Source organism: Cyprinus carpio, chromosome A9 (assembly GCF_018340385.1).
Source record: "Cyprinus carpio isolate SPL01 chromosome A9, ASM1834038v1, whole genome shotgun sequence".
Classification (NCBI taxonomy): domain Eukaryota; kingdom Metazoa; phylum Chordata; class Actinopteri; order Cypriniformes; family Cyprinidae; genus Cyprinus; species Cyprinus carpio.
In genome coordinates, this window is record NC_056580.1 from 10,599,783 (window position 1) to 10,707,275 (window position 107,493).

The following is a 107,493-nucleotide window of genomic DNA, read 5'->3' on the forward strand; positions in this document are numbered from 1 at the left end:
CACAAAAAGCACTCCTTTAATTACTCACTGTTTATAATGTGTCAGCTGTATTTCCAGGGCTCTCTTTATTTGAGGATTTACTTGAGTCAGAGCTCTCCTGAATGTTCAGACAGGCCATCTATGGTGACATGCTTCAGATGGGACTCAACCTGTTCTGTTTGTGAAAACAGTAAACTCCTCTTATGCAATAGCTTATCTTACTCTTTGGAAGAGATTTATATTCCTGGCTGTTTTATTTGGCTTGTGAATACACAATGACTATTTTTATAATAAACTGATCTTTAAAAATGTAGATGTTATACGTCTTATTTAACATTTTTTAAATGTAATAATGAATTACAGTTTCATTGTTTACAGATTAACACTTTTTTTTTCTTTTTCAATGAAAAAAAAAAGAAGTGAAATGTCAGCACTGATCAATTATTCTGGTCTGACTATACAGCATAAACCAAATATTTCCATCCCTGAGAGAATCATGTCAGTGACCACCAGCAGTCTTGGGAATCTTCAAATCATCAACCGCCTGACCAAACAAACTCCTCCAGATTCCTCAACAGCGAACAGTAACATTTTTGCCATTTTAACGACCAAAGTTAATAGGACCTGATGAATCCCAGTACATATATCTCCACCATGTGGTATCAGTTTTGCCATGGATCATGTTACACTGCATTAACACATTGATAAACTTCTCTTAATTCCTCGCAGAGACTATTTGAGGTCAACTTTCCGGTGACTAGTCATAAACACAACATTAGAGGGATTCGTTTTTAACCCTGATATCTGGGTACTCAGTAGATTCCCATAATGAGTCATATGTTTTGCATCACATTGAAACTTTTTGTGTCTAACTGTTAGCTTGTTTGGCAGTTCGTTCATATTGTTTAAAACGATGATAAGAACAAGTTTTACAAATATAATGAGTCCCTTCAGAGGCTTCCAGAGAAGAGTTTTTTTTTTTTTTTTTTTTTTTTTTTTATCATTGTGTTTCTGTAGAAATAGACTATTAGCTGAACAAAGCTTTATCCCAGCTAACAGGGAAATCTGGCAACGTTCTCTCAAAATTACGAACAAACAACTACGTTGTTAATACGTCTTTCATGGAATGTTTTTTTCTGAAATGTTTTGGTTGGATGTTCGTTCAGTGTTTTTTAAATGTTACTACTTGTTTCAGAATGTTTAGAGAACATTCAAAAGTAAAGTTCCCATATTGTTTGCAAAATTATTAAGTGGAATGTTCCCTTAACGTTTGAATAACCAAGAACACTTTAAAAACTGTATGTTTCGAATGTTCAGAGAACTTCCGGAAATAACGTTTTCATAACTTAAAGAGATCATTAGCAAAGCATTCTTACACATATATTTGTTAGGCACTATCTTGAGCGAACAGTAACAGTACACTCTTCTAAACTGTCAAAAGGTCGATAACTTTTAGATTTAAAATATAGAAAGTAGGAGATCAGCTTGCTTTGTAATACTGTTATGATGGGCTTTAAAATGAAAATAAATGAGATTTGTGTCTGTGTACATTTATGGAATACTGGAGTGCTTTATGCGGTCGATGTATCTCTTTTTATAGTGTATGTGGATGTGAGATGGCTGCAGACAGTGAGCATCATGTTACAGCAAACATTAGTGATGGTCTCCCAAGACTATTGAACCCAAGTTCCCGGACATTCATAAATGAACAGAACTCAAAATATGTTGACCTTTTCATGCATATTCTGGAACTGCTTGTTCCACAGCAGGATTCCTCCTTATCTTCCAGCACAGTTAACTGTGAGGTCATTTAAAGCCCCCCATGATCTTCTGCATTCCACACCTTTGTATGTTTCTCATGCACTGCAGGATGATGGTTCCACAAACAAACCTGCCCCCTCCTAAACTCCTCTTTGTCCTTCCACCCTGATTATATTATTAAGTAAATGGCACTATAGCTCTGATCCAAAACCTTGTGAGTTGCCTAGTTTCCTACCACCTAAATACAGTAGGCAGCTGTATTTTAAAGTAGCATCCTATCCATCAGGGAACCTCACAAGAGGCTGATTTGGACATTGTGCATAGGCAGCAGTTCAACAAATCAAACAAATATCACTTTTTGCATGAGACCACACTGATTTCAGTAGAGTTTGACATTGCGATTTGTGTGTGTGTGTGTGTGTGTGTGTGTGTGTGTGTGTGTGTGTGTGTGTGTGTGTGTGTGTTGTGTGTGTGTGTATGTGTTTGTGAACAACTTTGTCAACTGTGTGTGTGCATTTACAGCTTCATTTACAGCAAAACTTTAGTAATTCACTAATCAAAATAAAACTCAAATCACCCATCACAATAAACATATAATAAACTTAACCAGAAAACATAACTTAATTCACTCAGCATTAGTGTCCTCTAAGTGTCTTTGCCAGTAAACAGATGATAAAAAAAATCACAAACAAACAGATATACAATCTATAAAATTTCCACTAAATTCCAATAAAAAGACCACAATAAAAATCTGCCATTCACACCAACTACCTTACTTAGTGCATTACTTTTTTATAAGAATATTTGGTCTGGGTAGGTGGCTAAAATGTGATTTCACGAAATGGCAGTGAGTGTGAAGTGCTGCAGGGCACACAGGAGAACAAAACACCAGAAGAAGAATCGGGCATTTCCACCACCTACTGGACTGGAGTGTGAAGTGCTGCAGGGCACACAGGAGAACAATGATGGTCGCCATGATTTTATTGTTAAAACTGCTTAAATATCAGGTTGTTTTTTGTACCAAAACTGGTGGGAGAACTTGTAAAATGATTTTTACTCACCTTGTGAATGCTTTAAATGTTGGTGCTTAATTGGGCACGTTAAACACATACATTTTGTAACAAGTCATCGAGTGTGTTGTTTATGTCAGTGGTAAAGGCACTAGTTAAAATAATAAAATAGTACACAAGCATGGTCATCAGAAATAAATCACCCCAAGACAGTCACAACAGTGCTGTTGATCGAGAGAGGGGTTGTGTGTCCTCTCTAATATAATTTTATGTTTGAGGTGATTGAATACGCTTATCTGATGTTTCATTGGTTGTGACATAAGCTCAATACATGTGCTGTTCATCAGCTGCTGCATGAAGGCATTAGAGCCATTCTGATTTTACATAATCACCACAAGTCTGATCATATGATAATGCAGTGGTTGCACTGCAACCGTGAGTCATTAGAAAGACTCTTTATCTAACATGTTCTCAGTATATGTTATTCCCCCTTTTCACCCCATTAACTGAGATCTGATGCTTTCAGCCAAGCGTTAATTGACCTTGCCTCAGGCCTGATTGAAGGTCAGACTGTTACAAAGAATGCCATTAATCCACAAGAAATCACTGTCAAAATACAGAGCATAGAACATTTCTGTGTTTGCAGATGCTGTGTCTACAGTTTTGGCAGCAAGTAAAGTAACTCATGGTTAGGGGCCTGAAACAAACTCTAAGACAGACAGACTGTGTGCCAAACAAGCTCTCCGACAGACAGAACTGGGATTGAGAATGACAGCTGTGAACTATAAGCTGTTTTTATCTTTTAATGTCTGAAGTATACTCTGCACTAATTATGTGGTATGTGTGTGTGTTAGAGAGATAGAGAGAGAAGACACACTGCTGTCTACTGATACAGAGGGGTTATTCAGGCCCTATATATAGTGGATCTTCTGACAGCTCAACTGGTAGTGGCTTTGTTCTGTTTTTCTCACAGAGATGGTATGCTAGATCAGGAGCGTCATGACCCTACACTCTCTGTTTCTCTCTCTCTCTCTTTGAGGGCATTTCAGTTGCAGTGCTTGCTTTCTTTGTGCCAGACCAGTGGTTTTCAAACATTTTAATGCCCAGACCCCCAAATATGATGATCTTACTAAAATATTTATATTATAAATTAAAAAAATACAAGAAAAATATAAATACCATGTGAGAAAAATATATACAATTATATAAATAAAAAAACATTAAAACTGATTTCTGAAATGAGCTGAATCTGTAAAAATATTATTGTAATATATTTATGGTTAGATTATAAACCTGTAAAACGTAAAGTGAATATATTGAAATATTATCTGTAATATAATAATATCAAATATGTTTCTATGATTTTAAAAATATTTGAATAATGTTGGATATATAAACCTAGTAAAAAACATGATTTCTGAAATCATTATAAAACATGAGCTGAATCTGAATTAAAATGAAAACCTAAACTAATGCTTAAGATCTAACAATTATTGTAAAATATTTTAATAACAAATAATCTATTTTATTAGTTTAAAGTGACAGATGATGACATAAAATAAGTATTTTAGACAAAACATTTTTATCAATATGCAATTACTTTTCTGTTTTCCCCTCCCCCCCCCCATTCCTCATGGGCTGCTCTGATTAGCCAGTGGCAGCCACCCCTGCCTGCCTTTGTCTGAGCTCTTTGTCTGACCACAGGTATTGCACAAGACTTCATTTATTTGGTGACCTGAACTTTCTATAATGCAACTCAGCATGTGCACCATACAGCTGAACCAGGTTAGATTATGAAATGGTGTGATACTAATTACAAATCTACTTTCTTTTGTGTTTGCTGAAATACATGGGGCTTGGTGCACCACTTTAACACAACACTCACCCATCCAAACAGACAATGTACATCATCCTTGAATACTGATAATGTCATAATAGCCCACTTAAGTTCAAAGTGATCATTCAGATTTTCATTTGTAATCTGAATTACTACTATAAAGAAACAGCACTTGTTATAACTTATTTCCAGGGGTAAATTAGCATAAAGCAATATAACATTATCGCACTGATCAGCAACTTAGCATGAAATTGTCATTTAGCAGATCTCCTTCTGCTGGGATCTGTCACCGGCACCTGATGCCATTCTCATACCAGCCACATGCCTCAGTCTTACACAACACAAAGTCGAAGGCTGTTTATAGCAGCATTTGGAATTGATGTTAGAGAGATCTGAAATCTGCACAAAATACAGTTTGATTGACTGAATAGAGCTAGATATAAATCTAGGTAATGAGCTTCATTGCATAGTCAAGTAATCAGTTTGACTGGGCTGTGGGATTAAAGCATACAATTAAAGCAACCTGTTAGGTTAAACCTGGCTCAGAAATGCAAGAGAATGCAATGAAAAACAGGTCAGGACTGGAAACAGAACATGTTCTCTGTAGTTTACACATGACAGTGGATGATCCATTCTTAATTAAAGGAGTAATTCACCCCCCCAAAAATACTCACCCTCAGGGCATCCAATAAATAAATGAGTTTGTTTCTTCATCTGAATAGATTTGGAGAAATTTAGCATTACATCACTTGCTCATGGATCTTTTGCAATGAATGGGTGCCGAGTCCAAACATCTGATAAAAACATTACAATAATCCACAACACAACTCAATCCATCAATCCACAATCCATCAATTAACATGTTGTGAAGTAAAAAAGCTGCATGTTTATAAAAATACATTTTCAACAAGTTTTCATTTTGGGCAAACCATGTGTCTTTCTGAAATGACCTCTGTTTGTGGAGTGGGTTTGTTGGAAGGAAGATTAGAGTGGCTCATAACTGAAAAATACACAATTTACAAGAGAGGCACCCATTTTCAGAGTCAGTTCCTGTATGCAGCTCTTATGATTATAAGCATCTCTGTATTTGCTTGTGCAGGCAAGTCTGTCATCACAGACGGCACTAAATATTCTGTATTGACTTTGATCAGAAGCAGGAACTACTTCCTGTCTGGCAATCTTTGGAACGAGAAACATTTGTTAAATATCTTGCAATTTTCGCTCGTTCATTTTAAATTTATAAAGATGAGGGCTGTCACAGTTGTTTACAATAAATCTTATTAAGCCTGCCATATAAATTGTATTTACTTTAAAACTCACGATTAAATCTGAGCAATGCCACTTAAATCTTTTAGGCTTCTACATCTTTCGCAGTCCACTCAACCAGAGATTAATGTCCTCCCTAGTCCTACAGAGTGCTTTTATTACAGAACACTTTGAATATAAAGCTACGGATGAGACAGAATGGTTTATCTCCAAAAGAACCGCTTGACTCCATTTCAATTGATTCTTATCTAACCAAATCTAGTTTAATATCTTAAAATGTTTATAGGACATACATTTTCAAGGACAGTTGCTCTTAAATTTGGGCCTATCAAAGTACTTTTGAGTTCAGACTTGTAGTGTGGGGATCCAAGTCATTTTTAAAACATTCATGCCGTGTCCTAAACTCCCAGAGTAAAGAGCACAGCAAAAGTCTGATGAAAAACCAGTTACGTGCAATATTATTTTGTATACACCATGAGTTCAGTTTATCATTGTTCAAACCTATACCTTTCTCTGTCCTTGCAGCCCTGGCTAGAAAGCTAACTTAAATGAGAGAGGTCACATAGCACAGTGCTTACAGCAAGAGCAGCTGTAACACATTCATACAGACAAACCTCCCTCAGCCTGTGATTTGAGAGGAGCTCCTAATAGAGATTCATAGGAGCTCACTTGAATATAATTAAGGGTCAAACAAGCTGAGATAGTGGCTCTCATTATTGATACTGATATATGCGTGGACCCTGATTGTATTCATTCTAACATATCATTCATAACCATTCCCAAATATTGATTTGATATTTTTATTACACATCAATACTTGTATGCATATTTTATAGATAGAGTTGTTAATAAGCATGTTATTAATTTTGTTTAAATGTTTTACAATGATGACCGATGAACTTAAGTTGAATCTGGGTGACTTTCCTAAGAGGACAGTGGTAATCCCGACAAAAAGTGGGTCAAAACCATTCGAGATTTTTCCCAAAATAGAATTCCCTGGATATCTATTTTTTCTCTCTCTATTGAAATGCTAATAAATAAATAAATCCATGAACGTATTTATATAATTATAATAAGTTTGAGCAATTTATGGGGACAGTTGCAAAATCTCTATTCTTCCTTAAAATTGAAAACACAAATGCATATTTATTCACGCTTCACAATGAGGTGAATATATGAAGACAGCAAGAGCAACAACAACAAAAAAACAGACACACACACACACACACACACAAAACTGTTAACAGCACAAGCACATATTCACATGCATTAATTTGCAACTTAAATACTCATATTTTTGTCTGTATTTTTTTAGGAATACATTTAACATAACTGGAGAAACGTTAAAAATGATACAAATAAAATTAAAAAAGCTAATGTGAAAAGTTGCTCATAATATAACAATAAAAATAAAAAAATACACTACCAAACAATCAAAAAATATACAAAAAATAAATAAATAAATATATATATATATATATATATATAAATAAATAAATAAATATATATATATATATATATATATTACCATACATTAATCACCTTTTTGATTTTACATTTAGCTTGGGAAAAACAGCTTGGGGCCAGAGCACTTCATTTTATATGTAAAAAAAACTTCCCATTACAGAGTCCTACGCAATCATAGGCGGCTCTAGCGCTCTCACACGGGTGTGTCTAGTGGGCGGAGTGTCGTTGCCCAGCCCCGCCTCCAGCCGTCATACCCAAATGAGCCGGTGGCCTCTGTGTTTTCTCTACACAAAGATACACAAGCGCACGCCGCGAGAGACTAGCCGGACCGTTGCTGGATACACATGAGCTTCTTCAAATTCGCAGAAGAGACATCCACCCCTCATAGCGGTTTCAGTTTGTCAAGAGTGTTTGAAGAAAACTTTAAGCTTATTCAAAGGAATTATTGTCTGGAGCTGGGTGTTGAAGAGCAAACGCGTGAATGAAGAGCATCTATACAGAGTCAGTGGTACCCAGAGCACCAAACACTGGACAGGACCTTAATACAGATGGATACTTTTTTTGTTGAGGTGGGTGGAAAACTTAAACAGTTCACTGGAACCATCTCTCCATGTTTCCTTTGTGATAGTGCTGCCTTTAAAATAATGTTTCTGAGCTAACTTCAAGTTTTGATCACTTTGCCATATTTTACTGTCACGAACTAAAACCTTTTAACCAGAATAATTTCAATAATAACATAAAAAGTATTTCATATATATATATATATGAAAAGTGAAATATATATATAAATTGTGTCCTTTGTTGTAGAGTCATATATATAATGTGTAAAAAAGTATATATATATATATATATATATATATATATATATATATATATAAATTGTGTCCTTTGTTGTAGAGTAAGTATAAACAGTAAAATTGTAAGGGAGTCCCTCTCACATTCATTACCAGTTCAGAGGTTATTTAACACCAGTTCTCTGCCTTTGAAGATCACTAGTGCTTGCAGAAAAGCGGTGCACAAAATACCATCTTGATCCAGAGTAAAATGATCATAAATGCCCCAGTGAAGACCCCCAGGATGTGTTTCATGCCTTCCTCTGTCTGCTTTGCTCTTCAGTCTCTATGTCAGCATGAGAACAAACCTGCTGGCAATGAAATCTCAGACCTCACACACAATGCATTGACCCACTGCAGCAGTATTAACCAGATATTACTGTACAGATTTTGGATAGCCTTAAAAAAAAAAAAAAAAAAAAAAAAAAAAAAAAACCCTTCCAATATTTCAGACTACCAAAGAGTAGATATTGAGGTCAGTGTGTTAAACAAAAGAAAAACATTTTAAAAATCACAATATAGTTGCAGTCAGGTTTAACCAGTTACTTTTTGCACTGCATGTGTTGTTCTCTCCAAACTTTGGTGGTCTATGTTTTGAAGAGTCTAATTAAAAAATACTTATTTGTACCTCATTAAATAGGCAGCTGTTTTCCACACAACCCTTTTACTTTTTCAGACAGAGTCAAATATTCTGTATGTTGTATTGTGAGATATGAAGCCACATATAAAGTCAGGCTTTCATTGCAGAGCCTAAATGGAAAGCGTAATTAAACATCTGTCTGGGGTGGATGGAGGACAGAAAGGGTCTGAGACGCATCTAAGATTAAGACCTTGGACCCAAATGCGTGGATCCAGCCAGAATGAAGTAGCAATGCAAACATTCCATGATTATTTATAGTCATGGGATGCTGTCAGGAGGAAGTTCCCATTCATTGGCCAGTGTGGCTGTAATTAATCTGAAACATTTTAAGCATTTTAATTCAGATCTAAATCAGAATTATTGAGGCATGAATTAAAAGTATGGTTTGGAATTATTAAAACAATGTGTCTGATAATCAGGATGGATTTTTCTGAGCTGTGACCTTCACTTCTTGTATTCTTCACTTTGCTTATAATTCAGGGTTAAACTAACACTCCCGCTGTTATGTTTCACTGATACGTCAAAGCATTGCCTTCCTTCCCATCTGAATCCACACTTGGGACAAGGCGTAATGATACTGCCAAATCCCTAGCTTTCCCTTCAGGCAGTGTTCTCTCTGAGACAAGCCCTTATCCTTCCTCTGCCAGCTGCTGAGTCACTAAACTATTGAATACTCAGAGTGTGTCATTTAGATCATCCTGCTGGAGCTGACCTGTCCATGGCTACTGATCCTTATGACTAAGTTTGGTTGCTCCCAGACAGACTAGTGGGTTCATTCACCCTGGAGAGATTTATGAAGCATGTAGGCTTGTCATTTCGTCCAGCTCTCCCGTGATAGTCTCATCAAGACTTTAATGTGAGAGTTAACCCTGTGTTCCCCAAGAACAGTATATATAGGGTGTTTTGGAAACATAAATTAGAAACATTTAGAAAGCCATTAAAAATGTACTAACATGAAATTTGCATAATTGGATAATTGAACTTGGTTTAATGTTCAGAGTGTTGTGTTCACTGTTGATAAATGCAGTTGTAGTAACTAAAACTAGTCATTCTTCGGTAATGAGCAGCATATGGATATTTCAGCTGAACATTTTTTACATATTGCTACTCTTGCATCATTTTTGGCTATGCTGAAGTAAAGTGAACTGACATGTTTACCTGTTGTAGCTTATCCATGTTATGCTGAAATAGATGTTGACACAGTCAAAATGTGTAACTGGAAAAGTGCCGTTTCATTCAATGATTTCAGCCTTGAAAACTATTTCATTAGAAACTGATTTTTTTTTTCAGCTGGATATTTTCAGTTGCTGAAATTTCTGTGTAAGTTAGAATTCCGCTATGTGTTTTTTTACAGCATATTTGAGGAAGTTTTTCCTATATTGTATCTATTTAAAATTATTTCTTATATAAGTTGAAAATATAGTGCCTTGTACCCGAAAAATGCATAGTTGCGTCAGATAAAAGTATACTTAAAAAAAAATTATAAATCCCACATACTACTCAAACTTGCATCATTATAAAGTTTTGGAAACAACATTTTGGGCAATCAACCCTCCTTCAGGCTCAACATAAAATGACCGAAACATTGCTAATAAAATTTTGTAATGTTTGAGTAGTGTGTGGAAGTTCTTTCTTACACAAGTTTTTTGGTAACTGACTTAAAGCCTTTAAGTATAATGCATTATAAAGGGTTATTAAAGGGTACAATACATTATAATTATTCATGTGCATTGTAATACATTATACCTTCGAAACTGAGTCTTGCAATTACTGTACATGATAATTTACTCTGGCACTCATGCCCATCCATAGCATGCAGGGATGTTTATGTCTCTCGCTCACATACTGACCTGAGGAATGCAGCTCATTCCTCAGACAGCACATGCATCCATTCATTAACAGAACCACAAATACATTTCTGGCTCAGTCCAGTGTTAGCTATGTTAAAAATATCCACTTCCACTTCCGAGGAGCAGCCTAAAAAAAGGATCAATGTAGTGATCATGTCGCCTGGAACAACAGCTGACTTGCTTTAAAAAAGGAATTCCTACTTTTAAATTGTCTCTCGAAAGAGTGTCTCCCATCCAACACTGGATTCCTTTTCCAGATACATTCCTGTCCTGAGGATCTCATTCTCTTTAACCCTGACCCGAGATTCCAAGCCATGCCTCTTGGTCACCCCATAGCTCTTAGATTTGAAGTTCCTCTGGTTTGGGTTTCATACTATTCTTCTCAGTGTGGCTTTGACTTCCTCACACAACCTCTAATGGTGCTGAGATGTTGATGGCAACTGAAATCGTATCTTTTCCTCTTTGCTCTGTTGGGTGTACTAGACAGGAAGTACAAAACAATAAAATAGATTTTTTTTGTGTTCCTGTTCCATGCCACATCTATTTTGTTTGTCCTACTTTACATGGGTACATATCTTCTTAAGGAGAATACATATATAGAGAATGTTTTTTGGTGTTTGCATGTTTATTCTTAATAAAGCTGTTCTAGGTTCCAGGCACCCAGTTGCATTGTTGTAATCTCTTGTGATATGACTAATCAGTCATAGGATTGACTGTAGGTGCTTAGTAAGTGCTTTCGTCAATTATGGATTGTCCTCTCACACGTGCAGGAGTTATATCAGTTCAAACCGGATTGCTAGTTGATCCAGTTCTGAGCAGAAGTGGGGCTACATGTACAGCAACCATCCCAAAAGGTCATGTTAATCCCTTTCACTGTGGCCTGGAGTTTAGAAAGGCTGATTTATTCTCAGGACTGACTTATTTATTAAAGCTTGTCTGTCATATACAGTTTTTGTGTGTGGATATTGACAGGATATATTCTTTGTGACCAGTTTTTGTTGGATGGTTTACATGGTTATTAGGTTGTTGTGTGCATCTGGATGCAAACCCAGATGGACCCCAATCCAACTCTTTGTTCACTTTGTGGGCTTAATTGGTCTTGTGTGGCCAATCTGTTGATACATTTTAAGTACCTTAACTGCCTAAGTTTGCAAATGCCATTCTTTTTTTATCCTAAAAAGACTCTCAGATGTTCTCATCACAGTATGGCGGTTTTGGAGCCCTTTTGGAAACGTTCAGTAAACCACAATGTCCATGGCTCAAGAAGTCTTAAGCATGACTCAGTAAGAACACATCCCATTTGGTGTGCTGTATTGAGTTTATTTGTTTAAGACATACATTTTGATCTACTGAATATAGTAAGTGTTGTTCCTTTTGTTGCGATCAGGCAGTAGACTGTTAGACCCAATGTTTTTTTTTGAATAATTAATTAATACATTATAAAATCACAAAATCCCAAATCACTATAGCATTTTTTTTTAAAGAACACATTTTGGAGTCATTTTTGACTATTTTAGCTACACTATCAAAGGCATTAATGGCAATGTGCGGGACAGATTCTCTTTAGCCACACTTTGCAATGTCTTTTAAAGGGTGCGGTGTGTGTAAATAGCGCTTCCTCTGTCATCTCCTTGGAGGATTATGTGTGCACTGCACCCCTTCCCCCTTCATTTCTTAATACTGTACCTCTGCACTCAGTTGTATCTCCATCTGCCGCCACTTCTGCCCCCTGCTGAGGTACAGCGGCTGTGGATCCTTGCCATCAACACCAAATTGAGCTTATTGAAAAGGCTTTTGTTTTGCCTAAGGGGCAAATTATGTGAAAGGAGCTGCCAGTTTGTGGCAATATACCATTCCGGCAGCTTGAGGACTATTAAAGGTTGTCTGGTTGAGAGACTTTTTGGTGGATAGTGTTTGGGTTGGTTTGTGTTTTTCATCTTTTCTGTAGTTACGATATGTTTTGCATAGGCAGAAGGGCTTCAGATTTAGCCACTCCATTCACCTTCATATGAAAATAGTCATTATGCTAATTTCAAAATGTGATCACACCGTTCATTTCATTTTAGTCATCTTATTGTAGACAGTCATTTGTTTTCTGTGCTTTATTTTTTTCCTAAAGAGCAGGATCTTTGATGGTGAGCTGCATTTAACAGATTTTGAGATCTGAGATCACTTTCTGCTGCTTTAGACCTGTGAGAGTTCATGAAAAAACAATGATCTGCTAAAACCCTTAAAGAGGAAGCTCAGCGACTTGAGTTTTCCAGTGAGAAAGATTCATAAATGTTTAAATGTTTTGGCATAATAGAGCATCTGTACAATTATCACCCACTCTGGGCCAATAAATTAGTGAGGTAGATCCACCTTTTCATAATAAATGTACCATCCCATCCTTCCTGTCCTTCTGGTGACGGTGCAGCATTATTTATGTGCCCCTGTCAGTGGCTGTAGCTCGGGGCACTGAGAGCAGACGGGTGTAGTAGACAGGCTTTAAAAGCTCTGATTAACACAATCAGTTCTTGTGCTGTAATCTGTTCAAAAGGACGGTCCCCTGACCAGACCCCAGAAAAAATTCAGAGGGGGCCATGGAAGCCCTCATTTTTTTCACTGTCTATATCAGACCAGGTTTCCAAAAAAAAAAAAAAAAACAGAAGAGCTGCTGGGTATGGTTAATTGTGCAGGACATTTATTTTGCATTTGTACTTATATATTTTATCTAATATTTGACAGTGTTTGCTTATATATTGTACTCATCTCTTTAAAAAAATTAAATAAAATATATATATATATATACATGTTAATAAATATCTTCTATCCGTAAGAAGATTAAGCAGTTGCACAGCTGACATGTAATATCATCCTTCAGTTTAAGCTTGTTTAATGTCAAACCTGCTATGACCTCACAATGATTTGTTTCATAATAGTTGGAATATTACTCTGTGTTAATGCTAGCACACCACCTGTGACTTGACCTGGACTCTACAGCTCCATGGCTGATATTTTTAAGCTGGTTATGAAAAATTTATGTTGCTGGTATATACAGGATTTATCTGTCTTCTGTGGTATTTTTTGCAGTTAATGAAATGTGTACACAATGCATACATGCTATGCAAAAACAAAAGTCATTGATTCTCATGCATCAGGCAAGCACTTTTGAGCTTCTCTTGACCATATTTGATGCACTCTATGTATATGCATTGATCAGTGTTTATTTATGAAAATTACATAGCCTGAAATAAATATGTTCATCATATAAAGTGATTGTGTTAAACTCAGTTCACATGGATTACTTTCACAATGTTTTATGAACGTTTTAAAGATGTGTAAATGTTTTTGAGGAAAGAAATCTCTACATTTTTGTCCTTAAAAACAAAAGTCTTATTACTTTATGTAATTGGTAACAGAATTTTTATTTTTAGGTGAATATCAATTTAATTGAAGGAGATTTCCATAATCCTCACTTACTTGGAGACCAAGAGTTTCTAGAGTAAAAAAACAAACAAACATGTTATTGTTTATCCAGCCAAGATGGTAAGTTTCCTATTTTAGCACAAGTTTTGCCCTGTGATTAAGACATCACAGAGGGACATCTGTGACATGTTGTAGAATACAGTCATAGGTTAAAAAAACGGGTTCAAGCATCCTGCCATCCCATTATATTACCTTAAATTGAGTTCCTCTGTATTGTTGTGAAACCTACCATGTTGAAATAACAGTAATACATTTATTTATATGTGAATTTATATGTGTCTGTTAATGGTGTTTAAATTGGTTATAGTCATCATTAGATGATCAGCAAGCTAGCTGTGTGCTGGATGTGGCAAAGCAGATTTAGCTTGAGGCTTTGCAGCCCCAACCAACTCCTCCATCAGAGAAATACACTTCTCATTATGTTCTCAGTGGGTAGCACGACCTGTGTGGCACTATCACTCATATTTGCTGATGTATTAGGGATGTTGGGATAGTTTTAGTTTTAGTTTTTTTTTAAGCAGAACACCAGTAGCTAAGCGATTCCGGGTGGCATATAGCTTAAGAGACTGTTTAATGCTGAATTGAAGTGTTTGCACTTTAGTCAACATTTATTGTTTTTCTGGCTCTCCACATTAGAAGGAATCAGTGCATAATGGCAGTAATCTGACTTAGATAAAACCTCAACAACAGCTGTTGCACAGTGTGTGTGATGAAGGTAGATGCAGTAGAGTGGCATCAGGCCCATCAGATACATTTGAGATGCTAATGACTGTGGGCAGAACTGTATGTCTCCATCACTTCCTCATGGAGATGTTTCGGTACTGGAGAATCTTCTCTTATGTGCTTTGTCAGCTGAGGGCTGGTCTCTTAAAAAGGCCAATTATATCTGAACAGCTGTTGTGTCTGAATATTACAACTGAGAAGATCTGCCACATCAGTAAGAACTCATTCCTCCCCTCTCATTTATTTATATGATTGCATGTGCTCCATGTTTGTGGTTAGATTCTGTACATAGAGCTACAGCTGTTTACAAAATACTACGCAACATTTTGAGATTGTTGTTCATTTGAATACACTTTGCTTTAATATAGCATTTGACTTAGCTTAAGTTGGTAAAGGAAGTGTTTGGACACAATTTGTCCAACTTCCAGCATCCAGTCTTCACCACTTAAGCCCAAATTGTACTTTAGTTTCTCCATTTGATAGCATGAACAAACACGGGCGCTCAACACTTGCACACTAGGAAGTTTCATCCTTGCGTAGTGTCTACACTAAAGAGTTCTGCAGGTATGATGTCTTCTTGTAGGCCATAAACCGGGAAACGAGTCCTGAAGTCAGTTAGTTTTTTTTGAATGGTATTTTAGTTAAATACCTGAAATAAGGTCTGTGGTTAATACAAAATATTTAAAGGTTTTATTCTACAACAAAATAATGATACCCTCTTAATTTTCCCTTGCGATTTTTTTAAAAGCTTTTACATGTCTTGAAAACTTTCAAAAAACCTAAAAGTTTTTAAATGACTCTTTTATACCATTTCAACATATTACTCTCTAAATATAGCTGATATGGCATTAAAATGGCAACCAACCAACCAGCATTTACTTGTCTTAAAAAAAGGCAGTTGCTTAGCGCCTAAATTGGACTGCAGAGGTTGTTGGGGACATTAAACATCATCGCACCCATCAGGTAAACTCACTCACTAGTTAGCCTTTATACCCTCATTGTGTTTATACTCACGTTCTTGCAGAATGAATGCATTCCGGATAGCATACATACAAAAATGGAACTTGTTTTTTGTAGTTTTAACAGGAAAGAAATACCATGGAAAAGGCACAGTCTAAACTGCTTTCCTAGGTGGTTTGAAATCAAATTTCATGTTTTTTTGTCATTCATTTGGTGATGGATTATGTCACATTTCCACCAGTCAGCGCTCTTTTCAACAGTCCATATCGCTTGCTTAATTGTGGTACCTGCAGCACCAAATGTTACCTATTTCCGTTTTCCTTTTTTCATTTTCAAGTTGTTTAGAATACAATACAACCTGTCATGACACTTAATCACCGATTGCAGGCTATGCTTTATGCAAATCAGTCAAACATCTCAGTTGTAAGGTTAATACCATTATAAGTGTCACCATCTCACAATGCTAATAGCACTCTGTTTTTCTATTGTCTGGTCTGGGAAGTGTCCTTCCCCTGGGGCCAGGATCTCTCCATTAGCTAATTTCTGATCAGCTGCACCTTCCATCATTTATTCATACTGCTGTCAGCCTGGTGACGGAGCGTCAAGGCTGTTTATCTGATCCTTTACAAAACACTTCTCCTTCTCTGACTCTCTTTCTACTGTCAATTCAACTGTCAATTTACATGTTCTAAATTCTTAATGTTGTAAATGTCAACAAGCATGATGTAAGGGCGCTTGTCGCAAATCATTCCTGAAATATGTCCCAGAGTTTAAGAATGTTTGAGGTCACCATTAGGAATCTAAACATCATTTCAGTTGGGACCTTGATTTGAGGTGAGGCAAAGCTCTCACTGGCTTGCATGATGTCATGCACGTCTGGGGAGGTTGGGGTTAACACAGGGTAGGGAAAGCTGTCTTGGTTTCACTTGGTGGCCACGGTAGCATGTGACATACAGTAGGCATCCTAAGGTACAGTTTCCCCTCTTGCACTAGATTGGGCTTGCATTAATCTTTTGTGTGGTTCAGTTGCTTTCGTCATGTGTTTTAATGGAATCCAGAGTTGGACTATTGAGCAGGTGGTTAGACATGTGCAAAAGTACGTTTGAATATTGCATTAACTGAATGAATAATCATAATCTTAGAAAGCCAGTAGAGGCATTTATGTTATGTTTATAAATATATATATTATATTTATGTAGCAGTAGATTTCCATTTCAAATAATTGAAGTTCTTTCGAACTCTCTATCAAGTAATCCTGAAAAAGCAGCACAACTGTTTTTTAACAATGATAATAAGAAATGTTTCTTAAGCATATTCTGCATATTAGAATGACTTCTGAAGGATCGTGTGACCCTGAAGACTAGAGTTGTAATGGCTGCTGAAAACAGGGTACGTCAATACTGTTTAAAAATGACATATGTTGATCTGCTAAACTTTGCTGACCTCACAGGCTCAAGTTAAGTAAATTCAGTCCATCTAATCAGATACCAACCAATTGGCCAATTTCTCTTCATTTCCGTCACTCACTATTCTGTTGATCCAATCCCTGATCCTGGATATCTACAACTTAACTTAAAACTTTCCAGTGACTGATTTTAAATATGAAAGTGCAGTTTTTTGTTATCTTTGAACTGTCATCTGTCTTATTTCACAGTAAATGAGCAGTTGGACCAGTAGAAGTCCTAATGGAGGAGAAAATGTTTGCTGGAATGAGTTCAAAAAAATGTTTTGCATGTTTTTTTTTTGCTCTATTACTGTCTTAAGATAATTACAAGAAATATAGCATAGTGTTATGCAATTCACAGATTAAACCAAGATTTGCTAAATTGTATGTGTATGTATGTGTGTTTGTTAATGTGTAAAGTCAGTTGAGTTTCATCAGACAGTTTACTCTTCAGTAGAGCTCAGGTCCTCAGTAATGTGAAGAGCTCTTCACATCTGCACAGCTGCACTGAAGGAAAGCCAGAGGTCAGCGGAGGTGTCACTATTGTTATGATAATCTGAATAAGTGTCACTACTTGAGATCTAAATCAGAAATCTCTTTGAAATGTAGTCTTAATGATATTTGGGAAGTCCACAGGAGTTCTTCTGAAACAAGTTTTTTTAATCAAAATGTCTAGTAAGTTCCCTGTCCCTCTGTTTTTGATGTCTCATCAATAATCGGTCATCCCAGGCTAAGTGATAGTGTGAGCGGAAAAAAATAAATTAGCTTAGGACTAATTGGCAAATAACATCTAATTATGTGGACGTTGATTAGTTTTCTTTTGTTGACTTGATTGGATCACTCGATACTCTTGGTCTTGGGCTTCCTGCCACAAGGATAAAGAGACACGCCACCTTGCACTGTGTAGTCTCATTAATGTTTCAGGCTCATTAATTAGCAAATCTCCTCCAAATTTGGCATCGTTAAACACACAGAGGTAATAGTAGCCCTTTGTGAGGGTTCAGAGTGATGGAGCGTTTTAAACCTTATTTTCTGTTTTAAAGGGCAAGGGACCATTTTACTCTTCTGTGTTAACACTGAAGAGTTACTCTTAAGAATTAAGATCTTTCTAATTTTTTTTTTTTTTTTTTTACAAAACTAGATTAGTCATACTGTAATTCAAGTAGTGTCAGATTATTTCTTCCGTATTGTGACATACTTCTGAAAGATTATCGGAAAATTAAAAAGTGTAAGGTGGCGACTTGGTTCTGTCCACTGTTTGTAGATAAAGGCAGATCTGAGCTTGCAGTCGATTGTAAGAAAGATGTGGCTTTAAGCGGACTAAACAATTGGAGAATCCAGAGACTAGTCTGTCATTTCACTGGAAGATGAGTTATGACATTCTGATTAAAAATGACAAGATCAAAACATAAAAAAAAAAATTAAACCCATGCACGGATGAATTGGTCATAATGATATCAAAGATATGTAGAGTAGAGCAGAATGTTAGTTTACTATCCGAAAGGAGCGGATTAATGTCTCCGACTATAATATACAATATAATATGAAGGAGTTATTTTGTTTGCACGTGTGCTGCTGTTTGACAGACAAAACCATGCTTCATAGTTGCTCAGCTGGCCTTTGTTGAGGGATTTCCGCTCACCTGCCCTCTGGGACCCGAGCATGACCATTCTGCTTTGAGACGGCCGATGTGATGGAAAGGTGGGGGGAGGAGGGGATGAAATGATGGAAGTGGAGGAGAGAATAGAAGGAGGAGGAGGTTTGTGTTTCTGTGACCATCTGTTGCCTATACAATACGCCCCGTGCACAAAGCAGGTTTACACTGCTGTCCTTTCAGAGGCATGCATCATGGAGTTGGCTTCTGGAAAATCTGTTAACCTCACCACATAATCGATGACATCATATAGTTTCCAGCAGTGCCAGTGGAAACATGTCTGGTCTTAAACGTTGTTATTATAGTGGGGCTTTTATAAGACTTTCAGATTTATTCATCTCCTCCTTTGAGTTCTCTCAAAATAAATATGAAATACAGGACCACAAAGAAGAACCCATTGTTGCTGTTTCAGCATGATTTAAAATAAGATTACATGGTAATGCAGTAAAAAAAATGTTTTGGGAAAAAGATGTTTGTTGAGCACAATGGCTTTACTTGGCCAAATGCTACAAGTGCAATTTATATCTGTCCATTCTGCCTTTATATGGGGTCATGGGGGGAAAGTCACATGTTTTGGTGCTCCTTGTGTGTCCTTGATTAGAGAACATCTGTTATTTGGCTGTATTTCTCTCTGTAGTGCTTGTTTGGTGGTTGTTTACTATCCCAGGTCAAAGAGTTTCTATGATAATCTGCTCCCTAGATACATCTGGGATATGTAAAAATGATTTTATCATCCACTGGGCTAAATCTGAAAGCCTGATTGCTATGAAAAGTAGTTGCATACCTCCTCAACAAGCCATCCGATTAGAGGTATTATTTTTGACCATATAGACAAGTTACATGGTCATGTGTAATTTTTTTTTGTCTGTTTTTTTCATAATGCATAACATGAATTATTTGAGCATTCCTTATGGAAGCATCAAAATTATCCTTGAATATTCCATGAAAGCTAATCCTTATTTTTCTACCACATAATGATAGGTTTCAGCAGTCTGAACCACAGTTATCTACATCATGAAGAAGTTAAGACATTAGTCCTGCACTATGCCAGCATTTTATTATTTATATGTAGTAAGTAAGTGACCAAACCACAGTACCCATTTATTCATGGTAAATACTGCTGAATTATTATCCATCATGGAAGATTTTTGTGATTTACCTTAATTTGCAACTTTCATATTTTTGTTTGGTTGTTTTTGGTTGTTGGTTTCATGCACTATTGGTCAAAAATTATGCCCTTTAGCTGCTTTAATTGTATTCCTGTAAGTAAAGTTATTTTGTTGTCTGGAGCTGATTGTGTTTGGGCAGTGAACGCCTGTGGCACACATTAACTGATGGAGGTATTCATATTTAGCCTCACGCATGTGTGATGATTGAACATGTCAGAGAATTTGAATGTTCGCCTTCCTCTGCTCGTCAAACAATGGGAAACACATTAGCATACAGTTTAAACCTCCCCACCTTCTTCTTTTCTTCAAGCCCTTTTAACTCAGTCCCATAGTCCCTGAGCATTAGTGCTACATTTAGCAAGGCTTTGAGACTTTTTTTTTTTAATCTGAAAAAGATCCTGTTAATACAGGACATGATGCTGTGTGGCACACATGAAAAAGAGATGACATAATGATAAACTTCTATAGTAGTAAACAGGAGTCTAGATTCAATATAGATTTATTTAAAAAATAAAATAAAACACACACACAGACAAAAAAAAAAAAAAAAAAAAATACAAAACTGTGGACTGTGGAAATGCAGCACCACAGTCTGTGGAAAAGGTCCATGGAAGTGAATGGTGACAAGGTGTTGTCAAGCTCCAAAAATGACGAAAAGCGCCACAAAATTATCAGATAAGTGCATACAATTTGTACACTATATTCCAAGTTGTACAATTTCATGTGATAACCTTGTGATGAACAAACTGAAATCTAACCACCATTTACCACTTTTATGTTACTTCACTGGTGTCTTTTGTCTTATTTTGGAGCTTGACAGCCTTTGATCACTATTTGAAAAAAGCAGCATGAACATTCTTATAAATTTCACCTTTTGCATCCAACAGAAGAAAGTAAGTCAAATGGGTTTGAATACTGAAACATCATGATTGTGAGTAAATGATAACAGAATTTTCATTCGTGGATGAACTGTCCCTTTAATGAATGCCTTCACTTGAATCCTTGAATGTGACTGACCTCATTATAATCCACGTCTCTTTTCCAGTGGATCATGTGTCTATGATCATCTTCATACAGTGTGTTTTGGAAAGAGTGGATGTAAATTGTGTGTGCCTGCACATGCTGCCTACGGGACCAAGTTGTGTTGCACATGTCAGGTCATTATCAATAGTTAATGAGGATTGATATCTCTGAGCTCTGACCTTGGGGCTTGGGTTTCCTGGTGGAAGCCGCTCCCATTGATCCTTTGGTTCTCATGTGCTGTTGGACAAACTACTCTCTCAACACTCCATTGGCCGTCTGAATGGCTGCGCTGTGAAGATTTATGCCTGTCAGTGTAAGCGTGAGGGCCATCAGAACCTGGCACACCATACACACTAAAAACCCATTTTTATATGCTAACTATATTTGTTTTATTCTGTTTATTATAAGCATGCACTGCAGTTCTGTCATCTGCCGCTTTAAATGTTTGAGCTATTTAAAGTCAGGTGGATACTGGTTGGCTGTCAATGTTTTTATCGATAATCAGCTGAAAAAAAAATTGCTCTGAAAGTGATTCCAACAACATCGCTCCTCTGCGTCATTATTATTATTATAGTTGTGGTATTAAATGTCCCTATTCCTCTAGAATTAAATTTTTTTTCAAAACTTTGCAGTTATAGTTATTGTTATAGTTATTGTCCTTGGTGTTAACAGCCCTTAACACAGTGTTAGGGTTCACAAAAAAAGGAAATGACTAGTGGTCTTAGCAGCCAGACTTGTGTCTTCCTGTTTTTTACATCTCCATTTTCTGCATTCTTGGCCTTCCGATTGAAAACATGGAAGTTGGCGGCTTTGTTTAAAGGATGCCACACAATTAGACAAAAGCATAGCTGGACCACCCTTTCACTGCAGCTGTTTTCATCATCAGAGATTTTGAACAAATGCCAAACTTTAAAGACATAGTTGCCATTACATTTCAGAGTGATGCGACTTGGGTCTTGGGACTTTATTGACTTGGAGCCGGTAAGCAACCACCCAGAACACCCTAGAAACCACTTAGCAATGCCTTTGCATCCATATAAAACACCCTATTATGGCGGCAAATTCACAAGCAAAGGCCCCTTCATAACACTGAAATGAGAAACAATCATGTCTTTTTACACAGAGACAAGTACAGGGTTTGGTGCTATCAAAGGGCTTTACTTTGGTTTGCAGCATGTGCTGTTGGCATGAATAGTGTTCTGTGCTGCCCATGTGCCAACAATGTGTGTTTAAACCCATTGGGAGGGAGCTTTTTCCCAGTCAAATGCATCACTTTATGTCTATGAAATGAAAGCGTAGCGAGATGGAATGGCTGTGATGCATTAATGATGATAAAGGAAAGACCATGATGGGCTGTGGTTGAAATTGCTGATTGCTATTGGATCAATTGAAATTCCTCACATATATTCTCTCTGTATTATCTTGTTCTGTCCTGAGCTCTTTTTAGAAGCACATAATGTTGTCTGCTCCATATACATATATATTTCGTTACATACATATCTCTCGTTGGTCTGATTGCTTCTATTGTTCTCATTTGTAAGTCGCTTTGGATAAAAGCGTCTGCTAAATGATTAAATGTTAAAAATATTTCATTTCTGTACCAGCTGCAATAGGAAGGAAATGTCTGTCTGTCTTAAGCCAGATTTTTAATGCTTGTGCCTTTCTCTGGCTGTTCTTGATTGGTCTGCGGTATTTTGTGTCTCATATGGTCTGTTTGTCTGTCTTTTAGGGAGCTCGTGTGTGGGTGCGGGATAAGGAGCAGCTCCTGCCATCCACCGTCAGCTGCTGTGATGACCGGACCCTCATCCTCACCACAGACTATGGAGAGGTAAGCAAGACTGTCTGCTGAAAACACATTTAGGACACGTATTTAAAGGCATATTTTGCCTGTATTTTAAGAGATGGTTCATCCAAAACCTTATTTTTTGGGCCAAATTTTGGTTGATCTTTAACATCCAAACTCCATCTCTATTTATATCTAAACAGGCTTGTGTCATTGCTTTTGGCATTATATTCTTAATGAATTGGGCTGCCCATCTGTCTGAGAGAGATAAACATAAAGGTCTTAATTGTGTGAGGTTGTGCAGGTACAGTACGGTTTGACTGATCTGCACCACAACAGAAAGACCTTTGAGATGAATAGCAGGAATGTCCATAAGGGAGCCAAGTTTAGCCAGTGTGTTTAATCAGTATGGTCCTCTGTTAAAGATTTGTGTCTGGAGGAAATCCTGTTCTCAAAGCACAATGAGAATGCAGGTCAGAATATATTTATCAGATGTGTAAACATGTGGCCTGTGTGCTTTGTCCTGGTACTTCAAAATGTATGAACATGATATACCATTCAGCTCATGTTTAAATATCCCTTGCAGACTTCATATGATACGTTTTTTAATCATCATCTCTTTCAATCAATCTATCTGTCTATGTCTGTTTGTCTGTCTATTTGTCTCTTTATATACTCTCTAAACTGTATTTTTCCTCAAACTAATGCAGCCTTTGTAAGCATAATATATTTCTTTTAGATCTCTTCCACTAGGCCTATTCATTTCTCTATGTTTAATCTATCTTTAGTCCTGTTTATATGTCAAATTTGGAAGAAAATTTGATTATTTGTAACATATTGACAGAACAAACGGACCATCTTGCTACAGGAAGGCTTCCATGAATTTGCATGCATATTAGTGATCTGTGTGTGTCTGAACAGACAGCTACAGCACGAATCGATTTCTTTCTTTCTATTCTGGTTCCACATTTACATCAATTCAGACTGATTTCCATTTGCATAGTATTTGAGTATTTACGTAAAATACTTGCATTGTATTTGAGTATTTACGTAATTGTTTAAACGTTCAGTTTTTAAATTCTGGATTTAAGTCGTGGGGAAGTCATGGGAAGTTGTGGCCCAATGGTTAGAGAGTTTGACTCCTAACGCTTAGGTTGTGGGTTCGAGTCTTGGGCCGGCAATACCACGACTGAGGTGCCCTTGATCAAGGCACAGAACCTCCAACTGCTCCCCGGGCGCCGCAGCATAAATGGCTGCCCACTGCTGCGGGTGTGTGTTCACGGTGTGTGTGTGTTCACTGCTGTGTGTGTGCACTTTGGATGGGTTAAATGCAGAGCACGAATTCTGAGTATGGGTCACCATACTTGGCTGTATGTCATGTCACTTTTCTTTTTTAATGCGCATTCTAAAATTCTTCTACATGCAATTTGTGTGTCTGTTAGGCCAAAAATTTAACCAAGCATATATTATGTGACCATAGAGAGGGATTCAGAGACCATACCATCTACAGTTGATCATGAAAAATGAAATCTTAACTCCCCAAATTTGCAAGTTAGACTATTATGAGGCTCCCAGGATGCAGTGCCATGCCTGGCTCATAAAACTGCATAGTAAAGTGTAAGTGCATGGGACCCCATCACATGCTTTATTTTATAAGCTTACTGTGGCATCCATAGTGAAACAGGCGTCAGCAGAGATGTGTGTGAGTAGAGTTCAGTGAGGTGTGGAGAGACTGGCACACTGCTCATGTCTGGGGTGAAAGTTGAGCTCAGGCTCCTCCAGAACAACAACAGAGTCATGCAGACTATCTGTCTATTCAACCATTGTCCTATCTACCAACCTGACTAGCATTCATTCTATAGTTATATCTATTATTAATTTGTTTGTTCATTCTACCATTCTTTTTATTATTTTGTCTGTCATTCGATTGTTCATTTTGTCGTGAACATTCTATATCTGTCTGTCTGACTGTCTGTCTTTATAAATATCTATATATATAAAAATAGACATGTATGCTAATACAAATAATAGTAATAATAATAATAATAATAATAATAATAATAATAATAATAAATACATTAACACAGTGTGTAGCCTTAAATCATATTTTTTCAATTATGTATACATTGCTATTTACTTAAAAATTTGATTCTTTAATTTTATATATATATATATATATATATATATATATATATATATATATATATATATATATATATATGCACACACACAAACACACACACACTGTTTATATATATGTGTGTGTGTGTGTGTGTGCGTGTGTGTGTGTGTGTGTGTGTGTGTGTGTGTGTCTGTGTGTGTTTGATATGCTCTCACACTTTTTCATGAAAAACACTCTGCTTGTATGATACATTTATTTTTAGAAATTCTCAATTTTATGTTTTAGAAAACAGAAAAGGGGCAATAGTCTGGAAACCAATGGCGCGGGAAGGGGGGTGCTGCGGGGGCTGCAGCCCCCCCCGTCATAGCATCAGCCCCCCCTGGTGGGGGGCTGTGGACTAACCTAATATTGTACTTAAAAACGTGAAAAAAAATAAACTAAAAATAAAAAAAACAGACATAACAATGTGTTTAATGTGGGATTAAGATATAGTGTATAAGATATAAACTAATGATTAATTATTTTAATATTTCGTTGATAAAAGACTAACCTAGCCTCCTCAGGAATGCTTCCGTCACCATCAGAATAATTGGCTTCCGTCAGAATAATGGGCGTTTACTAGCCGCTCTCAAGCGCACGACCGCATGCATAATTTTGCCACAAAGAACCGGCTGAAGAAATGATTATGAATTTGTCAAAAATAGCAAGGAGACATTTAAATTGTTTATTAATAAAATGGTGTTTTCTGTGTCGCTGCAAAGACGATGCGGACTCGCCATGAACGCCAGAGAGAAATGCACATTTCATATGGATTAGGCCTACATATTCAGAGAGTAGCCTATTTATTTTCGTTTTGAATATTTTCGTTTAAAAGTAGACATTTTTAAGCTCTTTATAATAGATAGCCTATATTTCTCAAAAACTGTCTGTGAGGCACAAGCTGAGTTTCTGCGCCCTCCAGTTCACGTGCAATACAAGTGATGTGCCGGTACCTTATTACATTGTCTGCTAATATATTTGCTTGTTTATTAAATACAGGCAATGGGTTGATAAAATATTGATTAAAATTAAGATACAATTTATAAAAAACGAAAATCTTTTAAACAGAGTCTTTCTACAAAACAAAACTCAATAAAGTGGTCAAAATCATGTCTTACCCACTCCATGTCTCATAGGCTATTGCGCATGATGTATCATATCTTTCTCATGCTGCATGCTCACTTTCATAATAAACATTGATTAAATAAATAAAAAAATTACATTAGCCTATAATATTTAAACAAATATGAAACCAAATATGTTTTCTTTAATGGCTACAACACATAGCCTAAACAGTACAGAGATTTTTTTTTTATTATTTTTATTTATTTATTTATTTTTATTAAACATCAAAGTACAAGTACATCAAGTACAATTTTTGTGTATAAAACAGTAACAATCACGCCAGGGGAGAAGACTAGTATATAAACTCAATTTCCTCATTCACAAAAAAATAACGTCACAAACTTCCCAAAACACAAACAAACCCCCACACCACGAAACATCTTCCCCATACTTTTCTGGAAACACAAACATTTTTCCATAATCTGTTTTCTTTTTTCCATACTTTTCCAGACCTTGAAAATACTAAAATCAATTTCCATATTTTCCGTACTTTTCCAAACTGTGTAGGAAACTTGTCAATATATCTTTCTATCGTCTATTGTTCTATCATTCATTCTATAATTTATTCTATCATAATATCAATTGTTCTATCATTCTGTCGCTTTATCATTTTGTCTGTCATTCATTCTCTCTATCATTCTATTGTTGCATCTTTCATTCTGTTGTGCTGTTTTTTGTTCTATTGCTCTGTTGATAGTTACAGTATATTATTCTATTGTTCATTCCATTGTTCTATCTATCATTCTATGACTCAGTCTATCATTCCACCTACCATTCTACCATTCTATCCATCTGTCATGGTCTTTGATGTAAAAAAAGAGAATTAACTGTGTTTTTACTTAAAGCTTCAATAAAGCCTCAAGACTTCAGAGTTTTTTACAGTTATCAGCAGCATTTCTCTTGGCATTCACTGGGTCTATAGTTAGTGTCTTGTAAAGCAAACCCTGTGTTTTTCTGGGATTGCTATGGGCAGGGTGTGACTCAGCGCTGGTACAGCGGATGGGTTGAGAGAAGACTGCTTCCTGTGAAGAGTATAGCCATTTCAGCTGGCCTCCATGTGTCTGCTCACTACTGGGCCGTCCCTGTCCTCCAGATAGACCCCACCCACATCATGCATATTCATATCGATCATGCTCAATAATACAGCAGGGTGTGGTCTTTCAAACACAAAGCCTCATGCAGGACACTTGCACAGAATAACAGAGAAACAAATATGCCAGTTACTCTTTTAATTACAAACCTTCAATCACTTAACAGCTAATCATTTTTATTATATGCACACAAGGCTGCATTAGAATTTATTCATTTTTATTCAAGAGTTTTATTGCTTGAGACATAAAGGCAACGATAGTATATTTTAATTAGATGGAGAGTGGACAAGTGCCTGGATGTGAAGTCTCATTACCAAATATAATTGCTTAATTTGTACATCATAAAATTATCTGTGCTTAGTTTGAACACAGTCCTTCCAAAATAGTCCATATTCGAAATAGTCTCTCTCTTTGTTTTAGTCACAATGGTGCGTCAGTCAGCAGCACTGCCTCGGTGAAAAGGCCACATTAGGAAAACATTGATTGTGTACTTATTAACTTTAGATCAATGGATTTCGCAGATGGTTTCACATGCACATGCACGTTTAGGGGAGTGCATTGGTGGTCATGTGAGTGCATTGATGTTGGATGTGTACAACAAATGCATTTATTGAATGTTAGGACTTGAAGTGTACAATACTTACAGGAAGGAATATGTCATTTCTCATGCAAGTCATGCAAAATGAAATAAAGATTCACAATAATTCCTGATGCATAATCAGTGAGGAAGTCTTGCTGCTGAGGAAGAGAGATAAAACTGCATGGACAATGAAAGCAGTTCCGATAAACCACTGGAAATTTAGTGACTTACCAGTGATTGCGTACTGGAACACAAATAATAACTCCAGGAAATTCCATTTATTTATCCAGCACAGGGCATCATTTTTCAAACTGACTGCACTGGTTGTTTTTTCCTCATGTTTTATTGATGATCTCATCATCAGGATTCCCAATACTCCCAGGGCTGGTCCATTGCTTAGCAACCAGAGGTGATGTTCCTGTTGCCTGGCACGCTGTCAACACTGACACCCATTGTCCTGTCTGAATGCCTGTAATGTGCTAATGGCACTATGACAAGCTGACTCCCTGCCATGTGTCAATTTGCTGAGCACAGCAGGCCACTATAACCAGGGGCGAATAGATGATCATAGATGTTAAATACACTCTACTGCTGTCTTGAAATATTCTTACAAATATAATGACAATTTAGTTGCAGTTTGTAATGCATGCTCTGTTATCATCACTTTAGAATAAGTTCAGAACAAATGACAGCACTAGTATATTTGCGTTATGTTTAAAATTATCACCTGCGCTGTAGGCCATTTTTCCTGTTCACTGTTTACTTTGTAGCTGCCATGCGGCTCAGTCAGTTGTCACGTCCCTCTAATTGTGTTACATGATCAGATATATTGCCTGACATCAGTGAGATCACAGCGACACAAAGGCGGTGGACAGTCCGATGAGGCTTTATGAGATGTTACTTTGAGAGCCAAATTATTAGCGGTGGGAGCAAGCATCTCATGAACAGGAATTTGGGGAATTTTTCTCTAGATCAGCAGGATCTTAAACATCCTCGACCTCTGTGCTAGATGTTTGTGAGTGGATCATGTATTTCGTGGGTGAACTTTGACCCGCGTCTGGTGGCCTACTGTGTTGAGAAATTACCCATAGAGAGCAGATCCCTGGTTGAGGCATCACACAGCAATAACGTAAACTTTGAGACACATTCACACAGCTATGAGCTGCTATGCTTTTTCATCAATGACTTCATTATACTTGAATGAATCATTATTATAGTGCTTTCTAGAATGAACTAGTGATGAACTTGTTCTCAGATTCACACCCGCAAATCTTATTTGGTAAAAAGAGCCTCAGGTGTTACGATACATTGATTTTGTGTTTCGTATCTCCATGCAGATCACGTTAGCTTACTCAGATGGGGGCGGGTATTCTGTCAAAGTGCTGTTTCCTTCCTGTCATGTCTGATCAATTAAGCTTATCTATCTGGAGACAGGCATGACGAGCCACAATGATAAGACTGTTATTGTATGACATCATTCAATTTTAGTTGCACTTTCTCAGTTACAAGAAAAACTGTGAACTACATCCACCAAAAGACACATTCAACACACATTTAAGAAGTTAAGATTTATATATAAATATATATATATATATATATATATATATATATATATATATATATATATATATATATATATATATATTATATATATATATATATATATATTGAATTAACTTTTATTTTTAGATTTCCAGTTTAAATTTTATTGTTTTGTTATTTTTGTGTTTTTTTTACTTGTATTTGTTGTAAATATTTCTATTTAGCTTTTCTGTTGTATTATTATGTAACAAATGATATTAATTTAATTAAATATTTAATTAAAGGATCTATCGTATGATGGATATTATGCATGAACAGCATTCTACATGAAATAAAAGGATAGGAGAAAGTAAAATACTTACAGAAATACCTACATTCTACACAAATAAACAGCAACTCTGAACCAAAAAGGGGAGTGAATAATAATATAACAACATAATGACAGTAAAATCAACAATTAAATAAACAAATAAAAGGCCATAAAATCTTGGTCATCCAAACATATGCATATTAACATCACAGGTGTTGAAGTAAAGATGAAGTAGGCTAGTAAGGGGAAAGGGTTCCAGTCGGAGGAGAAATATTATAATATTATAATGTTATAATGCCCAGTGCTGACCACTGAGAAAAGTCCTATCCAGTGATGGTAGGAAGGCAAAATTTGCAGCAGTAAGTGCAGAAATGGAAACGGTTTGTTCTCCAGAATAGTGTCTAAAGATTTCTCACCACAAAAGTGTGTCCAAGGTTTTCTGAGGACAGATTGTGAAAGAAGTGCTCAGGACAGTGAAAGTGAGAGGAGTGCTGTGAGGATGTCATGGGGGTATGGTTTCAGGAATGTGAAACAACTTGGCAGAAAGATGGAGCAGGTCCGGACGCATTAGTAAAACAAGCTACAGGCCCACACATACACTCCTGTAAATGAGCCCTGCTTGAGCACACTGTTGATTCATAGCAGCATAAATCACAGCTAATTTCTTCACACTTTTGGGAATACATATTTATTCATGTCAAGTATGTGTTCATTGAGCTGTATACTTTCTGGTTAATCTGAAAACAGTAATGTTCCCAGTTGCTCCTCTGATGACAGCCCTGTAGAGTGTGTGTTCATAATCACATTGGATGTGTGATTTTGTGTATTGAAGGTGATAACTCTGGATCAGGGTGAGGTGAACAGACTCAAGGTTTTCCCCATGCATCCCAGCAGCATCAGTGGAGTGGAGGACATGTCCACTCTGGCCGAGTTACACGAGGCCGCAATCTTGCACAACCTCTTCCTGCGATACCAGAAGGACCTAATTTATGTAAGTTTCATTTCTGAAAATAGACCTACATAGACTTCACTTTTGTTTTTTGTACAGCTGGTTATAAACACTGTAACCTAATCTACACCCTAAACCCTAAATTTGAACTTTCATTTTTATATGGTTTTTACAAATGAGTACTTTCCCCAAAGAGAGGGTTTATCAGATTTAGGTCACCTCTGAGTACAAATGTGTCCCTAAAATATGCCTAAGTAGGTTCACAGACACACACATAAGTCCTCTTTATTACATTCAAATAGGAATTAGGAATTTGCAGTGTTTTCGTGTAAACAATGGAACAATCTGTGCTTTGAGAGGTCTTGTGCCTCAAAGCAACTTTATTCTTTGAAGCTTTTTAGAAAAAATAAAATTACATGGTGGTTACATGGTCTTGTAATACATATGTCATCTTATGATAATTTTATCTGTCTGTTTTTTAATTCATATGTATTGATAGTTTTACTTTACTATTTCCTAAATTGTTAAAATGTATTTTAACATATATTGGAATTATCATGCATATTGGTAGCTAAAAGCATTATTAGATTAGCCAAAAATATTGAACATACAAATAAACATGTAGATGTCAGTGGATTTGTAGAACTTTGGGAATGACAGGCATTTGGATTCTGTAGAAATCTGTATTGTGTAGAATCCATGCATCTGTGACAAAACATACTATTACCATGTTTCATAGAAATAACTACTTTCATCAACACTTGGAAACTTTTGAACCATTATGATACAATACAACATACTTTCATGGATTATTTTTTCCAAGGCTGAGCATTCCATGTTTTTACCGTGTTCAACATCAAATGTATAAACAGTGTAAGATCAAATTTGTATGTTCTCATTTTCATACATTCTACCTTACAGACTAACATTGGCTCCATCCTGGCAGCCGTGAATCCTTATAAGAAGATACCAGGTCTGTATGACGCCGAGGCAGTGGATGTGTACAGTAGACATCACCTGGGTGAACTACCTCCACACATCTTTGCGGTGGCCAGTGAGTGTTACCGCTGTCTGTGGAAGAGACATGACAGTCAGTGTGTGCTCATCAGGTAACGTCCTGCTAGTTTTAAATTGCTTCTTTTAAAGGCATCACATCACATTTAGAATTATCTGATTTGAATGGAGTTGAATTATAATTTTAATGCATGATTATTCAGATCCTGTTCATATGAAGCTCACCAGACTGCTGCTGGTGAATTGTGCCTTCAAATGCACTCAAGATGACTGATGCACATGGGTGTTTTGGTCATCTGCTATTCCATAGGACTCCAATCAGAGTGTGACTGCTGAATGTAAAAATAGATTATGTTTGATATATATTGCAAGGTTTATTGCATAACTCATCTTGGCATGGAGGTCAGAGGTGTTTTATTTGCTTATAGTGGCAGCTAGGAATCAGAAGACCTCTGAAGTGAGCACTTGTAATGATGGGTTTGTTCCAGTTGCTCAGTAGTACTGTGTGAAACACATTGTATTTGGTCATATTAATTGGAAATTTCAAATTGTAGAGAATTAAAAGTATTAATAGTAAAATAAAAGTGGTGAAAATAAATGGAGGGAATTCACCGTCATTCACCATTCAGGAGCAGATATTACTACATTTAGGGATTTGGCTGTGATGAGTGACGAGATTTGTATTCATTTCAGTATACCATTTAAAAGTAGGCACTGATAGCCTCGTCAGTGCGCTTCAGACGTCCCGAGTTCGAGTCCCGGCTTGCAGACTGTTTTTAACATTGATAATAAGAAATGTTTCTTGAGCAGCAAATCAGCATATTAGAATGATTTCAGAAGGATCATGTGACACTGAAGACTGAAGTAATGTCTGCTGAAAATTCTGCATTACCATCACAGAAATAAATTCAAATACAACAGCTGCAATTATTTTAATTACTGTTTTTACTGTATTTTTGATCAAATAAATGTAGCCTTGGTAAGCAACGTAATAGACTTCTTTCAAAAACAAACAAAAAAACACTAACAAAATCTGTTTTATGTATGCTTCATGTATATTCATTCTCAGTGGAGAGAGTGGTGCGGGGAAAACAGAAAGCACCAAACTGCTGCTGAAGTTCCTGTCCGTCAAGAGTCAGAACTCCACGGGCTCTCCGCTGTCAGAGAGGACCACCAGAGTAGAGCAGGCCATCGTACAGAGCAGGTCATGTATGCTCTATCACACCTTCTCTGTTCTTACAGATGATGTTGTATTTCTGTCCATTTTAACACCTAGTCTTTCTCTTTCACTCCAGTCCAATAATGGAGGCATTTGGAAATGCAAAAACTGTTTACAACAACAACTCCAGTCGCTTTGGCAAGTTCATTCAGCTTCACTTCTCTCAGAGTGGAAATATCCAGGGGGGATGTATTATTGATTATTTACTTGAAAAGGTATCTTTTTATTATTGTTATTGTAAATATAACTGATAATATAAAAAGTATCACTGTTTATAGCCATGCATTTAAGCAGTTATACTAAATGCTTTGTGCTTTAAAAATGTCAGAATCGAGTTGTGCGGCAGAATCCGGGAGAGAGGAACTACCATATTTTCTACGCATTATTGTCAGGTGCTAAGTGTGAGCACAGAGGTGAGATTTTAGGATTATTTCATTTTTTTGTTTTGTTGGCACAGGAGTTACACACTTCATCTTTACAAAAGCTGAATCTTTGTTTTTCTCTTTGGCCATTGTATTGTGGTATGGATTAACCCTGTGTTCTCATCAGAAATGTACATGCTGGCTGATTCTCCTGAGGCGTATCATTACCTCAACCAGTCCGGCTGTGTGAAAGACAGAAGCCTGGATGACAATCACCTCTATGATAGTGTGATGGTGAGACAGTACTGTATGTTTGACAGCTTTCTTGACTCTAAGACAGTTACTTTTGTCATGAGCACAGAGTTTAAAGGAACATTTCACCCAAAAATGAAAATTCTAGCATTGTTACTAACCTTTATATCATTCCAAACATTTTCCAAATTTTGGTTAATCTTTAAAAACACAAATTAAGATATTTTTAGTGAAATCTGAGAGGTTTCTAACCCCCATTGACCAGGTAATAAAAACTTAAAAGGTCCAAAAAGGTTATAAAGGTGTTTTAAAATGAATCCATATGAATAGAGCAGTTTAATCTAAGCCAATGTTACTCTGCTATGTGTGTGTTTATATGTGAAAAAAAGACTAAATTAAATCTGTTATTGATTAAAGCAATTGCAACTCTTCACAAGACTTCCAGTTTGAATTATATACTGTAGGTTCATTTTACAACACAATTATAACCTTTTTTTAATCGTTTAAGTTTTGGTTAGCCAGACTTTCAATGGAGCAACATAAACCTCTCAAGCTTCATTAAAATTATCTTATTTGGTGTTTCAAAGATTAAACAAGTCTTATGGGTTTGGAACAACATGAAAGTGAGTAAATGACAGAAATTTCACATTTGGGTGAGCCATCTCTTTAATGCCATGCAACTGGGCTTTAGTAAATGGTCCACTAGAGGGCACCACATCATTTCTTTTCCGTAATCTGTTCAGAAGTAATACCAATAGGTAGAACTAATTAAACAAGAGTTACCCCCCCCCCCCCATACATATTTATTGGTTAAGACTTTCTGATCATAGTAAGCATGTGTAAGCATAATGTATCCAGATCCCATTTCCTTCTCTCTTTCCCTTAAGAATTCAGTATCAGCTGTCAAATAGCTGTCAAATAAAGCATGCTCATGGTTTTATTCTGTTTAATGGCTATAGGAAGCACTGAAGGTGATGGAATTCACTGAGGAAGAGATCCGTGATGTCTTCAAGCTGCTCTCTGGGGTCTTACAGATCGGCAACATTGAGTTCATGACTGCAGGGGGTGCTCAGATCACCACTAAAGGAGGTTCGAGGCGGATCAGCATGTCTCAGAAGCATACCTAGCATGTTATACATGCTTTTTAAAATAGTTATCTTAGTGGAAGGACCTATTAAATACCGCCTGTAGCCCTGGCACACAGTATCAGCCTATATTTTATCTGTCAGGACTCAGGAGTTATGAGTAAGGCCTTCACAGAGTAGAGTGTGTAGAGGCATGCTACAACATATCGGTATTCACTCTGATAACTGCACTTCAGATGGGGGATAACTAACTCACTTCTTAATGCTGGAGCAGTTCCAGAAGTCTGCTGATAAAAAAAAAAAAAAAAAAAAAAGAAGAAGAAAATCTGTCATCATTTACTCAGCTCTGCTGGTTGCTTATTTCAGTGCAACTACAATGAACAGAGACCAAAGCTTATTACAATTTAGTTTAGTTTTATTACTATTGTAATATATTTTAAATTTATTCCTGTGATGACAAAGTTGAATTTTCAGCAGCTATTACTCCAGTCTTTAGTGTCACATGATTAGAAATCACTCTAGAAACATGTCATATTATTATCAATATTGAAAACAGTTGTGCTGCTTAGTATTTCTATGGAAACCATGATGCATTTTTTCTAGGATTTTTAGATGAATATAAAGTTCAAATAAATACCATTGAAATAGGTTGATTACAATGATTTGATAACCTTATGATTGCGATGCATCCTGAAATGTGAAATCGGGTCCAGTTATTTCCAAAAAATTAATTTGAAAGTCAATATGTACATTAACTGCTGTGTATGTGCATACACACTTTTCACAGTTGTGAAGGCTTATGCAGTGTGTTTTTCTGAATGACAGTGGTCAGTGTCGTCAGTGATCTGCTGGGACTCGACTCCTTTCAGCTGTCTGAGGTTCTGACTCAGCGGTCCATGATCCTGAGAGGAGAAGAGATCTGCTCACCCCTCACTGTGGAACAGGTAAGGAACCAGGACATCAATCCCTCTTTATGATGTTGTATAGTGTACCGGCATGTCTAGAAATAAGATATATTTATGTGTTTGTCTATTAAAATCTGGTTTATTTACAGTTTTGGCATAAGGTTTAGGCAGTGGTTTCAAAATGTTATTTTTTTTGGTTGTTTTGCTTTAGCCGTCATGTTGTATCATGTCATGGCATGTCTGTGTTGTGCCCTCAGTGTGTCCAGAGATATGTTCCTTTTTTCCTGCATCCCCAGACTCACCCCAGATTTACTGAAGACTGTCATTAAAAAACATGCTCACACCCATACGCCTGTGTAGAAAGCGTCTTTGCGTGACTTGGTACCATTTCCTGTTTTTTGTCCCCTCGGATTCCTGCTATAATAACTCAGTGATAAAGATCTCATGAGAAGCAACACAATAGAGGCCGAGTGTGGAGACTGCGGTTAGCAGCTGCCTAATGGGGGCAGTCTATCACACAACAGAAACAGTCAGTTCGGCAATAGTGATATGCTTTCAAAATGTACTTCTCTACAAGAATTCCTCTTTCCCACAATGAAAGTTCAAGTGAACAAAAATCAAAGGCCTGATTTTTGTAATTTGAAACTGGTATATGAAAAAGAGCAAGACTGATGAAGGGAAAGTGTGTGCATGCCAAGAATAAAGAGACCTCAACCCACATTAACCCATAAATCGCATCTAGCATATAGAACGGGCCCTGGCCTTTGTGACCAACTCGGTAGAAACACACAAGCAATCTTTTCATGAACAAAGACAATGGCCACTAACTCCAGCCTGTGTCAGTGGTCATAAAGCAGTGCCACGTCTTAATGGAGGCCCTTATTCCTCCTCCTCCTTTCCTCATAATGCATTAACACAGTGGTCAGGACCTCAACAGCTGCCATTGGCCGTATCCTGCACAAACAGTCATTCTTTCAGGTCTTTCTGATGGAGCCAGCACACTGTTCAGAATCAGGCAGAAGTGTCTCGGACTGATGAATTATAGTGTTGCTGAAACAATAGACAGGAGTTTGGCGTTCTTAGGAATAGCAGAGGCTAATTTGTGGGTATTAACTTTCTCTCCTTCTGTAATCCAGTAATTGCAGCTCAGGGTTATTGCTGGGTTTATGAGTTGAACCGAAACTCCAGAAGCAGATCTTTCTCAAGAGCTTCCACACTTTTCATCACTTTTACTAAATGAATTGGTAGGCCAATTTTAGTGGACGTACTGTGTAAAGTCAGTTCTCACAGTCTGTATCTGTATTATTGCACCAGTGTAATTTATCACATTTAACATGAACATGTTCCACATGCACCACTTTTTGGCATTAATTTTTTTAAGCATAATTAAAAGCAGAGCATAATTAAAAAACAGACTTCTTTGTTGGGATTGGGTGGTTTAAATGTGGCTTAGGTTTCCAAATACTTATTGGGGCCACTGTATTGTTTTCAATCTCTGCAATAAATCAGAAAAGACATCCATTGTTTTCAAACTTTGCATGTTTAAAGATGTACAATTACAGAGAGTAACAACCCTGCAGATTCAGCCCATAAAGTGAACTTATATGTTCTTTATTCATGATGTTGAAATTCAGATATATTAGTGTTTTGTAATAATCTCTAGAGACATTGCTTATTGACATTTTGGTTTTACATTGCACTGTTGGAGGCTAACTAAAGGAAAATGTCGCTAAATTAATATTCGTCTCTGCCCTGCTTTCTAAAGGCAATTGATTCCCGGGACTCTGTGGCCATGGCATTGTATTCCCAGTGTTTTTCTTGGATCATCACCAGAATTAACCAGAAAATCAAAGGAAAGGACAACTTCAAGTCCATTGGCATTTTGGATATATTTGGCTTTGAGAACTTCGAGGTGAGAGTTTGTTGAGTACAGAGGTAAAACGTTCCAGCCAGACTTTCTGTCAATGGCATGTTGTCATGTTTTTATAAATTTTCCCTCCAGGTGAACCGGTTCGAGCAGTTCAACATTAACTATGCCAACGAGAAGCTCCAGGAGTACTTCAATAAGCACATCTTTTCCCTGGAGCAGCTTGAATATAACAGGTGAGTCCTGTCATGGACCCTGGTTAACACTGAAACCCAAACCTGGAAGAGATCTGTCAGCAAAAAGTGCTTCAGTTATCAGATTCTGACCTAATTTTGCATCAGAAACCAGCTTAGATAGTCCAACACTGTCTTCCATACTCCATATTGCTAGATTAAATAAGGTTTATGCATGATCATCCATATACCAAATCCATATACACAACAGTAGACTGGACTCATGGGAAAGTAAAGTGTCCATCAGATGCCCACTTCAGAATCTTGCTGGTTGTTGTGAGTCATTAGAATACTTTTTGTCTGCTCTTTGTGCGTACCTGTGTTACTGTGTCCATAACAGAGTTTTGTAAAATGTGATATTATTAAGCTAGCTATCAAAATATTAAGTTAGCTATTTCAAGCTGTTGCTCTACCGTGACAGAAAATATTTTTTCTAATCACGATATTCCTAGTTAACATTATAGCACATAGTTTCATACTATTTGGTGTCACAGAGAGCCCAGGTCACAACAAGGTGAAATAGCATAGAAGTGTACATGATCATTATGTACAGGACATGGACAGTCCTGCGATCTCTTTTAGGGCAGAGTGATGGAGAGATAGCAGATGAAGTAAAGGCAGGGGTGTCTCGGCCTGTTCTTGCTGTAGTGACTATGGAGGCACTCTGCCAGATGTGTGAATAGGTCTCCTCTTTCCCACACAGTTGTGTTCTTGTGTTGAAATGTGATGGCTGAGGGGGGTCAGCAGAGCCCGGTCACAGCTCATTTCATCACATGAACCCTGAGGATAATACCACCTTTGTGTACTTGTAGTGTTGGGATGTTGCTCAAGAGGTTCTCTTGTGTCTCCACGCAGGGAGGGGATACACTGGGAAGCCATCGACTGGATGGACAACGCAGAGTGTTTGGATCTGATCGAAAAGGTGTCCTTTTAACCTTTGACCTTTAATCAGCTCTCACTGCGACCACACAGTGCTCATTAGAAAACATTCCAATGTTGATAGCACGTGAGAAATTTCATAATTTCAAACAATCATCTCCAGTAGTCATTAGATTTTCAGAGAGATTTGCTGACTTAGTTGGTCTTAAAAAACTGTAAATAACTAGGGGTCCATGTCTAATTTAGCCGTGATGCTCATACAGGTGATGCTTCTGTCTCTTTTCTGCATCATATCCTGCCCTCTGCATCATTTACACTTACTACTTTTATTTTTTTAATATTTACTTACTGAGTTAATGCACATACACTACAGTTCAAAATTTAGAAGTCAGTAAGAAATCATCATATTAGAATGATTTCTGAAAGACCATGTGACTCTGAAGACTGGAGTAATGATGCTGAAAGTTCAGATTTTCCAGTACTGAATGAAATTACATTTTATAATACATTAAAATATGAACAGGTATTTAAATTTAAATAATTTTTTATTGTTTTTACTGCGTTTTTGCTCAAAATAATGCATCCTTGGTAAGCATAAGAGACAAATCAAAAAATAAAATAAAAATCTTACTGACACAAACCTTTGTACCGTAGTGTAAATCTCTAAGAGGTCTGGAAAGTTTCACATTATAATTGTATAAGCATCCTCTATACATCCAAAAAAAGTGAACTTGCATGTAAAAAAAAGAAAAAGTGTAGAAACATCTGCTGAATGCAAAATTGAGAATGCAAATTATTGCATATTATGTTGCAATAAGAATTGCATGTTCCAGCTGAAATTGAACAGATGTATGGGTGCTGAATATGCTATCAGGGCATACAAATCAAGTGGCTAAAAAGGGAAATATGATTTTAAAAAGGTGTCACTGAGAATAATCAACAACTTGATGTGAACCTTTGGACATTTTCTTGCACAAATGGCTACATAACAGTACAAGTAAAAATCTGTGTACCGTATTTGACACTAGTAATGAATAACAGCCCACTGTTAAAGCAATTATAATTAACATCTCTGATCGAATACAAACTAGACCCATGTGTTTCATGTGGAGAGCCAGAGAGAGCCTGTGCTTAGATCAGTGTGCTCTTTCCTCAGAAACTGGGCATGTTGGCTCTTATCAATGAGGAGAGCAGATTCCCTAAAGGCACAGACTACACCCTGCTGGAGAAGCTCCACAGCCGGCATGCCGTAAGTCCTCCTTTTCAAAACACTCAGCCATACAGCACACACTTCCACCCCCCCCCCCCATCTCATTTCAGATCTCAGAGAGTTAATTCTTCTTTAAACTCGCTGATAAAGACCAGCGCTGAGCCAATAGACAACACCCAGTCACTCCCCCACAGGCTCTCACACGCACATGCACAATACGGTAACGTGAGCAGGCTTTCCTCAGGCTGCATGAACAATGAGAGTGTCCTCGGAGAACCCACATACCGTCTGCCTCGACTGAAGTACCTCTGTGTGTGCTCACTGCAAAATATAATCAATATGAAATAATGTGTTATGTGTTTCTATCTCTGCAGACAAACCCTTATTATGTGAAACCAAGAGTGGCAGATCACCAGTTTGGTATTAAACATTATGCAGGAGAGGTAATTACATCAACAAGCAGTGCTATTTCAGTATTATTTATATTCTATTTTAATATTTATTACTGTTTTGTAATATGCAACATTTCTAATTTCCATTAAAGTTTTTATATATTTTTTATATTTGAATATTTTAGGTTACTATTTATATTTCATTTTATTTCAGAAGCAACTTACTATTAGTAAACGATAACCACACTGTCCACAACTGCCCGTATTAGAAAAACAAACACTTTTTTTTAGATACTAGAATTTATAGTGTGTCTCGCCAGGTATGTAGAAGAAAATTGCTGTGTATAGCAAAAGCGTTTTACAGTATTGGTTTTGTGGTGCATTATTTGTGAGGTTGGAAAGATTTTGTAAGGTCTGCCGAAATTTATAGTACAGTTAAAATCCATTTAATTGACATCGGAGATGGCAGACTCCAAACACACACACACACACACACATGCATACACATGTGGAAGTGTAAAACCATTCTGTGTTCTACAGTAACATTGCAGTGAATGAATGGCTGATATAAGTATAATATAATTTAATAATACAAAATATGATACACAAAATTGCTTAATAAAAATTAACACTCATTCTATGCAATATTTACTGACTATAAAATATTTAAATAATGTCATATGAGCAAGATTGCTGTTGTTCTGAAGATCTGATTCAGCTGTAGGCACAAGGCCTCAGGTAATGCTAATACATCAAGTACTCTAACTGTTGTATAACTGAAAGCATAAAATGTGCTTTATTACTTGACAAGGTTGTTAGTACATTTTGGAAGCAACAACAGGTGGAATGACCATTTCTGTTGATAATCTCAAATATTGGCCGATATCCCTGTCTTTCACTACTGCACAGGTGTGATTACCAGGAGAAAGTGGACACTGGACTTCCCCAGTCTTCTCCTTCTCTCATCACTTGCAGTGTCATTTTCAGGCTTTAAGAGAGGAATTAGTCTTTTCAGGAAAGTGAGAGAAAGCAGTCAGAGCAGTATGCTGAAAACAGCACAGAGAGAGAGAGATGGAACATGAAGAGCTGGTTTGCCCTTTCACCATGGGCACCACACGAAGCCTCCACAGTTTAATGTGCTGGAAACCACACGTCTAACATGCTCTCCCATGAGAAGCATTTGGCATGCTGTCCAGCTCCTTCTCTAGCTGCAGTTTCTCTTTTCCTGACAGTTTTTATTTACACTTCTACTTGGATTTCACTCTTTACTTTCTCTGCTGCAAAAAAGTCATTTTAATCAGTACCTTACTCTTGTTTTCCAGTAAAACATTTATAATTGCACAGGGTTTTTAAGACTTACATCTTGTGAAGTTTTGCTTCTCAAGTAAATATCTCGTCTTTTAAGGATTTTTAGAGATTTGTACTTTACTTTTAGAGATACCTTCACTACAGTCTTGTGTGCAAAATGTCTGACATGATTCATGGCTCCCGCAATATCAATCCAGTCTTTCAAATGCTTTCAGATGGAGAATATCTTTAGCATCTGCACTCTAGGCCAACACAAATGAAAGATTGGACTATAAGCTTTAGATGAATTCTCTGTTTAAATGAGAGGTTGTAATTATTGAGATGGTGTTATAAATACCCCCAGCATGTGTCGTGGATGCTGCATATTATATAGCTCAGGAGTTTATTTTATGGTGTTAAGATTAGTGGAGGAATCTGTCGCTGCGGAGGTCACGACGGAGTTATACTCAACAGGTGACTGCATTAAACTGTGGCAGCTCGATCAACCTCTCTCTCATTAATAGGCTGAAAGTAAAACACAGGAACAGAGACATGTTAGGACAGACACATGAAGTAGGTTATATAAAAAGGTATATAATTAAAACAATATTTTCCATCCATAAAATAAATGTATGTAAATAAGTAAATGAATAAATTCTGCATTATTTTTAAGTCACTGTACATGTATTATATAACAGTGTTTGTCTTTGTGTGTGTCAGGTATTGTATGATGTGCGTGGCATTCTAGAGAAGAACAGAGACACATTCAGAGATGATATTCTCAATATGCTGAATGATAGCAGGTAACAAATCATGCACTTCATTTCTGCGATTCTAAGCAACGCTGTAGATCCTATGATCCTAAGTGTTTCTTAGCTTGTCATGAGATAAGTGCTGTATGTACTTTAAATTATACTTCAAATACTACAAAAACTATATATAAGGACAGTTGGCAAGAAATATTTTGGGGATTTTGTCATATCTTGTGATACTGTACAGTACTACATCTAAATGTATTTATTATTGAAGCTTTTATAAGTTCATTTTAATTAAGAGACTACATGGAATATTTAAATGAATGAATTGAAAATGAAATGAATTTGACATACTGAAGGACTATTTAAAATCATGGAAAAAAAGGCTAAAAGCTGTTCAAAAAACTTGCTGGGCCTAAGATATACAATTTCCTATGTACATTCATCTAAATTTGAACATCCAGCTACTCTGAAGCAGTAGTTGCTGATCCACATTTCTGCTGATATGAATGATGTTTGTGAGTGATATTGTCTCTATTGTGTGTTTCTCAGGCTTGACTTCATCTATGACCTGTTTGAGCGTGTTGGTAGCAGGAATGGAGATGAGACTCTGAAGATGGGCACTGCCCGCCGCAAACCCACCGTCAGCTCTCAGTTCAGGGTAGGACACAGAATCAATGATCTGAATGCACCATCTGATGTTTTAATACAACTGTGTGAAACTATATTTTGAAAGAATCAGGACAAGAGGATTGTGAGACAACTGCTCTGTCCCAAAATCTAGCCTAGCATTTTAAGGCATTATAGATGTGCTAAAATACCTTGTTTTCAAAAGCAGCATCGTATGATGGGAATCTGGAGCAAAGGCTGCTAAAAAAGTGGTTGGCCACTGTTGCGCTCTATTGAAATCAGTTGTTAAATCACGTGTGAAGTGCTTTTTGTTTGACACGAAGAATTGCAGTTTATGTAGAATGTTCCAAATCAGTCATTTATTGGGTTTCATGACAGTTACAATGCTCCCTTAAAAGATAGCTGCCTTCCCTGTTGAAATAAAAAACAAAATATGCTGGTTAGGTATTTTTTGACGCATGGCAGCTGGTTTGAGCTGGTTTAAGGTGGTCCTTAGTTGGTCATGAGCTGGTTTAAGCTGGTTATGAGCTGGTCCTGAGCAGGAACTAGTTGCTTAGGACCAGCACATAACCAGCTTAGGACCCAGCAGGACAACTAACCATCTTTAACCAGCTCAAACCAGCTCCCATACGTTAAAACATACCTAACCAGCATATGCTGTTTTTTTAAACCGGGTTTGTGGGCAGTGAAGCAGATAAGTAAGTTTTGAAACAGCTAATATATGTGTGTTCTCATGTGTGGACTTAATATTTTGGGTGGACATTCCATGTTATGAGTGAAAACCTAGCAGAAATCTTTGTTTATTTTTCTGCAGTTGTGTGACTGTAGGTGTACCTTGCTTGTGTGTGTGTGTGTGTGTCTGTTTTGTCCTTTTGTCTGTGTCCCTGTATATCTGCCCGTTTGCAGGGTTACGGGGCTTTACATGTCATAACTGCCGTGCAGGGGATTTGGCAGCTGCCCTTGTACTGTGGCTCTTAAAGCCAGGGGATTACCCACAAACCGGGCACAAGGGTTTGACAGGGTCCGTGCATGTTCCCCTGTTCCCCTGTCATTAAAGCCGGCCTGGAGCCTCTCAGTCCGAGACTGTGGGACAGAGTGCCAGGTTGAAGGGTCCTTGATGTGTCTGGGTAAATACTAGCCCTGTCACTGCCCTCCTCAACAGGAGATGTTGGACGGACAAGCAAATAGCAACTGTGGTTGCTGAACGGCAGTTTTGGTGCTGTTACTTTCCTGTGCAAGGCTGTAATTTAGTGCTATTGTGACTGTGTGTTTCAGGACTCTCTTCATGCACTGATGGCCACTTTAAGTGCCTCCAACCCTTTCTTTGTGCGCTGCATCAAACCTAACATGGAGAAGGTAGGATTGACACTTTTTGTACTGTCCATAACACCATAACTTTCCTTAAAAGACAATAAAATCAATTTTCTAAAAAAAAACATCAGATGTCATTTTCAAATGAATAGCTCACCCCAGAATGAAAGCCCATAATTTTTGATTCTCCCTCAGGTCATTTCATACAGATTTCACTTTCTTTCTTCTGACAAACACGAAAGAAGAAATTTGAATGAATGTTTGCTGCTCTTTTCCATAAAAAATAATCAAAGAGCAACTTAAAGGAATAGTTCACCCCAAGATAAAAAATTGCTGAACATTTACTCACCCCCAGGCGATCTAAGATTTATATGAGTTTGTTTTCTTCTTGATCTGGAGAAGTGTGTCATTACATCACTTTCTCATAAATGGATCCTTTGCAGTGAATGGGTGTCGTCAGAATGAGAGTCCAAACAGCAGATAAAAACATCACAATAACCCACAAGTGAACTTTAAAGCAGCTTGTTCATAATAAACAAATTTATTATTAAGATGAAAATTGTCCATGCAGTTAATCCCTCAGGTCATTTCAATTTTGCAGGTGAAATCTAGTAATTTCAGTAGGAATTGATCAGTTTGCAGGTGAAATCTAGTAATTTCAGTAGGAATTGATCAGGAGTTTCATATAATGTGAAAATGTTCCCCACACATGTTTTGCTTGTGTTAATGTTGGCCACGTGAATTTGCTGCACTGACCAACAGAAAGCTGCTTCGCTTGAAGGTGACTTTGATATGAGCTGTGTTTTATGTTGCTACTCTATTGAAAATAGACCAATAGTGACTGCACCTTTACAGTAGCTCTGTTGGTGGAACAGACACAGATTTTGTTAATTCACCGATAACCTTCCCCGTCAACCCATCCCACCCCCCACCCCCCAGTAAAACCTGGCACATCAAGATGTGTTCCGCAATGTTTGAGGTCAATAACATCAAGCAGCACTTGTTCTTGCTTGTCTCATAACCAAATATTGATGCACCAAATTTGAATTTGCAGAAATGCAAATGAGATTCGAGAGCTTTCGCTGGTTTCTATATGCTTTCATTGAATGGAAAATAACACCTTGAACCTAATTTGCATAATTAGCAATCTCACCTTTTTTGTTAAACAAAAAAATTCAAATGGCTTTGGTATAGTATGAGGGTGAATAAATGGGGTTTTAGATTTTTAAGTGAAGTATTCTGTCATTTAAACTTACACCCTGCGAAAAACAAACAAACAATATATATATATATATATATATATATATATATATATATATATATATATATATATATATATATATATATATATATATATATATATATCAGGGGCATTTCCTATGAGTAAGCAAGGGAAGCAGTGTCTCCTCAAAATATTGGATGAGAAAAAAATTCATAGTACAAAAATAAAACAAGGCTAATATTACAAAACATAACATTAAAAAGTGTATAAATCACTTGTTTTTCTAAAGAAAAATTGTGCAACAGCGACACAGGTAAAGTTACAGCAGGAGTCCGCGTCTCTCTCGCCACCCCTGAGCCCATTGAGTTTTAACAGACCCCCTAAAGCATGCGGTGAGTTTGATGGGGGGTAATTGAGATGAATGGGGGAAAATCACGTGAGAGGAGACAATGCCTTCATCGTGATATGATTGGGTATGACTGGTTATGTTTGGCTATGATTGGTTCATGCAATAGATCCTGCCTCTTGTGCTCATGTGTGTGTTCACAAATCAGTCTGAATGAACAATATAATGTCATTAATGGGAAGACTCATTTGAAAAAGAAAGTTAACAACTTAGATATACAATCACTTTGTTACATCAAAATAAGACTTGAAATGGCCTGAAAACATGATCTGTAGGAGTTTTCAGTGAGTAATCAGCTTGGTGAAATTTAAAGTAAATCTCTGTGTCTATGACCAATATTTACTGAGCTTAGATGACTGATGAACTGAATATTATTTTGAATATTATTTTATCGAGTTATTATTTTGGAATAAATGTAAAATGCTTAAAAACACTAAACTGATGAGATTCATACTTGGCTTTAATAAACAGAATATTGATTACATTGTTAATCTAAAAATATAAAATAGTTTTTTTTCCCTGGTAGTGTAAGTAATGTTTATTTAACCAAGAACATGTGACTGGTACAGGAATTTACATTTGATTTAAACAAGTATTTATTTATAAAAGTCTTATTTTCCAGTTGAAATTTCTAAAATGTTTTGATACAAGATAATTTTTTTAAGCAACACTGCATAAGATATTAAGTCTTGTTTTTAAAGAATTGGTCGAGTGTAATTTTTCTTATGCTACTATGGCAAATTTTTTGACCTGTTTTGAGTATGTAATGTTGCTTCTGATTTATTTTATGTTTCTATATTTTTATTAGTTACATACACAGTTATACTGTAACGTCGGAGACGTGACAGCGGAGTTGAGGATCCAAGTGCAGGCTTTATTACAAGAGTGGTAAAAACAGGCAGGGTCAAACAGCTGCATACAGGTATAATCCAGGGCAGACAAAAGAGTAATCCAATAAACAAGCAAAAGGTAGGGGGAGGCAGCAAACAAATCTGAAAACAAGGAACAGTCCAAGGCAACAAGAAACACGGAAAACACAGGAACTAAGGCTAAACAATACTGAGCAATGTGAAAGAGAGAAACCAGGCTTTAAATAGGGTGAGATAGATGAGGTAACAAGACACAGGTGAATGCAGTCAGTGATGATGAGTCCAGGCAAAGGATTATGGGGAATGAAGTTTGGGGTAAAGTGGCAAGAGTCTGTAATGGAGTGCCCTCTAGCAAAGCACACGGGCACTCCAGCTAGAGATTGTGACATTTACACATAATACAATTTACAGTGAAATGTAAACCTGGTCAGCTACTTAAACTGTGCATTAAATATCTAAATGATGAATAAAATGGTAACATAAGACAAACAAGAAATAATGGATTTAAAAAAAGTTTTAAATTTAATTTACCATGTTAAAAAAAATAAAAGATTCTGTCTCTTTGTGCTGATTTGCTCAGATTGGAGTGGCCCATCCCCACTGCCAGCACATTCCTGCAGCCCAAACCCGCCTGTGCTGGGGTCAGAGGTGACGGCTGTCCGCTTCAGCGGCACTGAGAGGAGTATCACACTCCTGACCTGCGGCAGAGGAATGTAGAGATAACAGCCAGAAAATCAACCAGGGCCTCAACCCTTCATTATATGATATAATTGAGCTGTAATAGCGCTCATTTGAGCTCCCGTATTACTGGAATTTTTATGATTGCACTGATTTATAGAGGACTCTCGTTTCAGTGGGCAGAGGATCAGGTTGCTGCTTCTGATGGGGTTGTTGTATTGTGATAACTGTCCTCAGGGAGGGGAATCACGGCCGGCGCTCTGCCTGGCTCCCTCTGTCATTCCACACCTTTTCTTCTATCATTTATGCCACTCAACATCTCACCTCACTCCAGGCCCCTAAAGAAAATTGTGATACTACATACTTCATGTCTGATCCAGGTTTACTGCCCAAATTACTGGGAGACCAGAAATATACCTCAGACTCTTGTCACATTAGCCTGACATGACAATTTCAGTTCAGATTGTGCTGATTGACATGAAGGTCATGGCAAAAGGCAATAGGGGAACATGCTGTTAGGACGCATCAGATGTCCAGGAGTCTCGCTCCTTAACATAGCGATCAAACGGCCTGATGAGACAGGACAGTGTGGAAGCAGCTGAACACCAGGCACTGATGTTACTGATCCAGCCACTAAATTCCAGTTCCTGGTCTCATTGAAAAGGATTCATCCGGTGTATGTTATTCCAAAGATAAAATGTTTATCTTTGTAATTTTTCATCAACAACTGTGAAACTTTTTTTTTTCAGCTAACATCACCAAGCCATCTTATTTTTCAGATCCTCTCCTTTGTCATGCACTGCAAAAATAATTTTAATTTGTATTTAATTTTCTAATATATAATTTTTATATTTAAACTGTCAAGAAATGTCTATTTGACTAAAATAAAGATATATATTAAGATAAATTATCATAAAATTAATTATAATACCAAAAATCATACACAAAAAATGTCACTCAAAATCTTTTTTTTTTTTTTTTATCCAAATATGTTTATCCTTTTTATTATTTAACAATGATATTGAGACACTACTACACAATAGTGACCAACAATATGGGTAACTGTATACAATTTTCTTCATCATCATCATCATCATCGTCATCAAAATATTGCTAATGAGGAAAGACCAATAAACTAAGAAAAACTTGCATCAGATTATGAAAATCAAATGTGTTATTATGAACACTATTTCATGTTAACTTGTGCTATAGTAATAGGACCACTGTTAAATATTGAGTATTGATCCATTCATTTTCAAGTAATATTGGGCATAGCCAGTTGATATCAATGCTGATGGACATCTCCTTCTATCTTCTTCCAGAATGCAAATAAATTTGATGCAGATGTGGTACTAAATCAGCTACGTTACTCTGGAATGCTGGAGACAGTGAAGATCCGTAGAGCAGGCTTTTCTGTACGGAGAACCTTCCAAGACTTCCTCAGCAGGTGAGATGCATATCCAAGAAACCATCACAAAACCACTGACATCAAAATACAGTTTGAAGCACAAAATCTGTTCCAGATGCACATAGTCCATTCCTGACAGTTTTTGGAAAGGTAATATAAAGTTAATGTCCTTGAAATCGTAATGAACAATGCCAGGGAAGTTTTTCTGAATCTATCAGTGCATTATTCTCTTACAGTAAAATGAGTGAGGTGGAATGTATGTATGTGTTCAAGCTGTGCCCACTTCCTGTGCAGATACACAATGATCCTGAGGGACAAAAACCACACGGCGGACGAGAGGAAGAAATGTGCAGATCTGCTTATGAAGTATGACGTCACAAAGAAAGAGTGGCAGCTGGGAAAGACTAAGGTGCGGTTGCATGACCAACAAGTTCACACAAAGTTTAACGTTCCAGTATAAATAATCTGTGCTTGACCTCAGTGCAAGAGTGCAGAGACTTTTTATAAAAGCTCTTTTTTTTTAACTACTTGACCTTTGTATAGTCTGAGGGTTTATCCCTGACATTCATACTTCACAGTGTTCAAAGAGTCATTTGAATTTACATCTGAAATGCAAAAAGAAGGGAAAAAAGATACAAACAAGCACTTTTTTACCGTAGGCTAATGTAATACAGAATTTTTTTTTTTTTTTTTTTTTTTTGTACAGTTAATAACATGTTTGAGTGATTACTGTGTTCAATTATCATGGCATTTACAGTTTGTGAACCCTTCAAAAATATCCAGATTTATGTGGTCTGGACTTAAAGTCACAGTTATAGACAACCCAGCCCTAGATAGAGTAGCAACAGTCCAGCATTTTCTACATTTGTAAAATCTTACCATGGATTGATGAACATCCAAGTCTTTAGCAATGTTTTCGTAGCTTTTGCCAGCTTTGTGCATCTCTGCAATGCACTGATAAAGTCCTGTGAAACCTTTTGGGACTGAGCTATGGTTCACACGAACTAGTCATTCTTGAGAAGAATATATTTGTCAGAAACCAGGCTTTTTGTATGCCTTTATTTTAAGAGCAGGGCACCTGTGTGACCCATGCTTCCAATTTATTTTCTTAATTGACTTAGTTCATTTATGTCTTCCACACTGCCCTGTGAATGATGACTCATTCTCCTCAATAAATTTCATACAGAATAAAACTGTTTAGTTGAAGAACAGAACACATTTAATGTGTAATTAATTCAGAAATCCAGATATTTTCAAAGGGTTCACAAACTTATTCTTGCCACTTTGGTACCCTGAGGGACTTCATGTAGTCAACACATAGATGTTACCTCGATATTAGCATCAAGGAAGTGATAAAAGATTTATGGTACCATTTCCACGGTAATGTTTTGCAACACTTTTGGACTTTCATAGGGGATTTTTTCAGTCTTGTGGTGTTTTTTCAGTCTCTCCTCTCTACATTTTTTCCTCTTTCTTCCTCATACTTCCTCTGCTCTCACCCCCCTCAAAAAACCCCTCTCTACATCTTGGTAAGGAGTTTTGCGGTCCCTCACTTTACTGAAATGACTCATCCCGAACTAGCCGTCTTGAAACAAGAGCGCAGCACTTTAAGGGCGTTTGGTAACAGGAGCATAGCAGCTCTGAAAAGATTACTTTCTGTTCTCTGTTCAACAGTGTCTATTCATTCTTATCTTGTAATCAGTCAATTATTCACTCTCCTTAGTCAGTCTTTGCCACACATTAAGTGCAGTTCAGTCGAGCTGTTTTTACAGTAAGCGGAGCTCTGAAGGCACTGTAAATAAAAAGCATTCTTGTGTCCTTTGATTCAGACCACTTTTCTTTAAATTAATTGAATCCAGTGTGCTCTGTGTTATTTCCTTTGGGGTCTTGTGGTTTCTGGTTCTTCTGAGAGCTAGTTGGGGTATCTCTTTATCAGGGGTCGCATTGTTAGCTTAATGGTGCCTTAATGCGGTGTTGCTGTCATTACTTGTGTTTAGGTTTGATTTTATTTGGAGCAGAGAATTTATCTCATAAATCAAATAACTTGAGATGGAAACAGCGATGACCTGTCCGTGCTCCTTTCAGTCATGAGATTCTGAGTGGGTCATTATGAAGGAAAGCCAATTCAAACCAAGCAATTAGATGACTTCAGTACACAAGTTATCCTTTACTATGTAAGGATCATTGTCTTTTCTTTTTCTTTTTTAAAGAAATTACTTTTATTCAACAAAGACACATTACATTTTTATAAAATTGGTCAAAAGTAACAGTTGTGGCATTTATAATGCTACAAAAGATTTCAATTTCAAAAAAAAGCTATTCTTGTACTTATGATACTTGTACTATACTTTCTATTCATCAAAGAAAAAAAATCACGTTTCCACAAAAATATTTAAAAAAGTAACACAGCTGTTTAAACACTGATAATAAAAAAATTTTTCTGAGCAGCAAATCAACATATTAGAATATATAGATCATGTGTCACTGAAGACTGGAATAATGATGCTGAACATTCAGCTTTGCATCACAGGAATAAATTACATTTTAAAATATATTCAAACAGAAAACTGTTTTGTAATATTCCACAAAACTCTTTTTTACTGTATTTTTAGTCAAATAAATGCAACATTAGAGAGTTCATTAATATGGCATGTGAGCATTAGAGAGTTCATTAATATGTCATACATATATAGTAATGTAATTGCAATTTATTATATTTAATAGTCATACATCTTTGTGAACTGGTGCTGCTAAAACAAATATACATTATATATTAATTATCATAGAAATACTAATGCCTTGAAAAACAATTTCATATGGTATGTGCCATGAAATGCACAATACATCTGAATTTATCATGGCCTCAATAGATGATTGAATGATTCAATGTAATGCAATGTTTCTCCTTTTGCTAGAATGTTGCCTTCTGTCTCCCACACACACATGCATAAAGAAACTGAAACAAATGAATTCAGATACACTCACTGGACACGCAGTCTCGCTCCCTGCTGAATAGAGTCATGCTTTACAAATTGTTTCGCTGTAAAATAGCCTCATTGTTCTGAGTGGTGGGGTCAGGGCTGGACGGCTCCAATTTGTTCTCAGCACGTCAGAGCTCCAATGTACTTAAGGTCAGCTACTCTAACCTACAGCTTTTACTGCTCTACCAGGCTCCACAATCATATTTGTTAAATAGCCTGTTGCCCTAATGGTGGTGAAAAAAGAAAGAAAGCTGGTGTCCTCATGACAGAAGCTGGACTAATGAACCATGCACAGATCTTATCCCAAAATGCATGTGTATGACATTTCACCCAACATAGTCCTTCACTAAAACATTACATGCATTAGTTCCCCACAGTTACCAGTTGATTATGTTTATCTGAAAAGACCAGGGTAATTGGCTCCCAGCATATGTGCTGTGTTTTTGGTGTCCACACAGGATATCTTACCTAGTTTAATGTCAATATGAATTACCATTCCTGACTTATTTTGCTTTAATAGAAACAAGACACTCGGTTCGAAAAAATGTAGGTCATAAACTGGTTTGTATCTATCGGTAATTAACTTGATGTTGAAAAGTAAATATTTATAAAATATAGCCTAATCTATGGGAGTTCGCCTAAATATCTAATTGGCGATTGGTTAACATCATCCATTAGCCCACACTGACGACATTTTGAATAAAGTTTATGGATTCAAACATTCCCTCTTAGGAATAATGTGTGCCAATTAATTGTTTGCTATAAGAACAGAACATGTATAGCAATGCTTCTCAACTTTTTGGACTCAAAGGCGACCCCTTTGTCCAAGACATCCAAAGGTACTGCTATCTAAGCTGATATAACTGAATTTAAATGAATTCTGTCATCATTTTCTCAAACTCAGGTTTTTTCAAACCTGTATAAGTTTCTTTCTTCTTTTGAGCACAAAAGAAGATATTTTGAGGAATGTTGGTAACCAAACATTCACTTCTATAGTATGGAAAGAAATACTATGGAAGTCATTGGCTGCTGTTAACTGTTTGGTTACAAACATTCTTCAAAATATCATCCCTGTTAGTTTTGCTAAGGAAAAGCATGGTTATGCTGGTTCACCAGTAAGAACTGCACCAGACTTAAACCAGCAAAGGCCAACATTGGTAGACACATTACAAATCTGCCACTTATCTTGTATTTCATTAAAACAATCATATTGCAGATCCAACTCGTGTTCTGTTGGGAATGGGTGGTTGTGTCCTTTTTGTCTTTTTCAGTTAGGAATCTACAGAAAAACCACAGTCAGAGTCAGGATTTTGGACCAGTGTCGTTGTAGGGCCACATGAAGTGTTGTTAGCAGCAGACATCAGGCAGTGCTGTATGAAGGTCGTTTGATCAGTGTTTACACACATGTTCCACACATGCATTTCATGTTTCTGTATAAATACAGTCTCTTGTGTAAAACAGTTTAATGTATTCCAGCAAGTCTAGGTTGGGAGTCAAAGCTCCAGACAGTGACCTATGACTGTTTCCATCATGGCTGTATGTGTTCAGGGATCTGCTATGGTTGTAATCATGCCTCAAGGTCTGTTTTCTTTTTTGTTTTAATTTAGAAGTGTCTGATTGTGATCCGTAGAGAATGTGTGTTCACTACAGGTCCTCTTGATTGGTGGTGCTGGCTTTTGTTCGTGGTGTTCTTGTGAGTGTCAGATTTGAGGTGGAGGTGAGAGGAGGGGTGTCAGATCGAGAAAGGGGTCTGGGATTGTGTTCCCTTGCTTGAAACAAAACGACCTGTGTGTAATTATATCTATGCTAATTGTGTGTTGAGGAAGTGTGATCCCCAGATCGGGGCTCAGGGTTTTTTGCGTGGGATGGGGGAAGGATGTGGACGAGGAAACTTCCTCCTCTGTGTGTGTCTGCAGCTGTGCGACGCTGATTACAGGAACATCTGGGTCATCGGTTCCAGGAAATCTCACAATGAGCTTAAAAGATCTGTGGGAGGCTAGACATGAATCATGATGCTATGTGTATGGGTTGATATTAATTGAAAGGACCTGATTCTGGTAATGCCACCACATACATACTTTACAGAATGTACATTATAGTACATAATGTATATTGGATGCTGCTTTGCTGTTGTTCCCACTAGTCTTCTTTACTAGCTTAACCAGTGTGAACCACCATGAAGACCATACTAGTTGAGCAGCTACATCTCAGCTGAATTTTTTTTTGAGTTTTTGATGGTATCATAGAAATTCATGTTGGTGTAGTAACTAAAATAAAAAAAATTAAGCAGTACAAATGTTTTCAGCATTCATAGTAATAGTGTCTTGAGCAGCAAATTAGCATATTAGAATGATTTCATGTGACACTGAAGACTGGAGTAATGGCTGCTGGAAATTCAGCTTTGCATCACAGGATTAAACTACATTTTAAAATATATCCAAATATAAAAAACTGTAATAATATTTCACAATATTACTGTTTTTATTAGATTTTTGACCCAATAATGCAGCTATAATAGATTTATTTAAAAAATAAAAATCTTAACAACCCCAAACATTTGAGCGTTATTATGTGTATAAAGTCAGTTTGCCTCTAGTTCACACAGGGGGTTTGACACTTTACTACCCCATAAGGCCACGAAAGAGAGGAGTCGTCATATTCATAAATGGCAGGGAACAGCAACTGACAGAGTAGATCATATGAAAATGCCAACATGGAGGATATACAGCTTGTAATCATAAAACATACATGCTCACTATTTGAGAAGTTTTCATGCAGTACATACTCTGACAGTATACAATTTTTTTTTCAAGTTTTTGTAGTTTGAAGATATATATTTGTTGTTTTGTATGCAAACATCAAGCTTATTTTTGTGCTTTTGTGCTATATTTCTTTAAAGAAAGTAGTTGTTTAATTAGTGTTAAGTACAGATACATAATGTTGTTAAACTCTTTAGTGTACTAGTGAGTTTTAGAGAGTGTCTACACAATTATTTCTCTTATCTCTTCAACTAAAAGAAGCAACTTGGGCATCACTACTCAGGATTTTCTCCATCATCAAATCTTTCCACCTTGTGGGCTGTACCAATGTTTAGGGCTGTTTTTTTTATACCTGTCTTTCTGTCTTATGGCTTCTCACCTTCTCTGCTTCTTGGGCTGTACAGGTACTGAGTTCTCCTGTTGTCTCTGTTGATAAGTTGTCTAATTTTTACTCTTCACATTACCTGATACACAATGCTACTAGCATATCTTTAGAGATGGCACGTCATTTCAACATAGCAAAATACACTGAGAGTGGTGAACTGCACAATGCAACATTAAAACAATGTTAAATACAGTCATTATCACATGTGAATGACACCGTTGTAGTAAAAGACAATTTATTCCTTAAAGGTACAGTTCACCCAAAATTTAAAATTCTGTCATCATTTACTCACCCTCATGCTCTTCAAAACCTGTTTGAGTTTCTATCTTCTGTTGAACACAAAAGAGGATATTTTGAGGAATGGGGGGTAAAACAGATGACAGTAGATATTGACTTCCGTGGTATGACTTCCAAGTCAGTAGTTACCATTAAGTGTTTGGTTACCCACATCCTTTAAAATCATCTTTTGGTTTTGACAGAAAAAAGAAACTCTGACAGGTTTAGAACAACATTAGCGTGAGTAAATGTTGACAGCATTTTTGGGTGAACTCTCCCTTTAATGTGTAAAACTTTTTAAATTAGTGTCAAACTACTCCATGCACCTTTAAATGTCCAGTACTGTTTAGTATAAATGTTCTTTTATGTTTATAGATGCATTGATACAATTAATTATGAAGGAATTTATGCAGAGCATCTCTTTAATTCACCAGTGTTTCTGAGGTTTCTCTTCAGTGTGTTAGCGTCAGTGAGTAAAGGGTTAAGCCTTCATGTCTCCTGTCTCTGAGACAGAGAGAGAGTGAGGGTGTGGCCTGCTCTTTGGCCGAGAGCCACTCTTTCCCCCTCCTATCTCTCTCTCTCTCTCTCTCTCTCTCTCTCTCTCTCTCTGTCCGTGCACGTCAGTCTGTCTGGAATAGCCCAAACAGCAGCAGTAACAGGAAATCAGAGCGCTGTGGTTTCAGCACAATGGCAGAGCTCCACAGCTCAGCTCCCTGTAGCCTGTAGCCTGCTGAGCATACTGGAGTCGTGCTCTTCACATCAGTTTACCTAAACCTACCCTCTTCCCTCTCCCGCTCCTTGTCTTTCGTCTTTGGTACCTTGCAGGTGTTCCTGAAAGAAGCTTTGGAGCAGAGGCTGGAGAAGCAAAGAGAGGAGGTGCGCACAGCGGCTGGTATGGTGATCCGGGCCCACATACTAAGTTATGTGGCAAGGTTAGTGCAGATTTGTGTGTGTTTGTGTGTAAACACGCTTTGTTGAATGGTGTCGGGTGAGTTCTCAAAGACTGTCGTTGTGACTTTAGTTACTTTTTATAGAGTTGAGTGGATGGATTGCCTTAATAGAGCATGTGAATGAGAAGTTTACATCACAGAATGATTTACCAGGGCTGTGTGAAGGAGTGAATTGAGAGCAATGCAAAGTGGATTAGATTCATTATGAAAGTGCAGGGAAACTTATGAGGGATGCACAATGAAAAGTCATCAAGAGTCTTTTCACTGCAAATGCTGTATATTTTGCACTACACGCACAAGCTGAATTAATTTACATGCTGTTAATAAATCATGGTTTCTTTTGCCAGTTTTGAGGGATCTTGGCATAATCAGGGGTTTTATGTTGGTTTACATGCAACTTTGAGTTTCAGAAGTGTTTTTTTTTAACTAGCTACTCTGCTAGAGGAAAATTGCTTTAACTGTGCTTGTTTAGTTTTAGTGTTGCTGGTTTTAAAGGGGTTTTGTGAAATTGTAAATTAATCAGGCTGTGAGAACATCTGGCTGACCAACTAAAGACCATCTGGGAAAGACTTGGAGACCAGCTTAAACCGGCTAAGACCAGCAAACCAGTTTAAGATGTTTTCAGCAGGCTGCTTTGATGCCATTGTAAATCAAAAATGACAAACGTCAAAATATCAACATCTGTTTTGTGTGAAGGGTCTGCTGAGATGCTATGTTGGTTCCTGGGTGTTAAGTATTCATTTGCACATGATGTTATTTATGGGGTTGATGAAGTGTCTGTATTGCCTTTATTTTGTAGCATCCACAAATTCACATACATACAGACTCTTAGTACAACATTACAGGTCAGATGTGAAATGTTATAATTTAGGTGGCCTGGAACTGTGGCACAGCTGCTCATTCAGATCAAATGTCTTTTATTATCACAGACACCAACTAGCCAGATTATTTTATATCATTGACCCTATTTCATATTTGTCACACTGATTGCTTTTTAAATGAGCTACTGGTGTGAGCTACAGAGTTGTTTATTGAGTAATTGCTGTAATATACTCATAATTACGGTAATATCCCTGTCAACAAATCATTAATGAAAAGCCTCAAGGGCTCACTCTCTAATGTTGTAACTCTCCCTCTCACAGAAAAAACTATAAAAAAGTCCGGACCAGCACCATCACTATCCAAAAGAACTACCGCGCTCACTTCTGGAGGCAAGCTTTCCTGCGTTTCCGCTCCGCTGCCGTGGTCCTCCAGAAACACATCCGTGGACAGATCGCTCGACAACTCTACCGGCAGCTCTTGGAGGAAAAACGGAGGAGAGAAGAGGAGGAAAGAATCAGAAGAGTGGAAGAAGAGAGGAGACGACAAGAGGAGCTAAGGAGGCTTGAGGAAGAGAGACTAAGACAAGAGGAAGAAAGAAAGAGGGAGGAGGAGGAGAGACAGAGGCTTCAAGAAGAGGAGCGGAGAAGGAAAGAGGAGGAACGGGAGGCTTTACGGATACAGCAGGAAGAGGAAGAGTCTAACAGGAGGCAGGAAGAGCTGAAGAGCAAACAGATACTGGAGGATAGAGAGGCAGGGCACAGCAGGTAAAACACAATCAGGGCAAATGTTTGAGTTTTTATTTAGGTCATCCAAAATCTGTGTTGGCTGCTGGTTTGTGCTTAATCCCTGTCTAAAAGGATTCCCTCTTGTTTTGCCTCATATTAGGAATCTAGTGGAGAAAAATCATCACTACCACAAGGTATTATTTCTATTGGACATTTGATTTTATATTCCTGAGAGATTTTAATTCTAAAGGATATATCTCTTGTATTGTCCTAATTTCTGTCTTCACTTACAAAAGGTCATAGTATAATAGTCATAGTACATTGGTAAGTACAATGATAATGCAATGGTACTGAGCTATATGGGCTATAAAGCCTCTTGAAAAGCCTAATGGGTTTGTAAAATTAGTTTAGCAAAACTGCTTCACTGAATATTTATATTATTAAAACCAATTATTATATTATATTATATTATATTATATTATATTATATTATATTATTATTTATATTATATTATATTATATTATATTATATTATATTATATTATATTATATTATATTATCATTTATTATATGGTGTGGACATGTAGACACATGCAGAGAATTATTTTTTTTTTTTAATATTTGATATCATAGAGACATCTGTGTCAGTAAGGCTCTCAGACGTTTTGATAATGTTGTCTTTTTAGGATATGGAAAGGTTAGTTCAGATTGTAAACCGTCCAGTGGTGCAACTCCCCAAAACCTTAATACTTTTATTTACATTTATTAAATGCAATTTATATACATTATGCATATTACTATTATTCATACATTTATCCATTTATGAATTAATAATAAATTACTTAAATTAAGAATTCATAAAAATATTTAATTAATTTATATTAAATATTTTATAGTTTATAATGATCACTCTTATTAACAAATATGAATGATTAAACCTGAATGATTACCATATTTATGTACCACTATGTTTACATGCCAAAACCAAAGAGAATCCCATGGAATATCCATAGTGCATGTTAAAGCATTGTGCTTTTTGATTGGAATGTTAAAAATTTTGAATTGACAGAATGAACTGTGTATTATTGATGTGCATCCTCACTGTCCCTCAGGACGTGTCCCACAGCCTGTGCCAGTACTCGTCTGAAGAGGAGAGTCGTCAGATGGAGGAGATCCTGCGGCTGGAGCGAGAGATCGAACGGCTGCAGAGACAGAGAGACGAAGGGGTGTCCTTGCTGAACGGCAGCTCCAGAGACGAGCTGCGACAGAAGAAGGACGCTGAGATCTACCGCCTGGAGAAAGAGGCTTCACGTGTGGCTACTGAGTTCCTGGAGATGCTGGACTTTGGAGGATTGGAGCAGTCGCTCTCCAGTGAGGAGAATCTTCACGACCTGTCAGAGACCACCGCACCTCTGGCCGAGGATGAGGTGGATGAAGGCTTCCACGCGGAAGATGAGTGTATCCCACTCTGCGACTTTCCTCTCCCAGCTGCCGTGCCCATGGACAAAGAGATTCTCTCCAGTCTTCCGCCTCCACCACCCGCCTTTGCTGAAGTTGTGGTGGCGCCATCCTCACCTGCACGGATGGAGAGGCCAAAATCCAATTCCTCCATCAAACAGAACAGACTTTCAGACATCCCCCCACCTCCAACTATAGCTCCTCCCCCTCCTCCACCTTCACTGCCATCAACCAAAGGAGATTATGGATTGGTGTATAAAAATGCCAGGAAGATGGTAACAGAGATTGTACTGCCAGTGGAGGAAACCAGCTTCAGTATTCTGCCTGACACAGAGTCGGACTATGACCAAGAGGAGTTTGAGGAGGCGCTGGGGAGTTGTGGGGACACAGGAAGTACTAATGATGGACACCTCACTGACGAGGAAGTGCTACATAGGTCTTCCTGTACCTACAACAGCACAGACTCCTTTAGAGGAAGTTCAGACTCAGTGAGTTCACTCTTTTCACACTTTGACAGGGCATTCACACTGAGAGCGACTATATTTCACTATATATCAGTATATTTAAGAACTATATTTAAAGTGCTTTTGTGAATGAATGCAAAGTTTCAGGTGAATGCAGAAGTTTTGCAAGAAAATGCAAAGGTTTGTGAGCAAAAGCATTGAAACGTATTTTTCCCCTCCCATCTCATTTTTTGCTCCATAAAATGGAAACCTACACTGGAAAAAAAAAAAAGCTAATATATGTAAAAAAAAAAAAAAAAAAAAAAAAAAAATGGCATGAGATGGCATTTTATATTTTATATGCAATAGACAAAACACACACACACACACACACACACACACACACACACACACACACACACACAAAACACCACCAGGGTAACACATGATACTAAAATAATTAATTATATAAAATATAATCATATGTGAGGTCACACAGGGATTTATGGGAATGTCCTTTTACTGTTTCTCACCATAAATTATATGGTATTTATAAAATAATACAGTAAAATTACATATAATGTATAATGTTAAACCATTTATGGTTTTTCACCATATATGTCAAGGTAACTTACAGTCTTTTACTTTTAGCATTTTCTCTGTAAAACGTGCATTAAAACCTTTATTTATTTATTTTTACAGTGTATGCATTATGCATAACAACTGAAGCATTGCTCACAGTTGGTCAAGAAATTGTCTTGAAATTTGATGTTGAATTTTCCACTTTGTTGCAAAACCACTTAGGGCTCTCAAAATTTCAAAATGCCTCTTAAGATTTTGGTAGCCCACAATGGCCACAAAACAGCAGATGGGCTGATTGAAAATGCAAATTAATTGTAATTCAATTGGAGTGGCAGAAATATAGCAGTTTCCCCGGTTACATCGGTACACAAAGTAGCACTCATAAACGCTACTTTGTCAGGCGTTACAGGAAAAATAAAATGAAAATGCCATCAAAACTTTTCTGAAGACAGCCTATAATATTAAGGGCTATTCATTGAAATCAGCCTTTTGAAGTTAAGACCTCTTGAAATTATAATTAAGACTTTTCTTATACCATTTAAGGTATTTAAGACTTTTATGGCATTAAAGGGATACTCCACCCCAAACGGGTTTGGAGCGACATGGGGGTAAGTGATTAATGACAAAATTTTCATTTTGGGGTGAAGTAACCCTTTAAGTTACAACTCAGCAGAAGACTTTGTAAGGACTCGCGGGAACCCTGTATTTATGATGGGGTGGTTATACATTTTGGTAGTCCGACTGGAAAACACAATAGCCCCGGGACGTTGGGCTAGCGATTTTGCGAGCCCTGCCACTGCTTGGATTAGCGTAGCAGCAAATTTTAAAGACAACATCTCAGCATGTTAACAGTGGACAGTCAGCACATGACTCTTGGAAAAGTTGCATTTATTAATTAATGTCCTTTGAGGGACTGCTGCTCGAAAATATTGATCTTAACAAATATGGGCAATTAGTTGACCTACAAACCTGTCTGTTGTTGCTTGTAGTGTTTCTACACAATTGCTGCATCAGCTGGTAGATCATGTGAGTTTCACTGTCTGTACGTCCATTAGTAGTCACTAAGGATTTGCATAAAGTTGAGGTCTACTAATCTTTGTGGCATCTCCAACGGTCACTGTCACTCACATCGCTTTTATTTAAAATGAGTGACTTCCAGCTGCTTGAACACCTCGTAAGGCATTTGGCATGAAAGGAATATTAATTTCATCACATTTACACAGCTCAGTGTCAGGGTAGTCAGATCCGGTATTGCCTGAAGCAAAAAAAAATAAAAAAAACACTCAGCACTTTGTCCTAATTCTTTCAAGACCTTGGCATAATACCGTAATGAATGCTCCTTCAAATGCTTTATTGCTTTGGATTTCTTGTAGCTACTCATGTTTTATTTGCTAAACAGGCATGAGGAGGGATCAGGTGAATATGATTTGATATATATTGAGTCTTTGTCCCTCGGGGTATTCCCAGCGATTAGCCAATGATTGTCACACCTGCTCCAAGCACAGTCCTACAACAGCTTGATTGTTGACTCTTGGAGAATATTTGAACTCAAGAGACCTGATTCTGGTTAATTTTGGGTGTAATGTGAAACTTGACATGACAGTTCAAGTCAAGTCTGCTTAATTGTCAATTCTTCCACTTGTAGAGTACATACATAGAGAGAATTGAAACTGCGTTACTCTCAGTCCCTTGGAGCATACAGATAACACTAACAGTAGAACATTAAATACAGATAATAAAATATAAAGTACAAATATACAAACAGGTCATTTAAAAAGAAAGATAAGTAAAGCAGCACAAGGCACATGGCAGATAGAGTGCAAACCAGTGAAGTAAACAGTGCAGATATAATGATTGTAGTGCAAAATACCTTATTCAGTCTGATTAAAGTGTCAAAAATCTCAGAGAGCAGTTCTTTATTTAAACTGACAGAAGAGGTAGTTGAATGAGGTCAGTTAACTGCTGAATGAGGTATTGAGCAGACCAATGCTGCACAAAGTGTCTGGTGCAGGTCCCAGTGTGATAATGGGAGCTGGGGGGTGGGGGGCTGAGGTTCAGAGTTCAGTGGTGCCTTGGGAAAAAGAGGGGGAGGGGGGTTGAAAAGTTTGGGGTCAGTAAGATTTTTTTTAAACGTTTTAAAAGAAGTATCTTTATGCTTACCAAGGCTGCATTTATTTGAGTAAATATACAGTAATAACAGTAATATTGGGAAATATTATGTTATTAAAATAACTGTTTTCGGTTTTAGTATATTTTAAAATGTAATTTATTCCTGTGATGCAAAGCTGAATCATAAGCATCATTACTCCAGTCTTCAGTGTCACGTGATCCTCCAGAAATCATTCTAATATGCTGATTTGCTGCTTAAACATGGTTTCCACAAAAATATTAAGCACACAACTGTTGTTGTTTTTTTTGTTTTAGATTCTCTGATCAACAGAAAGTTGAAAAGAACAGCATTCATTTGACAGAAATATTTTGTACCAATCTAGAAGTCTTTACTGTACTTTTTATCAGTTTAATTAATCCTTATTAGAAAGTATTAATTTCTTTAAAAAAAAGGACTACAAACAGTGGATGAACAGTAGTATAGTACATTTAAAAGCCTTTTATTGACATTCACACTCCTTTGCTCCCCACAGTTCATTGACAGCAATGATGAGAATGATGGATATGTGGATACAGATGAGGAGGTGTCCAATGGTAGAGTGCATTTGCTAAACGGAACTGGACCTCCTTATTTCCACAGCTACCTATATATGAAAAGTGAGTGTTTCCTTCCATTTCCTTCCTTATTCTTTCATTTATTCCTATATCACTGGATGATCTTGCTCAAACTGAACATATCAATGGATAGAATGAGGAAAAAAGATTAATATTCCATTGCACTGTTTCTTATTTTTCTTCTTTAAGGTGGGCTAATGATCCCGTGGCGCAGGCGCTGGTGTGTTTTGAAAGATGAGACTTTCATGTGGTTCAGGGCAAAGCAGGATTCTCTCAAGTCAGGCTGGCTGTACAAGAAAGGTGGAGGAATGTCTACTCTGTCCCGCAGAAACTGGAAGATGCGCTGGTTCGTCCTTCGAGACTCTAAACTCATGTATTTTGAGAACGACAGTGAGGAGAAACTAAAGGGAACCATTGACATTCGAGCTGCCAAGTAAGAACTCAGTGACCAGATGTTGGTTTCATTGTAAATGACCATACATAGCTGCTGCTACAACTGGCTGTCTGCCTCATGTTTACAAGAAAAACACCAACTGATGGAGTCCAGGCTTAGTGTTTTAACGTTCATTGACTGATGATCTGTGGTTTTTCCCATAGGGAGATTTTAGACAACCATGAGAAGGAGAATGCACTGAATATTGTGACCGAAGACAGGACTTTCCAGATCTATGCAGAATCTCCTGAAGATGCTAGGTACATTTAAAATGTGTATTTATTTTATTCCAATGTGCCTGATCAATAGAGTTTAGTCAGTGTGTATAAATTTCATATTCATCTGTTGTGCCCCCTAGTGGTGTAATGTAACGCAGCTCGTGTCACATTGTTGACTAATACCTGTAATGCTTGTGTTGCAGTGGCTGGTTCAACGTGCTGAGCCGCGTCCACAGTGCCACTCCAGAACAGCTTCTGCAGATGCAGCATGAACAGGCCAACCCCAAGAATGCAGTCGTGAGTGTTCAACTCTTGCACAAGTTAACAAAATCTGAAATCACTTTCAGCACCTTTAAGTGTTGTAAAAGTGACGTATACATTTTATTTTTACATGATATTTCATCCTCAGGGAACACTGGATGTTGGGCTTATTGACTCTGTATGTGCCTCTGACAATCCGGACAGGTAATAATTATTTATTTTTAAATAGTCTTAAAAAAAAAGTATTCATGATAAAATGGTCGTACAGTGCTGTACTCATAAGATTTCTTTTCCTTAGGCCAAACTCATTTGTTATAATCACTGCTAATCGCGTGATCCACTGCAACACTGACACGCCAGAGGAAATGCACCACTGGATCGGCCTTCTGCAGAAGCCTAAAGGAGACTCAAGAATAGACGGCCAGGAGTTCATAGTGAGAGGTGAGTCAGACCGGTCTGTACAGGATACAGAGATTTACCAGCGCTGTACTTGCTCTGAATCATTGTATAAATATGGGTGCCATTTGTGACGTTCATACACTACTGCAGTTTTTTAAAGAAATATTTTTATTCCGCAAGAATCCATTAAATTGATCAAAGGTGACAGGAAAGACGTCTGTTCTTTATAACTTTTTATGAAAGATTTCGAAGCAAAAAGGAAGGATCATGTAGAATAATGGCTACTGAAAATTAAAATTTGCCATCACAGTTATTTTAAATTGTAATAATATTTCACAATATTACTGTAGTTTTGGTCAAATAAATGCAGCTTTCAAAAACAAAAATCATACCAACCCCAAATGTTTGATTGTACTGTACTTTTGTGTAAAAAATTATTTAATCAATAAATCACTGATGCCAACTTTTGCTGTGCATCTTTGGTATATTAGCAAATATGCATGTTTAAATTCCATTGTGTCTGTAGATATCTGTAGATTTTAGTTATGTTATTAAAATACTTAATAAAATTAATGTCAACCCTGTTAGTATCCCTTTTTTAAGTGATGAACTAATCTATAACTATTATTTAAATCTTCATTCTTTTAAATTTATGGTCACTCAAATACACACAGGCAAAGTCATCTCATACTCTCTTGATTATATTTTTTTTTCCTGTTTCAATGTTTTTATCAGGTTGGCTGCATAAAGAGATGAAGTCCAGTGGGAAGAGCACATCTCTCAAGCTCAAGAAACGCTGGTTTGTTCTGACCAATAACTCACTGGATTATTATAAATCATCAGAGCGCAGCACCTCTAAACTGGGAACACTGGTGCTCAACAGCCTTTGCTCGGTTGTTCAGCCTGATGAGAAAATTTACAAGGAGACAGGTGAGTTCACACATTTTTATGCAGAACACATTGTTAAGTGTGAAAATGAGATCTAGAGAGATTTCTTCAAATGTTCTTTGCACCGTTTCCAATACCTCCATTCACCACAGGGTACTGGAACATAATAGTCCATGGGAGAAAGCATTCTTACCGTCTCTACACCAAACTACTGAATGAAGCCATGAGATGGGCTTCAGCCATTCAGGTGGCCATTGACAACAAGGTTCCCATAGAAACGCCTACCCAGCAACTCATCCGAGATATCAAGGTACATTTACCCTAAAATATCTAATTGAATTCATAATTCCATGTGAAATAAGGTTTTCATCTTACTCACAATCATGTTTCAGTTGTGGAAGCCGATACCTCTCGAACCCCGACAGTCTCTCAAGGTCAAAAACTGTAGTGTTAAGTGAGGTACACAGATGAGTGCGCTGTGTGCTGTTCACTGTTTTCTCCTATTTTTTCTCATTTCTGAATTTGTTTGATTATTTCTGTGTGCTTCTGTTCTACATCTATGCAATAGATTTGAGTCATTTTGAATCGTAAAGATGCACTCAGTGATGTCGGTTTGTGTTCTGCTGGACGCCATAATGACATCTAGTGGCGCTGATGCTTTAAAGACATTTTCAGCCATGATTAATGTATATCATGAGAAAAAAACATACAGTGACAGGTGGCTCTGTATAAAGTCAGTAGTATTAAACTGGTCATGTGATCTCAACACGGTTGCATCCATGTAAAATAAAATCGCTTTATTTTGTTATTTGAATGTAAACCAATTTTTCAAACCAAGTGGTAAACCCATAATTATAAATAATAATAAATGGGGAAAAGCACTGAGTGCACCTTTATCTCGCAAGAAAATCCAGATAAAACCAGATTCTGATAACTAGTTTTAAATGTCATCTGGTTAGCAGGACTACTAGCTAGTTTAGGGCCACCTGTTGAGCTAGTAGAGCTGAGGTGGTTAATTATGTTGAGTTGATCATTTATGCTCTGAAACTTGAATGTATTGAGCACCTTTGACCTAGTTAATCAATCAGGGTTAAAACAGCAAACCCTTTGTGTGCTGTGTTTCCACCTCCAGCGATCTGTGAATGTAAAATGAATTTAAAAATCCCCAAATGCCATCGTTTTTTTCATGGTTGTGCAGGAGAGCAGTCTTAATGTGGAGGCTGTGGAGCAGATGTACTGGAGGAACCCCATCCTGAGATACACACAGCACCCACTGCACTCGCCCCTGCTGCCTCTGCCTTATGGAGAGGTCAATGTCAGCTGTGAGTCTCTCTTTTACACTGATCTATTCCTGTGTTTTCTGGGAAATCTTTATTTATTAAATGTCCAGGGTTGTAGACAATCAGTTCTGTTATTGTTAAAACTGTTACTGTTTGAGCTACATGACTGTTTTTCCTGTAAAATATTAAAATGACAAATAATAAAATAATTTTAATTGATTTTTATATTTGTTAAATAAAAGTGCACATATTCCATACTCAAAACTCAATTAATTGGAGGTCATATTATTCAAGAATTTAGATTTTTTTTTTTTTTTTTTTAGTATGTAATTGCATGTCAGCTACCCTTTTACAAACTCAGTAACAAAAAACTTTTTTTCTGTGGTAACTGACAGCAGACCACTTATGCTGTTAATAAAGCTTAATGTTTATTTAACTCTGGACATTCCTTTATTATGCCAAAGCATGCTCTACTGATCACATATTTTGGCCTCATTGTTGAATTGTTCACTGATGATTTATTTGCTTTGTGATGCACTTTTTTATGATTTGAACTCTGGAATTGGATTGGTAGAATGATGGATTTAATCTTTTGTGTCTGTGTCCTATTCCTCTCCTACTTCTTGCAGTGCAAAAGGAGAAAGGCTACACCAGCCTGCAAGATGAGGCAGTCAAGATCTTTAACTCATTACAGGAGATGGAAACTGTGTCAGACCCAATGCCCATCATTCAAGGCATCTTACAGACATGTCAAGATCTGCGGCCGCTCAGAGATGAAGTCTATTGTCAGCTGATCAAACAAACCAATCATGTGCCTCAACCCAACAGCCCTGCCAACCGCGCACACTGGCATCTGCTCACCTGCATGAGCTGCACCTTCCTGCCCAGCCGTGGCATCCTCAGATACCTCCGGTTCCACCTGAAAAGGTGTTGTAGCTACTCCTTGAATATGACATCTACTTTCACACTGTTGAATCATACATTTTCATAGTTTTTTTTATTTATGAAATTTCGTGGTTTATAACATAAATATGAAGGATTGTGGTGCACTTTGAAATAGAGGAAATGTTGTGAAAAACTTCCTGGCCCAAGCCCTTGTAAATCAACCAAAATAATCAAATGCATTGCATCCTTTGAAAAGTATAATAATGACAAAGCCCATCCTGGCTTTGTGTTGGGTGGTCTTATTTTGCAGATTAATTATTTGTAAAAAAAAAAATAATAATAATATTTCTATTTTATCTCAGCTTTATTTCAATTACTGAATGAAGTTTTTGTTACCAATATCAACACTGATTCTGAGCACAGAATATTTAGCATGTTGTGCCATTAATATTTTCTGATATCAATGACTTTTTAGGATAAAGGAGCTGTTCCCTGGAACAGAAATAGAGATGTTTGCTGTGTTCATTGGCGAGTCACTGAAAAAGACAAAAGTGCGGGAGTTTGTGCCTTCGCAAGAGGAGATCATCGCCCTTTTACACAGACGGGAGATGACGACCACCGTTTACTGCCATGGTGGGGGCTCCTGCAAGATTTCAATCAACTCTCACACTACTGCAGGAGAGGTGAGGGATGCTAACAGACTCTGCACTGCAACAATATCAAAAAAACATAATAATACAAGAACCCAGTGTTTAAAGGGAATAAGCAGAAATGGGATTATCCAGAATTGCACTCTTGTACCCATAAGATGTAATAATAAAAATCATCCTTTTTCATGCAGTTATAAAACAAAGAATGATATAACAAATAAGGATTTTGGAACTGGCAATTGAGGGGATAAAAGTCTACCTGTACCTTACAGAGAACAGAAAACTGCGGATGAACAAATCTTGCCTAGATATAGATCATTTTCCTCTTAATCAGGAATCTGTGGTGTAATACGCTGATGGAGAAGTGTTTTGTTTCTTTTCCATGTGTAGGTGGTAGAGAAACTGATCCGAGGCTTGGCTATGGAGGACAGCAGGAACATGTTTGCTTTGTTTGAGCATAACAACTCGATCGACCGGGCCGTGGAGAGCAGGGTGATTGTGGCCGATGTGCTGGCCAAGTTTGAGAGGTAAAATTGCACCACAAAGCTACACCTATTCACTCTCAGAAATTCAACTCTGTTCTTACAAAACGCTGCCAAATGCATGTGTCATCATCGCTTGGTTATTAAAGCAGTAATGCTCTAATATAATCTCCAAAGCCTCTAAAAACACTGTGAAAAACACACACAAAAATGATTGTTTGCTGTGATGCTTGTTTCTCAGACTGGCAGGAAGTGAAGCGGAGGAAGACCGCCCATGGAAGCTGTACTTCAAACTGTATTGTTTCTTGGATGTGGAGAGCATGCCCAAGGAAGGAGTGGAGTTTGTCTTCATGTTTGAGCAGGTCAGTAATTTATGGTTTCATTTCTTGCCTCTAATTCTGTTCAAATCATTCGAGGAGGTGTGTAATACATTGAGAAACTATTTTAGCAACTTAAACTTACTTTTTTCAGTTAGTTTCCCAGGCAACATTTTATAAGACTAATAATTATATTTTTAATTTTATTTTATTATTTTATTTCAGCTTTGTTTTAATTACTGAAACATTTTTTTATTAGTTTCAGTTTTAGTATCATCAGCATTGAGAAATTGAGATTTTCTGTCTATTGGCAAGTTGCTGAAGAAATGAATTTTTATATTTATTTAAAAAATTTAGAATTTCTATTTTCTGTTCCAATCACTGCCCGTAGTGTTTTTCATGATCAAAAATCAGATTCTGAATGGTCATCATTGGAGAAAGATACTTGAATTGTGTGGATACAGCATCTACCAGCAACAATGCTTACTAGCTAACAGTGATGACTAGCTAAACCGTAACCCCTGTAATTCAGTTCTGTTCAATTTACTGCACCTTTGTTTTTGATTTTAGAATATGTAGCTTTATTTTCTTTTCAAATATTGGACTCTGCAAGCATGAAAAACACAAAAAAATTGTCATTTTCAGACTTCGAAAGAAGTCAGATGTAAGTCTCAATCTTATTCATCTCTCCAGGCTCATGAAAGTTTAATAAGTGGTCACTTTCCTGCCCATGAGGACACCCTCCAGCACCTGGCTGCTTTACGTCTGCAGTACCTGCATGGGGATGTGTCTCGAGTGAATTGGAGCTTGGACAGCGTCTACCCCACCGGCCGTCTGCGCAACCGCATACTTCAGTTCACCAAAGTAGGAGGCGCAGCCGGATCAGGACAAACCCTGGAAAGGAGGAGGACTAGCTTTCTGGACGGCACACTGAGGCGGGGGCTGAAGACAGGCACCATGAAGAAGCAGCGCAGCATGCAAGAGGAACAGATGCTGGAAATGTGGATCAAGGAAGAGACTTCTTCCACCAGGGCCAACATTATGGAAAAATGGAGTCGGCTGCATGGACTGGATCAGCACCAAGCCATGCTCAAATACATGAACATCATTAAAGAGTGGCCTGGGTATGGATCAACGCTGTTTGATGTGGAGGTAAGAACCGAGGGTGAAACATGAGGATGTGAGATGATTACATTAATTGAAATGGTCAAAAATGGTCAACTGTGACCCCACTTCGCACTTGACATTAAAGGGGTCATATGACGTTGCTAAAAGAACATTATTTGGTGTATTTGGTGTAATGAAATGTGTTTATGTGGTTTAAGGTTCAATAAACACATTATTTTCCACATAATGTACATTATTGTTTCTCCTCTATGCCCGCCTTTCTGAAACGCGTTGATTTTTACAAAGCTCATCGTTCTGAAAAGCGAGGTGTACACTGATTGACCAGCTATCCAGTGTGTTGTGATTGGCTGAATTCCTCAAGCGTGTTGCGGAAATGTTACGCTCCTTGCCATACTGTGGTGATGTGTGTCCCGGCGCGACGAGACAATACAAATAAAACCCTGTACAAACGAAGCATTTGTTGCATGCAGTGGGGACATAATTACTGATTATAATGACTTATTCTGTCTTTTTACGTGTTGCGTTGCATATCGCTCTGCGTAAACATAAAACCATGTCTGGAGAAATGACAAACAACAAGCGCTACTCTACACTGCTCAAAACTTACGTTTAAATCATCATTGGCAAATTCTTTAAATATGAAAATGTACTTACAGGCTGTTAGTCAGAAGCACCAGACTGTCTTTGCAAAGTTGGAACTGCCTCACTTTACAGAAACAGACACCGGCATTGTAGGCTACTCTCCCAGGAAACAGTCCTTGTCCTCCGCAAAATGCGCTGCACACATCTGAATATTTGGGTTGAACTGATCCGAAACAGTGTTGTAAATACAACTTAACCACTGATTTCTAGTTATGTCCTCTTTTGGAAGGCCAAACAAAGTAGTTTCGCTTTCACAACGAAACACACAGCGTCTTCACAACATGGCGGCGGCAACAATACTACAGCAAGAATCAAAATTACGAACATTTGGGCGGCGTTATGCAAATCTTCCCACATAGTGTCATAGACATGTGGGGGTGTGTTAGAATGAACCGTTTTAGGTAGGAGTGGTTGACTCTTAACTTTTATAAAGAATATATCTTTGAATTTGAGACTTTAGTCTTTGCAACTTTACAGATCTTTTTTATGCACCAAGAGCTTGTTACACTCCAAAGAGAAAGGAAAAATTTAAATCGCATCATATGACCCCTTTAACAGGCATTTTGAATCCAGGATAGTATTTGGATACTTTTTCGATTGGCTAATCTGACACTTCTTGTGATTCTGCGTGCAGTGTAAAGAAGGTGGTTTCCCTCATGATCTCTGGCTGAGCGTGAGTGCTGAGAACGTGTCTGTGTATAAGCGAGGAGAGGCCAAACCTCTGGAGACTTTCCCCTATGAACACATTGTCTTCTTTGGAGCGCCTCACGCCAGCACATACAAGATCACTGTGGATGGGAGGGACATGTTCTTTGAGACACCTCAGGTAATCAAATGTCATTTTAAACAGATTGTTCACCCAGAAATGAATATTCTGTCATCATTTACTCACCCTGATGTCATTCCAAACCCAAATGACTTTGGTTAATCTTCAAAAGAAATTAAGAAATTTAAAGTCTTCTGAAGAGACATGATTTCTTAAAATGAGATTTAATTTAGGCCTTTATTCTCAAACATTTATCAATGCATATACATAGAGCACATCAAATATGGTCAACGGAAACTCAAATGTACTACAGTGAGGTTTGTTCTCACATGTCATGTTTGAGCTTCCACAAGAAACAATGTACTTGTTCTCTTGTATCACACAGTGTGGTTGAGCTTCTGTTTACCACATTTAATGTGCTGTATGTTTGTACTTTGGTTTAACCCTTCATGCATGAGAATTACTTCACAATTTTTAAACATGTAGATGACAGCATTTTCATTTTTGGGGGTGAACTATCCCTTTAAGAATACATAATCAATATTAAATTGAATAGAAGTGTTTCTTGGTTTGCTTCAGTTTTGTTCACTGTGAATAAACTGTGGCTTGTTTCAGGTTGGAGAGATCACCAAGATAATGAAAGCCTACATCAACATGATAGTTAAGAAACGATGCAGTGTCAGATCAGTGGCCAGCTTTGGGAGCAACTGGATCAGGTGATGAGTGCTGACCAATCACAGTCGAGAGAGAGACTTCCTTCGCACTGATGGAAAAATGAACTCCGCAGGGATGTGGATTGATGAATATGATATGATGATACAGGAACCAGTGATAAGAAAATCTGCATGTGTGTAGACAACCACCCCTCTGACAACGTATCATGATTGAATTTAATATTCAGTTATGTGAAGTAGAATTTTGGACCAGTGAGATTCCACTGTGGGCGGGGCTACTAACAGACTGTCCTGTCAATCATCACTCGTTCCTTTATCCCATCACACCTGGTTAGTACGTGGTGCAATGCTAGTTGACCAGCAAATGTTCATGGAATGAGAAATGAGGAAAAGTTTTTTTGCCTGTCTTGCCATTTTCAACCATGCATTCTCTCATGTATTGTGCATGAGGGGCTATTCACACAGAGCGCGTTTTTGCATTCCACTGCACCGTTTTTCCATTGATGTATTTCTATGTGTAAGCATACGTTAGACGTGCCGTGTCTTTTGTCTCGTACATGACACAGCGTTCTAAAAATGTGGCACTCAAGTTAAATGTATTTTAAAAAACATGTCTCTAGACCCCATGTCTTGCATTTTTGGATTCCATTGTGCTGCATTTCCATTGTTTTTCTAAGTAAAAAAATAGACAGAATTTTTTGGTCCTTAGGGGCCATTCACACAGAACAATTTTTGTGTTTGAAAAAATAAATAAAAACTAGAGACATGTGGCACATTTTTAGAATGCAGTGTTGTGCAAGACGCCACAAAAGACCAGGACAAACACAGCAGTCAAACATGTCCATTTAGCACGTTTACACAGAAAAACAATAGAAAAGACTTGTCGTGTGAACGGCCTCTTCTGGGTTAAGCTCAGGTACAGTATAAAGACATAAGCAATATCTCAACATTTCAGTGCAGTGTTGTACTTGCTATAGCAACGTGATCTGACTGGAAACTGGTGGAATACCGTTGTACTGATATTTGCAAAAAAGCTATGACTCTGTGCTATTTCACACAGTAGATCAGTTGTAAATTCTTTCTTTCAAGATAAATTGATGCATTTCAGTTTATATGTCAAGCCTTTTTTGAGACAGATGTTTGGAATATGCTTGTCTTTTTTTCTTAAGAATGTTTTTTAAGGAAGCCTGCATACTTGTGACTGAAGGATGACTTTGTGTGCCTAAAAGAGAGTGAATAATTATGGGTGGGCTGGGTATTTATTCAGTGTTCGTGTCATTGTATGGATGGTGATGTTGAGTTGATGGCATGTCGTGTACAGACATCAGTGATGTAACACAGTAATAATATAAATGGAGGATGTCACATTTATGTGGTACCACAACCTCATTCAAAGTTCTGTTCATTATTGCTCCATTAATAAATCTGGTGAGCTGCTGGTCAGTTCACTGCCAATGTGCGTCTCATCATCTTTAGTTTAGCGTCAAAATATTCCAGTTTGTGTAGAGGATGAAAACCTTTTTTTTTGTAACTGGATTTACAAAATGCTAAATAAATTATTTAAATCCCAAATTGGTGTGGATCATTTAAGTGTTATTAAATTAATTTATATTTTCCTTTGTGCTTCGCTTTTTCACAGTCTCATGCACGTGATATAAAATATTAAATTACAACTTGCATTCATTTATTTTATATAAGTTCCCTTGTAATAAGAATATATTTTGGAGATTAACTGTTTGATTTTGTTTTTGTTCATCTTTGTTACAAAATATATAATGATGATATAGAGATGAACAAAAAACTGCATTGCTGTGGATTTTAGTTTTGTTCCCAACAAAGGCATAGTAGTCCATTATCAGCATGCATCTATCAGTGTTAGAGGTTTTTACAATCTAACTCAGGGTCCTGAAGAGCCTTCCTGAAGGCAAGATGTGTCCACAAAGTGTCTTTCCCTCAAATATGAGAACTGCACACGTTCAGTCAAAGATTTGTTTCATAGTGTGCTTTATGAGCAACAGCACTACATGTGGGCAGTAAATTCTGAAGTCATATGTTTTACTCAAATATAAATCCCTGCCTTTCCTGTATATGCTCTCTCCTACACAACATACTATGATGAATTACAGCAAAATAAATAATATAAAAATATAATAAATATGAAAGCTTCAGTTTAGAGGCAACAAGTTAATACACTTAGCTAAAAGATGACATTTATTTTACAAAAATTAGCCATTTAAAAAAGTTAACAGATCATCATGTGTATTCTAAACGTGTATTACTTGTTTTACTTTTAATATATTAAATAATGATGTTTAAGGCATATCCTGCTTAACCATAAACCACTATTTCGAAACTGGGAGGTTCTTGAAAAAGTCGTCGTTCAGTCCTTCCAGCAAACACATGACCAACCAGGCCTGAAATCAACACAGACCCAAATAGGGCTGCCATCATGATCCGAACTCGGGCTTTTTTACTGTCTTTTGTTTTCTTTGCCTTCAGTTTTGATATAGTTTTTGGCCAGACGACAAGTTCAGCAACAAGTAAGTTTCAGCCATACTGCTGTGTGTTTACAAGCGTTTTAACCGTGTCGATATGGTAAAACAATGCTCCTTTACCTGTCGAACTCTTTACTCGGGTCGCATTTTGGACATCAGCTCATTTCAGATTCAGCACGCGCTCGTGATGCCCACACGCTGTCTTCTGTGTAGGCAGCGCGCAAGCTTTTGAAACGCAGCCAATGTTTTTGCAGTTCGTTTGTCTGGACAGCCAGACTTTATTAATCGTCCAGCATATCGTCTGTTTCCTTGTAAATCGTAATGTTTTAATAAGAAGTCATGTATAAGCATAACGGTTTAACGACGATGTAACTTGGAAGTGACTTATAGCAGTGATCATATGACTCTGGACCACGGGCACTGTTTTACTTTCTGAATTTTTTTTTTAAATATGACTAAAGTTGTGTTTCAAATTGTTGACGCTTTTAGCCGTAGGCTAACCATAGCAAACTGACATTTTATTTGCTCATTTCAATGTACAAATAGTTTCCTGCTGTTTGTTTATGAGGCAGAGAGACTTTTGTTTAAATCACATGATAGGCAAGAAAACAAATGAATATTGTGTTCAGTATAAGAGGTCAGGGATAATATTTAATATAACTGCTATACGAAAAGATGCTTCATGCCGATTTCTGCAAATATAAGGTTCAGAATTCAAATATTAAAATCAGTTTAAGAAATGTACTTGTCACTGATGTCAGACTTGCCCCTTTTTCACAGACTGCATGTTAAAATCCAACACAACTTGTGAAGAATGCCTGAAGAATGTTTCGGTAAGATATCATTTGTTATTCACTGTCAGCAATTGTGGTTATCAGACTTCCTAACCCAGTGTTTGTTATACAGGCAGCCATAATTATAAAACGTGTGTAATATGTGTTTGTGTTATTGATCTCTTTTTCAGTGTTTGTGGTGCATCTCAAGCCAGAAATGCATTGAGTATCCAGTGAAGAGCATTCTGCCCTCTCACAGTGTCTGTCCGCTCTCAGAAGCTCGATGGGGAGTGTGCTGGTGTAAGACTGACAGTCACAAACAACAAGAAACATCTTGCCATCTCTTTACCTTCCTAATAGATGTATCGTATGGTGATGAACTGTAAAAGCAAGAAGAGCTTTATATATCTCGTTCATAGTTCATCATTTTTGTTAGCTTTACCTAAATGACTTTCTTGATTCTCACTTTCTTACATTTACACTCTTGTAAGATGTGTCAAGGCCAGTTCATCCTTCTACATGTATTGCCGGTGTCCGAGAACAAGCTGTGAGTTTTGGACAGGAATGCTCACATCTGTTCTGTGTTGTCTGAATCACAGTGAATTTCCAGACTCTCATCATTACCATCTCTGTGATCGCGGGGGTGATCATCATCGCCATATTTGTCTGCTGCTTCTGCTGCTGTAAATGTGAAAACATCGGGTAAGATGAAAACCAGCATGTGTAATTAAAATTTGTATTACAATCAGCCAATGATTTGTACATATTTATCTTGACAATGTATTCTTATCAATGAAAATTGTGTGTGTATGTATATATATATATATATATATATATATATATATATATATATATATATATATATATATATATATATATATATATATATATATATATACATATACTGCTATTAATCTTTAATAACAAATCACTATAACATTGGAACACATGAGAAATGATTACATGTAATTTTCCCTGAAAATTCGAAAGGTCTAAAAGGAGTGACGAGCGAATGGAGAGACAAGGTCACCTGAGAAAGTTCCGCCAAGAGGAGAGGTACGGTTTGTTTTGAGAAAATTGATTTCATACATTTGATTATTTTGTTAAGAGTTGTGGAGACCAGTGAGTCTTGTCTTGATGAAATAGTGCTCAGTAAGAAAAAAGTGCTTTATTTGTTTGCAGGAAAGCAGAGATGAGGCAGAGGCATGAAGAAATGAGAATGAAATACGGTACGATTTCTCTTTCATCATAAATGATATCAAATAAATAGTATCTTAGTAGTTCCACTGTGTTTCAGAGTTGTATCTGTGCTCTCTGTTTTAGGTTTGGAAAAGGATAACCCGTACTCCAGATTTGAGAACAGCTGAGAAACTTCTGGTGATGCTCCACTGTTGTCTTTTCTTTTACCTCACACCTGTTGTAAAACAAAAAGACCAGATTTCCCTGCATATCCAGCACTCCATTTTTCTTTTAGTTAGAAAGATCCTAAATATACCAGTTACTAGCTGACCACACAAACATACATTGTTGCCTTTGGCTTGAAGTTTAATTCATTCACACTTGGATTTTCAGTTAATCATCCAGCAAACCACAAATTAGATGTATTTATGAAGCCTTGTAAGTATATACATTAATCAACAAATTATAAAGTATAGTACATTCAACCAAATTAAGTAAGACTTGTTGATGATCGAGTCATCATTGGACTTTGCCTGATTGGTTGGCTGTACATGAAATTAATTTTTTATTTAGCCTCTTTTAGTTGTGTAGCATTTTTAGTCTGATTAAACTAGGACTTGTCTTTCATAAAATACACCACGTGCTATAATCCAGTGTGCTTTATAGATTTATCTCCTACACATTTCATATGCTTTTTAAAGTGAAATTGATTTGTCTCTGTCTTTGCTAGTGTGCTGGCATTTCAATATAATTTACCTGTGTGCTGCATTTTTCAGCGTTTCGATTACTAGTTTATTGTATTAACCAAAGGGTTGATTTGTCAGTGCAATTTACAAGTCAAATAAACTGTTAGAAAGAAAACAATAAAGTGAATATTGTACATTTGTTTTCTGTTTACTGTATATGATAAAAATGTAAAACTTTTTACCTAAATCTTATTGCTTATTGGTTGTATTGTTACATTTTTTTTTTTTTTTTTGGTGATGCAAGTTATTTATTTTATATGTAATTTGATATATAGTTATTTTATATGTAATTACATTAGAAATATGTCATGTTAAGTAATGTTTTTGTTTTTATACACCAGACCCCAAAGTAGTAATGTAATATTTTTCATTAAGTTAAAGTAATAAACATTATCATGTTGAAATTATGTCATAATTTAAAGTAATTTTGTAGTTAAAGCAACATTATGTAACATTTTCCGTGTTCAGAGTTTGCAAAATGTATATAATGAGCGAGTACATCATAAATTCATCTACCAAAACGCCTTTTTGTCTTATCCCAAATCACTACGGTGCATTTATAAGTGATTATTTTTGGACTAGGAACACTCCGACTTTTTGAGACTTTAGCTTATTCACAGTATCCCCCAGAGTCCATACATACCATTTTTAATTTCTGTGCATTCTGTAAGTGTTATTTGACGCACCCACCGCTAGCCTAGCTTAGCACAAAGACTGGATGTAAATGGATAATGGTAGCATATAGTAATCCCAATAAGTGACAAAAAAATGCAAACATTTTCCTATTTACATGTTGTGATCTGTATAGTCACAGCGTGTACAAATAACAAGGCTATGAGACAGAGACCATTTTTAATCGTATAAATACTGGGAACTATATTCTCACTAGGCGTAGGAGCACAGCTAACGTTACTTGGGCGGAGTGATTAGCGCAGCACCCGAGACGCGCCGTGGTGAGGAGCAGAGAGTTCGCTCAGAGTTGGATTAATAGAGTCAGCAATTACTAGATAGTAAATTTATAGTGTACAATCATGGGTGTTTCGCTGTATTGTAAAGAGCTGCGACAATAAACAGGGGAGACCAGGTAATACCATGATGTTTCATAGAATTCCAACCAAAAACGCTGACCTGATGAATCGATAGCTACTTGTTCTGGGTATAGTTCCAAACACACCTGTAAACACCATCACGAAGTATTTCGTTTGCTCTGAACATTTTACTATAGAAAGACTATTTTGAAAAAATGCAAGTTGCCACACGGACCATGAAACGTGTGCTAAAGGATACAGCCATCCCATCGATAATAAAGACAGGACAAATTGGATCACCTGTTGCTGTGGTAAGTGTTCCGTTATGTTTTGAGATGTAGTTAGTCACGTTTGTTTTGTTTACGGAACCATCAACAGCAAGTAGGGGTAACTGCAGCCTGGAGCAATGGGCGTGCCAAAACGGGTGTGCCAAAAGGTTTCTCATTGGTGAAACGAAAGGTAAGGGGCGTGCCAAAAGGTAATGCGAAAGATGGCTGTAAAACAAAAAAAAAAAGGTGGCGAGTCATATACTCTTAATCGCAGATTAAAAGGAAACCATAAATTCAGCATAATCCTATAAAACCAAATTTAATTCTTCCAAGGTAAAAACGGCGTTAATGATATTAAGAATATTATTTTAAATTACTTTTGAAAGTACCTTCTTTTTTTTTTTTTACTGTTGCATAAACATGCTGTGTAAAGTTTATTTTAAAATTGTGTAAATATGTGAAATACTGTGAACTGCTCACCTCTCCTCAGAAGACTCGACGCTTTTTTTTTTTGAACACAGAACAGATAACATACAGAGCACAGCATAAGACAGTCAGTGTAATATAAAATGTTTTTGAAAGTACCTTCAAAACTTCATGGTGCGGGTTACTGACGTCATCGCCGCAAGTTTAGGTCTTGATTTATCAATAATCAAAAACAAATTACAATTATTTTTCGAGAATACAAACGTTTCTTAACACGGTTAGTCGCACTAGCTGTTCTTACGTTAAAGTCAAAAGTTACTAACAAGAACAAACAACGAACAGCTGTAGATTTATTAACAAACAAAGTTTAATAAATACTGTATTAAATGTATTGCTCATAGTTAATGTTAGTTAATACATCAGTGTCAACAAATGAAACCTTATTGTAAAGTGTTACCCTCGAAAAATATGTTTTGCCTGATACATAGTTGACAAAACCACTAAATTATAAAATATAAAAATTAGTCAGAAGAGTTTAGTAACCTTATGTTAAGTGACATAAGCAAAGAGACACAGCTTTATGCACTAAAACATTTATTTAGCTTTCAGTTTCAGTCGCCAATTCAAGTAAAAAAAAAAAAAAAAAAAAAATTATATATATATATATATATATATACATATATACACAAAGATAGATAGATAAACCACTCATTCATTCATTCTGTAGTAGCAGCCCATAGAACAGAATCCAGCAAACTCTTTGTCTGAACAGAAAGCTGTGAAGACCCCCTTCTTTCCATGGCTACAGTATCTACAGCCATCACACCTGCTGAGCTCAAACTCACTCTGTATGTCTTCCTCACATCTGGACTGACAGACTTCCAGTCAACCATACCTACACAAGAGAAAACACAAATGTTGAGAGATTCAAACAAAAAGTAACCAATAACTAGAACTAAATATAAAATAAAAAAGACTGCAAGTGTTGTCACTAGCAGAAGCACAAGTGTCTGAGAGTGCAAGTCTGCAGCCTGACCCTTCTCCATTATATTATAATACAACTGTACTGCTGACTCTTCACTGAGACAGTCATTTCTGTTACCAAAAGTACATATGCTTCCTGTGCATGTTTTCTAAAAGAATGGAATCACAAAAAAGGTGACTGGCACTCATCTATACCATAGGTTATACTAATTTCTGGTTCAACATGTTTGATTAACTTCAAAAGAGTGAATGTCCTTCGAGTGCACTTTGGGCAATGGTACAGTTGAGGCATGAGGATCTAATACAAAAGGCTAATCATTCAGAGTAAAGTTACTTGCAGTGCTTGTCTCCATCTTCTAATGTTGAGAATGTGCCTCCGAAGGAAAGTCAGTGTCTTTCTCAGGTGTGTTGGATATGCCACGTTGAAAGCAGAATACACACAGAAGGCTGTTATGAAGGCTTCATCAAGGCTGGTGCACTGACACACATCTATTCCATCTTCTGTCACCACACTGAACCCTCCTCCTATGATTGCCATTTTACAGTCAGTATCCATCAGGTGTGTGGTAGGAAAGAGTGTAGCAGGGTCCTCCTACATAAAAAATTTTAATAAAAAATAATAATAATTAAAAAAAAAAAAGAAATGCTTTTCAAATTCATCAAATTCTGTTCCTTCCTCTTTGGCTCAGACAGTGTAGCTACATACAGTGCAGAACTGCAAAAACAATCAGAAGCTAATGTATAAGGTTCACAATATACGATGCATTTCATGTTCTTGTATACACTGATAAATCTTACATTGTTTTCTAAAACTATTGTTTTAAATTTTTAACAGATGGGCTAAAAAGGTACTGAAGAATAAAATATTACATGAAAAGATTTGAAACGATATTTTACAGTTGATGATTTTTTTTACTATACTCACTCCAGCAGGTGTCCTTAAGTATGGGTGTTTTTTTGAGTACATCTTCCACAGACATTCCTTCCATGCTTTCTCAGCGTCTCCAGGAGAATGTTCCTGCCGTGTGGTCTTTAACAGTCCAGGTGTCTGGATGTGTTTTCTGATACTCACTTTGTAGCACATTCACATGGACCTCAACAGACACTGAATCCTCCCCAACACAAGTTTCCTTCATCAGAACAACAGAAACAGATCATGCTTAGACCGTGACAGATATGAGAAACATCTAAATACTTATTGAACAAGGTGCTTTAGATATAAAAAATAATAAAAACATTGAACTGCATAAACAGTAAGATGATGGTCAGGCAGTGAAAAAGTGGAGTATATACAAAAAAAAAAGATTTAAATATCTGTAGTACAGTATCTTCCTTACATTGAAGTGAAAATGTTAAATTGATTAACAGTGCAAAAATAAATGATGCATATGGCAGTGTGCTTACATATGCTACAATAACCTGCAAGTGGTGCATGTTCTGCTTTAAATTTCCGGTTTAGGGATGTGTCAGGTGTGCTTAAAACACAAATTTGACTGATTGTCATTTTTCAGCAAATAAAGATTACAATATATTATTACTACAATATTGTGTGTGATTATGTTGATAGAGATAAATCAATGGATTAAAAACAATGTAACTTACACAGTAATTTCCTTCTATATTTCTCTGGAAAGGGTACTTCACAATCAGTGTGTTGGCAACTTGAATATACTCTGCATTAGTTGGACACCTAACAGAAAGGTAGAAACAAACTCTAAATTAGTTTTTTGATTTTGTCTAATCGTCTTCATAGATTGTAAATTGATCTTTAGTTCAGTTGTAATAGCAAAGGTGGTAATAATTATTATTCTTACAGGATGTATTCTGTACTGTATTGCACAAAAAGGACGCAGATATAAACTATCAACTCTGAGAGCTTCGATGCAGATGCAGACATCGTTTTGTCTCACTGTACATACAGTATGTCTGTCAACAACAATAAACCAATTACTAAAGCTGCAAGATGTAACGCAAAGGCAAAATTATGATCGTATTGTAACAAGCTACCTTAATATACATATTTGTGGTATATATAGCATAGATAAACGTATGATGTATAATTACCTCACGTCTTATCGCCGCCACCTTCTCTTGTCTAAGGAAATTACGTAAATGTATATTTACCGCTGATTGGGCAACACAGTAAAACTCCTTTCACCAATGAGAAACCTTTTGGCACGCCCCTACGTTTCGGCACGCCCATTGCTCCAGGCTGCAGTTACCCCTGTCTCGTCAACAGGGCGTCTCGGGTGCTGCGCTAATCACTCCGCCCAAGTAGCCACTCCGCCCAAGTAACGTTCGCTGTGCTCCTACGCCTAGTGATAATATAGTTCCCAGTATTTATACGATTAAAAATGGTCTCTGTCTCATATAGCCTTGTTATTTGTACACGCTGTGACTATAAAGATCACAACATGTAAATAGGAAAATGTTTGCATTATTTTGTCACTTATTGGGATTACTATGCTACAATTATCCATTTACATCCAGTCTTTGTGCTAAGCTAGGCTAGCGGTGGGTGCGTCAAATAACACTTACAGAACACACAGAAATGAAAAAGGTATGTATGGACTTATCTAACTCGTGGGGATACTGTGAATAAGCTAAAGTCCCAAAAAGTCGGAGTGTTCCTAGTCCAAAAATAATCACTTATGAATGCACCGTAGTGATTTGGGATAAGACAAAAAGGCGTTTTGGTAGATGAATTTATGATGTACTCGCTCATTATATACATTTTGCAAACTCTGAACACGGAAAATGTTACATAATGTTGCTTTAACTACAAAAAATTACTTTAAATTATGACATAATTTCAAACATGATAATGTTTATTACTTTAGCTTAATTGAAAAATATTACATTACTACTTTGGGGTCTGGTGTATAAAAACAAAAACATTACTTAACATGACATATTTCTAATGTAATTACATATAAAATAACTATATATCAAATTACATATAAAATAAATAACTTGCATCACCAGTCCCAAAAAGTCGGAGTGTTCCTTTAAGGCCGACACCGCTGCGGAGTAACACATAGCTACGTGAATCGCCATAGACATAAACTTGGAGAAGTAGTTCCGGTTAGAATGTTCTTCCGCGGGATGCGTGCAGTTCTGTTTCTGTTGATTTGCCTCAGGCCTTAACCAGAACGTCAGGATGGGTCACGTGGTGTCATACTGTCCAATAAAATGGACGAGTTGATTTTGCGCGTTCTCGGGCTACGGCGCCCTGCTGGGAATCACGTGGTTTAACCCGGGCCAATCAAATGAGGGGATCCGGTTTGCGCGTTCTTGCAGAGCGCGGGTAGGACAGAAGCGGTAGCAGCGCACTCGTGTTACCGTCACATCCACATTACCGGGAGAAGGCTACATTTCTACAAAAATGTCAGACGAGAAGCCAAAGGTACATGCATGTCTCTGTGTTCTGAGCTCCAGCAGCACGCTGAGGGATATTTTGATGTGATTATATTGCATATATTTAGATGTCTGGATCCTGCACTTTATGTGTAGGGAAACAAAGAGGGTTTCAACCAAGATTTTGCGCATTCTCCTCATATGGCCACGAAACTTCGCCATCCACCCAACTACATGGAGAATTGTAACATCTCGTGTCGTTATAAATTAACCGGCAGTATTTCGCTTCGTTTCAGCATCAGCGAGATGCTCAGACTGTCTTTCTTTCATGGCGGATAGTTGCTTGAACTTTGCGCCAAATGCAGTTGCACCGAAAGCGTCGCACAGTTGTTCACGTCGCAGCTCTTTTTTTGCCCCCAGCAGTGATTTAACATGCTGATGATCTAGACCCAAGTCTGGCTGTTTAGCGCGTCGTTCATCGCTTAAAACGTGTTATTGAGTATCACAGGAGTATCTTGTGTTGTGAATACAGGGACTGCATGTGAAGCAGTGTGGCTTTAGCTCCAATCATCTGTCTGGTGTGTTTAGACCCTTAAGTGTGATTAAAACAACCCCGTGCATGTTCAAGATTCGTCTTTATTTAACGCCACACACTATCACGATAACAACTTTTTGTTGTGCGATATATTGCCCCAGAAATAATTGCGATAAGCGATGTATAAAAGACCATTTTATGCCACTGAATATATAATCATAATGTAAGAAGGCCTAACTTACACGCTTCCAAATGACGACAAACTTTTAATTTTTAAGAATATTTAGATCATGCAAATTAAGTATCAAAATATAAGACACCTTAAAAAAACCTAAATAAATGGTTAATAAACATTTTCTAACAAAACGTGCAAAGTAGAAAAAAGAAAAATACACAAAGAACTTGTATGGAGATTTTTTCATCTACAGATGTTTCCCTGACCTTCTTTTCTCTGTAAATTAAGGGTGCACACTATTGCTAAAAAACACAATCACTACTTAGTAGTCAGTTGTCCGTATGCACAAAGGCACAGATCCCTAAACAAGACCATATCTGCAGATTCAACTTTTTTTTTTTTTTTTTTTTTTTTTTTTGGAGAAGCATTTTTTTTTTATTTGAACTAGCACCTTGTGACTACACCACGCTATGTATGCTGCAAAAGACACAGGTCTAATTTTTAAGTAAATATAATGGGTGAGATATTGCGTAAACGAATTATTTTGGTCATGTGTAATTGCACGATAAGTCGTTATATTGATTATTGCGACAGGCCTACCACACACTGCATATTTCATTTCAGGAGGGCGTGAAGACTGAAAATGACCACATCAACTTGAAAGTGGCGGGTCAGGATGGGTCTGTGGTCCAGTTCAAAATTAAGAGGCACACCCCCCTCAGCAAGCTGATGAAGGCCTACTGCGAAAGACAGGTGAGACCGCAGCTTGAGCTCCAGTGACCCTGACATCTGCACGCATCATGAAGCATTGTACATCTGACGTTACGTTGATATGCAGATCTACAACTTGAATTATTATTTTTATATTTTTTTAGGGTTTATCCATAAGGCAAATTAGGTTCAGGTTTGATGGTCAGCCAATTAATGAGACGGACACACCTGCACAGGTTTGTACTCTTATTTTGATTTTATTGGTACAGATGTGAGCAGCTTCTTATGGAAGTGTTAACTGATTAAAGGAGTACTTCACCCAAAAATGAAAACTTGCTGAAAATGTATTCACTATCAGGCCTCATCCAAGATCTAGAGGAGTGTGTTTCTTCGTCAGGACATATTTGTGGAAATTTAGCATTACAGATCTTGCTCTCAAATGGGTCCTCTGTAGTGAATGGGTGCCGTCAGAATGAGAGCCCAAACAGCTGATTAAAAAAAACATCACAATCCACTATTTCTTTAATAAACATTTATGTATGCTTTCTTACTATGTAGTCCTAATCCTAATTGTGTTCAGTAATATTTAATCAGCTCCGGATCTCTTTAATGATGCAGTCTCTGTCAAAAGAATTACGCAATCCATACACACACATTCAAGGAAATTGCATTTATTGAAGTGTATTTGCAAACCAGGAGCTTGGCACACATAAATTGTTATAAGGCCTCGAATAGAAAGTTTTTTTTTAATTAATCTCTTCATGTGAATTTTCAGCTGGAAATGGAAGATGAAGACACTATCGACGTATTCCAGCAGCAGACGGGAGGAGCCTGCTAAAGATGGAGCACATGTGGATGAAGCTGGTTTATTTGTGCTCATCTTCACTTCCGCTGCAGTCCAGGGCTGAAATGGAAAAGGTTTTGGAAATCTAATGTTTAAGTTAATTTTTTATTTTTTTTTTGGTTCTATTTTTAATCATCCAAAGACCTCGTTTCCATTTTTGCAATGTTCTCCCTGAACTAAATTGGAAGTGACAGTAATGTTGTCCCACACACACACTTTTTGGAGTTTATTGTATGCCTGTTGTATTATGTGTGTTTGTACCTCCCCCATCTATTTTTATATACAAGGAGGAACAGGATGTTTGTGATTTCTTAGTATGGTCTCAGATTTTCTTTAATGGCGGTAAACTAAACTTCAAGACATCCTTTTTATGAACCGTTTCAAATCTTGACATTGCAGCGTTGTATTTTTCTGACACCTCAGGTTTGATAAAGCTGGATTGTGGGTTGAATACCGTTAGCCATTTTCAATTTTAAAAGCTTTGATGCATATGTCTTTAAGTTTGCTGTTTGCTCAAGTATGAACTTCATGAGATACAAATTAAGTGTTCCCCTTGATTTTATCGTCTCCTAGTTTGCCCTCTCTACAAATATGTGATTGTTACGCCACTCTCATTTAGCCTTTCTGGCATATCAAGAGCATTCAACACACTCCTGGTGTAATTGCAACTCCACATTGAACTCATGCCAAATCAACATGTGTGAGTGTTGTAATGGGAATGGCAGGGCTGTTTGGGAGAGCAGAAGATCTTGTATTGGCCATTTACTACTGTATATAATAAATATAGTTTAATACTGATTTGTATTTGTCTCCTTCTGTAGGCTGTATAAAGGTCGGTTGAAGATTGAAATGGTTTGCCACTAGATGGAGTAACTGTGCTTACTGTGGTGGTGTTTTTTTTTTTTTTTTTGTTTTTTTTTTTCCAAGAAATTCCATGCTGTTATAAAATATTTTCTACTCTGTAAATAATCCTAAAATTGCTGGTACTGCATTTAATGGATCAGTATTGATGAGTCTCTATTGTTTGAATTAAGCACACTGATATATTGCTATATGTAGAATATATATATATATATATAATATATATATATATATATATATATATATATATATATATATATTTATTATTATTATATTATTATTATTATTTTTTTTAAATATATATAAGTTAGTAAGTATTGGATGAAATTAGACTATTTTACAGGATTTTTTTTTAGGCATCTCCAGTGTTGCAATGCAAAGAAAATAAGTAAAAAATGTAAGATGCTGTGTTTGAGCTAAATTCACGGCAGACACTTAAAGATGATAAAAATCATTTGAATATAGTGTTGTCTTGCTACACTAAAAGTTGCATGGGTGGTGTATTTAGTTAATTTTTTTATTTTTTTTTAATTATTGTTACCACCATAACACGTTAAAACTGTTTTTAGCACTTTAGTTGTCTATTTACGTCTGTCTAATGTCTAACTGTGGTTCATTCTTTCTGAAATCTTCTGTTCATGCTTGAGAAAACTGCTCTAAGAAACTGCATTGAAAAGTTGAAAGCAATTTTACTGTTATGTCAATTTTTGACATTGAAAAATCTAGTGAAAGAGATATTTATTATTTTAAGTCTGAGCCCCATAATCTTTATAAAACAAGTGTGATATATCTGTTTGATTAATTTTCATACCTCAGGGTAATAAGTGTTTACATTTCATATATCAGATAAGAATTTGTTTAAGCGTTGATATCTGTCCGTGAAATAAGGAAAATTGATAACATTATTAAGGAAATGAAATGGAAGGGATTATTTGCATCAGCATGCTTTGTGAAAAACAGTATAGCGGATTTGCATGGTCTGATTTTATAACTCAGCACTTAAATAATATCACCACACAATTTACATTCTTCAGCTGTGAACTAAAAAAAAAAAAGCAGTATTTACATTTCAATTTGCACTCGTGTTCTTGGCTGGGGCTTTAATATCAAAGCTTTGTTTGTTGGTATCAATGTGTTTACATTCGGTCTGCACAGGGATTCAAGTAGAGAAGTCCCAGTGTGCTAATGAGTGAGTTCACAGTATGCTGGAAAATACCTCCCTCCTACACTGTGACATATTTAACAGAGAGATCAGAGAGGAGCAGCAGAGAAGTGTGTTTATCTCAAGCATTTAACTTGAAGCACTCCGTAATCCCCTCTAAAGGAGGATGAATTACCTCCTGACCTGCCCGTACATGTGGAGAGTCAGTGAGGGTACAAAGGGACATTTACCATCCCAAAGATTCTGTGGGAATGTTGTGGCTTGGAAACATCATGCATCTCATTTATTTGAGATTTCATAAACATTGTAAAGCAAAGATTGTTTGTAATACCCCCACACAAAAATGTTCAACTTCATTGTCTTTCCACAATCCCATGTTGACATATTTTGCCTACATGATTGTTTCTCAATCCCACTTGATCTGCAGCGTTAATGCTAATGGATAAAATGACTCGATTTTGGATAAAAGAAAGAACAGAAAGTCTCTTTCATTTCTGGTCTCTTTTAGCAAACTGATAGTGAAATCCCCCTGGTTTTACTATTTGTTTTGTATTTTAGCTGACTGGAGTCATATTTGTCCCTTCATAGCGTACATTCTTAAAAATAAAAATGATTTATGAGCATTGATGGGTCCATGAAAATCATTGTATATCCATTAGATCTTTTTTTTTCTCTTTCTTCCCACTATAAAACGAATTGTTCAATGGAAGGTTCTTTTGTGGAACCAGAAATGGTTCTTTTATGGCATCACTGAAAACCCCCTTTTGCAACCTCTGTGTATTCATTTTGCATTACAACACTTTTAAAAACAAAGGTTCCAAAAGGTGGTTTTTACAGTGATGCCATATAAGAACCATTTCTGGTTCCCCAAAAGAACCTTCCAATGAACAGTTCTTAAAAGAACCACTTTTTTTCTTGGTGTGAAGAACAATTTGATAATCTGATATAAAGAACCTTCAGGTTCTATAGACGTTAAAGGTTCTTCATGGGACCACAGATGCCAATTAACAACCTTTATTTCTTAGAGTGAACCAATGATTCTTCTATCTTTGCACCAATACATCTTTGCACCTTAAAAGTCACAATGTCAGTTGCTTTTGTCTCTATTTCCTTTGATTTGAAATCAGTTCAAATCTATTCACATATTCTCGTCCTAGCTCTGTGGTCTTTCAGTTTTCATGCAGTTTGCAGGCTTCTGACAAAGGCCATGTGATGAGCTGCGTTAAATAAAAGTTGTCTTCAATAGCAGCAGGTGAAGGACTGCAAACCTCTTACAGCCCACATCAAGGCCTAATAGGATACTGACTCACATTAAAGGGCTGGAAAACATGTTGGAAAAGGCATTCTTTATCCCTTCATCTAAATGATGTTGTTATTTGATATGTGCAGGTGTTTGTTACACTTATAAAGATTAAAACTTTAATGATACATGCTGGTCTTGCACAAAGCATCAGTTGCATCAACAGAATTATTGCACTGGATTCCCACTTGAAAGTCCAAAGTGCGTTGCTTATACTTTTCATTATTTACACATAATTGACTCATAGATGGATATGATTACAAGGTTGTCACTGTCCATGTGTGTGTGTGTGTGTGTGTGTGTTTCAGTCTCGGAAAGGTTTGTCTCCAGAGTCTCTGGTGCTATGTGGTAAATTGGAGAGTAAGCTCATGGTCTGATCTCACATGGGGAATGCTGTTCTGTGTGAGCTGATGAGCGGTTCATCGGTCTGATTAAAGGCTCCCGCCGCTCTGATGTCTCTCACGTGTCAACTAGACAACCATCAGTCTGGACGTAGACATAAACACGCTTACCTTATTTCAGCTATTGTGTCATGCATTCAGCAGAGCAAGCCATTTAAGATTAAGTGTGAAAAAACAGCAGTGTACGTGGGTGGCGGCGTTTTGTGTGAGACTGAAACTAACTTGAATAACATTTTTATTGAATTTAAACAATCTGTTTTGAATGTTTTTTTTTTAAATACATTTTCTGGTAAAAATGGTGAGACAATTACTGATCCAAAGAAATGCTTCATTGGGAATTTCTTGTAATAAATATAATACAATTAAAAAAATTGCATTCACATTTATTTTTATATGATTTAATGATTTATATGTGAAGTCAGTAAAAGATTCAATGAGATCATTAATTGAAGAAATATATAATGAATTACAGTTATCACAGTTGTGTTTAATATTTTTAGCTGTTTAAGTAAATCACATAACAATACCATAAAATAATATTTATTATAATATTATGCAACTTTATATTTTATTATGACATTACATTAATGTTCAAAAGTTTGGACTCAGTACGATTTTTAATATTTATAAAAGTAGTCTCTTATGGACACAAGATCCTTCAAAAATCAATTTAATATGTGTTCAAGAAACATCTTTCTTTATTGTAAATGTTGCAACAGTGCTTTTTATTTTTGTAGAAACGTCATACCTTTTCAGGATTCTTTGATGAATAGAAAGTTTAAAAAAGCATTTATTTGAAATATATATATTTTGGTCAATTAAATGTATCCTTGCTGAAGAAGAAAAAACAACTATTGATTTCATTAAAAGAAATTACTGACCTTAAAGGGGTCAAATGATGTTGCTAAAAAGAACATTATTTTGTGTATTTGGTGTAATGAAATGTGTTTATGTGGTTTAAGGTTCAAAAAACATTATTTTCCACATAATGTTTATTATTGTTTCTCTTCTATGCCCCGTCTTTCTGAAATGCGTCGACTTATACAAAGCTCATCATTCTAAAAAGCGAGATGTATGCTGATTGGCCAGCTATCCAGTGTTTTGTGATTGGCTGAGTTCCTCAAGTGTGTGACGTAAACGTTACGCCCCTTGCCATACTGTGATGCCGCGTCCCGGCACAATAAGACAAAAACAATAAAATTTGGCATTTGTTGCATCCAGTGGGGACATATTGTAACGACTTATACTGTCTTTTTATGCGTTGCGTTGCGTATCGCACTGCGTAAAACTTAAAACCATGTCTGCATTTGTGATCTGAGAAACAACAAACAACAAGCACTGCTCTACACTGCTCAAAACTCATGTTTGAATCATCAGTGGCAAATTCTTTAAATATGAAAATGTACTTACAGACTGTGAGTCAGAAGCGCCAGACTGTCCTTGCAAAGTTGCTATTGCCCCAATTTATAGAAACAGACACCGGCATTGTAGGCAACAAACAGTCCTCATCCTCCATAAAATGCTTTTCACTGGCCTCACATTAGGGAGTTTTCTTTTTCCTCTTGTAACCAAACTACAAGGTGTTATATTTATATATATTTAAAAAATAATTAATATACTTATCAAGATGCAGAATCCTGTGGACGCGCGGCTGTCACATGATTGGCTGCTGGTGTGATCAAAAGAACGATGTCACATTTGTATAGCAACAACCACGAATCACCTCCTAAGTGACCGATTTCAAAACAAGGTCAGTAATTTGCAAATTTTGCTCCTTTGGGGTAATTAAAAAAACAAAAGTAACTGAAATGTAACTAAAAGTTACCATACTACTATCTTAACTACATTTTCTTTCGTGTAACAGTAGTTCAGCTATTTTCATAGTAGTATAGCGTTGTGAAATCCGTCTCATTCTAGTGAGTCAGTTTGTTCGATTCGCAAAAATGATTCATCTTGCCCGCTTGGACAAAATTCCTCTTCTGTGGCCACACAGTCTCAGGCCTCATTCAGAATTATGGAGCACGCCATTACACACATTTATAATCCCAGTGATTAGGCTATATCAGCTTATCATTTCCCCCATGCCCCTCATATTCTGGCCAAAACACCTCAGGGCTTTGACAGAGCATCACAGAGCAGCCGGTGGTTATCTGCTACTGTAACTGTTTGGCTGCCCACCGTGCGCTGAGGGGCCCTTGAGATGTGAAGAGCCATGGGATCAGGGAAACACTGAGTCTGATAAAGTGTTTCCTGTGTGGAGGAGCGCATTATCTGCCCTGCTGGCTCTGACACAGAGAGCTGGAGGAGTTATCAGATGGTTATCAGTCTGTGTCTCAGGCTGGCAGAGCTTGGGCACTGGGGCAGCAGATAGCATCTATGGCATAGCTGCACTCCATGCTATGAGTACGTGGAGGCTTTTGATCTTTGACTTCTATCTCAGTAAGTACATCAGATGGTTTGAGTTGATATTTCAGTTTCAGGGAATCCTGCAACAGTTTATAGTGAATCTCTTTAAGTAATGTATTTCAGTCCTAATGTGTGTAAAAAACAAACAAACAAACAGACAACCCCCCCCCCCCCACCAAAAAAAATAAAATAATCATAAGGAAAAGTTCACCCAAAAATGAAAATCCTATTTTACCCTGTACCTCTCAGATCTAATTTACACTTGCACATATTCAAAATGGGCATGTTGAGTTTGATTAAAAGATGCATGAGAATCAATGTTGTACATCTTCCTTTAAAAGCTGTATGGGATTCTTGAATTTCCATTCCATGTGAACTCAACCAGAGGTTCCTGGCTAAATACATAAATGAAGAATTATATAAATAAAGAAGAAAGCAATGGATGAACTGACCACTTAAAATGTGTGCAATTTAACAGTTTACTCATGGGGCTACATTGAGATCCCAATATCTCTAGAACTGAACCATTTAGGCCTTTAAAAATGAAGATAACAAAAGAAACGATTGTTAAGAACCAAAATTTGAAAGGATATCAAGATAGCTTTAATACTTCTGAAGTTACAGGCGTGCAAACTTTGGAAAGAAAACTTCAAGTTAGATAAAATAGTGTATTACTCAGTAAATATTTTTCCATGGCTTTTAATATTTTGGCTTCCATTACAATTTATGTTTGTCTTTCTTCACAAAAACTCTTAACAAAATAAAACATTTCAGCTTGGGAAATTTTTGACATTTGGTTGATCTGACACAGAATGACCTGAGTAAATTTCCCTTTAAGCTGCAGCTGTATAACAATTTTGTTTATGATAACCATAACAGAATACCAGTGTGCAACATCAAGCAGCATAACATGATGTGTTTTTGTAATTTGTACAGTGGAACTGGAACACAGAAAGCCTTGCACATTCAAGGTAAACTGGCCAGGCCTGCTCTTATGTTTAAACTGAGGTGAATAGGTTCTACAGGTCAGTGTATTTATTTCTGGGTTGTTTAAAGCACCAGTAAATAGAAGGTGTACAACTGGAACTGGAGACAATATTTGTGGAACTCATAAAGGTTTTGTAAAACCCCATTTGAAACTTTTTAAAGAGTGATTCTTAGTTACCCAACTTTATCTCTCTTATGCTCTGGGCCATAGTGCTGATAGTTTTTGATTGTTTGTGGCTCTTTGGATCAGATGACACTTTAAGCTCAGAATACAAAAGAACCAATCACACAATGAAGACACTGACAGAGATGTTGCATATCTGATACATTTCCCCTCCATCTGTACACTAGATACTACATGGGAATACATGTGATAGACACAGGGCACAACTTGTGCCAAAAGAAAAAAAAAGGAAAAAAAAGGTCAAACAGTTATAGAGTTATACTAGTAGTGTCCAAACTTTTGTAAAGTCTTATGTCCCGTGTGCTCGTTTTAAAAAATTTGACCCTGGACCACAAAACCACTCTGAAGTCGCTAGGGTATATTTGTAGCAATAGCCAAAAACATACTGTATGGGTCAAAATTATAGATTTTTCTTTTATGCTAAAAATCATTAGGATATTATCCTAAGATAAGATCATGTTCCAGGAAGATTTTTTTTTTTTTTTTTTTCTTGTTATTTTTTTTTTTTTTTTTCCTACCGTAAATATATCAAAACTTAATCTTTGATTAGTAATATGCATTGCTAAGGACTTTATTTGAATAACTTTAAAGGCAATTTTTTTAATATTTAGATTTTTTTGCACCCTCAGATTCCAGATGTTCAAATATTGTCCTATCCTAACAAACCATACATCAATGGAAAGCTTATTTATTCAGCTTTCAGATGATTCATAAATCTCAATTTTGAAAAATGACACTTAATACTGGTTTTGTGGTCCAGGGTCATAAATAGATAAATAAATACATAAATAACTAATAAACTGAATAATGCCATGCACAAAATCTCTCTCTCACTGACTTCAAGGAAAGACAATCATGCATGTCAATATAAATGGAATGTGAATGTTTCTCTGATGTCAATAGATCCTCTAATGTTTCATATTACGTACCTGCCTAATAAAAGTATGACATCATCATGCAGTCACGGGGTCAGGCTCAGGTACAGGAAGGCATGTTTTCTGAGGTCAGGTGGTCAGTTGGAGGGTTAATGAGTAGGTGAGATGTACTGGTTGAGGCAGAGAGCTATGAGCGAGCCTGTCCCTCAGTAATGACTGGGGCTGCTTCCCTTCCTGATTACAGGCTTACTGCGAGTCTCAATGTAGCCGCCCAACTATTAGCTGCCCCTTTACAATGCATTAGAGTGAAATATCACAGCCAGCTGATCTCACACATTCCTCGGGCTGAACGATAAATGCACTGTTTGCTTTTAATAGTTTGTGTCACTATGTAAAGAAAATGATGGAGAACTTGTGAGTATTCATGAAGTTTGGTTGGAAAGTTTTTTTTTAGTTTTTTTTTTATTTCATGTCATGTCATGTCCAACCTGTAAAATAAGAACACAGTGATGTTAATATTTAGATTGTGGATGTCACAGTTGTAGGGTGTTCCACTCCAGAGGGCAGAAGATGTTCACATGCAAACAGTAGCTGTCATTTCTCACATGCACAGATCAGTTATTCACCTGCCCAAACACGCCAGGATTCTTCCTCACACTGATAATGAAACAAAAACAGAAATGGAAGAACTGCTACTTCCATAGAAAAGAAGAAATGAGCTACTGCTGCTTTTTTTATAATCTCTCATGTTTCTAGTTTCCTGTCAGGAATTATTTAGGGTTTAACTGCTGTGACTTTATCACTGTAACACTATTTGACGTATGTTTACACGGCAGAGTTGTATCCATTATGCTGTATTACACACAAATTATCCTTGGCATCGCTACACAAAATCTGTGAGGCGTTTTGCAGCCAGCATCAACACAGAGAACAGATAATGTCGACCCTGAAAGATAAATTCCCCTTGTGTTGTGCTTTCTGTTTTATTCTCCTTTAAACATTGTCTATCAACTCAATCGCTAACACAACAAAATACATGACTTTTTTACTTTGACCGTGTGTGTGCAATATCTAGAATTAGTTTTACTGTAATGTAATTTTATTTTTGTATCTTTGTTATTTTTTATTGTTCCAACTAGACTTTTCTCATTTCCTTTTAGTTTAATCGATGTCTTTTTCACACCTTCAGAATCCATGACAGCTTTGAGGAAGGAACTTTTAGACAAAATATGACACAGTTGATAAGGAAAGAGTGTGTTTTTATTATTGCCTTAGTCCTTTGTTGTACAGTTTTTTTAATAAAATGTAAGGGAAACCAAGGGACACTTAATTTTTAACTAAACACAAAATGAGACATTTTGAAGAATGTGTGTAAACAGACTGTTGCTGGTCCCCATTGATTTTTTCCTTACTATGTAACTCAACTCTTTGGTTACCAAAACTTTTGTGCTCAACAGAAGAAAGAAAGTCATACAGGTTTGGAACAAGTTGAGGGTGAGTAAATTAATGACAGAGTTTTCATTTTTGGTTGAACTATCAATTTAATTTCGAAAGTTGTAATTAATTTAGTTCTTAGGATATTTGGATTTTTACATGTTTTAAGTGTTTTATCATCAATTTAAGTTATGATGTTGCTCAGTTTAAATATCTCTGGGTTAAACGGACACATGAATCACAGATACTTGCTGTTGCTGGCAGCTACTGTACAGGATTACATCACTGTCAGGTAATTGTATAATGTTAAGTTATAAAACAACATTTGAATTAATTATGCATGAATAAATTGAAAGCTTGAATCCTTAAAATGCATAGTGAACATTACTTGATAAAATTAAGACTTAAATTAAGAGTTTGATTTATCAGCTAATGAGTATATTAAAAAAAAATAGATTTTACAATTATAATAATTATAATAATATTTAATTATATATACAATATAGGTCCCAATAGTTTTTTTTTCTTGACAAGAGAATTAGTGCCAAATAAATAAATAAATAAAACAAAACTGTTTCAATGCAGTTATTGAAATATTCTAATTTCATTCATTACTTTACATTATAATTATAATATAATAAATATAATAATTATATTCAATTCTTTGTCGATGTCTGTTTTTATAATATTTTTAAAATTGTAATGGTACAGTTGTAGTATAGTATTTATATTTTATTTTACAGTTTTTTTTTTTTTCTGACTTTCAAAATATATTGCTTCAGGCAAAATTACACAACTCCACTTTCATTCCCATACTGTGGTCTAGTAGAGGGATACAAACATTGAAGTCCCGGTGCTGAATATTGGAATGTATATCAGCATTTTGGAACCCTAATCGGCCAATCATATCCAAGGACAGGAAATGAGTATTATGCAACATGTTTATCAAATTAGAGAAGTGTTAACAGTGTTTCCTTGTAAACATTTGTTTATCCAGCGCTTGTTTCCCCTCCAGCCAGCCACACTGGGGTGTTGTTGAAGACTTGAGTTGATGGGTTGAGATGCAGGTGAGGAAACCATTGACTGAAAGGAGATTTCCTTGACAAGGGATCCTCGGGGTACAGTGCTCATCACACCGATCGAAAAGAGCGATGCAGTTTAGAACAAGAGCAACCTGACACACACACACACACATGTACAACTCTGGGGAATTCCTCATCACACCTTTAAGACATGAGATAAGAGCTGGAAAAAGCCTCTTTCTCTGTCTCTCCTGTGTGCTTCACTCGCCCCACCTTTCCCTCTCTTTAACGTCAACCCCTCCTTTCTACAGCTGACTTATTCTCATTTAAATGTCTGCGGGGTAAAAAACCTCTCCCTGCTCATAAATCACAGATGAAGTTTACACTCCCCTTCATAGCACACTGACATGTACAGCAAAGCAGAGAGACCTCAGCCGGACACTGTTCAAGGAGAGAGTTTTGACAGACTCTCTTGAACAAAAGAAGTTTGGATTTGGATAATGCAAAATGCATTGGTGTTGTATTCTACATTGTTTGATCATATATTAATTGGAATGCTTATTAAAAGAAAAAAGGACAGCAGAGGACAGCAGCATCTTCAGGAGTGAGTAAGATGTCAGTTTAATTAGGAGTGACACCTCAGCTGTTCCCTGGATATCTTCTCATCCTCACTGTGATTTGTTTGTGTTTTGAACTCCGTGAGGCTTGTGGTTGTAAGAATGGTCTCTGGGCTTTGAGAATCGCTTTGTTTCAGTCTGGCTGTGTGTGAATGGAGCTGAGAGAGTGGAGACCCTGATGTCGGAGCTGCTGCTGGCCTGTGTGCTCCTCTCCTGGATCGTCACCTGCCAGTCTGGACCATGGAGACCTTGCACAGGTCAGGCCTACTTGCTGATTTAACAAGAAGCATTATAAGCATTTGACGGAAGAATAATCCATGATAATCAGTTGTTGTTTTTTACATTTTAAAATTATATTTTTATTAGATTTGATTTGGAAGTAGTCTAGTCTCAGTCACAACTTGTCCCTGTTGTTAAAGACATTATTTGAGTCATATTATATAAATTATTGCAGATTTTCTACTGAATTGCCATGGGATTGTGGACTTACATTCAGTAAACCATTTAGGAAAACTAAATAAAGGCAGATGGTCATGGGAGAAAAAAAAAACAGTTCTTCAGACACAAATGTCAATCAGTTCTGTCAAGTTATGTTTTAATAATTTACTTTGTCAGGATAAGCCACTCAGAATATCTTGGTTCCCAGTGGGATGTAGGTGTAAAAGAAGACACATATTAGATGTGGTTGCCAAGTGCTGATGGAAAATACTCTGGTGTTGCACAGTGGTTTCATTTGAAAGATGTCATGCACCACTGAATGACAATTAAAGGCCATTTCTAAACCATACTGTATCTGTTCACTGTTTGTAGCAACTGTTGCTTGACTGACACAGCTAACAAATATATGTTCTAATGTTTTGCTTGCATTCATGAACATTTATCTGAATGTCAAATATCAAGTTTTTTTAATTATTTTTTTTTTTAAAAAAAAGGTGAAAATGCTACTTCTCCGAACATTCTGAAACAAGTTCTTGATAAAAAAAAATACAATTCTTGATAAAAATGTTAAATGAATTTTCAACTAAAAGGTTTCAGAAAAAAAAAGTTCACTGGACAATATATAAATAACGTTTTGAGAACTTTATTAAAGACTAGATTGCTCTGAATGATTTCTATTAATCTAACTGGAAGAATGTTGGTTAATAACTTTGCAAGAATGTTAACCAAAGTTATGAGAACATTCCCTGTTAGCTGCATGGGGAAATGTCTTCAGCAAACTTCACTTGTTAGTGACACTGTGTGAAAATAGGACATTTTAATACCATTCATCATGGTATCATTGCTTTTATTTAAATAAACTCTTTGAAAACATGAAAACATGATATGGTCCCAGGACAGAGCTAACACAAAATGGCCAGAACACCTGATACATTTTATATTATATTAGAGAGAATCCAAAAAGCTTTGATAAAACATCAAACCAGAAATATATGGCTTTTCTTCCTGTCTCATTTGTCATCTCATCACAACATTAAAATCATAAAGGGGCTTATAATGTTACAGGAGTAAATTTAGTAATCCCTCAAGGTACACTAAATCTACTAACAAGTATATGCAGATCTATTAACAAAATCAACAAAATCTCTTATGGTAACATCATCCACACAGAATAATCTAACGAATAAGAAGAAAAAGAAAAAAAAGCTTTTCACGCAGGCTTTGCTAGGTTTATTAGTAATCAAACATTCTGAACAGCGTATGCTGCTAAAATGTTGCAGTTTATTCTTAAATTTATTCAAGCTGAGCGTAATACATAGTTTAAATGAATATTCTATTTTGAAAAGGACCGTTTGCTTTCCAAAATGTGCCTTTTGCTTTGCTGTCTTTGAAATATGATCCATAAAGTGTTCTTCAATCTAACCATTTCCCTTTACTGAAGTGAATCAAAACAAGAGCACTTGCCATTAGAATCTTTCATTTATATGGCTAAAATGATTTTGTAGATTCTTGTAAATAAATTAAAGTGTTCAAAAGTTGGGGTTAGAATTTTTAATATTTTTGAAAGAAGTCTCTTGTTTTCACCAAGGCTACATTTATTCTATGATAACAGTAATACTGTGAAATATTAATACAATTTAAAAAATATGATTATATATTATTACTACAGTATTAATAATAATCTTATACTATTAGAATGCATTTTAACATGAAGTTTAGTCACATGATTTTCAGCAGCCTTTACAGCAGTCTTCAGTGTCACACAATCCTTCAGAAATCATTTGCATCTGAAGAAACATTTCTTATTATCGATGTCGAAAACATTTGTGTCACTTAATATTTCTGTGGAAAACATGCTACATTTTTTGTATTCTACATTCTATGATGATTAGAAATTTCAAAAGAAAAGCATTTTTAATATATATATATATATATATATATATACACACATATATTCATTTCTATTCATCAAAGAATCCTGACAGAAATGTAGCACTGGGGTTTAAGCTGAAATTACTTCATTATGTGAGAAGAGACTGTATATTAATAATAATAATATATACATAAGTAATTTCAGCTTAAATCAATATTTTATGTCTGTTTATTTATTAACTTGGTATTTTATTGCTGCTGAATGTACATAATCACATAAAGCAAACAGTATAAAAAAATGTATGATAATTAATGTGAGTTTGTTTTACAGATCTGTTACCACTGGACCTCCTGTCCCGGGTGCTTCCTGTGTCCGGCAGGGCTCAGGATGGGATACGTATGGTCCAGTCCAGAGGTGCTCGTGGATTTCAGTTTTCTGGATCTCCACAGCTGTTCAGCTTCCCTGCATCTCAGCTCTTTATTAATTGTAATTTCTTTCCTTCCGAGTTCTCCGTCGTTGTCACACTGAAAATCCCACAAATGCCTCCTGAGGTGAGAGGAAAAAAAGATAAAGATAAAAATATTGTTAAGGTTTAGTTTGAAAACATCAAAGAATCTTCAGAAGCCTTTTCCTCATGCTTTAGATTTCTGAATAGTGATAGTGATCAGTCTTCACTCTTTGATGTGCAGAAGAGTGAATACATCTTCACACTGCTGGAGGGAGATTCAGAAGAGCCGCTCCTCGGCCTGCGTCTGTCCCAAAACAAGTTCCACTTCCTGCAGAAGGGTCACGGTAGCAGGAAACGCATCACTTTTAAGGCAGTAGGGCTGGATGATAACCGCTGGCACACTGTGGTCTTGGCAGTGACGGGACGCTACACAATTCTCACTGTGGACTGTGGCACACCTCTAGAACTGTAAGAGTCTCTTTGGGAATACTGTAGATGTCAGGTTGTATAATCTTAATGATCTATGATCCAAAATGGGTGATCATTTTTTATGTTTATGTAGTGAACTATATCATTTTGTTGCATAAACTTATTAAACGTTCTGTTTTGTCTCAAACAGAGTGCTTGAAAGATCTTTCCCCGATAATCTTGACACAACTGGTTCCACATTCTTCATTGCGAGCAGAAGAAGATGGAATGGCCTATTTTCTGTACAAATCTCATTTCAAGGCTTTTATCATTATGTTAAGATTTACAAAGTACTCGAAATCTAAATGTATCAGTTTATTCCACTGTTTTCTGCAGGGTCTTATGCGGCAGCTAGTTTTATTACCTGGTTCAGATGCTACCTCACAAATTTGTCCCTCGTCTGAGCCCCAGCTGTCCGCTCTCTCAGTTCCCCAGGCCCTCTTACACCTGCCAATTAAACCATCATCCACTGACCTTCCCCTCCACCCTTATGGTGAGACTACTAAACTGTCAACTCTAGAATCATAGCCTGCATTTCAATATGCATGTGAATCACTAAAAGTATATACTCCGCTGGCACATATTTGGAGTATGTAGAAAGAAGAGACAGTTATCATGTATGGTTTGCATTTGCACGAAGGTGTTAGCAAGTCTTTATTCAGTAACGTGATATTTTAAATCAGCAAACTCATCTAACCAATAAGAATCTAAATGTAAGCTAATCTTCAAAAGGTGCAGGTGTTATAGGTCGGTTTCTGTGTAGGTAATATCCACCAAGGATATCTTTTAGTCTGCAGGAGTCCGTCCTATAGGAATGCTGTGTGTTTTAGCTGTAAACACAGGTCTGTTGTTGTATGGGGATGTGAGGAACCCTGTCTCACAGGTCTGTTACTGATCTGCTGACATTGACTGACAGTCTTGTGCTTTGAGTGTCTCTGTGGCTCAGAAGAAGTGCTGGTGTTTGAAAGCAGGGTGCAGTTGTGCAGGGCTCTCTGTTATGCTTTATACTGTGGGCCTGTTGAGAGACATGACACAAGGCAGAGAGAGGCCATGTTTGATTTATTCCCCCTATTATAATGTACGCAGATTTAGGATGCAATATACAATATCTATCTAGGTATGGTATCATTGCAAAAAAAAAATTATTATTATATATTATCGAATACCTTTACATACAGCTTTATGTGTTACTTACTGTATTTTTTCCCTTTGATTATAAAACTAACTAAAAGGATTGTTCTTCTAAAAAACTACATTAAACTGGACTAAATAATGAAATTATGCATCCTACCATTCATCTATGGAAGCTGTTAACATACTGTTCATCAATTCTGATGACATGACTTTTCAAACTGAGCATCTCTTTTAATTTTAAACAGAGGCAGAGGTTCGGGTGACTGCGGGTGTGAGTCCTCCCTGTGGACACTCAGAGGAGGGACAGCTGTGGTTTAACACACTGAAGAGAGGACTGTTTCTCTGTGATGGTATTGTGTGGCTCACTATGCTGCAAGGTAGTCTGGTAACAGTAATTTGTAACTGCAGTTTGTATGAATACACTGATATGGTATCTAACTATCACATTGCATCTCTACAGTGAAAGAGAAGCTGGACTACGTGGAGGATCACCAGGATTTATTTACCAACTCTGAGACATTTGACATTGAGGTATTCCACATCCCTTCCGTAGGACTTTTCATGGCAACCGCCAATCGTGATTCCAACCTCGGTTCAGGAATTTACAAATGGACAGATGGGAGGTTTGAACGATATCAAAACATCAGCACCTATGATGCAAAAGCATGGCAATACTTCACAGTGGGCAAAAAGGTGTGTGTGGACTACCAGCAGAATGTGATATTGCTTTTATACAATAAACAAAGCCAATACTGAGTAACTTACATTTTTGTAAGCATATTGTTGGTTAATTTGTCTGTCTTAGTAGTGACGTTCAGGATGAATTACGAGTTGGTTGGGTGAAGGATTCAATGACTCGCCCATAAAGCCAATCGCTTGTTTTGTTCCAGAATGAATCAGTTTGCTTGAATGAAGCAATTTGGTAAATGACCCATAGATTCACTCATTAAGACTTTTTGCCATTTTTCATCACCTACTGGCATATCTGTGTTACCTGCAGAAAGAACTCCACACCACTAATACAAAGACTAACAGTATGTCTGAAGCAAACATAGACAAGCGGAGTGGTACAAATGGTAAAAACTCTTAGTGAGTGCTGTTGGACTGATATATCAGCACTCTCCAATAAAATTTAAGGACTAGAACGCTACTATCAGAAGATTGTGCAGAGTAAAGAACATCTGTTTGCTCATCCCCAGCTGTTCTTTACACATTAGAGTGGATTTGATGTGGTTTTCCAGTGGAAGAGGGGGTGGAAACCTGGCTCTCAAGTTTTAATGTTGTAAATCACATGTGCATGATAACAGAAATTAATTTTGTCTGATGCTGTATCCAAACTTTACAACAGACACCTACTGCTTCCCTTCACTGTAACTTACTGCATAATTACAGTCAAGAGTTGGAAAGCATTATGGGACTCTGTTAATACCTGCAGTGCAATGATCCATATGTTTTTCTTCTTGGAAGTCTAAGATAAAATTATGATTCGTGTTCAATTTAAAGTGAAATAGAGGGGGGAGGCCTTTGTAATTGCATCAGTGACCAGTTATTAAAAGATAAATCAATTCACCATTAAACTGAAGTTCAGAGCTAGTCAATTCATTAAAATATTTCCATCAGCACAGCTTTGAAATCCGTCCGAGATAATTAAAAGCCTCTGAAGATGCAGAAAGCACCTAAAATTATGAAGTGCAAAACTCATTACAGTTTAATTCTGTTTTTCATCACAGTACCCTTTAATTTACTGAAGCTGCTGACATGATTTCTTACGATCATTTTCCTGTGACAGAAGTTCCTGGTGGTTGCTAACTGCAGAAGTAAGGATGCAGGGGACCAGGAGCAGTCTGTTATATATAAATGGAGCTCAAGGAAGCTGAAATTTATTCACTATCAGACTCTGATCACTCACAGCGCTCGTGACTGGGAGGCTTTCAGCATTCAAGACGAAACTTTCCTCGCCGTGGCCAATCATAGGCAAGGTAATGTTTATCAGAACAGTGCAGTGCACTTCTGTCATCTCTTGTGCCGTTGTTGGCATTTTAAATTGTATAACTCGACAGGTTTTATCTGCGGAACAATAACAGGAGGAAGTTCATTTGTATGATTTGTAAAAGAAGATTAAGCTTGAATTCCATACAAATCTCATACAAATCGATGGTCTTTGAGGCACACAATCTGAACAAATACACCATACAGAAAAACTTTTTAAGGCTAAAAGGTCTCCTTTGTTTATGTGGTTCACTTTGATTCTGCACTTGATGTCTATTCGCTTATGAGAGCACACTATGCTCATCCGTTCATGTGAAGTGCCTCTGGCATTGATCAAGGCGGAAACACAGGCATAAAAGACACCTTTCATAGCACTTCATAACCATACAGGCCCCATCTATACACCTGCATCTGCTGGAACCCATCCAAACCGAGCCATGTCAACCCATGCAGATTTCTGTGTTAAAATTGGATTTGAAATTGATTTTTTGTCCACAGGGGAGAGAAACCATAATATTGACAGTGTAATCTACAAGTGGAACCCAGTTGCTCAGTTTTTTGAGGTCAATCAGACAATCCCGACCACTGGTGCTTATGACTGGGAGTTTTTCACCATCGGCCCATATTACTTCCTTGCAGTCGCTAACACTTTCAATGGAAGATCTACAGTCATTGATTCTACCATCTATATCTGGCTGGGAGGGATGTTTCAGACTTATCAGTCTATTACAGTGAGTGAAATTATGTTATTTTATCTTCTCTCACCATGATCATCATCACAATGGAAGCACCAAGGGCACAAACACATCCCTTCTTCTCTGATCAGCAGATCAACTACAGTTCACCAGTTTAGGGTTCTTAGTGTTTTTTAAGACAATCTGTTATGCTCACCTTTTCTGATCAAACATACAGAATACTTTACATTATAAATGTCTTTACTGTCACTTTGAATCAATTTAATGTACCCTGTCTGAATAAAAGTATTAAAGTCTTTCAAAAAAAAAAAAAAAAAAAAAAAAAATCTTTCAGACTTTTGGGGCGATAGACTGGGAGATGTTCCAGATTGAAAACAGGGTTTTCCTGGCTGTGGCGAACAGCCAGATGCTCACGGAGGAGGGCAAGATACTGTACTCTATCAACTCCACCATCTATGAGCTCAGCATGACATCTCAGACCTTCATCAAGTTTCAGGAGATTGAAACGAACAGGTGATTTGTGAACTGGTCTTCATTAAAAAAAAGCCTTTAATTTTCAACGTTCGTATTTTTATTTAAGGAACACTTTGTTGTCTGGGTCTTTTAGTGCTTTGGACTGGGAGTATTTTACTGTGGGAGATGACAGGTTCCTGGTGGTCGCCAACTCCTATGATGGAAACTCATACTCTCTTAATAGTGTTATATACAGGTATGGCTCTCATATTGCAGCAGGGTTACTGTGTATTACTTGAAAGCACTATGCAATATACAATTATTACTTGAAATAAAATAAACATTTACTGAAACAGAATAAAAAAAACTGTATTACTTGTTAAAGGAAACATTCTCATTTTTGTTTAGTTTAACTTGAAGTACTAAAATAAATAATTAAAAAATACATAATCAAAAAAAAAAAATACCTGAAATGTAGGTAAAAAATAAAAAAAAAAAAAAACATGTTAAACAACAAAATTATCAAAACTTGAATTATTTCAACTGAAATGTAGGTAAAAAATAAGAAATCTAAAAATGAAATATTAACAAAACTATAATAGTCCAGAAATTATATTGTGTTTTGCACACATTTAAAATCAAGGTAATAGTTTTCTATAGATATACAGTATTTCTTATGTCTGTGTGTGTGAAGTCAATTTTGAGAAAAATCTAGTTTTCTGAAGGTTCCAAAACAAAAATCACCTAGCATCCAAAACTTTAAAATCTCTGGAAATATCACCAAATACAGCATACACCAATCTATAGGAAAAAGATATGTTTTTTTTTCTATGATACCAAAATGCACCACGTGGGGTGTTTTGACCAATCACAGAAGATGTTATTGTGACAGGAGGTGTGAATCTTCACTTGCCTCATGATTTGATTACGATTCAGAGGGTAATGATTAAAACGATTTTCACTGCATCTGTTCCTCCAAATCTTTTCTCAATAATAATGATCCAAATCTGAAAATTCTGTCATTATTTCTCAGCTTCATATCATTTTCCCTTTCATTCATCCATGTAACACAACTGGGGGTCTGTACCATACTGCTCCATTACGACACTACCAAGAGTAATATAGATGTTTCTACAAAGACATTCAAATATTTTATATTTAAAAATGGAATTCTAAAAGTGTTACATTTGTTCTATAGCTTTATTCAAAAAAAATGTACAAAAAAAACAACCTATTACATCCATCTCTCAGTCATGCAAAAAAAAATACATACAAACAAATCTTTCAAAGAAAACAGGCTTCCCAAACACAGACAGTCCCACACCTAACAAGCTGATTTCTGTAGGATGCTGCTAGTAGTCTTGAAATGACACACTGTAACTTGAGGAGTAACCTGATGATCTGACAATGCAATGCATTCTTGCCAAATGTTTTAATAACATTGTAAATGGGTCTTTTGCAGGTGGCAGGGTTTTGAGGGGTTTATCCCGGTGCACAGACTGAGCACCAATGGCTGCAGAGATTGGGAATATTTTAACACAACCGATGGCTCCTACCTCATCTACTCCAGTGCCAGAGCTGCTCTTTCTAAAGTCCTTAAATTAAGGACCATCTAGTGGCACTGGACATATGGACTGTATCTGCTGGGAGACTAGCTGACCGAAACAGCAACTCAAAGCATGAACACAAAGCAAATGAACCCCTATATCAGATGTTCTTCAATGAAAATTTAGTCCAATCACATGATGACACTTTAACACATGCACTTAATGACATACCTTGAAACCAGCTGAAGAATGAATCTCACCACTAGCATTCAGAAAAATCCACTGACCTCCTGAACGACAACAGCACATAGACAATCACAATCAGATGTTCCTAACACATGGAAAATCACACATTTCAGAAGACTTAAACATGCACTTTTTACGCACACAGATCATCAGTATGCTTTGTTGATTAAAATGTCATCATGTCCTGTGGTTATGCATTATTACTCTGCACATGAAGACAGTTAACAATTTATGGATGACTGGAAAAATTGTTTATCAGCCAGCAAAGACACTGTATTTTAACTGTACTGTACTGTCTGTAAGCTAATGATTTACATTTTTTTATTAGAAGGCCTTTAAATTGAAGTGTTCAAGTATATGCAATAAATACATAATTAAAACAATATTTATAATATATAAATAATAATAAAAAATGACAATGAGGATTTCAATATTACACAGACTGTTTTCTTTTTATATTATAACAATAACTTATTTTAAAATTAAAACAATAACTAATCTCAAAATCAAAATTATAAATATTCTCTCTATAATAAATTACAAAATAATTCGTATATTGTATTGCTATATAAGTCACTACTGATTACATTAAACATTCATTCATTCATTTTTTTTTTTTAGTACGTTTATTAACCTTTTGAGTTTGTCAAGAAATGCAGGTCATCCTGTCATGGGAACAAAGGCTCAAAGAAAAATAATTTTCTTGTGCTAATACACATGCAGTGATGCATTTTTACTTTTTGAGTGAAGATCACACTTCTAAGATCACCACTCTACAAGTGCTTATTTGTTTATTGTGTTATTGGGTATTTTAAAAAGTGATTCTGTAGAAGACTACACAAAACTAAAAAATTCAACAAGATAACAAAAACCAATAAACAACCCCATAAAAACAAAAAAATTAATTACACAAACATGCAATTTTGTGTCTTAGGCGCCATCTACTTGAAACTCTGTGGTATGACTTTTGTTCTAGTTATCTGACATTTAGCAGCTACTTTAAACATGTAGAGTCTAAAAAATGGCTAAAATAATGCTGAAAAAAAATTGTAATTAAAAAACATCATGCAATAGCCTATTCTTATTCTCACGGCATTATTTATATTATCAATATACAAATGCACATGGGCTTTTCTACTTGCCAAATATATTCTACAATTATTTTCCACTTTAATTAAAGTTAATATATATATATATATATATAAATCTATATATATATATATATATATATATATATACTATATATATATATATATATACACGTACAGACCAAGACGTTTGGAAACATTACTATTTTTAATGTTTTTTGAAAAATTTTCTTCTGCTCAGCAAGCCCTGCATTTATTTGATTAAAAATACAGAAAGAAAAAAAAGTAATATTGTGATATATTATTGACAATTTAAAAAATAATTGTTTTTAAATTATTTTATACTTTATCATTTATTTCTGTGATGCAAAGCTGAATTTTTAGAATCCTTATCAACATGATCCTTTAGAAATCATTTTAATATGATCGATTCATTCTCAAAGTTGGAAAACAGTTCTGCTATACTTAATATTTTTTCAGAACAGGTGATACTTTTTTTAGGATACTTTATTGAATAAAAAGTAAAAAAAAAAAAAAAAGAATGCTATGTTTTTAAAATATTAATATTTTGTAATAACAATATACACTACTGGTCAGTAATTTGGGG

At 36.6% G+C, this 107,493-nt stretch overlaps 4 protein-coding genes and 1 long non-coding RNA gene across 6 annotated transcripts; all 5 read left to right on the forward strand.

Moving 5' to 3' along the window:
* The first annotated feature begins 7,595 nt into the window (after positions 1-7,595).
* On the forward strand, positions 7,596-73,308 carry LOC109051227 (unconventional myosin-X-like). Its single transcript, XM_042763453.1, has 40 exons — positions 7,596-7,889; positions 22,814-22,912; positions 30,509-30,667; positions 31,547-31,734; positions 32,709-32,843; positions 32,935-33,073; positions 33,187-33,271; positions 33,408-33,514; positions 34,432-34,561; positions 35,383-35,501; positions 37,228-37,374; positions 37,465-37,565; positions 38,418-38,484; positions 39,598-39,690; positions 40,026-40,094; positions 42,051-42,133; positions 42,638-42,746; positions 43,991-44,071; positions 48,524-48,648; positions 48,904-49,018; positions 55,836-55,942; positions 57,103-57,546; positions 57,668-57,701; positions 58,619-59,452; positions 62,632-62,755; positions 62,903-63,146; positions 63,311-63,406; positions 63,568-63,661; positions 63,774-63,829; positions 63,924-64,066; positions 64,760-64,954; positions 65,065-65,222; positions 66,111-66,234; positions 66,822-67,119; positions 67,553-67,760; positions 68,118-68,254; positions 68,451-68,571; positions 69,220-69,678; positions 70,931-71,122; positions 71,678-73,308. The coding sequence occupies exons 1-40, from the start codon at positions 7,869-7,871 to the stop codon at positions 71,780-71,782; spliced, it is 6,345 nt and encodes a 2,114-aa protein (XP_042619387.1). The 5' UTR covers positions 7,596-7,868; the 3' UTR covers positions 71,783-73,308.
* Positions 44,131-45,232, forward strand: LOC122146098. Its single transcript, XR_006160784.1, has 3 exons — positions 44,131-44,221; positions 44,610-44,627; positions 44,669-45,232. It is a non-coding gene; the product is annotated as an uncharacterized LOC122146098 (long non-coding RNA).
* A 794-nt stretch (positions 73,309-74,102) lies between the features above and the next one.
* LOC109061418 (pituitary tumor-transforming gene 1 protein-interacting protein-like) lies at positions 74,103-77,063 on the forward strand. The gene is made up of 7 exons (XM_042763454.1): positions 74,103-74,276; positions 75,012-75,064; positions 75,196-75,304; positions 75,604-75,706; positions 75,995-76,060; positions 76,187-76,233; positions 76,328-77,063. Exons 1-7 carry the CDS (start codon positions 74,186-74,188, stop codon positions 76,369-76,371), a joined length of 513 nt encoding a protein of 170 aa, XP_042619388.1. The 5' UTR covers positions 74,103-74,185; the 3' UTR covers positions 76,372-77,063.
* Positions 77,064-82,885: 5,822 nt separating this feature from the next.
* On the forward strand, positions 82,886-86,056 carry LOC109048585 (small ubiquitin-related modifier 3-like). The gene is made up of 4 exons (XM_019066223.2): positions 82,886-83,042; positions 84,328-84,456; positions 84,579-84,650; positions 85,190-86,056. Exons 1-4 carry the CDS (start codon positions 83,022-83,024, stop codon positions 85,250-85,252), a joined length of 285 nt encoding a protein of 94 aa, XP_018921768.1. The 5' UTR covers positions 82,886-83,021; the 3' UTR covers positions 85,253-86,056.
* A 9,604-nt stretch (positions 86,057-95,660) lies between these two features.
* LOC109048874 (thrombospondin-type laminin G domain and EAR repeat-containing protein-like) lies at positions 95,661-106,202 on the forward strand. Of its 2 annotated transcripts, XM_042763457.1 has the most exons (13): positions 95,661-96,494; positions 96,594-96,764; positions 99,149-99,369; positions 99,508-99,734; positions 99,886-99,976; positions 100,071-100,227; positions 101,114-101,245; positions 101,329-101,561; positions 102,658-102,847; positions 103,356-103,588; positions 103,887-104,065; positions 104,160-104,261; positions 105,468-106,202. In XM_042763457.1, the coding sequence occupies exons 2-13, from the start codon at positions 96,686-96,688 to the stop codon at positions 105,619-105,621; spliced, it is 1,998 nt and encodes a 665-aa protein (XP_042619391.1). In that variant the 5' UTR covers positions 95,661-96,494; positions 96,594-96,685; the 3' UTR covers positions 105,622-106,202. The 2 variants fall into 2 exon arrangements, with proteins under 2 accessions (XP_042619391.1, XP_042619390.1); XM_042763456.1 differs by having other exon boundaries at positions 95,661-96,764.
* Positions 106,203-107,493: the final 1,291 nt, after the last annotated feature.

Excerpts from the sequence above, each read along its gene's own strand:
- LOC109051227 (XM_042763453.1), top strand. The coding sequence starts at position 7,869 with ATGGATACTTTTTTTGTTGAG. Across the intron at positions 7,890-22,813 it reads TGGATACTTTTTTTGTTGAG|GGAGCTCGTGTGTGGGTGCG; the intron begins GTGGGTGGAAAA and ends TCTGTCTTTTAG. Across the intron at positions 48,649-48,903 it reads TTCCAAGACTTCCTCAGCAG|ATACACAATGATCCTGAGGG; the intron begins GTGAGATGCATA and ends CTTCCTGTGCAG.
- LOC109061418 (XM_042763454.1), top strand. The coding sequence starts at position 74,186 with ATGATCCGAACTCGGGCTTTTTTACTGTCTTTTGTTTTCTTTGCCTTC. Across the intron at positions 74,277-75,011 it reads GACGACAAGTTCAGCAACAA|ACTGCATGTTAAAATCCAAC; the intron begins GTAAGTTTCAGC and ends CCTTTTTCACAG. Across the intron at positions 76,061-76,186 it reads AAGTTCCGCCAAGAGGAGAG|GAAAGCAGAGATGAGGCAGA; the intron begins GTACGGTTTGTT and ends ATTTGTTTGCAG.
- LOC109048585 (XM_019066223.2), top strand. The coding sequence starts at position 83,022 with ATGTCAGACGAGAAGCCAAAG. Across the intron at positions 84,457-84,578 it reads AGGCCTACTGCGAAAGACAG|GGTTTATCCATAAGGCAAAT; the intron begins GTGAGACCGCAG and ends ATATTTTTTTAG. Across the intron at positions 84,651-85,189 it reads AGACGGACACACCTGCACAG|CTGGAAATGGAAGATGAAGA; the intron begins GTTTGTACTCTT and ends GTGAATTTTCAG.
- LOC109048874 (XM_042763456.1), top strand. The coding sequence starts at position 96,686 with ATGTCGGAGCTGCTGCTGGCCTGTGTGCTCCTCTCCTGGATCGTCACC. Across the intron at positions 101,246-101,328 it reads GTGGCTCACTATGCTGCAAG|TGAAAGAGAAGCTGGACTAC; the intron begins GTAGTCTGGTAA and ends GCATCTCTACAG. Across the intron at positions 103,589-103,886 it reads AGACTTATCAGTCTATTACA|ACTTTTGGGGCGATAGACTG; the intron begins GTGAGTGAAATT and ends AAAATCTTTCAG.